Raw genomic sequence first — 144,179 nt, 5'->3', positions numbered from 1 at the left:
TACTAGCGAGGATGCTAGGCCCCACGAGAAGGGTGGATTTTGAGATCCCATGATGTGGGTAGGAGAGGGGAACGAAACATTCATTACAAGGGTATGAAAACCTCTCCCTAGAATATACGTTTTAAAACCGTGAGGCTAACGACGATACCTAATGAGTCAAAACGGATAATATCTACTAATGATGGGTTTTGGCTATTACAAATAGTATTAGAGCTAGACACTGTGCTGTGTACTAGCGAGGATGCTAGGCCCCATAAGAAGGTGAATTTTGAGATCGCACGTGTGTAGGAGAGGGGAACGAAACATTTCTTATAAGGGTGTGAAAACCTCTCCCTAGCATATACGTTTTAAAACTGTAAGGCTGACGACGATATATGTACTAGTGAACTCATTATATAATCTTTTAACTTTTGGAATCCGCTGAATATGATCAAACTAAACTTGTAGTTTAATTTACGTTTAACCGCTCTATGTTTGAATTTTATAAAATAAAATTAATTTTAATCTGTAATTTCAATGTCCGATATTTCTTAAGATTGTCGTATTATAATTATTTTGTATTCATTCTATAACGTTTTGGTGTGATATCATATAGATTTGCATTTCAAGCCATGTGAGTTAAACAATACACGTGATTTAATATATTGTCTTTTGCATTTTTTTTTCTGGTGACTCAATCATCGGAACTCTAAAGTTAAGTATATTTGGTTTTGAGCAAAAAGTTATACGTGTCTAGTTTGAAGCAATCTTATGTTGAGTGGCTTACTGTTACTTTTTCTAAAAAGCGTGTGATACGGGGCATTGCAATATGGTCGTGAAATGCATGCAAAATTATGAATATAAATGAACTCACCGACCTAATATTACACTCAAAAAGTGAAACTCATTTGGAAAGATAACTCATAAACAAACTAAAAAATAATTATTTTGAAAAATTAATTTTTAATAAAATGATAGTTAATAAAAATATCTCTAAATTTTATATTTTGTTTCAAAAATATTTTTAATTTATTAAAAAAGTGTCAATAATATTCTCAAAAATACATTTATTTTATTTCAAAAATACCTTAAGCTTGGATTACTATTTCAGAATATCCTTAGATTTTAAAAAGTTTCAATAATATCCTTTCACTCTTTAAACAACATTAATATAATTAATTTTTATAAAAAAATATAAAAAAAAGGTTATTATTGTCAATTGACACTTCACAGATTATCCCTTTATAATGTTAACTAGTATTTTTTAAATATTAAAAAAAGAATTAGAGTTGTTTGAAATTAAAAAAAAAAATTAAGGATATTAATAAAACTTTTGAGAATTCATTTTTTTTAAGTTAAAAAATATTTATGAAGTAAAATATTAATCGTCTTTCTCCAAAATTCATGATATTTTTTATATTACTTTTTAAATTTAAATTTTTTTAAAGATTTATATTTTTTAAATGATAAAATTTAAAGTTTAAGATATTTTTATTAATTTAGATGGGTTAAAAAAAGCACAAAATTTATTAGAAAGTAAAAGAAAAAAAAATAATAATTAACTTTAAAAGAAAAAGAGAAAGGGTAAAAAGGGAACGGGCACGCGCAAGGGCAGAATGGTAATTTAAACGGCGCCTAGATTAAGATTGGGGGGAGGTGGCAAAACACCAGTCAAAAGTTTGAAAATTATATTATTTTTTAATTATTGTTTTTCAAATTATATATTTTTATTTTTTAAAAAAACTAATTTTTTTTTTTATAAAAAAAACATGTTCCCTATATGGTCAACGACACCTATCTAGATAAACTTTGACTCGAGACATAGGCCGTCAGATCAGTAGCGGTGAAGAGATGGACGGGCACGATGCAATAGCATTGAATCATACGCGGGGCCCACAGATAATAATAACGTTTTTTTTTGTCAAGAAATAAAAAAAAATAAAAAAAAAATAAAAAAGGAAATCCATTTAACAGCTAACAAACATTGAGGGGCGGCAAAAATCCCGTGAAATTGTGGATGTTTCCACCGTCGCAGGTCGGCGGTTGGCGGTCGACGTTAGCGGTCGGCCCCACCGGCGGTGTTTAATTTGGACTCGCTTTTTCAACCTTTTTTCTTCCTTTTTTTTAATTATTAAAAAAGTTAGACTATCATTATCACCACGTGTTTTTTAACTTTCTTTTCTTCAAAATAATAATAATAATAATAATTAAATGAGATTTATATTAATAAATTAATAAACTTTCTACTTTTATCTTAATAATATTTTATTTTAAAAATACCTTTAAAGGTTCATTAATATCCATCAAACTTTTTTAAAAAATTAAAAGAAATACTCTGAAATTTTAAAAATAACAATAAATTTTACCTTTACCCAAAAAAAAGTATAAAAATTATTACTGTTATATATGAACGAAAATCATCTATCGACACTTCAAAAATTATCTCTAAACTTTTAACGTTCTTTCGAAGTTCTTGATTATTTTGTAATGTGGTACTTACAAAAATAGTTTTTTTTAATATAATTTTATTTAAAAATAGTAAGAGTATTAATAATTTTTTTGAAAACTTAAATGTATTTTTAAAATATTATTGAAAGTAAAAAATAAAAAAAATAAAAAGTATTTTTAAAATATTTTAAAAAATTAAATGGTATTTTTAAACAAAAATATTGATAAGGATATTTTTTAATTTAAAGGTATTTTTCTAAATATAAAATTTAAGGATATTTTTATTAATATTTAAAACAATTTGGCCATTAATTTGAATTAATTATGTACCAAATGTGAACATGGACTGGTTGATATTATCTTTTAATCACTTTCTTGAATGTATTGTGGGCTTTTGGATGAGGCATTTTTAATTATAATAAATACGTGTGATTACAACCTTAATTTATTTCACACCTTTCTAAATTTTGTATTTTAATTTATTTAAAAAATATAATTTTTTAAAATAGAGATTTATCATGAAATATCATATCATAATACATCGTGCTAAGTTGCGATGAAATATCATATCATATCATAATATAAATTTTTAAATACCCTTTATTGAGTCGGATAAGTTGCCAAGCCGAGTGACGGAGCCACCGAGCCGAGTTGCGAATCAAGTCGTCAAGCGAGCTGGGGTGGAAGCACACATCGTGCACATGCAATGGCTGGGATGTGTACACGGTTGCGGGGCTATCGAACCAGGTTGGGTCACGGGCGCGTAGGTCATATCTCGTGGGCTAGACGCTAGGCTCCTAAGTTGTGGATTCGACAAGGTAGAGTTGGGTTGCTTCAAATTCGAACCCGACTCAGACCCGTGGATCCCTTCTTCCTCGCCCAACTCTCCCGTTTTCTCGCCCAATTTTTTCTCTCACCAGATCCTAGCTTCTCTTTTCGACGTTCCTCTACTTGAGATTCAGCCACCGTGTTCCTCCGCCTACCTCGTGAGTTATTTCGTTATATATTTCGTTTGACCCGAGATATTTGGAGATGCCTTCTTGGTCTTGAATTAAAAAAAAAAATAGTATAAATTTAAATAACTTAAAATAAGGGCTTGATGTCGAAAAAAATACTAGTTTAGGATCATAATGAAAGAAGAAACATTTAAAATGTCGATATCTAAACGTCTCAATTGTATGAAAAATGTCAATGAAAATGATAAAGATATAGATATCGATAAGATATGTCCATTAATGTTTCTAAAATTTATATAAATAATAAATAATAAATAAATATTTAACCTGAGTTAAAATCTTACTCTCTCTCTCTCTCTATATATATATATATATATATATATGATATTTTGTTGAATTTTTTAATAATAAAAATTATCTAGGTTAAAAATAAAAAATAAAAAAACTGTACCGATCGATCCAATCCAATCGAGAGAACTCATTTGGATTGAGTTCATATAAATGAAAAACTTAGTTTAAATTGAACTGAACCAACTTAAATTTATTCTTAATTTTAAAAAATATTGTTTTTTTTTTTACGATACACGAGCTTGGCCCCGTGAGGATAACGAGTGGAGAGCAGTCTTTTGGATAAAATGGCATTAAGATAAAAGAAATGTTTTGGAGAAGTATCTTAGACTAAATCACTTGAATAAGTTGAAGTAGGTTTGTAATGGTCATAAAAAAACAATAACTCTTGGTCGTCGGAAAAGGCGCGAGAATTCGAGTGAGGGGTCAAAATTCTTGCTCCTCTCTTAGACACTCTCTCTACCAACCCCCATGGCACACCAAACGCACCAAAACGATTCTTAACCATTTTCGAGAGTCACCTGCAAGGAAAAGAGGAAGGAAATACCGAGAGAGAACGAGAGAGAGGTCGCGATCGAGTTTTCTCTAGCGAGACCAACTGAACATATCTGATGTCAAAACGACCAATCCACGCTATGAAAACGACGACTGACGACTGCAAGTACACATGAGGTAAGTTTTTCATGCTTTAGCAATGACGTTCTTCGTTGCGGATGTAATTTGGGTTTCGAGATTTTGGAACCTAATAGATCTACGTATTATAGGTGCTTACAAACTGTGAAACATCGTGGGAGTGAAGAAAAGGGACCAATAGAGAGTTATAGAAGGCAAAGAACGATGGAAAACGTGGTCGAAGACGATTTCGGGAAGAGAGAGAAAGTTGTTAGAAAATCGTGAGGAAAACGGGTGAGGTCAGTATAAGGTACAATTTCTCGAATTAAGTTAAATTGAGTTAAGGAATTTGATTTACTAACGAAACAAGATGGACGTTCTAATAGGAAATGACAACCGGCAATACTTAAAGTAATTTTAAGGGACGGAAAGCAAACATACTTGAATTTAGGGAAACGCCAACTAAACCAACGAAGTGGTCTTATTATCAGCTTGGTTATAATTGTATGTTGTTGTATGATGACACGTGCCCATGGCTTCGCACGTGTCATATGCTCGTATATTTGAACGTTTATGAAATGATATGTTTATGATATGATATGATATGTTTGACGACACGCTCATGATATAATGTGATTGGAGCGGGTCGCAAAAAAGTGAATGAAACTGAAAATATATTAAAATATTGCTCGTATTAATAAATGAGAAAAACAATAAACTTGCGAAAATATGGATTTTAATCTCTTGTTTGTATATATCAATTTAGTTGGACTTCACCTAGGAGTTCAAAGCCCATCAGGCCCATTGGGCCTCCCATATTTTATTTTATTTCACATTTAGTTAAAAATTGTGAATTATCGTTCACTAAATTAGACGAATTTCTTTCACCCAACACCTCCCCTCCAACAAAGTACACCTCTCCTTAATCGAGGCTTACAATGGTATGATATTGTCCACTTTGAGTATAAGCTCTCATGGCTTTGCTTTAGACTTTCATTCAACACCTTCCCTTATAAACTAATGATCATTCCCTAAATTAGTCGATACAAGACTTTCATTCAACAGTTGGTTGACTTTTGTTTGTTTGATTATAATTCTTGTTTACTCGTCATGAACTTTGAGCTATCCCTACGTGGAGTCGCAACTCTTCTCGTAAAAACTTTGTAGCAACTCTAAATTTTTATTTAACCTAAAGTCACTATTGTATACATATCATAGACATTTTATGTGAAAATACTTCATTAAAAACTTTATCTTAAAACATAGCCAAAGACTTACCTGTTTTCTAGTCATTAAAATAAATAACAAAAAGAAAAAGAAAAAAAATAGATGAGACTAAAAAATTACGAGAAGAAAGCATAATCAAATTTAATTAATAGAATTTACACAAAATTAAAATTTTATGGAAAAAAAAATTAAATCTTAAAATTTGTTTGAAGTTCAAGAATTAAATTTATATTTAACTATTTTTTTTATATTTTAAATTTAACCTATCAATTTTCATATATTTCAACTAATTAAAATAAAATATGTCAGATAGCGAATTAAAATAAAATATGTTAGATAACGTAGACGAAATAAATATAACAGTTCTAAGATAGTAATAATAATAAATAAATAATATAATTGAAAAAAAAAGTGCTAATAGATCCCTTGTCTCTTCGCTATCTCACCACTCTCTTTTAACCGATAAGATAGTAATCATTTCTTTTTCTAAAAACAGATTTAGATTCTTCCTCTCCTCAATATCTCACTCCTCATTTTCTAACTGACAAGATAGTAGATTTAGATCTCTCATCTCCTCAATATCTCACCACTCCTTCTCTAAGGGCCAAGATAGTAGTTTAGATCCCTCCAAGGGCCAAGATAGTAATTTACATCCCTCATCTCCTTGATATCTCACCCCTCCTTTTTAAACATATAATTCTTTCTATTGCAAAAACACCAATTTAGATTCCTCCTCTACTCAATATCTCACGGCCAAGATAGTAATTTAGATCCCTCATCTCCTCAATATCTCACCACTCTTTTCTAACGGACAAGATAATAATTCTTCCTTTTGTAAAAACAACAGATTTAGATCCCTTCTCTTCTCAATATCTCCCCACTCCTCTTGTGAAGATAGTAATTTAGATCCCTCCTCTCTTCAATATCTCACCATTCATTTTCAAGATAATAATTCTCCCGTCAAAACTTTAGATCCCTTCTCTCCTTAATATCTCACCACTCCTTTTCTAAGAGTTAGTAATTTAGATTCCTACTCTCCTCAATATTTCAGCACTCCTTTCCAAAAGAGTTTTCAGCACTCCTCTCCAAAAGAGTTTTCAGCATTCCTTTCCAAAAGAGTACTTTAGATTTTATTTTTATTTTTATTTTTATTTTATTTTTATTTTTTTTTAACAACAGATCCTTCATCTTCTCACTATCTCACCACTCTTTTTCTAACTGCCAAGATAATAATTCTCCATATTGTAAAAACTTTAGATCCCTCCTCTCCTTAATATCTTAACACTCATTTTCAAGAGAGTAATTCTTCCTTTTGTAAGGAAGGCAAATCTATTTATTATTTATTTATTATTTATTTTATTATCATTATTATCATTATTATTATTATTATTATTATTTTGTAAAAACAGCATATCCCTGATCTCCTCAATATCTCACCACTCCTTTTCTAACTGCCAATAACAGATTTAGATCTCTCCTCTCCTCAATATGGTTTAAATCCTTCTTGACAACCAAGATAGTAATTTAGATCCCTCCTCTCCTCTCCTCAATATCTCACCACTCCTTTTACAAGATAGTAATTCTTCCTATTGTAAAAACAACAAATTTAGATCACTCATCTCCTCAATATAAACAACAAATTTAGATCACTCCTCTCCTCAATATCTCACCACTCCTTGACAAGATAATAATTCTTCCTTTTGTAAAAATAGCAGATTTAGATCCCTTCTCTCCTCAATATCTCACAACTTCTCATCTAACTGACTAGATAATAATTATTTCTTTTTGTAAAAACAGCAGATTTAAATCACTATCTCTTCAATATCTCACCACTCATTTTCTAACTGACAAGATAATAATTCTTTCTGTTGTAAAAACAGCTTAGATCCCTCCTCTACTCAATATATCACCACTCCTTTCCTAACGACGGAGATAGTAATTTAGATCCCTCATCTCCTCAAGATCTCAGCACTCCTTTTCAAGAGAGTTATTCTTCCTGTTGTAAAGAGGGCAGATTTAGATCCCTCATCTTTTCAATATCTCACCACTCATTTTCTAAGGTCAAGATAGTAATTTAGATCTCTCATCTCCTCAATGTCTCACCACACTTTTTCTAACAAACAAATAATAATTCTTCCTTTTGTAAAAACACCAGATTGAGATCCCAACTCTCTTTAATATCACCACTCTTTTTCAAGATAGTAATTCTCCCTTTTGTAAAAACCAGCAGATTTAGATTCCTTCCCTCTTCAATATCTTACCACTCCTCTAATTGACAAGATAATAATTATTTCTTTTGTAAAAACAGCAGATTTAAATCACTCATCTCCTCAATGTCTCGCCACTCCTTCTCTTAACTGACAAGATAATAATTCTTCATTTTGTAAAAACAGCAGATTTAGATCCCTCCTCTCCTCAATATCTCACCACTCCTTTCCTAGCGGCCGAGATAGTAATTTAGATCCCTCATCTCCTCAATATCTCAGCCCTCCTTTTCAAGAGATTCCTTTTGTGAAAAGGACATATTTAGATCCCTCATCTTCTCAATATCTCACCACTCCTTTTCTAAAAGCCAAGATAGTAATTTAGATCTCTCCTCTCCTCAGTATCTCACCACTTCTTTTTCAAAAGATAGTAATTCTTCTATTGTAAAAACAACAAATTTAGATATCTCCTCTCCTCAATATCCCACCACTCCTTTTCTAATTGACAAGATAATAATTCTTACTTTAAAAAAGCAGATTTAGATCCCTCCTCTACTCAATATCTCATCACTCTATATCTAACTGCCAAAATAATAATTCTTCCAGCCTCTACTCAATATCTCACCCCTCTATATCTAACTGCCAAAATAATAATTCTTAATAATTCTTACTGTTGTAAAAACAGGAGATTTAGATCCCTCGTCCCCTCAATATCTCACCACTCCTTATCTAACTGACAAGATAATAATTCTTGCTTACGAGATTTAGATCCCTCTATTCAATATCTCTACCACTTCATAGTTATTTAGATCCCTCTACTCAATATCTCACCACTTCATATCTAACTACCAAAATAATAATTCTTCATGTAAAATCAGGAGATTTATCTCCTCTCCTCAATATCTCACCACTCCTTATCCAACTGACAAGATAATAATTCTTTCTTTCTTTTATCTAACTGACAATAATAATTCTTTCTTTCTTTTATCTAACTGACAAGATAATAATTCTTTCTTACTTTTATCTAACTGACAAGATAATAATTCTTTCTTTTATCTAAGGATAATAATTCTTTTTTTTTGTAAGAAGAGCAGATTTAGATTCTCCCTCTCCTCTCCTCAATATCTCACCACTCTTTTTCTGAGAGCCAATATAATAATTCTTCCTCTCCTCAATATCTCACCACTCTTTTTCTAATAGACAAGATAATAATTTTTTTTTTGTAAGAAGAGCAGATTTAGATCAGATTTAGATTCTCCCTCTCCTCTCCTCAATATCTCACCACTCTTTTTCTAAGAGCCAAGATAATAATTCTTCCTCAATATCTCACCACTCTTTTTCTAACTGCCAATATAATAATTCTTCTTAAAAAACAGCAGAGTTAGATTCTCCTCTCCTCTCCACTCCACCACTCTTTTTCTAACTGCCAATATAATAATTCTTCCTTTTCTAAAAAGAGCAGATTTAGATCAGATTTAGATTCCCCTCTCCTCTCCTCAATATCTCACCACTCTTTTTCTAAGAGCCAAGATAATAATTCTTCCTCTCCTCAATATCTCACCACTCTTTTTCTAATTGACAAGATAATAATTCTTCCTCAATATCTTACCACTCTTTTTCTAATTGACAAGATAATAATTCTTCCTCAATATCTTACCACTTTTTTTCTAACTGCCAATATAATAATTCTTCCTCAATATCTCACTACTCTTATCTTACCACTCTTTTTCTAAATGCCAATATAATAATTCTTCCTCAATATCTCACCACTCTTTTTCTAACCGCCAATATAATAATTCTTCCTTGTTAAAAACAGCAGAGTTAGATTCTCTTCTCCCTGCCAATATAATAATTCTTCCTCAATATCTCACCACTCTTTTTCTAACTGTCAATATAATAATTCTCTTAAAAACAGCAGAGTTAGATTCTCCTCTCCTCTCCTCTTGTAACTGTCAACTCAAGATAATAATTATTCTTCTCTCCTCAATATCTCACCACTCCTTATCTGCCAAGATAATAATAATTATTTCTTTGTACTCCTTATCTAAGATAATAATTAATTTTTTTTTGGTAAAAATATCAGATTTAGATTCCCCTCTCCTCTCCTCAATATCTCACCACTCCTTATCTAACTGCCAAGATAATAATTATTTCTTTGTACTCCTTATCTAACATAATAATTATTTCTTTGGTAAAAATATCAGATTTAGATTCCTCTCTCCTCTCCTCAATATCTCATCATCACTCCTTATCTAACTGACAAGATAATAATTTTCCTTTTTAAAAATAGCAGATTTAGATCCCTTCTTTTTTAAAAAACAAGAGATTTAGATCCGTTCTCTGCTCGATATATATCAGCAAATTTAGATGGCTCAATATATATCAGCAGATTTAGATCATTCTCTGCTCAATATCTCACCACTTCTTTTCTAACTGCATACGAATTCAATATCTCACCACTTTAACTGCCTCACCACTTATTTTCTAACTGCCCTCCTTTAGATTCCTCCTCTCCTCAATATTTCACCACTCCTCTACTCAATATTTCACCACTCCTCTACTCAATATTTCACCACTCATTTTCTAACAAGATAGGAATTCTTCTTTTTCTAAAAACAGCATATTTAGATCTCTCTACTCCTTATCTAAGTGCCAAGATAATAATTTATCCTCTCCTCAATATCTTTACTCCTTATTTAAGTGCCAAGATAATAATTTTCCTTTCGTAAAAAGAGCAGATTTACATTCATCCTCTCCTCAATATCTTTACTCCTTATCTTAAGTGCCAAGATAATAATTTTCCTTTCGTAAAAACAGCAGATTTAGATTCATCCTCTCCTCAATATCTTTACTCCTTATCTAAGTGCCAAGATAATAATTTTCCTGTCGTAAAAACAACAGATTTAGATTCATCCTCTCCTTAATATCTCACCACTCATTTTACAGATTTAGATTCATCCTCTCCTTAATATCTCACCACTCATTTTCTAATTGACAAGATAATAATTCTTTTTTTTTTCGTTTTTCATCATCTCCTCAATATCTCACCACTCATTTTTTTCCTTCTTTCGTAATTCATCTTCTCCTCAATATCTCACCACTCATTTTCTAATTGACAAGATAATAATATCTCACCACTCATTTTCTAATTGACAAGATAAAAATTCTTTCTTTCGTAAAAACATAATTCTTCCCGTAAGAAGCAGATTTAGACTCTTTTTCTAATTGGCAAGATAATAGATTTTCCTTGTAAAATAGTAGAGTTAGACTCCTCTTCTAATTGTCAAATAATAATTCTTCCTTTCCTAAAATCAGCAATCCCTTCTCTCCCCAATATCTCACAATTCTTTTCTAACTGACAAGATAGGAATTCAATATCTCACTACTTCTTTTCCAATTTAGTTTCTTTCATAAAAAGACAGCATATTTAGATCCCTTCTCTCCCTATCTCACAACTTCTTTTCCAACTGCCAAGATAGGATTTCAATATCTCACAACTTCTTTTCCAACTGCCAAGATAGGAATTCAATNCTCCCTATCTCACAACTTCTTTTCCAACTGCCAAGATAGGATTTCAATATCTCACAACTTCTTTTCCAACTGCCAAGATAGGAATTCAATATCTCACCACTCCTTTACTAACCACCAGTAATTCTTCCTTGAGCAGATTTAGATTCCTCATCTCCTCGATATCTCACCACTTCTTTTCCACCAGTAATTCTTCCTTGAGCAGATTTAGATTCCTCATCTCCTCGATATCTCACCACTTCTTTTCTAACTGCCAGTAATTCTTCCTTTAGATTCCTCATCTCCTCAATATCTCACCACTTCTTACTTCTTTTCTAAGTGCCAGTAATTCTTCCTTTAGATTCCTCATCTCCTCAATATCTCACCACTTCTTACTTCTTTTCTAACAGTAATTCTTCCTTTAGATTCCTCATCTCCTCAATATTTCACCACTTCTTTACTTCTTTTCTAACTGCCAGTAATTCTTCCTTTAGATTCCTCATCTCCTCAATATCTCACCACTTATTTACTTCTTTTCTAACTGCCAGTAATTCTTCCTTTAGATTCCTCATCTCCTCAATATCTCACCACTTCTTCTCTAACTGTAAGTAATTCTTCCTTCAGCAGATTTAGATTCCTCTTCTACTCAATGTCTCACCACTCCTTTTCTAATGGAGTGGATACGAATTTTTCCTTTTCTAAAAACATACGAAATTTTTCCTTTTCTAAAAACATACGAAATTTTTCCTTTTCTAAAAACATACGAAATTTTTCCTATTCTAAAAACAGCAGATTCTAAAAATATCTTCTCCTCACTATCTCACCACTCCTTTCCTAATGGACAACATACAAATTTTTCCTATTCTAAAAACATACGAATTTTTCCTATTCTAAAAACAGCAGATTCTAAAAACGGCAGAGATCTATCTTCTCCTCACTATCTCACCACTCCTTTTCTAATGGACAACATACGAATTTTTCCTTTTCTAAAAACATACTAATTTTTCCTATTCTAAAAACAGCAGATTCTAAAAACAGCAGAGATCTATCTTCTCCTCACTATCTCACCACTCTTTTTCTAACTGAAATTCTTCCTTGATCTATCTTCTCCTCACTATCTCACCACTCTTCTCCTCACTATCTCACCACTCTTTTTCTAACTGAAATTCTTCCTTTTCTAAAAACAGGAGATTTAGATCTCTCTTCTCCTCACTATCTCACCACTCCTTTTCTAACTGCCAACATAGTAATTCTTAAAAACAGCAGATTTAGATCCCTCCTCTTCTCAATATCTCACCACTCATTTTCTAACTGCCTATAGTAATTCTCCCATAAAAATAGATTTAGATCTCTTATCTCTTCAATATCTCACCATTCCTTTACTAAAGGCCAAGATAGTAATTCTTCCTTTTGTAAAAATAGGAGATTTAGATCCTCATATCCCTCATCTATAGTAATTCTCCCTTGTAGAAAGGGCAGATTTAGATCCCTTCTCTCTTCAATGTCTCACCATTCCTTTACTAAAGTCAGATAGTAATTCTTCCTTTTGTAAAAACAGCAGATTTAGATCCTTCTCTCTTCAATGTCTCACCATTCCTTTACGAAAGGCCAAGATAGTAATTCTTCCTTTTGTAAAAACAGCAGATTAAGATCCTCATATCCCTCATCTATAGTAATTCTCCCTTTAGATTTAGATCCTTTCTCTCTTCAATGTCTCACCATTCCTTTACTAAAGGCCAAAGACCATTCCTTTACTAAAGGCCAAGATAGTAATTCTTCCTTTGGTAAAAACAGCAGATTTAGATCCCTTCTCTCTTCAATGTCTCACCATTCCTTTACTAAAGGCCAAGATAGTAATTCTTCAAAAACAGCAGATTAAGATCCTCATATCCTAATTCTCCCTTTTGTAAAAACAGCAGATTTAGATCCCTTCTCTCTTCAATGTCTCACCATTCCTTTACTAAAGGCCAAGATAGTAATTCTTCCTTTTGTAAAAACAGCAGATTAAGATCCTCATATCCTAATTCTCCCTTTTGTAAAAACAGCAGATTTAGATCTCTTCTCTCTTCAATATCTCACCATTCTTTTACTAACGGTCAAGATAGTAATTCTTCATTTTCTAAAAATAGCAGATTTAGATCCTCATATCCCTCATCTCCTCAATCTCACACCACTCCTTCTCTCACTGCCAAGATTGTAAGTAATTCTTCATTTTCTAAAAATAGCAGATTTAGATCCTCATATCCCTCATCTCCTCAATATCTCACCACTCCTTCTCTCACTGCCAAGATTGTAAGTAATTCTTCATTTTCTAAAAATAGCAGATTTAGATCCTCATATCCCTCATCTCCTCAATATCTCACCACTCCTTCTCTCACTGCCAAGATTGTAAGTAATTCTTCATTTTCTAAAAATAGCAGATTTAGATCCTCATATCCCTCATCTCCTCAATATCTCACCACTCCTTCTCTCACTGCCAAGATTGTAAGTAATTCTTCATTTTCTAAAAATAGCAGATTTAGATCCTCATATCCCTCATCTCCTCAATATCTCACCACTCCTTCTCTCACTGCCAAGATTGTAAGTAATTCTTCATTTTCTAAAAATAGCAGATTTAGATCCTCATATCCCTCATCTCCTCAATATCTCACCACTCCTTCTCTCACTGCCAAGATTGTAATTCTTCTTTTTGTAAAAACAGCAGATTTAGATCCCCTCCTCAATATCTCACCACTCCTTGCAATAATTCTTCATTTGTAAAAACAGCAGATCCCTCCTCTCCTCAATATCTCAACACTCTTTTTCTAAATACTAATTCTTCCTCGTCTAAAAACAATAGATTTAGACTCCTTCCTCAATCTCACCACTCCTTTTCTAACTGCAGTAATTATTCCTTTTTGTAAAACCAGCAGATCCCTCCTCTTCTCAATATCTCACCCCTCTTTTACTAAATAGTAATTCTTCCCCTTAAAAACAGCAGATTTAGATCCCTCCTCTTCTCAATATCTCACCCCTCTTTTACTAAATAGTAATTCTTCCCCTTAAAAACAGCAGATTTAGATCCATTAAAAACAGCAGATTTAGATCCATTAAAAACAGCAGATTTAGATCCATTAAAAACAGCAGATTTAGATCCATTAAAAAAGCAGATTTACATCCCTCCTCTCCTCAGTATCTCAGTCTTTTACTAACTGCCAACATAGTAATTCTTCCTTGAGTAAAAACAGCAGATTTACATCCCTCCCCTCCTTAATATCTCACCACAACAACAGATTTAGATCCCTCCCCTCCTTAATATCTCACCACAACAACAGATTTAGATCCCTCCCCTCCTTAATATCTCACCACAACAACAGATTTAGATCCCTCCCCTCCTTAATATCTCACCACAACAACAGATTTAGATCCCTCCCCTCCTTAATATCTCACCACAACAACAGATTTAGATCCCTCCCCTCCTTAATATCTCACCACAACAACAGATTTAGATCCCTCCCCTCCTTAATATCTCACCACAACAACAGATTTAGATCCCTCCCCTCCTTAATATCTCACCACAACAACAGATTTAGATCCCTCTACTCCTTAATATCTCACCACTTCTACTCCTTAATATCTCACCACTTCTCCTTAATATCTCACAACTTCGTAGCCAAGATAATAATTTTCCTTTTGTAAATACAGCAGATTTAACTAAATTTTTTTATTCAAAAACAAAGAAAAAACAAAAAAAATTTAATTTGTTAATTTTACTGAGAGATATGACTTTCAAGAAATCAGTGATATTTTACATCTTTCTTTTATTTTATTAAAAGAAAAAACAAAAAAATTTGAGCAGGGAGATAAGTCTTTCAAAAAGTTGTATTTTACATCTTCCTTCTCTCCTATAAAAGAAAAAACAAAAAGTTTAAACAATTAGTTTCATGCCAAAATATGTCTTGGAAGAAATAAATGATATTTTAAGTCTTTCAATTATTTTTTTTAAATCATATTAATTTAGTTACAATTAATTAGTTTTGAATTATGGATTAAAGGATAAGAATTTTGTATGAGTTTTAGAAAAGTGTAGTGGTTAGAGAAAAAGTAAGAATTGATTTTAAGATGGATAAAACTAATCAGAGAATGAAATATAGGTAAAAAAAAATGGAAAGATTGTGAATTTAATTAAAATGAAGAAAATAAAAAAGAAAAGCACTCAGAGAAAAGAAAATATCTTAAAAATGTTAAAGGGTATTAAATAGAACATTTGTACATGATTGGTATGAAAATAATGTTATGACAACCCTATATCAATAATTCCAAACTTTAATCAAATTTAATTAATAGAATTTACATAAAATTAAAAATTTATGAAAAAAAAATTAAATCTTAAAATTTATTTGAAGTTCAAGAATTAAATTTATGATATATTGTGATGCGATAAGTTATATGTATATTATATGTATATGATGAAAATTGTCGTATCTAGAAGCATGAAATGATATGTATTTAGGTAAACTAAATAAAGAAAAAAAAAACAAAATTAATAAAATTGGTAAATATAATTAAATAGTATTGGAGATAATTAAAAAAAATTATATTTATATTCATATACTACTTGAAATATCCATTAATCTCTGGTAAACTGAGAAGCCCGAAACGCCTAATGGGCCTCCCATATTTTATTTAATTTCATATTTAGTTAAAAATGGTAGGGAACTCATGAGTATAGGACGAAGACCCATGGGCCTAATGGGCCTCCCATATTTTATTTAATTTCATATTTAGTTAAAAATGGTAGGGAACTCATGAATATAGGACGAAGACCTAATGTTAGGTCGCGCGCCCATGAAACCTCCTATCCTTAAAATAATTAATTGATATTTTATTTACTCAATTATAATTGGAATTCGAGTCTTATCCATTTTTAGATTGAACATAACTTAACATAATTAAAATATTTTCATTTTTGTAGGTCGTTTAGTTTGAGATTTTGTTTAAAATATTTAAAAATAAAAAATAGTTATATTGGGTATTGCATAAAAATACAGTAGTTCAATAATATTTTTAAATAATTAATTGTTGTTAATTAATTTATTTTTATGCTAATTTATTAAAATAGTTTTAGCCAACTAAATTTTAACTTAATTTTCATTTATATATTAAGAAATATCTATTCACTCAAATTTTAATAACCATTAATATAATAATTAAATCGAATAATTAATTATGTTATATTTTAAAAATTAAATATCATTATTCATAATCGTAATTCTGCATGTGTCATATATATGGATATGTGTGAATTATCTATGGATCGATATGCTTATGATATGATGTGTATATGTTATAATATGTGAACATTGAATGTAGAAATACTTCATTTAAACTTTTTCACTTTTATCTTAAAACACAGTCATGGACTTACGTGTTTTAAAAACAATTTTAAAAACGACACAACAAAAGACTAAATAAAATAAATAAACGTTTAAATTAAAAACATTGTATTCTAGCCTAAGTCTAAGAAAATAATACGACTACCTTATGCATGTGTCATGGTCTGGAGTCACAATGCGGTCGTCAGTCGTACAGGAATGTCTTACCTTAATCTGAAATAGAGGTAGCACGTAGCTTGAGTATTTTAAGAAATACTCACTAAGTGACTCCACTATTGGGGTTGAATGTAAGAATATGCGAATGTAATGACCAGACTTATCATATTAGTCTCTTTTCCTACGGTACTATCCTAATGCGCAGCTTGGATGTGTATTTTTTTTACATATATTAAGTAAGAATTTTTTTTTATAAAAGTAAAAGGGGTTAACACTCATTTTAAAAATTTATGACTATTTTTTAACATTAAAAAAAATCGAAAGATATTAATAATTTTTTTTTTTAATTTTATGAATATTTTTTAAATACGGTTAAAAGTTAAAAGGTATTTTTGAAACAAAACACTAAAATTTTTCATTAAAAACGAATGATAAGAATATATTTGAGATTTTTTTTTATTACAAGTTTTAAGAATATTTTGGATAAAAATTTATGAGTATTTTTATTAATTTAGTTTTTTTTTTTAATTCTAATTTTGAAGAATTAAACTTTCAGACCAATAAAACTTTAAACTTTTTATATTTATGTTTTTAAGGTTTATTTACCATTAGTTTTAGTGATTAATTGTCATTTTATCGCACATCCTCATTTACTTTTATGAAAATTGATTAATTACCGTAAACCATAATCTAGTTTAATTAATAGAATTTATACAAAATTGAAAATTTATGAAAAAAATTAAAATTTAAATCTTGCTAATTAAATTTATATTTAACTATTTTTTATATATTTTAAATTTAACCCATCACATAATCAAGAAAAAAAAAAATATAACCATTCTAAAATAATAATAATAATAAATAAATAATAAAATTGAAAGAAAAAAAATGGTAACCGATCCCTCCTCTCCTTAATCTCTCCCAATTCCTTTTCTAATTGTCGACCTATCACTAATTCTTCTTTTTGTAAAAACATCAAATTTATTAGAATTCCTTTAGGCAAAAACAAAGAAAAAACAAAAAAGTTTAAGAAGATAGTTTTACTCAAGAGACATGACTTTTAAGGAGTCAATGATATTTTACCAAATGATATTAATTTGATTAAAATTAATTAGTTTTAAATGACGGATTATATGAAGAAAAAAAATGTATGAGTTTTAGGAAATGTTGTAGCGGTTGTACGAGAAAAAAAAGAGTAAGATTTGATTTAAAAATGGACTAAAACTAACCTTGGAAAACGAAATAAACAGAGACAATAATTGTTATGATATGATATACTGTGATGTAATATGTTATTATACGATATGTATATAATGAAAATTGTTACGTCTAGAATCCTAGAATGTTATGATATGATATGATGTATCTACATAAACTAAATCAGAAAAAATAAACTTACAAAAATATGGATGATTTTTAATGAATATTTAAAAAAGTACGAAAATAAACTTGTTTGGATATATATCAATTTAGTTGGACTTGCCCTACCAGAAGCGGAAAGCCCATGAAGCCCACTGGGCCTCCCATATTTTATTTTATTTCATATTTAGTTAATAGAATTTATACAAAATTAAAATTTTATTTGAAAGTTAAAAGAATTAAATTTATATTTAAATATGTATTTTAAATTTAACCATTAATTTTAATATACTTCAATTAATTAAAATAATATGTCTGATAATCCAGACAAAATACATATAAATCCTAAAAGGATAATAATAATAATAATAAATAAATAATAAAATTGAAAGAAAAAAAAAAAAAAAATGGTAACCCATCCCTTCTCTCTTCAATCTCTCATCACTCCTTTTTCTAACGGATCAACCTATCAGTAATTCTTTCTTTTATAAAAACAGAAGAAAAAAAAAAGGTTTAACCAGTTAGTTTTACTAAGAAGATATGACTTTTTCAGAAGTGAGTGATATTTTACATTTTTCTTTTATTTTATTAAATGATATTAATTTAGTTATAATTAATTATTTTTAAATTAGAGATTAAATAAAAAGTATTTTGTTTGAGTTTTAGGAAATTTGGTAGCTGTTATTATAGAAAAAGTAAATAACTGAAATGAAGAAAATAAAAAAGAAAAACATCGAAAATATCATAAAAATGTTAGGTTATTAGATGGTTTGTATGAAAATAATATTATAACAAACATATATAAATAATTCAACACTTAACTTATGTAAAGACTTTAACGTTCGCATGAAGTATAACACATGAACGAACGTAAACTTGAGAAACAATTTTGTAAACGTCCAAACTTGAAACTGATGTCATGGGCTCACATTGGTTGACTTGGATTTCAATGGACATAATCTAACTTTCACTAAGGATAAATTTGTGACAACGACGTAAGCTAATCGAGTAAGTGGTCTTACTATGGGCATTGTTATATTTGATGTTGACACGTGCCTTGTGGTTCTGCACGTGTCATATATATTGATATGTGTGACTTGTTTATGGATCGATATGCATGCTTATGATATAATATGTATATGATATGATACAATGTGTTCAATGATATGTTTGAGATAAGATACGAGAATGATGCACTAGACGTAATGTAATGATAGAAGTAACATATGTTCATGAAACGTTAAAGTTATGTTACAGATATGAGAAATTGATAAAAAAGATATGGTCGCAATCGATTGATACAAGAATATGGTTAGGTTATGGATAGAAAGGGATAAAATTATAATATATTGATAGAACGGTAGCGTTAGGATACGTTCATGTAACAATATGACTATGATTGGTATAAGAATCTTAAGGTTATGATAAATTAAGGAACGATATGACCATGAAGTGTTTACGATATGATTATGATACGATATGTGTGTATGTATACATATCTCAAATTTACAAACTATCCATTGCATGCCGGAGAGACTAACATATCTCTCAAACCTCTCTCCATTAGTTCAAATATATCTCTCAAACTATTAGTTCAAATATAATATCCCTATATATTTAAGTTAGCATTTTTTTCCCCTCTTTGGTTTAAAATTTTAATTTAGCTTTTCTTTATATTTTTAATTTTTTAAATTTAATTTATTATTGAGATCGGTCAAAATTAAGTAAAGATAAATTTACAATAAGGTAATTTTTTTAGTGTAATTTATAAAAATTTATTAAATATTATGTTATATAAGATCATTATTGTCAAATTTTAAATAAAAAATAGAATAAATAAATTTAAAATTATATTTACAGAATGTAATATAATTTTTAAAAAATTATTTAGACTAAATTAATTAGTAAAATGAAATTAAAATATTTAAGTGTTATGACACTATTTTGTACTAAAACCCTGTTTATACTCTTGTGTTGAGAGTTATTTGGTAATAAAATCCTATTTATATTCGGAGGGTGAATATGGATTAATATAATATTATTTTATTTGAATATGGATTAATATAATATTATTTTATTTTATTTTTACCTTCTAATTAAGAAAAGTTGACATTATTATCTATGGATACTTTATAAATTTTATTGGTATAAAAATTACAAATTATTTTATTTTATTTTATTTTATTTTATTCTATTCTATTCTATTCTATTCTATTCTATTCTATAAATTTGGTGGGTTCTTTTTCAAAATTAAATTATTAATTAAGTCCACTTAACTTTAAAAAAAATGTCTAATATAATTTTTTCAATAGTATGTAAAGTTCTACTAAAAAAAGCTAATTTAATAAAAATATTTTTAAATTTTACGCTACTTTTAAAAAAAATACTAAATTTTCAAAAGTATCCATAATACTCTTAAAATTTAAAAAAAAAAAAAAAAACAAAATACTTTTACCACCAATATCATATTCAAAACTACTCACCTTTTAAAAGTAAGTTTGAGTTTAATCTATGGAGTGTCAATAGACGGTTCTCTTACATATATTGATGTAAGAATTTTTTTTAACATAAAAAGTAAAGGATGTACTAATTTTAAAAATAGTATTAACGATAAGGTATTTTTTATCATTAAAAAAATTGAACGATATTAATAAAACTTTTTAAAGTTTATGAATATTTTTTAAACACTAATAAAAGGTGAAGGTATTTTTGAAACAAAATACTAACCGTTCCATTCAAAACTAATGGTAAGAGTATATTTGAGATTTTTTTGAAAATTTAAAGGTAGTAGACTTTTGAACGAAAGATGTTTTCCAGACAAAATACAAAATTTATGAATATTTTTATTAATTTGGCATTTTTTAAATTACTAATTTTGTATCCGCATTAAACTTTAAAAAAGACAAATAAATGTTTAATTTTTTATATTTATGTTTAATATAGAAATACTCCTGGAATGATTCATTAGATAAATTCAATTGTTTTATAGGATGAGATCTTAAAATTTTGTGTCCAACAAATACGTGATTTTTTTAAATTTATTAAACACAAAATTGAAAACTGAAGTATTTAATAAACACATAAAAATGAATAGACCCAAAAAAAAAATATATATATACACACTTTCTAGATATTTTTTTTAAGGTTTATGTACGATTAGTTTTAATGATTAATTGTCATTTTCCCACACATCCTCATTTACTTTCATAGAGTTGATTAATTACCGTAAAACAAAGTATTTGAAAGATTTACTAGGGATGAACAATAAATGAGACTAGAGAATTAGGAGAAGAAAGCATAATCAAATTTAATTAATAGAATTTACACCAAATTAAAAATTTATGGAAAAAATAAAATTTAAATCTTAAAATTCATTTGGAGTTCAACAGTTAAATTTCTATTATATATATATATATTAAATGTAGCCCATCAATTTTAATATACTTCAACTAATTAAAATAAAATATACCAAATAAATATAACAATCATAAAAAAAAAAAAATAATAATAATAATATAATAGTAATAATAAATAAATAAATAAATTTGGTAACGGATCCCTACTCTCTCTCTCCAATCTCTCACCACTCCTTTCTAACCATCAATATATTAGGAATTCTCTGTAAAAATAGGACTGGCTCGAATTCCTTTATGCAAAAACAAAAAAGAAACAAAAAAGTTTAAGCATTTAGTTTTACTGAGGAGATGTGACTCTTAAAAAAGTGATATTTTACATATTTCTTCCATTATATTAAATAATATTAATTTTGTTACTATTAATTAGTTTTGAATTAGGGATTAAACGAAAAGAATTTTGTATGAGTTTTAGGAAATCTTATTGTTGTTAGAAAAAAAATAAGACCTTTATTGCAAAAATAAAGAAAAAACAAAAAGTTTAAGCAGTTAGTTTTACTGAGCAGATATGACTCTTAAAAAGTCAGTGATATTTTATATCTTTCTTTTATTTAATTAAATAATATTAATTTTGTTACAGTTAGTTAATTAGTTTTGAATTAGGGATTAAATAAAAAATTCTTCTGTTTGAGTTTTAGAAATCTTGTAGCTATTTTTAGAGAAAAAATAAGAATTGATTTAAAAATGGGCTAAAAGAGAATAAAACAAACCGAGATAAAAATGAGAAGGAGAAGATGGGGTATATAATTAAAATAAAAAAATAAAATAAAAAAGAAAAACCAGAAAAGAAAATATCTGAGAAGGAGAAATGGGGTATATAATTAAAATAAAAAAATAAAATAAAAAAGAAAAACAAGAAAAGAAAATATCTTTAAAAATGTTTAAATGTTAGAGAGTATTAAATGGTTTGTATGAAAATAATATTATAATAATTATATATAAATAATTCAAAACTTAATTCATATAAAGATTTGAACGTTCAAAAGTATAACACATGGATCAATGTAAATTAGAGAAATAATTTTATAGACATCCAAACTTGAAACTAATGTCATAGGCTCACATTAGTTGACTTGGATTTCAATGGACATAATCGAACTTTCACTAAGGATAAATTTGTGACAACAACGTAAGCTAATAAAGTAAGTGGTCTTACTATCGGCATGATTATATTTGATGTTGACACGTGCCTTGTGGTTCTGCACGTGTCATATATATTGATATGTGTGAATTGTTTATGAATCGATATACTTATGATATGATATGATATGTATATGTTATAATATGTGAATTATATGATAATATTTATAATACGATGTGTTCAATGATATGTTTGAGATAAGATACGAGAAGGATGCACTAGACGTAATGTAATGATAGGAGTGAGATATGTTCATGAAATGTTAAGGTTAGGTTACGTATCGAAGTGTTATAGATACGAGAGATTGATAAAAATGACATGGTCACCATCGATTGATAAAAGAATATGGTTAGGTTATGGATAGAAAATGATAAAATTATGATAGATTGATAGAACGGTAGCGTTAAGATACATTCTTGTAACGATATGACTAAGGTACGTTCATGTAACAATATGACTATGATTGGTTAAGGAACGATATGACCACGAAGTGTTTGCGATATGATATGATATAATTATGATACGACATGTGAATGACGGATATATATATATATATATATATATATTGGGATATGATAGGAAATATGGTATGGTATGAGATATATCAATTTAGTTGGACTTCACCTCCGAGCCCAAAGCCCATGAGGCCCATTGGGCCTCCCTCACATATTTTATTTTATTTCATATTTAATTATGATAAATTATTAATAAAAACAATTGAAAGGAATGGAAAGAAAAAACGAAAAAAAAAGAGAAAAATAAATATAATATAAAATCATACAATTTTTTTTTTTTTTAATTTTCATTAATTGGATTATTTCGAGTGGAACAAATAGGGCGCTCCGAGCCTAGTTTTTCAGGCAAGATTCTTTACTTTATAGAGTGATTCCTTTACGCTTTAGGAATTTGTAGTTGGTTGACTTTTGTTTATTTGGTTACAATTTCTGTCTACTCGTCATGAACTTCGGGCTAAACCTACGTAGAGTCGCAACTCTTCTCATAGAAACCTTGTAGCGACTCTAGATTTTTATTTAACTTAAAGTCATTATTGTATACATATCATAAACATTTTATGCGAAAATACTTCATTCAAAATTTTATCTTAAAACGTAGCAAAAAAAACTTGCATGTTTTCTAGTAAGAATGAGAGGGAATAGGTCATAGAAAATGAACCGTAAGAATAAGGTAATATAAAATAAATCAATCAAATTCTTTTCCGACATAACGGTGCTAATAATAAAAAATGAGTCCCACACAAAATCTATGATGTTGGCTTGAAGTCTAATACAGGAGCATCGTAGAATATAGAGAATTGAACTTGAAATTAATGTCAGAGGTTCATGTCGGTCGACTTGGGAATAAACGACAAAATCAAACTTTCTTTAGGGATAAATTGGTGACATCAATCTAAACTAATAAGGTAAGTGACCTTAATATCGGCATTGTTATATTTGATGTTGACACGTGCCCTGTGATTCTGCATGTGTCATATATATTGATATATGTGAATTGTCTATGGATCGATATGCTTATGATATGATATGTATATGTTATGATATGTGAACATTGAATGCGGAAATACTTCATTTAAACTTTCATAAAATGTCACCTTTATCTTAAAACACAGCCATGGATTTGCATATTTTGAAAACATTTTTGAAAACGATACAACAAAAGACTAAATAAAATAAATAAACGTTTAGATTAAAAACATCCTATTCTAGCCTAATTCTAAGAAAATAATACGACTACCCTATGCATGTGTTATGGTCTTGAGTTGCGATGTCGTCGTCAGCCGTACAAGAATGTCTTGCCTTAACCTAAAATAGAAGTAAGCACGTGGCTTGAGTATTTTAAGAAATACTCACTAAGGGACCCCACTATTAGGGGTTGAATGCAAGAACATGCAATGACCAGACCTATCATATCAGTCTCTTTTCCTGCAGCACTATGCTAATGGGCAGCTTGGATGTGTACCATATACTTTACACATAGCCCATATGTGCAAGTATGGGCTCACCAGACAGTTCGCACACCGCTGGATCTCTTTTCTTGTCGGGCGAGTCTGCTCTGGTACCTCCTTATGTTGGATACCCATTAGAATTAGTAACCGTTAAGGCAACATTATGTAAAACATAATGGTACTTCACCTGCCTACTGATGTATGTGTCTGTACCCTCGTGATGGAATAAGAGTATCCCCAATGCCTGAGCACACATAATCCATGAGGTCCCAATATTTTTCCATTTTCACTATCATTTAATACAACACTGCTGGCGTTTCGTACATATCATATTGTTTTTCGTATCATTTCACATATCGTTTATGATTCATATCATATCATTTCTCATTTTTCTATTCTCATATCATACATAATTCTAACGGGGTTATATTTCATGTCATTTATCGTGATTTCATGTCATTCATATCATGTTGTATACATACAATTTAAGAGATATAACATAGATATCCGTCATTCACATGTCGTATCATAATCATATCATATCATATCATAAACAATTTGTAGTCATATCGTTCCCTAATTTAACATAGCCTTAACGTTCTTATACATATCACATTCATATCGTTACATGAACATACCTTAGTCATATCGTTACAGTGACGTATCTTAATGCTATCGTTCTATCAATATATCATAATCCTATCCCTTTCTACCTATAACCTAATCGTATTATTTTATCAATCGATGGTGACCATATCGTTTTTACCACTCTCTCATATCCATAACACTTCGATACGAACCCTAACCTTAACGTTCCATGAACATATCTTACTTATATCATTATATTACGTTTAGTGCATCCTTCTCGTATCCTATCTCAAACATATCATTGAACACATCGCACTGTAAGTATTATCTTACAATTCACATATTATAACATGTACATAATATATCATAAACATATCGATTTACAAACAATTCACACATATCAATATATATGATATGTATAGAACTACAGGGCACGTGTCAACATAAGTATAACCATGCCGATAGTAAGACCACTTACCTGATTACCATAGGTTGATGTCACGAAGTTATCTATAATGAAATTTTGATTTTGTATAATGAAATTGGAAGTGAGATGAAAGGTATGATCCATGAATATAAGTCTCTCCGCCTATGACATCAGTTTCAAGTTTGAAGTTTTACAAAATTGTTTCTCTAATTTACATTGGTCCATGTATTAAACTTCATGAGAACCTTAAAGTTGCACGAGTTAATTCTGGAAATATTTATATATGTTTGTTATAATATTATTTTCATACCGACCATTTAATATCCTTAACATTTTCTAGATATTTTCTTTTCTTTTAATTATATTCCCTCTGCCTTTCCTTTTTTTTTTTTTTTTTCATTTTAATTATATTCCCAATATGTTTTAGCAGATTTTTTAATCAATTCTTACTTTTTCCCTAAATATGGCTGCAAGATTTTCAAACTCATACAAAATTCATTTCGAAAGGAACTTGTAACTAAATTAATATTCATTTAATAAAATAAAAGAAGACTACTGACCTCTCTTCAAATGCATTATTTCCTCCGAGCAAAACTAAATCTCAACCTTTTTGTTTTTTCTATTTGTTTTTACCGTTCTCATAAATCTCCTTAAACCTTTCTTTTTTATTTTCATTTGTTTTGTTTATAAGGAAATATATTTGTTTTGTTTATAAGGAAATCTGTTTGTTTTTAGGAATCTGTTTGTTTTGTTTTTAGAAAAAATAAGGAAATACTGATAAGTGTTGAAACGAGCGGAGAGATGGAAAGAGGGATGGGGTTACCATTTTTTTTAATTATTATTATTTTTTATACGGTTGTTACATCGGGAATATGAATGTCCCTAACTTTAAGCATTAAATCAAAGATTAAAAAATCATATATTGTAATAGTCCAAGTCTGGTAGCATATATTGTTCATTTTAGCCCGTTACGTATCGTCGTCAACCTCACGATTTTAAAACACGTCTACTAGAGAGAAAGATTCACACCGTTACAAGTAATGCTTCGTTCTCCTCTCCCATTGAAATCATAATTAAAAATAATTTCAAAACTAAATCAACTCAAAATTAGTGATTTCCATCTCATTTATGGATAAAAAATCAATTTTTGTAATATTAAAAAAATGAGAGGTAAATCAAATATTCAAAATAATTAGTAAAAACTATCTTTAAAAATAGAATTTTGTGCCGTGAAATAAATGCTAATAAAGATGCCAGAGAAAGAAAGAGTTGAATAAATAGATAAGACAAAAAAAAAGTAACAATAATTTTTATTTAAATTTAAAAAAAAAACTTGAAGTCAAAATTAGTTTATTTCCGAGCCGTGTTCAAATTGTTACATCATCTATATTTAAAAATTAATTTCATTCTTTTATATAAAAATTTTATTCACATTTTTTTAAATTAAATTTGAAATTAAGAAAAAATTAAAATATTTTCATAAAATTTGATCATTCATAATTCATAATACAAATAATAATCTGAGTGGTGCTCAATTAAAAATGGAGTGAATAAGGAAGGAGGGAACATACCTCTGTCTCTCGGATTTGTCTTAAGTTTTTTTTTTTTTACAAAAAAAAACAAAATATTAAGAATTTAAAGTTTTTTTCTTTTCTATTTTAATTATCTATTTTTAATTTGAAAGATTATATATTAAAAATAAATAAAAATGTAAAAATTATGTTTATTTCTTAACTATTTTAATTTAGAAGAATTGTGATTTTTTTTAATAATAAATATGAAATGAATGTAACAAATTAAATGAGCTGATTCCATGAAAAATAATTTATTATTTTATTTTAAAAAATAGTTTAGAATTAGCATCAATTTTTTTTTTTTTGTTACGATGGATTTGACCCGAAAATATATGTGGATAGTTCTAATATTCACTTACGTTTTAAAATAAGAGTATTTTAAATTTAACGGTAACGTGAGAGTAAAAGAGAGATATATGAATGAACGAAAACTACATCCGAGTGAGAGTGATCTTAGAGACTAAAAAAGACTTAAAATAAATGAAAATTACGACTTGTACGAACAAAGTCCATATTCTTTTTTGGTGACTTAATCATATTCTTTTTTTCTTAGATAACTTTTATCTTAGATGACTTTTTGAGAATTTCCCTCAAATGCATGTGAGTGAGAACAAAACATATAGAAGAACTCGTGTTGGTCTGTGGAGATACTCTTCACTCTTAAGAAGAGAGGAGTAGATAACGTGACAATGTTGTCCAACAATTATATCTGTAATTTAAGACTATCTCAATTTATCAAAAGTATATATTTTCAATTTAAAAAATTTAGAAATTCAATGACAAATTTTTTAAATAATGATTAAATAAATATTTTTAGAATTATTTCCTAAAATAAACCTAAGAATGTAAAAAAAAAATTGATAAATTATAATTGAACTGAACCGAATCAAACCAAATAGAATTTATACATATGAGCGGGTCGTGTGAAAAGATTAGGTCCAAAAAGCCTGTGCTCATTCATTTTTATATCTATGGCCCACCTATTATATTTATGACTTCAATCCAAAAATAATAATAATAATAATAAATATACCAGTTAGTTCAAATATAATATTTAAGTCATTTCCCCCCTTAATTTGTTTAAAGTTTTAATTTAGTTTTTCTTTTATATTTTTATTTTTTAAAATATAATTTATTATTGACACGGATCATTAGTAACAATAAATTTACACCATAATGAATAAATAAAAATGAAATATTGACACCATAATAAATAAATAAAAATGATATATTGATTTTTTTAAAATAATTTGTTCAGTGTAACTTATAAAAATTTATTAAAGATTATGTCGTCAAATTTTAAATAAAAAATGGGATAAATAAATTTAAAATTAGGTAGTAAAATAAAATTAAAATATTTAATTGTCACACACAATATTTTGTATTAAAACTCTATTTATATTCGGCTATGGATTAATATAATATAAATTTATTTTATTTTATTTTATTTTTACCGAAAGTTTGTTCATTTTTTTTTTGCTTCCTTTTATCCGGTTGCATCATGGTCTGTAATCATTTTATTTTATTTGTAAATAATATAAATTTAGTGTTTTTTTTTCAAAATTAAATTATTAATTAAGTCCACCAAAGTAAAAATGTATAATATATTTTTTTTCAATAGTATGTAAAGTTTTGCTAAAAAAAAATGCTAATTTAATAAAAATATTCTTAAATTTGGTACTTTCTTAAAAGAAAAAAAAAAAAAATACTAAATTTTCAAACGTTTCAATAATACTCTTAAAATTAAAAAAAAAAAAAAANGTTAGTACTAACTTTTAAAACGGTTTAAAAAATACGATAAATTTTCAAAAGTTTTATTAATACTCATAATTTTTTTAAAAAAATTAAGAAACATCATTAATTAACAAAAATAATTAAAAGTACATTTACCATAGTTAGTACATGTTTCAAAACTTCTTAATAACTTTCAAAACTAAATTTGGGTATAATCTAAGGTGTTTCTCTTAGATATAAAAAAAAATTTTAAACATATTTTATAAAAGTAGAGGGTGTTAATACTAATTTTAAAAATTTATGGCTATTTTTTAAAAATAGTACTAACCATAACTTATTTTTGAACGTTACAATAAAAATTGAAAGATATTAATAAAACTTTTTAAAATTTATGAATATTTTTTAAACACTATTAAAAGTTGATCCATATGACATTTGGGCGGTACCAAGTCAACCTCTTTCGTAGAGGCAGGCAGGTAGTAATCCAAACTTTAAGAGTCTTTTCAAGAGTCCTCTGGGGAGCTAACTGACTGTTCGCCTTTTGAATCAAACAAAGTCAATAGTAGGGGCGGAATAGCTAGGGTATTTTTTATTTTTGATTTTTTTTTTAACTTTTAAACGTCACATATTTTCTAGACAAAGTTCAAAATTTATGAGTATTTTTATTAATTTAGCGTTTTTTAAATTACAAATTTTGCATTAGTAACATTAAACTTAAAAAATGACAAATAAATTTTAAAAATTTTAAATTTATAGTTAATATTAATAATAAACTATTTTAAAATGAATGGTTCATTATAAGTAAATTCAATTGTTTTAAAGGACGAAAACTTAAAATTTTGTATCCAACACGTGATTTTTTTAAATATCGAATATATTAAAAATTTATTAGACACAAAATTGAAAATTTAAATATTTAATAAACATATAAAAATGAATGTATAGATACACACTTTCTAGATATTTTTAAAGTTTATTTATGGTTAATTTTAAAGTTCATTTTTCCGCACATTCTTATTTACTTTTATGAAAGTTTATTAATTACCATATAACAAAAAAAAAAAAAAATTTACTGAGAGATGAAAAATAGATGAGTCTAAAGAATTTGGAAAAGAAAGCATAATCAAATTTAATTAATAGAATTTACATAGAATTGAAAATTTATGAAAAATAAATAAATTTTAAATCTCTCTAGTTAAATTTATATTTAACTATTTTTTTATATTTTAAATTTAACCAATCAATTTTAATATACTCTGACCGATTAAAACAAAATATATAAGATAAAAAGACGAGATAAATATAACCATCCTATAATAATAATAATAAAATAGTAATAATAATAAATAAATAATAAAATTGAAAAAGAAAAATTGGTAACGGACCCTCCTCCCTCCTCAATCTCTCACCACTCCTTTTCTAACTGCCAACCTATTATTAGTAATTTTCTTTTCGAAAAATCATACCGGGATTCCTTGTGCAAAAACAAAGAAAAAACAAAAAAAATTAAGAAAGTTAGTTTTACCGAGGAGATAACCTTTCAAAAGTCGGTGGTATTTTATATATTTCTTTTATTTATTAAATAATATTAATTTCGTTAAAATTAATTAGTTTTAAATTAACAATTAAATAAAAAGAATTTTGTATGAATTTTAGAAAATCTTCATTTAAAAATGGGCTAAAACTAATTTGTAGAAGGAAACAAACAGAAATTAAAAAAAAAAGAAAATAAAAAAGAAAAACACTAAATAGATAAGACAAAAAAAAAAAAATAATAATAATAACAATAATTTTTATTTAAATTCTAAAAAACAAAACAATTTTAGAGTCAAAATTAGTTTATTTGCCTTCAAATTGTTACATCATTAATATTTAAAAATTAATTTCATTCTTTTATAAAAAATTTATAAAAATTTTATTCACATTTTTTAAAATTAAATAAAATTTTTCATAAAATTTCATCATTTATAACATAAATAACAATTGAGTTGTGCTCAATCAAAGATGGAGTGAACAAGGAAGGTGGGAGCATACCTCTATCACCTCTGTCTCTCGGTTTGTCTAAGTTTTTTTTTTTTATAAAAATACGATCTGTGCCATCAAAGTCCATGTTCTTTTTTGGTGACTTAAATAGTATTATTTTTTTTTTGGATAACTTCTACGTTAGGTGATTTCTTAAGAATTTCCCTAAAATGCATGCGAGTGAGAACAAAGTATATAAAAGAACTCGTGTTGGGAATACTCTTTCACTTTTAAAAAGTGAGGAGTAGATAATATGACCATGTTGTTAGGAATTATATCTGTAAAACTATCTCAATTTATCAAGTATATATTTTCAATTTAAAAAATTTAGAAATTCAATGAATTTTTTTTTCAATAATAATTAAATAAATATTTTTAGAATTAAATCAGGAAAGTAAAATAAACCTAAAAATTTAAAAACAAATTTGATAAATTATAATTGAACCGAACCGAATCAAACCAAATAGAATTTATCCATACGAGCGGGTCGTGTGAAAAGATCAGGTCCTCATTCCTTTTATATCTATGGGCCACCTATTATATTTATGACTTTAATCCAAAAATAATAATAATAATAATAAATATACATTAGTTGAAATATATGCATATATTTAAGTCTATTTTCCCCCTCAGTTTGTTTAAAGTTTTAATTTAGTTTTTCTCTTATATTTTTATTTTTTGAAATTTAATTTATTATTGACACACGTCAATAAGTAATAATAAATTTACACCATAAATAAATAAAAATGAAATATTGAATTTTTTAAATAATTTTTTTCAGGGTAACTTATAAAAATTTATTAAATATTATGTATATAAAATATCATCGTCAAATTTTAAATAAAAAATGGCATAAATAAATTTAAAATTATTTAGTAAAATAAAATAAAAATATTTAATTGTCACCCACAATATTTTGTACTACAACCCTATTTATATTCGGGTGGGTTGAGAGTGTATATAGATTAATATAATATTATTTTATTTTATTTTTACTTCTTTTGGCCATTTTTAGCTTTCTGTCTCTATAATCATTTTATTTTATTTATAAAGAATATAAATTTAGTGTTTTTTTTTTCAAAATTAAATTATTAATTAAGTCTAAGTAAAAATGTCTAATATATATTTTTTTGCTAAAAAAACGCTAATTTAATAAAAATATCCTTAAATTTGGCACTTTTTTTTTAAAAGAAAAATCTTAAAAATACTCTTAAACTTAAAAAAAAAAAAAAAAAAAAAAAAAAAAAAAAAAAAAAAAANAAAAAAAAAAAAAAAAAAAAAAAAAAAAAAAAAAAAAAAATCAACAATACATTTACGGTTGGAATGAAAATCGTTAACACATTATTTAAAAAAAAAATACTAACTTGGGTTTAAAAAATATGATGAATTTTCAAAAGTTTTATTAATAGTCTTTAATTTTTTAAAAAAATAAGAAACATCATTCATTTAAAAAAAAAAAAAAATCAAAAGTTCATTTACCAGGATTAGTATTATATTTACTTTTAAACGTCACATATTTACAAAATTTATGAGTACTAATTTTGCATAAGTAGCATTAAACTTAAAAAATGACCAATAAATTTTTAAATTTTTATATTTATAGTTAATATCAATGATACTCAAACTATTTTAAAATAGATGATTCAAATTCAATTGGACATAAACTTAAAATTTTGTGTCGAACGTGATTTTTTTAAATATGAAATATATTAAAAATTTATTAGACACAAAATTGAAAATTCAAGTATTTAATAAACACATAAAAATGAATGCATAGATACACACTTTATAGATATTTTTAAGGTTTATTTACCGTTAATTTTAATGATTAATTGTCATTTTCCGGCACATTCTCATTTACTTTTATGAAAATTAATTAATTACCGTAAAACAAAGCATTCGAAAGATTTACTAGGATGAAAAATAGATGAGACTAAAGAAATAGAAAAGGAAGCAATACCAAATTTAATTAATAGAATTTACACAAAATTGAAAATTATGAAAAAAATAAAATTTAAATCTCGCTCGTTAGACTAATTAAAACAAAATATATAAGATAATAAGAGGAGATAAATATAACCATCCTAAAGTAATAATAATAAAATAATAATAATAATAAATAAATAATAAAATTGAAAAAGAAAAATTGGTAACGGATCCCTCTTCCCTCCTCAATCTCTCACCATTCCTTTTTAACTGCCAACCTATTAGTAATTTTCTTTTCGTAAAATCAGCTGATTTACCGGGATTCCTTTGTGCAAAAACAAAGAAAAAACAAAAAAATTAAGAAGTTAGTTTTACCGAGGAGATAACTTTTCAAAAAGTCGGTGGTATTTTATATATTTCTTTTATTTTATTAAATGATATTAATTTAGTTAAAATTAACTAATTTAAATTAAAAATTAAAGGAAAAGAATTTTGTACCTATTTGGAAGATGGTTGATATAATTAAAATGAGAAAATAAAAAAGAAAAAACAAAGAGTATTAAATAGAATATCAGACTTAACTCATGTAAAGACTTTAACATGGACCAACGTAAACTAGAGAAACAATTTTGTAGACGTCCAAACTTGAAATTGATATCATGGGCTCACATTGGTTGACTTGGATTTCAATGAACATAATCAAATTTTCACTAAGGATAAATTTGTGACAACAACGTAAGTAAACAAGTAAGTGGTCTTACTATCGGTATAGTTATATTTGATGTTGACACGTGTCCTGTGGTTCTGCAAGTATCATATATATTGATGTGTGAATTGTGTATGGATCGATATGTTTATGATATGATATGTATATGTTATAATATGTGAATTGTATGATAACATTTATGAAACGATGTATTCAGTGATATGTTTGAGATAAGATACGAGAAGAATGCACTAGACGTAATGTAATGATAGGAGTAAGATATGTTCATGAAACGTTAAGGTTAGGTTATGTATCGAAGTGCTACAAATATGAGAGATTGATAAAAACGGCATGATCACAATCGATTGATAAAAGAATATGGTTAGGTTATGGATAGAAAGGGATAAGATTAAAATAGATTGATAGAATGGCAGCTTAGGATACTTTCCTGTAATGATATGACTAAGGTACGTTCACGTAATAATATGACTATGAATGTTAAGGCTATGATAAGTTAGGGAATGATATAACCACGAAGTGTTTACGATATGATTATGATACGACATGTGAATGACGGATATATATATGTTGTGATATGATCTGAAATATACTATGGGACGAGATATGTGATAAATTAACATGTTTATGATATGATATATTGTGATGTGATATGTTATGATATGCATATGATGAAAATTGTTATGTCTGGAAGCATGGAATGTTATGATGTGATGTATTTATGTAATTTGAATGATATGATATGATTGTAAACAAAACGACGAACTAACATGAAAGAAAACTTCGGCGTCTGATGAAAGATATGATAAACGATATGTGAAATGATATGTATGGAATGCTAGCGGGGTTGTATTAAATGATAATGAAAATAAAAAAACGTTGAGATCTCATGCATTATTGTGTACTAATGCATTGGGGGATACCCATTACCATTCACGATAGTACGGATGCGTACGTTACGAGGCAGGAAAACGATCATGATGGTAATCATGATGCTGCGACGATCAAGTAGGAAGACGATTATTATGTTTATCATAATGCTGCAATGGTCAAGCAGGAAACCGATCATTATGATTAACCTAATGCTGCCGTGACGGTTATTAGTTCTAACATGTGCCCGACAAGAAAAACTAATATTTATATTAATATAATACTACATATTATTGATATATAATCCCAAATAAATTGATATCATGGGAAAAGGGTAGGATGGGAATAAGTAATAATTTATTATTATTATTATTATTTTTTAATTGTTAACAATAATAGACATTGAAAAAGAAAAGAAAAAAGAACAAAAGATGGCATGTAAACGTTTATCATGAAATACCCCAATTTCCGACAAGAAAAAAAAAAAAAAAAAAAAAAAATCAAAATCAAAATCAAAAACCAAAATCTTAATTTATAAAATTATAAAATTTATTTATTTCTTTTTATATTTGGTATAAAAATAAAGTATGATTTAATGACTGGAACAACTCGAATTATCCAACCCAGACTATAGTGGTTGGATCGGGTTAGATTTTATTAAAAATATTTGACGTTTGTAATAGACGTTAGTAATGACTGTGACTTATGAATATGTAACTTGTATTCGGGTTGGGTTAGATCGTGACTAAAATTTTACTGCTAGATCAAACAAAATTCTTGAACACAAAAAAATTAGAAAAAGAGAAAAAAAGAAAAGAAAAGAATAAAAAAGAATTAATTGATTTTCCTTTTTTCATTCATGAATCATGTGAGTGTGTTAATTATCGTGTTATTTTTTTTGTTTTTTCCGAAAATTGACCCAAATTGTAAACTAACTCAAAATAATAATATAATAATTATTAAATTAACATACAATTTAATTTAATTTCTATAATTTTTAAATGTTCGTTTGGTTTATATCACTTTAATTAAGACGATAACTATATAAATTATCTGTTAATTCACACTAATTTTTTTTTCTCCAACCGTAAATATTCATACAGTTAAATAACCTAATAAGTCGTTTAGCAAACATTTACTCATTACTACGGTACAAAAACGTACTATATATTTAATATAATAATGAAAATGTCAATCCGTAAAATATGAAAAAAAAAAAAACGTTAAATTTTCGAACACGTGTAAAGTAAACTATGAAAGCTAAATTAAAAAAATTATAAAAAACGTAACTTACCATAAGTACGGCTCATGCAAACTTTAACGATGCATGAAAGATCGTAAAATCTATATTTCATAATGGAGCAAGTCTGTTTAGGTTAAATCAAATATTTTTTTTTATAAATTTATCAAAAAAAAAAAAAAAAAAATTTAGAAATGAGTAATTTAAATATATATATTTTTTTCCATATAAACTAAGCCAAGTCAATATTTTAGGTTATAGGTGTAAATTACTTTGGTAAAAATAAAATATAAAAAAATAAAATAAAAAGAATTTAGGAAATTGCGTTGATTTTGATTTTATTTTATTTGATTTTATTTTATATTCCATTTTCCATAATTTGTTTTTTGTTTTTAATTTTTATAATTTTTTATAATTTGATAATTGACGATTTTTACTGTTATAAACTTGTTAATCACTTTCGGATCCGCCCCCATCATCACCTGCTTCAGAGACTCTCCTCTTTTGCAAAATTATCGGTTTCATCCATCCTTCCGGCCGCCGTTCATCGGTTCCTTTTTCATTCCATCTCTCCTTCTCTCATATCGCTTGCTGTGGGATCATAAAATTTCACTCCAGATCACCACCATCACTCTAAAACTTGGATTATCCATCTTAATTCTCTCTAACAAACCACAATGATTACACCGTCGATTTGTGTAGCGGCGGTCTCTGGAATCATCGGCGGTTGTCGGCAGTGACCAATTCAGGCTTTGTACCGTCGCTGAAGCTTCAGTTCTTTCATGGGCGATCTTCGGTCTTGGTCGTTTGAACAAAACGGCGGCGTAGCAGAAGAGAAGCCGTCTTCCTCCTCATCGTTTTCTACGTTGCTACCGTCGAATCCGACGGCTATAGGTGCCGATTACTGGCGACGAGCCGAGGAAGCCACACAGGCTATTATCGCGCAGGTTCAGCCTACTGTCTTTTCGGAAAAGAGAAGGAAAGCGGTTATAGATCATGTGCAAAGACTCCTTAGAGGTCATCTTAGATTCGAGGTGAGCTTGGGATTATATGTAATATACTCATTGCAATCTTAATCTCTACACTTAAGTACTTATTATGTCTTCACTAGTAGGTTGAGGATTCTGGAGTTTTCATATCTTTGCTTATAATTACTGATGTTGTGAAGTATGACGGCTAAGGATTCGCTTTCTTCATGATGATTAATCTGGACAGTGTTCACAAGTTTCTCTTTTGTTGAAGTAGCATTATCATATAGGAAGCAGTCTTCTGATTCAACGTTCGAACTTAATCCCAGTTTGTGCTTTCGTTAAACGTTTTCAAGTGCTGTTAGGTTTTATTCATTCCGATAGCTTGAGTGGGTGGTGATTGTAATCCAATCTGTGCTGACTATATTGATGAATGCAAGGTTGAAATAATGCTTTAAACGACATGGAGGATGTATACGAAGCAGTAAACATGATTTTGTTTATGATTTTTGATCATGCAAGCTTTGTATGTTCTATCTCTTTCCAATGTGTAAGAGACAAGGCTTCTTCTTGGATGGATGATTTTCATTTTCTTGGTAGGAATGAGGTTGTTGTACATTTTCGTCTTGACATATTTTTATCAAATATATTTATAATCAATGTTTTCAGGCAAGGCCTTCTGTAAAATGCTTACTTTCTATTTGTCATCTGCATGTGTCTGTGTAAGTGTAATTTTGATGAAGGTGAATCCAGTTTCAACTTTAAACAATGTTGATCTACTACCTTCATCTTCGTCTTTTAATTATCGTAATTTATTTATTTATTTTTATTAGAAATAGATATTTCATTGATCTGATGGACTATACAGAGAAAAGGGGACAATGTTTATCCACTTTCAAGATACCGAGTTTAGTTTGTGCATGTGGGTAATCATTTCCCCCGTGTGATAATAATAATATTCAGTTCTAATAACTCTATCTATGCAATTACAACAAAGCCTAACATTTTCCCTTTACTGCTGACAACTTGATGGTGTGTACCTGCTCGGGTTGTATTCAATGACTGGCTTTCCTTTGGAAATTCAATAGCCGTGTCATGAAAGCATTATACAGGTTGAATCTTGTAGAGTAGTGTATGATGTAATTTTAATATCCTGGGGCCTATTAAAGCTGCTAGCATTGACCCTGACTGTAGTTTAACTGAGGCAAGAACCTTCGCTTTCTTTTGGACATTTCCACATGTTCAATATTGGCGTGGAAATTATACCCATTTCCACCTTTTTCTGTTCGAAATTTGTGCTCAGATTGTGAAAAGTTGATTGAATTTACAGATTTAATTGCAGATTTCTTACTAACATATGATAGTACAGGTTTTTCCATTTGGGTCGGTGCCATTAAAGACCTATTTGCCCGATGGAGATATTGATTTAACTGTCCTCGGTGGTTCAAATATAGAGGAAGCTTTGGCCAATGATGTATGTTCGGTTCTCAATAGTGAAGATCAGAATGGGGCGGCCGAGTTTGTTGTAAAGGATGTGCAATTAATTCGAGCAGAGGTCCTGAATTTAAATATTATTTTCGTCTTTTTTATAGCTACTCTATAAGCAAAATATGCAATTCTTTTTTTTTTTTCCCGTCTTTTTCCTGAAGCAGGAGGAATGGAAAAATGATGACGTTCCTTTTTTATTTTATAATTGTGCCAAGCTACTTCTTTCGTTACTGCCAATGAGCTCAAGATATCTCTCCTTACAGTAGGAGTTGAGAATTTTGGTTCTTTATGGTCATCTTCCCATCTTTTGATGGATCACGCCAATTGCTATGATATCCTAGAGTCACTATTTTGAACTTTCAGTTGGCAATTGGTCATGGTACTCTACTCTCAATCGTTGAAGAGAAAAATAAGATATAGGCATGAGTTTAGTATTTGAAATCAATTAACTGAAGCTAGTCATTTCTGAGATCTTTTATTGATTCTGCTATTCTTTTCCCCAATGAACTTCTTCCAGAAGTTTTGCATGTCTCTGGAACTTCTGTGACATATTGCAGTTTATTGCTGCCCCTTGTATAATGTATATTTTGGTAGAGTTCAAAACCTTAATTTTTGAAAGACTTGGCTAGATTTCCTGTTGCCAAGTCTTTTAATTTATTTTCTTTTGACATTGTCTTATTATATGGACTTGTCTCTATAACGCCCCTGGATCTTCCAGTGAACTATGTTCCGCTATATTGCTAGTGATTGGTTAGTTTATCCATGAACCAATGTCAACTTGGTTGATGAAACTGAAATTTACTTGCAGGTGGCTATTATATTTAGTAATTTTTAGATAATTTTATAGGATATTAGGGAGCAGTGTCATTTGTAGGTTCATTAAATAGATGGTTGAACTATTAATGCATGAGTTCGACAAGCAGTTTTTTAATAATCATATGTTGTTTATAGTGTTCACCTTTACTTTATATTTGTTTGTCATGTAAAAATGTGATACAGGATCTTCTACTTGCAGTTAGTATAGCCCTCTATTGTTTTTCATGTAATGTTTGATGTCTTAGAGTGTTCTGTTTGCAGGTTAAGCTTGTAAAATGTCTTGTACAGAACATAGTTGTTGATATTTCCTTCAATCAATTGGGAGGGCTTTGCACGTTGTGCTTCATTGAGAAGGTATTTTTTAGTGGAGTATATGTATAGATTTAGATTAAGTTGTGTATGTATCAACTGATGCTTAAAACTTGACCATATCTACGTTTGTGTAATTCTTTAGTTAACTGCCATAACCTACTTTTTTATGTTCCTGTTTACTTCATATGATTGAGAACTTGAGCATGGGTCTCAGTATCATTGAAAGCATACTTGTAGATTGCAGAGCTTACTGATCATTTATGATATCTGGATTGACGTCCAGAATAGAATGATCATTCTTCTAGCACCAATTTGTTTTTTTTTATGATCAAAAGCAAGCATGAAATGTTAGAAATATCATTCAGATGTATTATTGTTATTGAAATCTTCGCAAGGTTAATACTGATATAGGGGGCTTAGTCTGTTTCTATTGAAAATTGGCAATGCATCTACAATATATACGGGAAATATCAATAAACTGTGGAAACTACCGTGTGTTTAACAGTTGACCATGAGTTTATTGGCGATGTATTCGGGTGATTATTCAGTTTTCACGCCAATTTTTAATCCAATATTCTCTCTTCAATTTCTGCATTTTTTTTCCATGTTTCCAGTTAGTCTTCTCCACCCCTCACCTGTTCTTTCTTGGCCCATAAATCTCTCTTTTCTATCTTTCATATATATAATATCTTTCATAATCTCTCTCTCTCTCTCTTTTTTTTTTTTTTTTTTTTTTTTTTTTTTTTTTTTTTTTTTTTTTTTTTTTTTTTNATATGATTAATGATGCTCTAAATATGTTTATCAAAGGATCATTCAATTTCTTATTTATTTTCCAGTCTTCAATATTATTATTTTTATTGTACTAAATGCACATTTTTTATTTGAAGTTAGTGGTGGATGCATTAAAATGGGCAGTTTGTATCTTAAATAAGTTAGTGTTGAAGTTTTGTTTAAAAGTTCACAATATTTCTCCAAGTATTTTTGATATCCGTGACTTTTCCTGGAATTTTCATGGATATATTTGTAAATCTATGTGATCTATATCAACATCAACATTTCCATCATCGATCAAAAGTAAGTGGATCAGGAAATTTGGGCATTCTTATTTCTGTAGTTTCTCGAAGTAATTTAGTTTTTAAATCTATATGGGGATTCTTTGTTTCCCCTTCTTTCCTAGTAGTTTTTTCAAAATGCTATAACTTGACAGTTTTCTTTAGAAGAAGAAGCAATGCTGGCTTAATATTTTAGTTTCTTGACTTGATTGACGAGAAATTTTGTTCTATAAAAAGTAAACACGACTGTGAGTGAGAAAAATTGTGAGAGTCTTTGGCCTTAGAGGACTCCTGCCTTTACCCTGCTTGCACACATTTGCATATGTAACAGCATGTAGTGACTTGTCTTTGGCCTATGCATTCTTTACCAGATTGGTTGTAAACTGGTCATCCTTTGGATAAAATAACTCTTTTTTTTTCTTTTTTTTTTTTGGAACTAATTATTATTTCTTTTAAAGAGAAATCAAGCTTTCATTGGTAAACATAATTGAATATATAAGAGCTTACAAAGCTTCAAGGAATATTTGGAGTCTGATAAAATATTAAAGAACATAATTAATTGGCATCTGATGCTGCATTGACCCTTGCATGTGGTCTTGTGCATCTTGTATCAATATGTCATTGAACTGTTTCTTCGAGGTGCAAATGACATTCCACCATAGTCTCCATCTGCCCTCTTGGGATAAAGGGTGGTTTTTATGATGTGTGTGATATTTTGTGGGGGCTTTGGATGAAAGAAACAACAAAATCTTTAAGGCCGTGAGAGTTCTGTTACTGATGTTTGGTCTCTTATTAGATTTTTTGTTTCTCTCTAGGTCTCTGTTTGTAGGCTTTTTTGTAATTATTTGCTTGGATTTTTTTCTCTTAACTGGAACCCTTTGTAGTTCGGCTCATTTTTGTGGGTATTATTTGTCCATGTATTATTTCCTTTGTACTCCATGAAAGTCAAGTTCTCTCAACAAATTTTCCTTTTCATTTAACATGACTCCCTAATGTTTGCTCATTGGTTCTAATTGATATCCTTTTTGAAATGTTGGGATCAAAACTCCTGCCTCTCTTCTTCTAACATGTAAAAATGACATATCATAATGACATTTTAGTGCTACTTGTTCTAACAGATTGATTGTCGCATGGGCAAAGATCATCTTTTTAAGCGCAGCATTATACTTATTAAAGCTTGGTGCTATTATGAGAGCCGCATTCTAGGGGCTCATCATGGCTTGATATCGACATATGCTTTGGAGACTTTGGTTCTATATATTTTTCATCTCTTCCATTCTGCCTTAAATGGTCCTTTACAGGTTAGTAGTCTCAGGAGCTGCTCTTCTTAAACCCCTTTCATTCATTGACTTGCACATGCTTTATATATAACTAATCTATCCTATATCTAAACTATTAGGTGTTATATAAATTTCTGGACTATTTTAGCAAATTTGATTGGGATAATTACTGCATAAGCTTGAATGGTCCAGTTCGCATATCCTCACTGCCGGAGCTTGCTGGTGAGAAGTTTCTTTTGACATACCTAATTTTTTTGAAGGTCCTGCATGCCTTGTATTTGGGATTCTAAATGTTTTGGCCATCTTCTGGCAGCTGAGACACCTGAAAATGGTGGGGGTGATCTGTTGCTTAGCACCGATTTTCTTAAGAGCTGTTTAGACACGTTATACGTGCCTGGAAGGGGGTACGAGCCAAACTCAAGGGCATTTCCCATAAAGCATCTCAACATTGTCGATCCACTAAAAGAGAACAACAACCTTGGTCGCAGTGTAAGCAAAGGTACCTACAATTCTCTTACATCGGGTTTGATTGTCTGCTATTTTCCCCCCATCTATAATGGTATGATCGGGAAATCCTGAAACTATGGTGAAGTGTTATTTTTTTCTTTTTAAAATGCTATTATGTTTTTGAACATTTAGAAATTACTCATAGCTTTCTAGTTCCTCGAGCAGCACAAGAGTAGGGGAGAGGTCTTTTATTATCACATGGAGATGTTTAATATGGAAATAAGTTTTAAGAACATGACTAAATCCTAATTTTTATGCATACTCTGTCTTGATCTTTACATCCAAATGATTCCAGAAATTTGTAACTTTGTTTTTAAAAAATCATTTTAGTGCTTATTATTATTATTATTATTATTCAGTTGGGTTCCTTTTGATTGAGGCTTTTTTTTATGGGCCCCTTCTATTCTTTCGTTCTTAATGAAAGTTGGGTTATTCATAAATAAAACAAATTAAGTTTCTAAGTTTTGAAATGAATCTAGGTTTAAATAGAAAATTGACTGTAAGCTAAAATAAACTTTTATGTGAAATCTAGGAACTATATTTAAAAATTAAGGGATCAAAATAGAAGATTTGAGAGTTGGGTAGAATGGAATTAGTATAAAAGTTCAAGACTCGGATAGGATTTAAAACTTAATACGATCCATTCTAGTTATTAACTAGCTTTTTGCGACCTTGGTGAACCCCTTCAAAATATTTGAAAGCCACTCTGTAACGTGCAGGAAACTTCTATAGGATTAGAAGTGCTTTCAGTTATGGTGCTCGGAAGCTAGGATCTATCCTTTCCCAACCTGAAGAAATTGTAGTGGATGAAGTTCGCAAGTTTTTTTCTAATACATTGGATAGGCACGGAGGTGGGCAGCGGCCTGATGTCCAAGATCCCGTTTCAGTGCCTGGAGGCTATGAATCTTGTGCAGGTCTACTAGTGTCGGGTTCAGAGACACAAGAAGAAACAAATAATCGTGATTCAGGCTCTCTCTACGCTAATGACACCACTGGAGAACGTAGCTCGAGTCGTGAGGTATCAATTCATGGGGGAAATGCCAATGCTAAGGTATCAGGTGAATATGACATTGTTGGCGGAATCATGAATGAATCATCTCAAGGAAGACCATTATCAGTTCCTTCAGGTGTTGATGGTCTTGCAAATGCCATTGGTGTTTCAGACGTTCGTCTCTCTGGAGATGCAAATGATCTTGCTAGCTTGAGAATTGAAGGTCTTACTATTTCAAACGATGCACATAAGTCTACTCCTTCAAGTCGTAAGGAGGGTATATCACCATTAGGTAATCCTCACCTTTGTAACGGGGAAGTAACAGACAAAAATACAAAGAAACACACTCCAGAGAACTCTGGCTCAACAGAGAAGAAGTCATCTAACCAGCATCTGCAATCACCTACTGATGCAACAGGGTCTTCTGCACAAAGTAATAAGCAGGATGAGAATTACGTGAATAATGATGATGAATTGGCGAACCAATCTGAAAAGAAACAATGTTCTCGTGGGTTTCTGAATAGCAATGATGAACCTCCAGAAGCTTTCAGTGCTTTGTCAGATCTTAGTGGTGACTATGAAACTCATTTTAACAATCTGCAAATTGGCCGGTGGTACTACGAATATGCCTTAACTGCAGCCCTCTCACCCACTCCTCCACCATTGCCTTCACAATATCCAAACAAGAATGCATGGGATATAATACGACGCTCAGTGCAGGTCAAGCAGAATGCGTTTGCCCAGATGAACAATAATGGACTCCTTGCAAGACCAGCATTCTATCCCATGCGATCACCAATATTACCTGGGGGTGCAACATTGGGTATGGAAGAGATGCCGAAGCCACGAGGAACTGGGACATACTTTCCCAACATGGTATTCTCGTCATATTAAACTTCAAACACTTTTCGTCTTACAGTTTGTGTGGTTGAAGATGTACACTTCTTTCTTGTCTTTGAGTATTTCTTTCTTTCCAGAACCATTACAGGGACAGACCACCATCAGCAAGGGGAAGGAACCAAGTGCTAGTGAGGTCGCCTCGAAACAATGGCCGATCATTGGAAACAACTGTACTCGAGAAAAGTAGTCAAGACTCGTACCAAGTACCAACTGTTAATCTTGCTGGTGGCATGTTGAATTCCACTGGTTCTTCTGTAAGGAAAGCTCAGCACAATGGGAATTCAATGCCACGACCTGATAGAGCGGTAGAATTTGGGTCTTTTGGGCATCTTCAATTAGAGTCGCCCGTAGATTGTAGCAGGGAATCGAGTCCTGTATCGGCAGTATATTCATACTCAGAAGCTTTAAACGTTTCAAGTCCCAAGATGCAGAAAGCCAAACAAGCGTCAATCAAAGACCACGATAGGTACGAACGCTTCATAACCCTTCCAGGTACTTATGCAATTACATGTCCTTGTTAAACTGTTTAAATTTTCTCTTTTTGTTCTGAATATGTAGGCTCTCTGTTCATATGCAATCGTATGAGTTGAAAGATGAAGAAGATTTCCCACCCTTATCCAACTGACACAAGTGGGGAATGGAGTTTATTTATACGGTTAGTCAGTATGAAACTGAGTAGGAAGAAACTGTAGTTGCTAACAAACAACAGTTTGCGATCCTCCTTCCATCTCTGCAATTTAGATGTTCTGTTCTATTTGTAGCTCAAAAAGCATTTTGTACATCCTACCAATTTATTTTGCTTTTCTCCTCAAATAACTCGATAGTCGTTTGTCGTGTTTTACACAGAAAGAGCCCTTTTTCATTTGAAACTAGGATGTTTGTAACAATGGTTGCTTCTTTTGACCCTCATTCCTCCATGTTTTTGCCCTTTTCTCTGCTCCTTGTAGGTAAACATCCCAGCACAGAATATATTGTTGCCTATGTTTGTTGTAAGTTAAATGAAAATGCTTCTTTTTTGAGCCATCTTTACATTGCCCTATCCATCACCATAGCAACAGTGTTAATACCTTACTTACCTTCCTTATTTTGTGTTTTGTTTGTTTTGGCCCTTCCCTTCCACTGTTAGCACAAATTTTCTGGGAAGAAGGTCTACAGCTGTTTCCTATGGCTGAGCTGCATTTTCTTCTCATCTTATAGGAAAGAGCCTTTTGTTCTTTGTAGATGAAAAGAATTCCTTGGCTTAAGAGATTTGGAGTTGAGTCATGAAATCATGGTTCAGTTTTGGTTTAAACAAGTATCTAGTCTAACAACTTAAAATCTTGCTGTTCTTTGAGTTGTATAAATACCTCAGATTTCTGTTGGCTTCGTTGTGTAGTAGTTTGTTACGTCAATTCCTTAAGGATAAGTTGTGTTGGAATTGAGAAATTTTTGTGGAGTTCATAATTGTATAAAAGGAGGAGAGGTAGGGGGGCATGTCAAGGCACTTCTTGGTCCTTGTACGCCCGAGCTGGCCCGCTTTGAAGAATTCATGGGCTAGCAAGCCTCCCGGACAAGGGGGCAGGCACTACTAACCAAGCCAAACCTAGTTGTCGCCAATAGGCCCTGGTAGCTTGCTTCCAAGCCTTGCCATTAATCGAATTGGCTTCACTCATTTTCTCATAATTTATGCACAAGTCGTTTTCTGATAACAAATGTCGATATAAGGGCTCTACCGACACTTTTTTTTAGTGTACAAGGCCTTCATTATTGTATTAAATGTAAATACAATGATCAAAAGGCCTGCATTATTCTTTAATCAAGATTCCTGAGGTGTTATTTGATGATTGAGGCTAGTTTTTGTTTAATCGATTTTAGTATATAGATTCATCAATGTTCATCTAACTTATACGTTATCGAATCTAAGAAAAGAACTTATTGATGGTTTTGTTTGATCGATTAGGCCCGAAAAAGATGAAATGAGAAGGGGACTTGTAGGGAAGCAATTGGTGAGGTATAAGCATCAGATTCTCACTTTTATAACATTGCGTAATAGGGTTTCATAAAAAAAGGGTATAATTATTGAGGAAACCCTAGAAATGAATTAAATAATTTAGTGATAAAAACATAGTTTATATTAAAAATCTCAAGTATTTAATTAATAAGGGAGAAGTTGATAATTGACACGTCAAGTCAACTATATGTTTATAAAATTTGAGATGAAAATGACAAGAAACCAATGGGTACCAAACTCATCAAAATCTAACCCATGCTTATATAAAGTCAGCTCAAATATTTAAGTATATTGGATTTATTAAAAATTTAGCATAATTGTGATAGAATCTTTTTTTTTTTTTAAATATAATAAAAAAAGATAAGTCCTTGATGGTATAAAAATAGTTGAATTATACCCTTTATTTTATCAATATTTACTTAATCATCCATCATCTTTTTACAATTATTACTATTATTTTTTTCAGTTTGAATTTGTCATACTTCCTAATTAATTGAAATATGCCCATTTTTTCTTAAAAAATTTAGAGAATATTGATAAATTCGACACGCTTTAGAGTTAGAGGCTGCCACGGTAGGAAGTAGCGGAAAAAAAACTTGCTAATGAGCCAAAGCAGACATGCACTATTACAAATGGTATCAGAGGGAAACACTGGGCGATGTGCCAACAATGACATTGGCCCCCAAAATAAGTGAATTGTGAGATCTCACATTGATTTGAGAGCGGAACGAAACATTTTTTATAAGGGTGTGAAAACTTCTCTTTAGTAGACGTATTTTAAAAAAATTGTAAGGCTAACGATGATACGTAATGGGTCAAAACAGACAATATCGGCTAACGGTGGACTTGCGTTGTCACAAATGGTAGAGTATAATCTACTACTTGAGCTGGTCGGTGAATATCCCTTACTCTGCTCCAATTATCTCATCTATAAAAATTTTGAAATTATGTATAGTATAAAATATTGGTAGAGTACGTGGGTGGGAAGCTTTCAATTTATATGCTTTTGTTTTTATTTTCCACGTGTAATTTTTGAAATTAAAAAATAAAAGGTGGTCAAATTTAATTAAAAGGTAAAAACTTTTACCAAAATACATTTTAAAATAAAAGAGAAATTAAAAGGGCAATTGGCCCTTTTTCATTATTGGCCCTTACAAAGTCAACTTAAATATTAAAATATTACTCTGATGGCTACTTTCTTATTTATTTATTTACTTATTTATTTATAAATATAATCATCGGCTCACTATTTAATTCAGCCAAGCCGGCTCCCTTCAACTCCTCAACTTTCTTTTTATTTATAAATATAATTATTATTTTTATTTTATTTTGGCTTCTAATAAAGTTTTTTTTTTTTACACTTTATATTCAGTTCTAAAAATTAAATTTATAAATTCATATTTTAAAAATACAAAGTTTTAAGAAGTTGTTTTGTTTATAGAATTAATCATTAATTCTTTATTTGTTATTGTTAGACCATCTAATTAATGTAATGTACGCTATCTCAAAGAATTAAACGCCAGTATCAATATCCGTGAGATGCATTTCTTTTTTAGTAAGTTAATCATAAAAACTTCAAAATTAAAAACGTTTTACTTAAAACAATTCTACGTTCAGTGAGTTCCTGCTACTGTGTTATAGAGAAATGTCACGACACACAAGTACCTTAAATATTAAATTACAATTTAGTATTTATATTTTTAAAATTATTTCTAATAGATCCCTAAACTTTAGAAAATATCTAAATTTTCAGACTAATAAATCTTTAAATATTTATTTTTAATATACTCTAATTTATTAGACATTTAGAAAACAAAAAACTATGCATAAAATTAAAAAATCATGAATATATTGAACATAAATTCAGTATTTTATAGATTCATAAAATTAAAAAAGGTTGAATATTTTAGTATATAATTTATCTCGACCCGTTACGTATGCATTAAATAGATTCTCGAACTTAATTTGCTATTAAATCCTTGAGTTTAAAATTTTATACTTAATAATTTACTGAACTTTCAACGTCGTGTTTAGTAGCTAAACCGTTGAATTGTTCTAATGAACTTATTGTACAAAAAAATTTATACCGAACAATTATTACATAAAATTAAAAGGACTCATTTGACATTTTTAAAATTAAAAGGACATAATAAAAATTTGGAAGTATTTTAAATTTATTTGAATTATGACTAACCAATTACCACAACACAACCCTTCTCACAGTCTGCCGGCTGGCTCGCAGCCGAAGCCGAACCAGCCACTAAATTCTCCGTTAAAAATCAACCCCGTCACCGTCAACAGACGTCATCCGTTAAAAAACAGACGCCTCTTGTTCTTTCTTCATTTCATTTAATTTTGCATTCAAATCCCCAAAGAAACAAAGAAAGAGAAAATTTTTGTGTTCTAAGAAAATCAAATCAAATCAAATCAAATTTTCCCGAGAAAATTTCACAAATGGTTGTAGCAAAGCGAGGGCACAGATTCTTCAAATTCAGATTATTATTCCATTTCATCTCTTGTTCTTCCTCCATTTCCAGTTCATAATCTCAAAAAAGCTTCCATCTTTTCATTTTCCCACCATCCAAACACCTTTTTTTCTTCTGGGTTTTGGATTTTGACACAAATGGTTTCAAAATATTACCACAAATTTTCACGTGGGGTTGTTGAAATGAATTGGATTAAGCTTATTTGTGTTCATTACTCAAATCTTTTCTGGTTTTTGTTTGGATTTTTCTCCAATGAAAACTATCAAGGGAAGCCTCGGATCATCTAGCAATTCCTTCTTCCTTTTTTTTCTTCAATAATTTTGTTTGAATTTTACAAAAACAATACTTTTTCAATATATATAATTGTTTCTATTTTGATTTTGATTTTGATTTTGAGCTAAGAACAATGGCACAGCCTTCTGGGTATGCTGAAACAGACCCATCTGGTCGCTATGGACGGGTAAGTTTCTATAAACCCTACATACTCCTCCTTTAATTCCCTTTCTTTTCCTGTATATTTTACCTTAAATTATATAAATTACTCGGAAAAATTTGCTATGGGTTACGAATAAGATGATAATCGAGTATTATTGTGCAAAAATTGAAAAGATAATTAATATCTATGTTAAAATCAGCTGAACTATGCTCAAATTGACTTAAAACATGTTTGTAGTTCCTAATCTGGTTATTTTTAGGTTGAATTATATAAATTACTTCAAAATTTGGGGTAATTTTTTAATAAGATGATAATCGAGGACTATCGTGTTTTAAAAAAGTCCAAAAAAAATAATATCAGCGGTTACTATGCAGTTTAGAGAGATTCTCGGGAAAGGAGCGATGAAGACGGTATATAAAGCCTTTGATGAGGTGCTTGGGATTGAAGTGGCATGGAACCAAGTCCAGCTCAAAGATGTGTTCCATTCCCCTGAGGAACTACAACGTCTCTACTCAGAAGTTCATCTCCTCAAGAACCTCAACCACGACTCGATCATCCGATTCTACGCTTCATGGATCGATACTCATCGTCGAACCTTCAACTTCATCACCGAAATGTTCACCTCCGGCAGCCTTAGAGAGTACTACTCATAATTCACAACATTATTTTATCTTGTTCTTGTTCTTGATATTTGTTCATTTCGCTTCGTTGATGCTATTAGGTACCGACAAAAACATCGAAACATCAATATCGAAGCGATCAAGAACTGGGCTCGACAAATCCTACACGGCCTAGCTTATCTTCATGGCCATGATCCTCCTGTAATCCATAGAGATCTTAAATGTGATAACATATTCATCAATGGCCATCTTGGGCAAGTTAAAATTGGTGACTTGGGACTTGCAACCATCCTTCATGATTCTCAACACGCTCATAGTGTCATAGGTAAGCTTCTCGATTTGAGCTTCATATTTCTATAATGATATGATATTGTCTTAAAAAAAATGCTTTGACGATCGGAGTTTGCAGGTACACCCGAGTTCATGGCACCGGAGCTGTATGATGAGGATTATAATGAGCTTGTAGATGTTTATTCCTTTGGAATGTGTTTGATTGAGATGCTCACTTTGGAGTATCCTTATAGCGAGTGCTCCAACCCTGCTCAGATATACAAGAAAGTCACTTCGGTAAGTCGATAAAAATATGATCAATCTCTCTAAACTATTACGATTTGTATCGATTTAGTAACGAGTTTCGAATAAATCCATGAAGATGGTGTCTATTAAAATATGGATATTTTCGAAACAAATGATAAACATCTGTTAGTAATCATGTAAGCATTTAGCTCGTTGTCGGAGTCAATAGCATATACACAGTAGGCACAAAATTGAAAGTTGACATGTCAAACATTTTTTTGAAATTTAACGACGCGAAGATCGAACGATCAACGTAGGATTTCACATCGTTTGGAGAGGGGAATGAAGCATTCCTTATAAGGGTGTGGAAACCTAACCCTAGTAGATACATTTTAGAATGTGAGGCTGACGACGATATGTAACGAGCCAAAGCGGATAATATCTGCTAGTGGTGGGCTTGGGCTGTTACAAATGGTATCAAAGCCAGACACCGGACGGTATGCCAACGAGGACGTTGGGCCCCCAAGGGGGGTGGATTGTGAGATCTCACGTCTGTTGGAGAGGGGAACGAAGTATTCCTTATAAGGGGGTTGAAACCTCTCACTAGTAGACACGTTTTAAAACCGTGAGGCTGACGGCGATATGTAACAAGCCAAAGTGGATAATATCTGTTAGCAGTGGGCTTAAGCTGATACAAATGATATCAGAGCCATACACCAGGCAGTATGCCAATGAGGACGTTGGGCCCTCAAAGGGTGGATTGTGAGATCCCACATCGGTCGGAGAGAGAAACGGAGCATTTCTTATAAGGGTGTGAAAACCTCTCCCTAGTAGAGATGTTTTAAAACTGTGAGGTTGACGGCAACACGTAAGACTAAAGAAAATTGCATGGCACGAGCAGGGAAAGTTGCCAAATGCATTCTATGGGATCAAAGACTTGGAGGCCCAAAATTTTGTAAAGAAATGCTTGGAGAATGTTTCAAAGAGGGTGCCTGCCAAAGAGCTCTTGCTTGACCCATTTCTAGCTTCCAGTAACAACAATGGCTCTCATCAAGAACACTTCTTGTGTTCATCACAAACTCCAAACAATTCAATGTCAAGAAGGACAGACATGGTCATTTCTGGATCAATGAATCCCAACGACGATACCGTTTTTCTAAAAGTGCATATCAAAGTGAAGAACGGTAAATATCGCTAACTCTTACCCTACAAATCTGTCTCTAAATTTTGGTTTCATTCAGTATCGATTTCTTCTTTCTAATTTAAAAACTCGTCATATGCATGTGGATAGGTAAAGCTAAGAACGTACACTTTGCATTCGACACGATAAACGATACAGCTATCGACGTTGCGACCGAGATGGTTAAAGAGTTGGAAATCAGTGATTGGGATCCGAGTGAGATAGCTATGATGATAAAAAATGAGATATCCACATTGATACCCAATTGGGAGGAATACCATCAAGATAGCTTCAACTATGATGAACAAGAAGAAGACGATGGTGACGACGACGATGACGAAAGCTTCGTGACCCGACATCCTTTCTACTCGTGCTCCTCCCATGCCTCCTCCTCAAATTCTCTTGAGGGTTTCTACTCTTTTTATGAGAATTCCCATCATCATATATTGGATGGTGTGAATATTGATGATGATGATACAAGTTCTTCCTTCAATTACTCTGAAATAAGCTTTTGGTCAAACAATGAAGATGAGTATGGAAGAGATCCTCAATGCATATCAACCACCAAGAACCCTACAAGATTTTGCCCTACCATGAAGATAGACGCGCACCATTTGAGGTATAAGGACATTAAAGTAATGGTGGATCGAGAAGCGTTTGAGAGACGAACCCGATCTGATAAGTCGGCTAGGCTTACGAGGGTGAAGTCAATGGTGAACCTCCGTAGCGAGGCGTTGCACCGATCGTTAGTAGAGATGTTGTTGAAGAAGCGATTGTTTAATACGGTGGATGCCATGGAGAATATTGGATACCAAAAGCCATAGGGTAACCAAATGTTCATCAAGAACCAACAAAGTAATGTTCTTGATGTTCATGAATGGTTTCATTAGGGGTTCGAGGATTTGTGTATAAATAAATGAAACAAACTTAAATGTGTGCTTGTATTTGTTTTGCATTTGTAAAATGTGTGAAACATAATGCTTCGATAATTGAACGTAGTTTAGGTTATATGCTTAAAATTCTTCGATATTGATTTGATCGATCTTACTTGTAGAGCGATTCAAATCTCAAATAAGTTTAGATCGATAATATAATATGAATCTTACTTTTCTTGTAGTTTTGATGTTTTTAGATATTTTAGATCGAAGTTCCGAATGAAATCAGGTTGATCAGGGTTTGCATATTAGTTCTTCGATCCAATTGGCTAGAGTATTCAAATATGATTTTTTTTTTTTTTAAAGTAACGACCAACTCCCTAACCTAATGTGGCACCGGGTTCAGGCCACAGGGAAGTGTAGTATGGGGGGACGTCTAATCCTTTTGTCGCCACAAGGCTGACTAATCGTACGCAGCAAGCTCGAAGACCCCTAATTCTGGAAGGCATAAGAGTCTGAACCCTATGTTGAATGTGTCACCGACACTACGCTACGTAGGTACTTGTACAAGTGAGACGTCAGTCGGTCCTAGAAACAGTGACAATGGTGCGAGGAGTTAATGTAGCATGGGGGAATTGTAGCATGGGGGGACATCTAATCCTTTTGTCGCTACAAGGCTGACTAATCTGACGCAGCAAGCTCGAAGACCCCTAATTCTGGAAGGCATAAGAGTCTGAACCCTATGTTGAATGTGTCACCGACACTACGCTACGTAGGTACTTGTACAAGTGAGACGTCAGTCGGTCCTAGAAACAGTGACAATGGTGCGAGGAGTTAATGTAGCATGGGGGAATTGTAGCTTGGGGGGACATCTAATCCTTTTGTCGCTGTAAGGCTGGTTAATCGTACGCAGCAGGCTCGAAGACCCCTAATTCTGGAAGGCACAAGAGTCTAAACGCTATGTTGAATGTGCCATCGACACTATGCTACGTAGGTACCTGTACAGGTGAGGCGTCAGTCGATCCTAGAAACAGCGACAATGGTGTGAGGAGTTAATGTAGCATGAGGAAACTATAACATGGGGGGACATTTAATCCTTTTGTCGCTGTAAGGCTGGCTAATCGTACGCAAGAGGCTCGAAGACCCCTAATTCTGGAAGGCACAAGAGTCTGAACACTATGTTGAATGTGCCATCGACACTACGCTACGTACGTACCTATGCAGGTGACGCATCAGTCGTTCCTAGAAACAATAACACCGGTGCAATGAGTTAATGACCAGACATGTTACAATCTAGGGATCACCCGACAACTCTTTCCATCTACAGGAACCAAAGGGGCATAACACACAATCCTACCATAACGTACTCCTATCTATAGCACCGACAACTGTCGGAAGTGAACTAAAAGCTAATATATTATTAAATTATTAACTCTATTAACGGATTTTAAATTTGAGAGGGTAGATTTATTATTATTATTATTTATAGGAGAAATAATAATGAAAGAATAAATAAATAAATAACGAAAAAATGAATTAATGATAAGCATTAAGTAACAAACACAAAACGTGCGTACTACGCCATAAATGACCCAATTGGGCCCTTCAAAACAAATTTTCTATTTTTTTTAATATATATATTTATTAAAAAAAACCCCAAATAATCAGAACTAATAAACTCCCAATTCCGCCGCCGTCCACCGTCGTTATTAAAAGATATGGCTCTCTCACGCACAAAATCCCGCTTGACAATCCCAGCTCCGCCGCCGTCTCCGATCCCCACTGGCACCGGATCGCGCTCGGCGGCCAACGAGACCTTCAAACAATTTCTCGAGAAGTCGATTCACCTACCGCAGCTCTCTTTGCCAGAATCCCGCTTTATCTCCACCACTAATCCTTCTCTCGCCGTCATTGATTTCCGATCACTCGCTTCTCCAAGTGGCGGCGACGCGACCGCGCGAATGCTCCGGTCGGCCAATGAATTCGGGGCGTTTCGTATTGTTAATCACGGGATTTCCGGCGAGGAGATTTTGTCGGTGGTGAATGAAGCTAAATCCGTTTGGGAAGATGATGATCAGAGCTGGGCTGGAGACGTCGGAAATCGGGAGGTGGTTTTCCAGGTACGGCGCCGGAATGACAGCGAGGCGTCGGAAAATACAGTTGTACAGGCCGCAACGAACCGGCAAATCAGGTAAAATTCCGATTCCATCCATTAACTTTGAATGTTTCCGATATGTTTCTAAATGGGCTGTAATGGGCTGGGCTTCGCTGTAAGTGGCCCAAGTCAGGCCCACTTTTTACGGAAATGTTTTCTTTAATAGAATTTATTTATTAATAGGAATTATATACATATATACATATATACATATATATATATATATATATATATATACACATATATCTATACACATATATACACATATATACATATCTATACACATATATATATATATATACACACATGTACACATATATTTATATAATTTAAAAAACCTAATCAAATAGGTTTAATTTGATTTTTTAGTTATTTCATGTGAAATTAATTAATAAAAAAGTTATAGACGAAAATAATACTTTATTTTAAAAATACCAAAATTTAAGAATTCTAAAAAATTCTTACCCGTTAATATATGGATAAAAACGGTATATTGACACTTCATATATTAATCTTACTGGTTTTTTTTTTTTTTTTTTTTGGTCTCGGATTCCAATAATTTGTATTCCATTCTTTAGTAAATTCGGAAATTTTTTGATTTCTAACCCAATCAACTGAGTTCAGCTATTATCTGTACTAACCCGTTTTTGAATCGAATTCGATCCGGTTCGATTCGGGTCGACTTGCAGCGAAAAGATGGAGAAACTAAGAAGCAAACTAGAAGGGATTGAAGAGAAAATAAGCGAAAGGTTATGGAAATGCATGGGTGAGAACATGAAGAAAGGAGACAAAAAAGAGAGCATTTTCAGCGTTTATAGATACAATAATAATCACCAAAACCCAAACCCATGTGAGAGGGAAAATAAAACTAAGAACATGATGAGCCTCCACATCCCCGGAGAGCATTGCCAATTCTCTATCAATTCTTATCAACAACCCTCCTCCTTTACCTTTGATGCTGCTGCCGACACGATTGTTGTCACCCTCGGCGAGCAACTCGTGGTAATCTTATTCGTACTCTTGTGTTTCGTGACTAGTTTACGGATGTTGTTTAGGTTTCATTTGATAACTATTAAACCCGTTTGGTTTTGATAGGAACGAAGCTTGGGAAAATTGAAGAGTGCAAGAAGTGAGATGACGTTTGTGCCAGACTTGCTTGGAAGTCGAACGTCGTTCTCGATTGAGCTTGAAGTTTCAAACCGTAATTTGGTGAAAAAGCATTCCCATTCTAAGATCATCACCATTTATGATCAAATTCTGGTTGCGTTTTATGTTATTTCAGTTTATGTTCTTTACAATTGCATGTGTTCATTGTTTAAAGGCAAATAAGCATTGGGTTTGTGATTGAATGTTCATATGATTGGTTTGTTGATTGAAGGGTTTATTGGGATTTGTATTTGAAAATTATTTGTATTTGAAGAAAATTGTGGAATTGAATATTGTAATTTCATTTATATACTTACAACAACGTTTTGTTCTCCTCAATCGATCGATGTGTGATCTGACAATCTATCCATTTTGGGCCAATATTCTTACTAGCACGAGGCCCAGCATCTTTACTGGCACTTGTTTCCTTCTCCCATCGACGTGGGACCCCTAATCCAACTCCCCTTTGGGGCCAGTGTCCTTGCTAGCACACTGCCTCATGTCCACTCCCCTTTGGAGCTCAATCTCACAATCCACCTCCCTTTGGGGTCTAGTGTTCTCACTAGCACTCGTTCACTTCTTCAAACGATGTGGGACCCCCCAATCCACCCCTTTAGGCCAACGTCCTTGTTGGCACACTACCTCGTGTCCATCCCCTTCAGGGCTCAACCTCCTCACTGACACATCGCCCGATGTTTGCCTCTAATACCGTTTGTAACAGCCCAAGCCCACTGCTAACTAATATTGTTCTCTTTGGGGCTTTCTCTTTCAGTCTTCCTCTCAAGGTTTTTAAAACACGTCTGCTAGGGAGTGCTAGGGAGAGGTTTTCACACTCTTAGGAAGGATGTTTCGTTCTTCTCCTTATCTCTTGATTGACATACAGCGAAATTATTGAGGATATAGACATTTTTCTAATTATTATATAAAATATCTAAAATATTTATGTCAGTCTAAACAATGATACAATAATTAAAATCTTAAGTTTAAACATGAAATTTTTGTGTTCATATAATCTTAGATTTTGTACTCAATTTAAAATGATAAGTTGATTCTTGCAATTGAAATGATATTATCTATTTATTATGATTTGTATTAAATTTAAATTAACACATTCAAATAATTCTAAGATTATTAATTAAGTTGTCCTCCCGTTGTTGTTATAATACTTGCATCTCGAAGCTAATGCACTAGATCCCATCAAAACATTTGTAATCGAACAGCCTATTGTGTGTCTTAGTCTACTATCGATCTTAGACTTTGTAGCATTATCTATAATAGTATCTGATGAAGTGAGTGTCACGTATAGTTTCCTTAAAAAGGGTGTGTGAGATCCGACATCATTGGAGAAGGGAACGAAGCATTCGTTATAATGGTATAGAAACCTCTCCCTAGTAAATATGTTTTAAAACTATGAAGCGGAGATATGTAACGAGCCAAAACAGACAATGTCTGTTAGAAGTGGACTTAGATTGTTACAGGGTGTACTGCCACCACCTAATAGACTCCAAAGTAGGGGTGCATATGAGTTGGGTACGGAAATCTTTCAGTCCAACTCGAAATTTCGAGTTGTTTAGGTTGGTGACATAAGAAATATAAATAGAATTCACAACGCAACCCAGTCCAATCTTCTACTTTCGGGTCGAATTTATCAAATATCAAACATTCTCAAGTCATAACATATCACTAATATCAGTTACAAACGTCAAATATCTTTAATCTTAGAGATACGGTTGGGTTGGGTTGTAATCTCATCTTTGGGTTAGTCGACCCGAAAAAAATATATCAACACACGAACCGACTTGAATTTTCAATTTTTAAAATTTTAACCTTAGATAGCCTAAATTGGTCAAATTCTCGGTGTTCGTAACGCTAAATTGGTCAAAGATCATTTCAATTTTCAAGGAACTATAATGATTTTTCATGGTCAAATTCTTTTTAGGTTACTAAATAAAAAATGACAGACAAATTTGAAATTTTTAATTAATATAAGGAAAGGACAAAAAAATAAATAAATTATATAATAATAAAAGAATATATTATAACCTAATAAAACGGCGTCGTGTACTAAATAAAATGGACGCGTGGGACAATTTGAAATAATAGAGAAATAGAGGGGGCGAAATATAATTAAAAAAAATAAGTTTGGTAAAGGACAATAAAAACAGTTTATTACCGAAAAGGACACCTGTATAAAGCGACGGCTGTAATTTAAGATTTTCTGGAAGATTTTTGTATCCCCATCACCCACAGTGGTTAAGTCACCGATCAATTCTTGTCGCTTTGTCATTGGTCTGTCACCGAATTTCTTCCCTACCTCTTAAATTATGTGATTAATATTTATAAATATATAATTTTCCTTTTCTTTAATAGTGTGGCTTATTCTTTGTCTTTATATATTATTAATTTTGGATGTATTAGAAGGGGTTAGTAGGGCTTTCTCGACCTACCCAAAAACAAATTATTCTCGAGATTAATTCGATTCGATATAGCCTCATGATTTTAAAACGTGGGAGAGGTTTCACGCCCTTATAACACGTCGCCCGGTGTATGGCTCTAATACAATTTGTAAAATCTCAAAATTCATCCTCCTTGAGAGCCCAACGTCCTCACGACGTCCGGTGTCTGGCTCTGATATCACTGGCTAGCTTTTAAGACAATGAAATCACTCATTGGTATCAAGCTACTATGACGAAGGGGGCAATGTAAGTGTAGACAATGATTCAAATCTCTGACCGAAACTTGTTTACGACTCAATTTCAATAGCGATTTTGAATTAAAGATGACTTTCATCAGTGACCCATGTCTTGAACGGCATTAGTTCAAATACCCATAGCTTAAAAAATGCAAATTAACAAATAACCGAGCCTTTTTAGTAAGAATTAGTAGGTAACGTGTTTTTTTTTTTTTTTTTTTTTTTTTTTTTTTTTTTTTTTTTTNGTGTCTTATAACTTTTAATTATTAAGTAAATACTCCAATTATATTTTTTTTAATACTAATTTTTTATTGGTTAAAAGGTAATGGAAGAAAAAGAGAAAAATTAGTGGTACTTTAGAGAACATTTATTTGTGTGTTTGCAATATTATATTTGGCTTCTATTATTCTTATTTAATTCCACAAAAAGAAAATCAAATAGAAAAATAATAATTAAATAATCAACTTAATAATCATGCTTTAATTGAAATTAAAAAAAAAAAAAAAGTTATTATTAAAGATTTGATTTTTTATATTTAATTTTGTAAACTTCCGACCGAGGGAAGGTCGGCCGACATTGTTAAACAACCGGACGAAATTCAGTTTGCCGTCAGTCTTGGACCCTAAAAAATGGAGAAAATTTGTCACATTTTCCAATGAAAGGCGTTTCTAATACTAACTTAAGCTTAAGAGTATATTTACTCGAGAAACATCTTGGTATGAGGTTGTTATTTTACACGTTATCTTGATAGTTGACTTGGGTTTACTTCAGATTCCACATTGAATGCACACCTTGTTTAGAATCATGCATCAACACCATTTTATAGTGTGGAATTACATAAATGAGTAAAATTATGTATTCAAGATGTTTCGGTATTATGAACAACACGTGGGTCCGTTCTTAATAGCATGATCGAGTGAGCTACGATGGTTGACGACACCTCGTATGAGCTTGTTAATTGGGAACCAAGATGATGTTGGACGCGGCGTTGCATTGAGAGACCTTGGTCTCAATAAACTTGGATTCCATACAAGTGATGTTTGGTTGGCTAATACAAATCTTACCGATCAATTTTTAGGGATCAACTACTACAAACATTTTATGATTGAATTGGGTTTAATTAATTATTTAATAAGAATCTTTTTTTAAAATTAATTCCCGGTCGGATGGAAACCCGGAATCGACGGGTCGGGTTATTTTGTCCTTTCTACCGTCGCCGACAGTTTCCCATTCTCCCACTTACATTAGGACACGTGGGGGTAGTACGGACAAGACATGAAATGACGTGGCAGTATAAGGTTTGACAAAAGAAAGTCAAAGCTTATGTACCATCCAGAATCAGATGGATGATAGACATGCACATGCATGAACCCCACTCCCCAATTTTCTTTTTTTTTTTTCTTTTTATTAAAGAATTTTTAAATGCTTTTTTCAACTCAACTTTTTTTTTTTCTTTTTTTCCTTTTTCTTTTTGAATAAAGCTTAAAAAGAGGGGCTAAAAGGATATATTTGCACAAATATTTAACGTCGTATTAGGCATGATTGTCACGTTAAAAAATTTGTAGGGTTGTATACGGGTTGGGAGGATTGAAGAAATCTTTTGGATCGACTCGAAATTTTGTGTTGGTTGAGTTGGTGACCTGAGCAACTTGAATAGAGTTCACAACTCAACCCAACCTAGTTCTCTATTCTCGAGTTGGTCGGGTTGATTCAATAAAAAAATATATCAACCCACGAACATACCAAAATTTTTGGAACCCAATCGAGCTTTTGTGGTTCGAGTTAGGTAGTTCAGATTGGTTGAATTTTCGAGTCATTTAAACACCGCTAAAAGTAAAATCTAATTCAATTATTCTACTTCTAAAGTATAATAATAATAAAAAAAATTGAGATTTTACCATTCCAACACTGAGTCAATAGTAGGTGAAGAAGAAATAAAGATTATGAACTCGAGGTCAAGATGTTGTTATAGTAAATGAGGTAATAATAATCAAACCAAGGGTATAAACTCGAGGTAAAGGTCAAACAAAAACTACTACAAATGAATAACGTTTTTTGAGACATTACGTTTATGAATTTAAAACGTATGAAATTGTGGAGTTTAAGAGATAGATAAGTTTAAATTTGCACCATACGTTCGTAATTTATGAGTCTTCCATAGTAACAAATCCTTCCCATTGTAACCCGTGTAGACCTTTGTCTTTATTTAAAAACATTTCTTAAAAAAGGTTGAATATTGAAAATAGATATGCAAAAATGAACAAAAATAATTCAACTCCCATAAACATTAACGAGTGGTTGCGACAAGTAAAATCACGATATAGTGGTACAATTATCATGGACATAGATAGGTGTTTGTCACAAGACCCTATCTCGAAGAGGTGGTATAATTTTCATACACAGAGATAGTTAATTAACTCAATACCATAATATATAATCGAATGTAATTATCATTGTGAGATTCCACATCACTTGGAAAGGGGAACGAAGTAATACTCGATGATTCGAACCCTTAAAACCACGTGCTACCTTATTTATTCAGATAAAGGTAAAGCGCCCCTGTACAGATGACGGTGGATCCTGGAATGACCATGGAAGCTAAGATAGGACAGTAATGAGTAGTTTTTTAGACGGGTTTTAAAAATACAAAATTTTACTTTTGTGAATACGTACGTTGTTATAATCAATTATTTTTATTTGGAGATGCGTAGAAGTAAATATTTTAATGTTTTTCGTAGAAAAGTCAATTCAATTATTGAACATAAATTTCAATTTTTTTTTTCTTGAAATCTCCAAAATTTCAAATTTTAAACTATATATGTTTGAAGGTACAATTATCATCCAAGTTCCCATGTCATTATTCAAATTATTTATTTGTTTAAAAATTAAAAAAATAATAATAATACTAATAAAATAAGAAAATTGTTTTAAAATAATTGCTTAAATATATCTTAATTAACCATTTTTTTTATGAAAAAATAATTTATACATAAAAAAAATGAATTTCAAATATTCAGCAATATTTAATTATTAATAGTTAAAAGATAAGCTTATCATTTTTACTAAAAAGTAAAAAAATAAAATAAAATAAAATAAAAGTGGAGAAAATCAACTCAACTTTTACTTTATTTTTTGAATTCCTTTTTTCTTTCACCTCCTTTTCCCACTTCTTTTCAGCTTCTTTTTCCACTTGTTTGTCGTTAAATTACGAGTTCTGTTTGTATACGTCGATTGTTATTCTTGTTTATTTATTACGAATTTAAAAAATTTTAATCGTGAGGCTGACGGCGATACGTAACGAGCTAAAACGGATAATATCTGCTAATAGTGGGCTTAGACTTTTAAGACGAGGTGTTACAAATGGTATTAAAGTCATGGGTTGTTTCAAAAGAGTATTAGAGCCAGACACCCAACAATATGGGGACGCTGGCATCCAAGGGGGTGGATTGTGATATCTCACATCGGTTATAGAGAAAAAACGAAACAATTTCTTAAAAGGGTAAGTAAATCTCTCCCTAATAAACGCATTTTAAAACCGTGAGACTGACGGCGATGCGTAATAAACGGACAATATCTAGTAGCGGTAGACTTGGAGTATTGCAAATGATATCAAAGCTAGATACTGAGCTGTATGCTAGGGAGGATGTTGCGAGATTGGAAGGGAATTTAAAGAGTCATTTTCTTGGATCATAAAGCTGAAAGTATTGCCTGGAGAAGGAGCTTCAAGACATGATGATCTTGTCTTTTAAGGATGTGTTCTTCCTACAATAAATGAATAAAAATTGGACCTTTTTTGTCCCAATGTTTAGAAGTTGAAATTAAGCTAAAAAATTTATTTAAATTTTGTTTAGAATTAGAGGGAAGAACTGTACAAGAAATTTGAAATGGGTATTTGAAAATCAAACGGCAAGTTCCGTAAGATCAAACCAGATCTGCTTGAAAACTTTGATTATAAGATCGTGATATTCATCGGCGTTCAAACAGAGATAGCATGCAAGAAGATCTTCCAAATCCTTCGAACCTCTAATGTTGTTCTCAACGATCATCTCCACCATTGATTCTCTGAAGTCCTTTTGTGGATCGTACGATGATTTCATGATCGCCAAGCTGTCGGAAAGGCTCCGCCGGGATGACACGCTTTTCCGGCCTCCGATTTTCCGGTGCCCGATTTTGGGGGAGTGGATTCGGAGCCGTACGCCGGGGGAATTCGCCGGAGGTTTCTTTGTCGTATTTGTTGTCGTCGTCGTCGTCCTCTGTTTTGTGTCTTTTTTCTTCTGCTTTGTTATGATCGGCGGGAGGTCCACTTCCGACAAGGAGTCAAAGGCACCGACGACGATATTGTTGGAATAATTTGACGACACGTCGATTACGATATCGCGGTCGAAGGATTCGTATTGGGGTTCAACGGCGAGGATTTTGTCGGATTCAGGGGAGGTTTCGGAGGGTGACGTGGACAATTCCGGTGGAGAATTTGATTTGGTACAGATGGACTCCGCCGTCGTGCGGCAGCTGCAACCGACGGAGGAGGAGTTGTGGAGTTTCACCGCCGTCGCCGTCGACGACCGGTTACTCGTTTGTATTTTTCCTGGTTTCCCCTGTTTCGACGACTTTCTCGGCGGTACCGGCATAGGCAGCGGCGGCGGGGACGGCGGAGGGGAATTAACACAAAACCCATTGTTGGATTCGAGTTCTCTGGTGAAATAGTAAGATTTTCTAGAGTGAGAATATGGCGACGACACTTGCAACTGTCTCTGTTTTGGCGGCGGCGGCGGCGGCGGTGGCTGCCGGAACTTTTTCTTCGAATCAAAAGGTGTTTGGTTGGTCGAGGATCTTCCTCTGCCGCCGCCAATTTCTCTGAGCTTGTAAAACCAAGCGTTTGGAATCATATCCGATAATCGGAATTTGTGATTTCTCATCGGAAAAGTTTCTCTCTCTAAAAATTCTCAATCTCTCTCTCTCTCTCTCTCTGTCTCAGCTCTGTTTTAGCGTCGCCGGTGGGAGATATAAAAAAGAGGGGCGGTTTTAGGATTTGGGGAGAGAGAAGGGGCCCACCGACGTAGAAAAAGTGGGAATAAAGGCAAAACGGTGGGGTCCACGTGGCATTTTTATTTTAAATATTTCTTTTTTGTTTTATACTAAAAAAATATGTTTTTTTTTTTAATAATAAAATGAGAAAGGGAGAAAAAAGATGCATTAGAAGTTTAAATAGAACCCAATTATAAAAAAAACACTAATAAATCACTAAAAAATTTCTTTATTTTATTATCTATTTTTCTAAAATTACTTTTAAATTTTAAAATCTATAGAAAAAATATATTTTTTTTAATTTTAAATAGAAAACTAAATATTTTCGATATCTAGTGAAAAAAAAACAATAATTTATTTAAATAATTTTAATATTTTTTATTTATAAGAATATATGTTAATATCGTTATTTTATCGATATGTATCACTATTGAATTAAAATCTCGACGTCGATATTTTAATTGTTTTTTTTAAAGTAAAGTATTGATTTTTATAATATAAAATAAATTTTTATAATTTTGTTAGTGAAATATAAAAGAAAAAGACAAAAGAAATGTGTTGGTGTTGAGAGTTTGTCACCATTCCAAGTCTAGCCCATGCTTGGATAATGCCTCAATACCCAAACAAGCCAATCACAAGGCTTGAAAAATTATTATTATCTTCGTACCTTCGTCTACGTTCGTCTAGGGAAAGTCATTTTCTCCTTTGAAACTCGTAATGAATGGCTTTATATCGAATTTGGTGTTCAAACTTCAGAGAACTTGAAATATAAAGTGACTGAATTCTCGACTAAATGATATAGTGCATCATTGTTTATTCACGACGATTAGTCTTGTTACATACTTAATTTGTGGAGTCGGGATCCTGTAGGGACCCACTACGAACAGAGGTGTGAGATCCCACATCAGTTAGAGAGGAGAACAAATGATTTCTTATAAGGGTGTGGAAACCTCTTCTTAAATACGTAACAGGCCAAAATGGACAATATCTAGTAACGGTGGGCTTTGGTTGTTACAAATGGTATTAGAGTCAAACATCGAGCAGTGTGCCAACAAGAACATTGGGCCCCCAAGGGGAGTTTTCATATCGGTTGGAGAGGGGAACAAAACATTTTTTATGAGGGTGGATATGTAACGGGCCGAAACAGACAATGTCTGCTAACAGTGGGCTTGAGCTGTTACAAGGGAAGAGAACATAGAGCAATTGGTTCGAGGACGAAACTAGTACTAAAAATACATCACGGTTAGCATATCATCAATACATGAGATAACACGTGTAGGGTTTCGGGATTGAATTGAAGACAGAAAATGAGGTACATAGACAGTGAAAAAGGTGATATGAAATGAAATGAAGTGAAGGAAAACATGTGTGAATGTGGGGATAAATAAAGGAAAAGGAAACCAAGTTGTATAGTTTTGTGGCAGAGATGATGTTTAAATGGGTTGGAGGAGACATTCTTTCTTACCCTTAAAACCAAGCATTTGCCCCACAAATTATAGGACATACGTCCTACAACCAATGGTCCCATCCAACTTTACGGTAACGAGTGCCTTAACGTGTTCAACTTCTTACCTCCTATTTCGTTCTCTCTCAATGGTATGGCTAAGTTGTCTTAAATGGTTCAAACCCATGTCGCAAAAATCGTCTTATTTACAGCTTAAATAAGAAATATTATGAAACACGTGTCTCTGTTCTCTACGGATATCGTGTACATGCATGAACTTAAAAAGTCGTCTTGTTCGTGTCTCTACTAGTAACCTAGTTGTGTTGGGAGTTGCTTAGATGGTCCAAAGGCTCTAAAGTTATAGGCCCATCAACCAAAGAGAAGAAGACTTTTAATGTGTTTTGTGTATTATGGGCTTTCAAAGTCTTTGCCATTTAAAGCCCTCTTATCCCTTTCAAATAATTTTCTAAATTCAACCTATTTTAATTACGATAACGACCCAAGTTTTCGAACGTCCTAAGAATCTAGATCACTACAAAAAAGATAAAAGAACGACACAGTGTTCTTCAAATTTACTACAAAAAAACGAGTTGGGATACAATTACAAAATGAAATACGAAAGACAAACTAAAACTCTGAAACGACACCTTTTGTGACATATTGCTCTCGAATGCTTCCCTACGTCGATCTGGATTTTGCAGCGTCGGAATTCAAGTCCTAACGTTATTATATAAACGGAGTCTCTTGTACCACGTTTTCCTTGAACCCATTTATCTACACCTTATAACTCAATCTATTTCTCGTTTTCTAGAGCTCGGTTCTACTGCAGTCACCTTACCATAGAGACGATATCTCATTGTCATTAAGTCTATTGGCGGTGGTTGTCCTTTTTATTCATTTACTCTCCATAGTGTTATTAGTTTGTCTAAGTTTCGACCCATTTAAATTGTTTCGGATAAGGTGACTTTGGGACGATTGACAAGACAAGTCTATCTCATAGTCCCTACTTACTTGATGCTCAAGTGGACGTGTTGTCAATAATGTCTCTATTAATACTAATCAACCAAGTTGTTTGTGCTTATAATTTCTCAATCTAACGTTGTTCATCCACGTCACAAGCTTAGGATAATCTTATTTTTCGTAGTTTTCTTCTAATGTTTTTTTTTTATAATGTTATTCATGTTGATATTTTAGAGCGTTTTTTTTTTCTTTTTTTTCTTGTTTCTTGACTTCAGCAGATGACTTTACACGTTATTCTTAAATTTTATGCTCAAACACAAGGTTTTAAATGTCGAATTGATGGAAATATTGGAATCTCGCTAAAGAAATATTTCGATAAAATATTCATGTGAATAGACATTTCTCGAAAAAAAAAAATCATTTAATATATTCAAATTAATGGATAAACTTTTTTTTTTTTTTTTTTTTTTTTGGGTAAAAGAAGTTTATTATTAATGTTAGGTGAGGGAGAGATATTTTCTTTATATTTTTTTGCTATATTTTTGTTGGTTTTTCATTATTGATTATTTTTAGATAATTATTAAACATAAATATATTATATTAACTATTTAATATAAAATATTAGTATTAATTTTTTTTTTGTTAAATTAAAGCACTTAATTATCAATATTTTTTTTAAGTAAATTTAAACGTAAAAATATTTATTATTTATTATTTTAATTGATTGATTTATTAATTAATATACAAATATAATAAATAATAATAAATTCAGTTTATTATTGAATCAATTTGGTCTCTTAGATTTAAGTAACTAATTATAATTTTTATCAACAAAAGTCTAAAAAAAAATGCACCCATTAAATATAGTCGTCCACGTCACAGTATAAGATAAGTATGTTAGGGAGAGCGATGTGAGATTTCACAGTCCACCCCTTGGGGCCAGCGTCCTCTAACACACCGCTAACAAATATTGTCTACTTTGGCCCATTAGGTATAGCCGTCAACCTCACGATTTTAAAACACGTCTATTATGAAGAGATTTCTACACTCTTAGAAATGCTTTGTTCTCCTCCACAATCGAGTGAGATCTCACAACAACTTTGTTTCCCTTTGTTTTGTTAAAATGACCCTAATACCGTGCAGGAGTTAGTCGTGAGGCTATAGTGGCCATTAGAACCGAGTCGGGTTTGGAATGAATATGGTATGGTTTACAAATGAATTCATGTTTTCTCAGTTCAACTACGTACAAATCATTATAGAGTGAACAAATCAAATCAAACTAATCAAAGACAATTTTGAGCCTTTTTTTTTTTACTCAAACTAAGAACAAATAAAGAACACATTAATTTACAAACAAATCTATGGGAAAGAATTTGGATGAAATCTTCTCTTCTACACATGCACAATTGCTCCTCTTGATGAACTAACAATGGGGTTTGAGTCGCCACCCATTCTCGACGAAGTAATTGTCACGGACTCTCCTCCAGCGCCGCCGTTTCCGTCCAAACCTGCTGACCATCGCCGGAGTATTCTCAACAGCGACGCCGCCTTTCGCCGCCCTCTCGCCGTTCCACTCCCCATCAATTCCCACATCACTCTCTCAATCCCAGCAATAGACGCCAGCTCCGCCACCATTTCCGACCCACCTTGCCTGCACATTGTCACCAGTGCCGCGGCGGCGCTCTCTCTGGCCCTATCGGAGCCCTCTCTCAAAACAGAGCCTAATTTCTTAATCACATAAAAACCAGAAGCAATCGCCACAAATCCCCCTTTCCTAACCACCACTTCCAGAATCGTCACCGCCTCCTCCGGCAGGCTGTTCATCAGATGGCTCACCGTCTCCATAACCCCACCTTCGATTAACCGACCGACGATCTCCCTGTCGTTGGCTAGTGTCAAAATGGTCACCAGAGCATCCCTCTTCGAATTAATCGGCCCGTTTTTGGCCAAATCGAGCAGTCCCCTGATAACACGACTCTTCCTCCCCATTCTCCGCCGGTAAGAATGGATACTGGAGAGGCTGAATATGGTGGCGGCGGCGTTCCCTTTCGCTTCCCAAGTGGCGCCGGAGCGGAGTACCTCGATGACTCCGATCAGCGCGCCGTCGGTTTCCATTATCAACGATTTATTGGCTTCGAAAATGGACAGGTTTAGCACCGTCGTGACGGCGTTAACTTGCAGAGTCGGGTTATCAGAGTTGAGGTAACGGATGAGTAACGGTACAGCTCCGGCTTGGGCGATGAACCCACGGCTTCCGGGATCTGTTTTAGCCAAAACACGAAGCTCGTAAACGACGTCGTTCACTGAAGAGTCTGCTGACGTGGCGAGCTTCTTAACGAGAAATGACGCCGTCATTCTCATAGCCTCTAACGCCGCCTTGTTTAACGTGACGCCGTTGACTCTCTCTTTGTTGCTTTCCGCTACATCGAACGGAATTCTCTCCTGACGGCACCACATAGCAATCAGGTTTTTCAATCCCCGGTTCGGAATTAGGTTCGTATGGGCCAAGGTCTGACCTGTTTTTGGACACGTGTTGTGCCCTGATTCAATCCACAGCGTTATGGCCGCACGATCGTACGTATGACCTGTTGCCACGACGACAGGGTCCTGCATTAAATCCAGATTAATCGGACACTTGAAATCCGCCGGTACAGGCAAATCCGAGATCGAATCACTCCGGCGGAATCCAGATTCCGCCGTGGACGCTCCATACAAAACGCATTTCGCGTAACGAACTAATCCGATCAAAGCAATCATATCGGATCTCGATTTCTCATCCGTTTGATTCTGAACTTCGTCCTCGAGATTCTCGATTTCCTCACGACAACTCGACGAATCGCGAATATCGATCATGGAGAAAATCTCTGACAGTTCAGCACAATCCGGAACGATTTCATCTTTGATTCGATCGATCGTGTTCATCACACTCAATCGGAGATCTTCATCTCTTGGATCAAGAAACGCAGCAGATTCGGAGCACTGATTTCTCAAGAGGAAGAACAATTCCTCAACGTCTTCGGTTAATCCAGCGTCCTTAATAGGGAAGATATCAAGAAGAGTCGCTAAATCCAAGGTGAGTTCATGAAAGTTGTTAGCGATGGATTGGTTCTGAGTTAGTAACCACATCTTGCTTCCATTAGAACAATCTTCAATCAAGGTTTTGATTCTTTGCAAAACGATATACATTTCTTCAAGGCAGAGCAAGGCGGAGGCGGAAAGCAAAACCGTCGGATTACGGCGGAGGTCTTGGAGAAAAATGTGGAGTAATCTGGATTTCCGAATCATGGAAATGGAGTAGCGTTTGAGGATGAATTGAAGCGGTTTGATGGCGGAGATTTCATGACAGAGAGAGAGGAGAGATTCGAGGAGAATAGGGGCGGAGAGTTTGGGGGAGACGAATGCCGCCGCCGAGGGACGCCGCTTTCTGGGCGGAAAAGAGTGGGGAGAAACCGCCATGGGAGGTTGGAGGAATAAGTTTTGCTTTGGTTATCCAAACAGCTTTGAAAAATGGGCTAAGAACGAAGAATTGGAGAAAAAATTGGGGATTTTAAGATTTTTATTTATTTAATTTAATTTAATTTTTTTTTTTTTTTGGGGAAATTAAGAAGAAAAGGTCTTGGCCAGATGGGATGACGCGCACGCCAATATTATAAATAATTAAATAATTGTTTATTTAATTTAAAAAAAAGAGGTTATTAAATTCATAAGGAATAAATAATTAAATTAGATTAAGTTGAGATTAGATCAGAATGGGAAATCCAAGACGCCAATTTGGAATGAGTTCATGTGTTTATTAAGTCGTAGCCTTCTTTCTTACCGTTAACAAATTATTATTATTATTTTATTTCATTCTTAATATTACTCGGTCGGGTTTGGTTAGAATTTTTTAAAAACTAAAAGTTTTGGTCAATTCTCGATTAACTAACTTGACAACTCCGTACCCGATAGTTACATGCAGTAAGTTGTTGTTGTTGTCATCTTTTGCTTACATTTCCATATAACACAAATTTCATTTTCGCTCTCAAAATTCTCTTTAGAAATCTCTCTGACCCCGTTTTCTAAAACTTTCTTCTTGAACTCGAGCCATAGGTTCGAGTATACGTCGCGCCGCTTGGCCGTAAGCGGCGCAAGAACGAATAAGCTTAACTCACTTGTTACTGGGAAGTGAGTGTTGCACAATTGTAAGTCGGTCCGCTGCCATCAAAGTGCGATTGTGACAGGTGGTCAAATTGGATTATAACACAACCTAATTGTGTGAAGGATAGTTACCGTTTAAGGCAAATATTTACCTCACGGCTTACATAATTGTCTTTTTATTATATTGTATTCATTTATTATTCTTTCCTTTTATTATTATTTTCATATTACTGTAATTTATTTTATTATAAATAGAGAACTTTCACACGGTGGATTAAGCAAATATTCTCACTAATCTTACTCTACTTTTAAAATTAGTAGGAAGATTAAAAATATATGACGTTTATAATTAATGCTAGTGATTTGTTATGACTCACGAATATTTAATATTTAAATTTTACGAGATTTTAATGGTTAATATAAAATTAATAATTTTTTTAAACTAATTAATAAAAAAGAACAACCTAAATCATGAACGGTTGAGTTAGGTTGTCAATTTTTTTTAAATTAGTTAAAAAAAAACTTATTATTCATACTATATTGGATTGTTTTTTTATTATTTATTTCTTTATAATTGTGAAATTGATTTTTGTTTTTAGGAACAAAATTGAAAATTTTTATTGGATTTTTAAAATTTTTTAATTTTATTTTGAAGGAGTAATAGAACCTCGTGTAAAATGCAAGGACAATCCATGTGGTTGACTTGAGATTGCTTGGTCAATGAGGTGGCCGGTGGGATAATAATTGATTAATCATTTTATTTTTATTTTTATAAATATATAAACCGGTTGACTTTTTTTTTTTTTTTTTTGNCTAAATTTGATTTCCAAAATAAATTTAAAATTCGTATTTGCCATTTAAATTGTATTTTACGTTTTTAAATTAAGGATTAAAATTGGAAATTAAATGACTAAACCCATTTAACTAAATATTTTCTTATAAAACATAGATATAATATTTTACTTTATATTAACTTTGAATAAATAAATAAATAAAAAGCAGTTAAAAACGCAGAATGTTATTTATTTTTAATTAAGTTAAATAAATAATTCAAATACATTGGGCTGTTCGGGAGAATTCACGTTAAATTTGGGTTGGATTGTCGGCCGTCGCCCACATGTTTTTAAACAATTTAATAAAATTAAAAATAAATTTCCATTAGCCGCTTTTTTTTTTTTTTTTTTTTTTTTTTTTTTTTTTTTNGGACATTTTCCTCCCAAGTGGATTTTTTATTTTAATTAATATTGGAGCATTCTGTTTGGAAGGCTGCAAAATCCACCTAAGAAGCTTCTCGTTTTTTCAAAATGTCTCGTATTAGTAGAGATAGTGTTCTTCATTTATATCCGCATGATCTTTTCTTCAGTTAGTTTATACGAGACTCTAATAATACTCAACAAATGTCACACTAGGTCTGTACAAGGGGAAGATACGACACTGCAAAATGGTATGTGAGGACTGTTAGATGATGAAAGTCCCACATCGGCTAATTTAGGGAATGATCATGAGTTTATAAGTGAGGAATACTAACTCCATTGCTATGAGGTATTTTGAGGGAAGCCCAAAGCAAAGACATGAGAGCTTATGCTCAAAGTAGACAATATCATACCATCATGAAGAGTCATGTTCGTCTAACATGGACAAAATTACCATTTTGTCCTTGTTGACTTCAATATTCTAATTGTATTTAAAAAAAAAAAATTATAGGTCTCTTTAGACACCCCGAACTCTTTTCTCTAATGAATTGGTTTGAAATTCACTCTGTAAGATCCCTAATAAAATCTCGATGCTCGGAATTTAAAAGAGCGATTAAAAAAAAATGTTACAACAATCCTCCCATCTAAGTTAAAAAAGAAATCGATCAGATAAAATATGGGTTTGACATAAAATGGATACAAGAAAGTCTTGGGTCAAACGAATTTAGATAGCATAAGGATCTAGATTTTGAAAACATACATAAAATGGATACAAGAAAGTCTCGAGTCAAACAAATTTAGATAGCATAAGGATCTAGATTTTGAAAACATACCTGAAGAAAAGTAAAAAACATTCGAACTCATCCAAATTACTCTCTAAACCTATGGAACCCATATTGAGGTATAGTTAAATGTGGAATTGGATTCATTGGTGACTTATTTGTTCGAACCTTTTCGTGGAAGTCGGACAATTAAATTAGGAAGAACATAACGTCTTTACATAGAGGTGATCTTCCTTAACACCTTATAATTCGGAAGTGGCTAACATGGTCGTTTAACGAATAGCTATAGTAAAATATATCATCTGTCGTCTAAGTACGAGTGGAATAGCTCATTGTGAAGGGTGCAGTTTACCATATGTTTACTAATATCTTGTTTTCCATGGACGAACGTAATGGTGAGGTTATTTAGTTTTATATTACTGTTTATCATATGTATCGTATTTGACTTGAACATACGAATTCTTTCATCTTTATAATCATTTTACATTTAATTATCTGTCGTGAGTTTATTACTTACTAATTTTAAATTATTTTGAAAAAATCAATTCAAAAACTTAACGTATAAATAATATAAATAATTAAAATTAGACGAAGTTAAAAATTTAATATAAAACAATATAAATCTAGTTAAGTGACATACCTAACTTACCTTAATTTATTAATATTTTTATTAGGTTAGTTAGGTAACTTATCTTAAAAAAACTTTTTTGTCTTCAATATAAAACCGAAAATAAAAATAAAAATAAAAATATTTTTCTATTTTCATTATTTCTAGCATAAAAATGTCTATACCCATATTTTAAAAAGAGTTTTTTTAAAAAATAATTATTTTGGTTCATAAAATTTTTAAAATATCTATTTTAATTTAAAAACAAAATTAAAAATTGGCTGTTATTTTCTCACTACCTACCTATTAATTACTTTATTTATGACTTTAATATAATATATGAATTTAAAATCATATTAACCATAGGTAGAAATTTAAATTATTATTTTTATTCTTAATTTAAATTTCATATTTATTATTCCGACTAAAAATTTAATAAAATTCATATTTGACTTTCATTTTCACATGGAACGCTAATTATTATAAAATAAAAACTTGTTTTTGAAGGAATAAAATATGAGCTTTATTCACTTAATATAAAATTTAAAATAATGAAGCATGCAATACATTTTTATTATTTTTTTTATGAAAAATAAAAATAAAAATAATAAATAATAAATAAGGTAGTTAGGAAAATATAAAAATTCATAAAAAAAAAAAGGTGAAATTAAATGCATAGAATAGTTTTATTCATTTATTAGTTACATTAAATTATATTTCTCGAAAAAAAAAATTAATTATGATAATAAAATAGAGATGAAAATAATAAAAAAGAACGTAACTCATATATATCTCTTTATTATATCGTATATTCAATCAGTAATAAAAAAAAAAATCGTCTAATTAATTAATTTATTTTTTCTTTATGCTACCCATTAAAATTTTTTAAAAAATAAAAAATAATTTAAATAGGAATAGGTTTGAATTAATTAATGTCCAACACCCTTCCATGAACTTAAATTATTTATGCATTTTTCCACACTTATCATGTCTGCTTCCTAACCACTTCAATTATTCCTTTATTTATATATTTATATATATATATATATATATATAATTTTAATAATCGACGTATCATATCAGCATTTTGTTAACATCGTTAGAGACTAAAATGTATGGTTACGATGTTAATATCCGAGATTATTATAAAATTAGTGATGATTTTGGAATTTTTTTTTAAAAAAAAAATTAATAATGGTGATGTGATATCGTTATTATATATATTTTTTTAATTAAAAACAATACTCACTATAATTTCCTTTTACTTTTAAAATTTTGTTATTAATTTATTCATATTTATATTATATTATGATAAAAAGAAAACTGAAAAAAAATGTTTTTTTTAAAGCCCAATGAGTGAGAGAGAGGCCCAAATAAATGGGCTGCTAACACATCACTGACGGCCTTTGGGCTTATATTTGGGCTTGGCCTGTTGTATACATAATGAGTTTGGTGTTGGGCCGATAATGGATCAAAGAAAAATGAAAAATTGATATTGGAATGGCTCAATATTATTTAATTATTTTTAAAATTTTTATTTTAATGAAACTCTAAATATATTCCGAACATTCTTAAATTTTAAGAAATATTGAATAGGTCAATAGATACAAACTTGAAAGTTTAGAATTCCCGGGCTGACATACCTTTGTAACTGATAAGCTCCTAAGCACCTCGTCATTGTAACTAGTACTTTCATGGATCTGAAAAAGGAAAAATAGCACGGATGAGTATATAAAAATATATGCAGTGAGCAACCAACTTGTAGGCTCTCGTTGCATTCTTAACCTAACAGATGACCATGTTGTTGATCTTAGGATCTAGGTTTTCTGTCATTATTGTGTATAGACTTGGATAGCGAAAGGCTTCGTAGCAGTGTCCGCCTGGAGTTGAGGTGCTACCTCAAGTACACTCTCACAAATTAAGTGAGGGAGAACATGGTGAGTGCTAGCCTACTCGTCGTCCAGGGGAGATAGCTAGCGAACCCATTCCATAGACCATGGAGTTGCCCAAAGTTGGGGTGCTACCCCCCTGTACATACCAACTCTCCTGACTACTTGCATGATCAATGCCTCCCATAGGTTGGATCCTCTACTCAGGATATGTAACAGCCTAGATCTACCGCTAGCAGATATTGTCCTCTTTGGGCTTTCCCTTTCGGGCTTCCCCTCAAAGTTTTAAAACGCGTACTGGGGGAAGATTTCCACACCCTTATAAATGGTGGTTTGTTCTCCTCCCCAATCAATGTGGGACATCACAGGATAGTCCACCGAAACTCTCAACTCAGCTCACACAACTCTAACCGGCCGCACACCTAACTCAGTGGTACCAAACCGTATCGAAAAGGGGTGTAAAAGCTCCTTGACGCCGCACCGTTAGTTACTGGCTTGCATTATTAAGGCTAGTTTGTTAATCATTTAATTTCTTAAAATTATACGAGCATTTCTTATTTCAAAATTTAACTAAAAAAATTGAAATGTTATCTTAGAATTCACGTCAATCGAATTTAGTATAGTATTTTTTTTCAAACGTACATAATATAACCTAATTAGGCTTTCTCTACTTCATTTTCTTTCGACGAATGACACATCAAAATTACGTATTTACCCCTCCGAAGCTTAAAAGAAAACGCTAAGTTGTTTATAATTTGGCATTGTGTTTGCTTACACAAACAAATTAAGCAACCTTTGTTAAAGAGTACACAAGGTAAGGCCATGGAAGTTAAAGCAATTAGAGACTTGCAAGCAAAATCCCATTTATTTTTTCCTTTTAAGGCTTAGATGGATTGGATAAAGTAATTTATTTACCAATTTGTCACACTTCCCAATATTCTAAAATGCCTTAAAATGTGTGTTTGGAATTTAAATTTTAAAATTAAAATGATTTTTGAGATTGGATAATAAAATAATATTTTATCATCATTTGAATCAGTATAATTTATATTTGAATAATACACGACCAAATAAATATTTGGTTCATGAATAAAAATGGCAAATCTTTAACCATCTTTGTAAATATGGTTCACATGATAAAATCACGTAAGACTATGTAACCGTCCAAGCTCATTGCTAGCAGATATTGTTTATTTTGGTTCATTACGCATCAACGTTAGTTTCACGGTTTTAAAATGCGTTTACTAATGAGAGGTTTTCACACCCTTATAAGTAATGTTTCGTTCTCCCCTCCAATCGATGTGAGATCTTACCGACTATTAAGCTATTGATCAACGTGTCTTATGTAGTCCAATTTAAAAACAAATTCTATACGTGGGTTTAGATTAGATGTAAGTCCAGTAAAATTTAAATGAATTTGGTTACAAATTATATGGAGTGTTCGTGAGTTGGGTTGAGTCAAGTTGAATTTTTTTTAGACCCAACCCCTACCCGTCCCAATTGTTTGAGTTGTAAAATCTCAAACCCAAACAATTTTTATTAAATAAAGAACCCAACCCAACCTAAAGTTGAGTTTGCTTGAGTTGTTCGGACCATTTGTTTAAAATTTTATTTCTAATAAAAATAAAACGTTAGTTCTTAATATATCTATTTATTTATTTCAAACTTTGCAACAAAATTTTAATATATATTTTAAAAAATTAGTTAAAATTATAAAATTAAATTAATATATATATTAAAATTAATGATAAATTTGCGTTGATTTAATTCAACATAAACCATACGGATTGGATTGAATTAAATTTATCGAATTTTTTAAATTATCAAAATTTTTTTAACACCTCCACAAATTACATTCTTATTATGATCCAATAATTTATTTATAGGAACGAGAAATATTAATAACCATATTGAAATACAAATTAAACCTAATTCAAATAACATAATTTAAACTCAATATATATATATCATAATTAATAAAGCTAATTATATATTAATATATGTTCATAAATATGATTATCTAATAATATTGTACTTAATTCAAAATTTTAGTACTTCAAATAAATAATAATAATAATATAATTTGATTAAGGTTTCAATTTTTTTATTACAAAAATCATTTTCAAAACAATCAAATCCATTTATCAATGAGTTAACATAAAGAAAATAAAAAAATTATAAATAAATAAATGTATGGGTGTGGCTAGAGTTTGGGGTTTTTAATGGTTCATGAATAAAATAAAATAAAATAAAATAAAATAAAATAAAATAAAATAATTTTATTAAACATTTTCCTAATTTCAAACTCCAAATTATTTGTGGCTAATAATATGCCATTTTTCATTTAAATTGACCCCACAACTTTTGCTTTATTATTTACATTATTCCAAACCATATCCGGGAGCAACATTCTAAAAATGCTCATGAACTTCCAAAAGTAACATTAAAAAATTTAGAGATAATCTACCCGCTTTCTATAGACAGATTTTAGAGATAATCTACCCGCTTTCTATAGACAAATTTTATCCATATATCGATGGTAAGAAAATTTTAAACTTTTTTTTTTTTTTTTTTTTTTAAATATAAAGAACGTTAATGCTTTTAAAATTTCAGTAATATATATATATTTTTTAATAAATCTTTTCTTTTAAAATGACTCGAAAAGGAATCTTATCATAAGTATCGATATTAAGAACACAACTGTCTAGAATTGTGACCGCAAAGCTAACAAAAGGTAACACGTCAATCATTCAATACTACAAATTTAAATACTTTTTAGGATAAAGTGCTAACATTATCCATGGAATTTGAACTTTTTTGGTTTACTTCTACACCATAATCATTAATCAAATCATTTTTTTTATATAAAAAAAATATATTAATTTTAATTCATCAATAAACAATAATAAATCTTTTCATTTAATATGGATATATCAAAAAGTGTAATTACTTGAATTTTCTAAACTTACACTGGTTGAGATCATTATCAGATCGGCCAAACTATAGTGCAGAAGTGAGTCGTATGACGAAAAATTAAAAAAAAAAATTGTGTAGAAGTACAAATATGACGACAAAGACTCCCATGTCACATCAAACAAACGACGGTCGGTCTTGTGTGTCCTTGCCTTTATCTATAAAAAAATTGTTTTGAAAAGGTTCTCGGTCAGTAACTCCTATAATGAGGCTAGAAATGCATAAACAATCAATAATATGCAACGGCATTTGAGGGACCTAAATTTGATCTGTCAAAATATTTGTGACTCGGTGGTCAATTAACTTACTAACTAGTTATGTCAATTCTTTGTCAGTACATGTGTATGAGTCTTAATGGACTTTACCCCAACCGATGATAATGGGCTCTTTGCTAGGAGAATCGTGTCGCTCCTATGTATGGCGTCATAAATTTGATGGGCCATTGCCACTTTTATAAATTACAAGTGTCATTTAATACTCGTATGAGGGGCGATCCCATTACATGTATGCACAAACATATATTGAAAGCTACTCATCTCTGGAATAAAGTTTCCCATGAATATATTTCTCTTTTTAGCTCGTAACCAACTTAATATAACTTTCCAATCACACTGCATGAATCCAACATATATTTGTCTTACTAAAAACATAAAAAATAACCTTAAACTGAGTATAATTGGAAAAAAAAAAAAAAAACAAATAGAACGGAATATGAATCATTGGAAAATCAACTTAGGTTGAAAAAACCGCCAAATTGAACTTGAAATGAGAGAAAACTCCATTGAATCAAACTCAAACTTGTGAAAACAGTCAAACCGACTCAAACTAGCGAAGGACTAATCAAATCGACGAAGAACCAAGTCGATCTGAACTTGAAAATTGAAATGAAACAGCAGCCTTACGCTTCACGAGGATTTGTGCAGTAACGACAAACTAGTGACACTAGCGATGATTGCTCAAGTGATACCAATCTCAAGAAAACGATGACCACCTTAAGTACCTACGGTTAAGGTTGAAACCTAAAATGAAGGAGAAAATGAAATTAATTGAAACAAGAGATAAATTGAGAGGAAATTTACATTCAATTGGTCTAATGATATTACAACCATAGGTCAAGGAGGTATGATCGAAGAAGTGAGACAAATATAGAACCCATCAACAAAATGAGGCTACAATGAATCAAAGAGTGCGAACAATTACAAGATAAAACCAAGAAAGACGAAGCTCATTCACAACTTCATGTAGCCATATGTGTCAAGACGAAGTCAGTCCACAACCTAATGCTGAGCCAAAGTCATAGCACGAGCTAGGGATCGAGGAACGAAAAACTTGACAACGACCATCGTAACCTTAAACAATACAGTTAAAAAGAATGTTTATAAGAACATAATCCAAACAAAAATAATTCTATAAATATGATTACTCTAAGTTCTTTTAATAGAAACCATCTAAACACCACTCCTTACCTTTGAAAGTTGCTTAAAAATGGAAAAAAGAACAATAAAACAATAATAAAAGAATGACATGCTCCCCTAACNGCATAATAATAATTATTAATAGCTTAAATCAAATTTGTCACCAAAAAAAAAAAAATAATAAAAAAATAAATCCAATTGGACAAGGTTATGTTTGGATATGGGTTTACTGTAGACCAACATGCGATTATTCCCCGCTTGTGTGGACAGCAAAGCTACTTCTGTCAGTTCCAATTGAGAAAAGAAAAAAAAAAGTGCAATCCATTGAAGGAGATGACATAATCATTTTCCTTTTCTGAAAAAATAAATAATAAATAAATAAATAAATAAATATATATATATATATATATATATATTTCTNAAAAAAAAAAAACCCTCAATTATTGAGTTTTTGTATGACTAAATTATTTATCACGATAATTAATTATGAAATAAATTTACGAATTTTGATTTGACATCATTTCAGCCTAATCTATATCGTAATAGTAATTTGTGACTTTTAAGTCGAGGAAAAGTATGTGAATAAATTGAAACTATGTAATAGTCTAAGTTCATTATTATATACTGTATGTTTTGGTTTGTTACGTATCATTGTCAACTTTATAGTTTTAAAATGTGTCTACTAAAGAGAGGCGACGTGAGATCTCACAATTCACTCCTCTTGGAGACCTAGCGTCTTCTGGCACACCCCTGGTGTCTGGCTCTTATACCATTCTGTCACATCTTGAGTTTGGGAGTAGTGTGACTCACTCACTATGTATGGTAAAAATGAAAGCTAAGACAGATAGAAAAAAATCACCAATTTTAAAGGCAACACTGATAGAGTTAGGTGTTACAGACTATATAGAGCTAATTTAAGGATAAAATAACTAAAAAAATCTTACTTTTTGGTGGCTCAATTATAAAAACTTCAAAACAATTTTGAATGGACGTGTTGGTCTGTGGGATAATTCTCACTCTTATAAACTAATAATAAATAAAGTGACCATTCACACAGAATACAAGAAAATGCTGGAGTCATCGATATTATATCTGGATTTGAAATTCGGAGTAATAAAAATTAATTTTTTTTAATAAAGCAGAATAATAAAATGGATAAAGCTCATAAAGAAAAAGATACGTGTTGAAATATATAAAAATTCAAATTTTCACTTTCAAAATCATGTTTCAAACAAGTTTGAAAGCAAGCCAAAAGAAAAAGGGAGGCAGGATAACTTTTATAATTATATATAAATCATTAGCGTAACAACTCAGTCCACCGTTAGTAAATATTGTCTATTTTAATTCGTAATATATTGTTATTAGTATCATAATTTTAAAATATTTCCACACCCTTTATGTAATTATAATTAAAAAAAATATAATTTTAAAATTATAGTTTTATTATTATTATTATTATTTTAAATGTTTTGAAATTATGATTTGAATTTGTTTAATGGCAACATAAGTCATTGGTAAATTTGCTAAATTACATTTTTTTTAAAAATAAAATATAATTATTTGAATAAATAAAGAGCGGAATTAGGGAAATTAACTTTTCATTAAAAAGGTGACTCAACGTACCATTCCATACACAACAAACAAGTCTACCACGTGGTTGGCCACAATTTTTTATGCTTATCTCACCCGTGGACCCCACTAATGTTTTTATATTAAAATATTAAAATATTAATTAATAATTAATATATTAAAAAATTCGATGATTCAAAAAACTCGATCGATAAGTTATCAACTTATTACCGACGTATCTGCATTGAGTTGTTGTATTCATTCGAACTTAATCAACTCGAATATATGGTTATATTTATTTTAATTAACATGTTTTACTTGAAGCAATTTTACGTTTGGTGTAACGACCCTATTTCTCTATTGTCGTATGTTATTTTATTATGCCGAGTAAAGGCAAGATATTTCTGTACGGATGATGGCAGCTGTCGGATTGAAAACCATGAAACCCGTGTTAGGGTAGTTGCATTTTATTTATTTATTTTAGATTTTAGGTTAGACCCGAGCATCGTTTTAATATTTTCTTTGTTTTATTTTAAGTTATTTAAAATGAATGTTTTCACATAAAAATGTCACGTTATGTATGTGGTAGCGGCTCCACGTCAGTAGAAAAATAGGGTCGTTACATTAAGTGACATTATAGAAATGTTTATGAAATGCATGTGAGTGAGGATAAAATGTATCGGAAAGACTTGTGTTGATCTATGAGGACAATTTTTTGTCTTAAGAATCGAGGGGTAGGTAACGGGATTATGTGTCGCAAGAGATGTAAAAGAATGTCGGGGTTACCGGATTCTAAATCTTAAGCACGGGTCGTTACAGCTCTTCTCGATCTCTACACAACACAACACCTATGGTAGAGTGTCCCAATTATTTTGGAGGGTCGAATACGTCATTGGGGGACCCTACCATACGCGACTACCCTTCAAATACCTTCGCCCCCAACCTGGACTGTCTGTACCAATTTCCTCTCTCACTCTAAATTCCTCTCTCTCTCCTCGACCTTCCCACCCATTTCCATGGCGGAAAATGCCAAATCCCTGTAATTAAACCTCCTCTCACCATCTTCAAACCTCTAAAACTCAAAATCCGTTCTGTTTTTCTAACCATGCCGCCGTTCGACGACAATCCTCCGCCGCGACTGGTCCGCGGCGACTCTCTGCCGGAAGGAATCCTGTTCGGAAAATACGAACTCGGTAAGCTATTAGGATGTGGAGCTTTTGCGAAGGTCTACCATGGGAGAAACGTTCTTACTGGACAGAGCGTCGCGATTAAGATCGTTAACAAACTCAAAGTCCTCAAAGGCGGTTTCAAGGCGCACGTTAAGAGAGAAATCGCTATCATGCGCCGTCTCCGTCATCCGAACGTCGTTCGTCTGTTTGAAGTTCTGGCGACGAAGACGAAGATTTATTTCGTGATGGAGTTTGCGAAAGGAGGAGAGCTGTTTGGTAAAGTTTCCAAGGGACGGTTTAGTGAGAATCTTAGCCGTCGGTATTTTCAGCAGTTAATCACCGCCGTTGGATATTGTCATTCCCAAGGGATTTTTCATCGCGATTTGAAACCGGAAAATCTCCTTCTCGATGATAATTTCGATCTCAGAGTTTCCGATTTTGGACTTAGCGCTCTCACCGATCAGATTCGTCCCGACGGATTGCTACACACTCTCTGTGGTACTCCGGCTTACGTCGCGCCGGAGATTCTCGCCAAGAAAGGCTACGACGGAGCCAAAATCGACGTCTGGTCCTGCGGGATTATCCTCTATGTTCTTACCACTGGATACCTTCCGTTTAACGATTCGAATTTAATGGCGATGTATCGGAAGATTTACAGAGGCGATTTCCGGTGCCCTAAATGGACCTCGCCAGATCTGCGGCGGTTTCTCTCGAGGCTTCTGGATACGAATCCGGAGACGAGGATTACCGTCGATGAGATTCATCAAGATCCGTGGTTCGTGAAGGGATTTCAGGAGGAGAAGCTTCAAATCGAAGATTCCGGTTCAGAGATTTACGGTGATGTGAACAATGCTAAATGTTTGAATGCTTTTGATCTAATTTCCTTCTCACCTGGCTTCGATTTGACTGGATTAATCAACGAAACGGAATTTTCCTCTGGCGTTGAGCGGTTTCTCTCCGCCGAATCGCCGGAGAAGATCATAGTGACGGTTGAGGAGGCTTCGAAGTCGGAAAATGCTGCCGTGGAGAAAAACGGCTGGGGAGCTAAAGTGGAGGGTCTCGACGGCGGGTTCATCGCCGTTATTGATATTTTCCGGCTGACGGAGGAATTAGTGGTGGTTGAGATTAAAAACAGAGTAAGGGAAGTAGATCCAGACGGTCAGATTTGGAAAGATATATTGAGACCTCAACTAGAATGTTTGATCTACCGGTCGGAGTGATGGATTCCGATCAATAATCCGTCAAGGATTTGATCGGAAAACTGATCGGCGAGGACGAACAGGATTATTACCGGGATCTTGTATAGGTTCTTTTTTCCCGGATTAATTTTTTGAAATTTCTTTAAATACCCTTCTTTATGGAGATTTTGTAATTATATTAACTTTCTTGCTTTATATATTTTAATTTTACTTTTAATAATAAAATGTCAATTAATTATCATTTTACGGGTAGGTTCAATTAATCTCTCCCTCAAAATTTATAAAATTAAAGTTTAATTTGAGATAATTTATGAATTTATTTTCGTTCTTCATTGATAATATTATTTATAAATTTATTTGCTCGGTTTATAAGAAAATTTCGAAAATAAAAAGTAAAATTAAAATTAAATTTATTATGATATGTTTTATAGATACGAGAGTAAAAATTAATGCATTTTAGTAATCCCCATAATGCTATTTTCTCAACGACTTAAATGAAAATATAATTTTATCCTTAAAATTTAAAAAAAAAAAAAACATTGCATACAGGATATTTTGTAGTGTCGTGTCTTCATTAACTCTTATACCAACCAGATCTTCGAACCATTTAATCTCCACTTGTTGAACAAAAAAAATCTATTTCAATCCGAGAATTGATGTTTGGATTTTGTTATCGATAAAATTAATTTATATTTTTTATATAAATTTTTTGAAAGTTTTAAAATCTAAATATTAAATGTTGGCGATATACTCTTCACATTGTGCATTTGCTTTGTTTACAAGAAAATATCGAAAATTAGAATAAAAATTAGATATATTATGATTTGTTTCGTAGATACGAGAACAAAATTAATGCATTTTAGTAAACGCCATAATTTGATTCTCATTATACTTTATTTTCTGAGCGATTAAGGTTGAATAGTTATTTAAATGAACGTATATTATTATGCCTAATTTTTTTTTTTTTTTAAAAAAACATATACATACAAGATATTTTGTAGTGTCATGTCTTCATTGAATAGTATACCGACCCGATCCTTTAAACATTTAATTTCCACTTGTTGAACAAAAAAAATCTATTCGAACGTGAGAATTGATGTTTGGATTTTGTTACCAATAAAATTAATTTATGTTTTTACGTAAGCTTTTCGAAAATTTTAAAACGAGTACCTCAAATATTTTTCCAAAAATAAGTTATTAATACAGCCAAAAAAGCTATATATATATATATATATATATATATATATATATATATATATATNTTGTTTAGATACGTGTTTGAAAATATATTTATATTATCTAACGTGAAAAAAAAAATGTTACCCACTTCCTCTCTTATTCTTTGTTTAAACAAGCGTCTCTATTCGAGAGAGTTTTAAAAAACCCTAATTTGATGGCTTTAATTTGATTTGTTTATTATTTATGTATTATATTATTACACGAAAAAGTCGAAAGTAGTCATGAGATATTTGACCGGTTACGCACAGTTTTAAACGCGTATATTAGGGACAGATTTCTACACCCTTATAAAGAATGCTTTGTTCCACTCTCCAACCGACGTGGGATCTCAATAAAGTCAATACATCCTAGTCGTTAAGGAGACAGACTCGAAATTTGTTGGGTTTTGCCTTATTCGAATACAAACTTACATTTAAGCCGACATGTCGGATTTGTAAATCATCTTTATATTTTATAAATCGTTTGGATGATTTCCTAAAAGACAAATTCCACGTTTCGTTAAAGATAATTTAAGCTAAACAGAAAAATAAATATTTAATTAGTTAATTAAATGATATTTAAGATGTTTTAAAAAAATATATTGTAGCATATAATAAAAATAAAACATGATGATGGAGAATATTCCAAGTACATATAAGGAAGACAATATCTTAATTGGTTGGTATAAAATGACTTTTAGGTAAATTCCAAAACAACAACCAAACAAATTCAGCCACGAAAATAAACAATATATATAATAATTCATTTTTTAAAAAAAAAAAAAAAATTATTTTGATCGAATATCTCAAGACAAAAACATTTGTCTCATATTCGAATCATTTCACAAGCAAGGTCGATCATGTATAGTTTAAATGATTATAAACATGTAATCTAATATCTTAAAACAATAACACATGTTTGAGATTTGAATCACACCACAAACAAAATTGATCATATCAAGCTTGAATGATTCTACGTGCAACCTCACAAATACTCATTTTACTACATTTTTCGAGTCTCTCTAATGAAACCCGAGTTTGTAATCTTCACGAAGCTCCACCTAAAGTATTTGTTGCATAAATGAAGCTTGATTCTTCTTAATACGACATCAATATTACATAATTGAGATGTCTTGGTTCATATTACTAATCCATAAAGTTTTCAGTTATTCGAACTCAACCCAACCCAACCCAACCTAACCAAAATCGTATAAGTTGGGTTGGATTGCTCGAGTTTTCCCGATCATCGCTTCACTTCCTTTTTCCACTCTGACATCTTCTAACGTCGGCGCTAGCACCTCTCTCCGAAAAAGTAAGGATCAATACGTCGGTGTTGCTATAATAGAAGAAATTTGAATTATGGTGGAGATTATTTTGAAGATCAGGTGCTTGCCTATCACCTTTTGCTTTCATTCTTTGTTCTTGGAATTTGTGGTCAACCACACACAAATGGTCTCTAAATAATGCACCAATTCATAACCTCTCCTATTCAATTGGAACTCCTTCATTCAATTCTCTTTCTTTTTTGTTTTTGTCATGTGTCACTATTTCACGTTCAAATCCCGAGATTTTGGATATATATTTAACAACGATCGTAGATGTTTTAAATAGAATAGATACACGTCAGTTACCGTCGAACACATAAAATATTAGAGGGAGATAACAAGAAAATTGAATTAACATATTACTTAAGGAATCACTACAACGGGAATAAGATTCGGATTAGCTTGTTGATCGAATATCTCAAGGCAAGAACATTGTTTGCGATTCGAATCACTCCACAAGCAAGATCGATCATGTCTAGCTTGAATGATTCTTGTTGATCAAATATCGAAACGCAAGAACACTTGTTTGAGATTCGAATCACTCCACAAACAAGATTGATCATTTCGAGCTTGAATGATTCTACATGCAACCTAAACTACATAGAATTGCAAACAAACTTAGCCGATGCACAAATGCTTCTTTTACTCTATTTTTCAAGTCTGTTTATAAATATAACATACATGGCTTTATATACTCTAAATTACAATAAATTGTAATCCACCCAAAATTTATAACATGAAACTTCATTCTTCTTCCATGTGGCATGAATTGAAATATCTTTTTAATAATTTCAACAGTATTTTCTTCACATCTTCATTGAAGCATATTGTATGATTGATGTCTCTTGGTTCATATCATCTAGTATATTTTGTTCTCATTTACAATGCATTCTATCCTCAGGATCGGTCTCATTCGTATGGGGTCTTGGTTCATTCATGTACCTCTCTTTTACTTGGGTGTCACATGTCCACTAGCTTCCACCTTGGTTCGTCCCTAAACTATATCTTATTGGGTGAAGTATTCCTCTGATAAATTTTGTAACGTAGCCATATTGCTGGGAATGCAAAGGAATGTTGGGGCACACATGTGCCAAATCCAAATATCTTGGACATGGGTTGTTATAAAAACATCACTAAAATATCCTAATAATGGAACTATAACTGATGTGTGAAGAACACGTATCATGATCCCCTCTGAATTTTTTTAATAATAATATGATGTGTTTCAGAAAATATTTTTTTATAATGGTACGGACGCGTACGTTACAAGGCAATAAAACGATTATTATATTTATTATAATGCTGCGACTGTCATTATTCTTACCGAGTGTCTGACAAAAGCTTTAGAGAATACTAGCCCGATCAAGAAAAGAGTCCAGGAGGTGTGCGAACCAACTGGCAGGTATATACTCTCACGTGTGAGCCGTGTGTAGAGCAATAAATATACATCAAATTACATGCTTAGGATAGTCGCCCAAAGAATACAGACTAAAATGATAAATCTCCCTCATGATTGCATGTGCTCGCATCAAACCTCAATAGTGGTGTCACATACTAAGTCATGTGCTGCTCTTATTGGTGAAGACAAGACTCCCCTGTACGATTGACAGTGATATCGCAACTCAGGAGAACATGACACATGCATAGTGTAGTTTGCATTTAATTTCGTAGTTTATAGGTTAGTATGCATTTAAAATCGTAGAGTATAGGTTATTATACGACATTTCTGTCTTTTTTTCGTGTTGAAGTATTTTAAGGACCTTCTATCAAACATATAAGTCCATGACAATATTTTATGGTAAAGTTTTAAATGATTATTTTCGCATAAAATGATAATGATATGTCTACTGTAACGACTTTAGGTTAAGTAAAAATCTAGGGTTGTTACATAGACAAATTGGTTGAGTCATATATCATTAATCTAGAGGTTAGAGTTCAGACACATGTTCAACTTATTAAAAATTAAAAAATTAAAAAAATGTATATTTTAACCAATTGAATTATATATTATAGTCTAGATTAAAATGATTTAGACGGTGACCGTAAGTTTGATATGATGTGTCCATTAAATTTAAAAAAAATGTTATCCACAAATTAATTATTGAAAATTAAGAATTTTGAAGTATAAAAAATGGCAAAGATTAATTAATAATGTTATGAACTAAAAAAAAAAATAATTGGTAGTTGAATAAAACACGTGTCAACTAATAAACTATTTTTTATTTTCATTTTCATTTAATAATATGTGAATTTTTTTATAACCATAAGATTTTAAAGAATAAAATTTATTAATGATCTTTGGCATTTTCCTTCTATCCTTCTCAAACCACTTATATCTTCACACTAATTTTTATTTATAATTTAATTTCTAGTGAATTATGAAAAAAAAAAATCGGGGAATAAACTCTCTCGATTCTTTACTAGACAAAGACGTGCATACCAATCATTTTCCACCCTCCGATCTCGACCTCTAAAAAATTTCTCGGAGTTCTTAATATTTAAAAAAAAAAAATTAGACTATTTTTCTAATTTTTAAAAATTCATATATTTATAACAAAATATATATATATATATATATNAAAAAAAAAACAATAAATATTAAAATAAACTTATTGTTTTGGATTTTGTGGGGGCAAAATGAGTAATAAATAAAAGATGAGGGATCTTTTTTAATTTATAAAAATCCAAGGAATCGTGTCTGTGGAACTTAGAACCTCATAATTTGGAGGGCCCATAATTTTAATTTCCAACTCATTAAATAATTCCAATAAATACTTTTAAATAATTTATTCAATTTTTAAACTTCTCGCCGCAAACATCTAATACCATGCAACTTCTAAAGCTCTCCAAGGGGTAATTTGGAATTAACAAAAATAAAAAAAAAATAAAAAAAAAAATNGATTATAAATCGATGATCATTCCCTAAATTATCCAATGTGGGACTTTCGTCCAACGTCTCCCTTTAATCGAGGCTCGACTCATTTTTCTTCTGAAGTCCTGTGTTCGACATTTGAGGATTCTATTGACATGACTAAGTTTAGGGCATGACTCTCTGATACCATGTTAAATGAACACGACTCTCCACAATTGTATGATATTGTCTATTTTGAGCACAAGCTCTCGTGGCTTTGTTTTGGGCTTCCCCAAAAGGTCTTGTAACAATGGAGATAGTATTCCATGATCATTCCATAAATTAGTCGACGTAGATGTGGAACTTTCATCCAACAAATATATTTTTATTTTAGGATTTATATTTTTAAATATTTAATATAGATCATGTATTTTAAAGATATTTTGAAAGTAACATTTATTGTTAGCTTGAAGTTATTTATTTTATTTTATTTTTAAATAAGAATCACAAGAAGAAAAAAAAAACAATAAATATTAAAATAAACTTATTGTTTTGGATTTTGTGGGGGCAAAATGAGTAATAAATAAAAGATGAGGGATCTTTTTTAATTTATAAAAATCCAAGGAATCGTGTCTGTGGAACTTAGAACCTCATAATTTGGAGGGCCCATAATTTTAATTTCCAACTCATTAAATAATTCCAATAAATACTTTTAAATAATTTATTCAATTTTTAAACTTCTCGCCGCAAACATCTAATACCATGCAACTTCTAAAGCTCTCCAAGGGGTAATTTGGAATTAACAAAAATAAAAAAAAAATAAAAAAAAAAATACTTTCAAAAATATATTTAATTTCATTTTAATTACTTTAAACCTTATAATTACTTAGATTTGTAATTGAAATAAAAATATTTAAGGTTTTTTATTAATAAATTAATTAATTAATTCTAAGATTTTTTAGAGATCAATTTGATTATTACATTATAGAATATTAATTTTATTTAATATATGATAAGACTTTTGTCATCAATTATAATTGAAAACTAATGGGCTTTCCATACAATAATGGGCCGGGCTTCCGTAATAGGCCCAAAAATTCTACGGTGAATCGGGAACAATAGCAGGCCCATATTGTTTCCGTATATAGGCCCAAATAAAAACATTTTTGTTTTCATTAAGGTTATTTTTATATTATAATTAGGGGTGAAAAAAAGTTGGGCGGGTTCGATGTTCCCATGGAGAAGTAAACGATGAAATATATTATTTTATTAGATACAGTGAAAATGAAATGAGAAACCTCTTATTGATTATTAGTGTAAGATTTCATATCGATTTGAGAGAATAACGAAACATTGGTTATAGGGGTGTGGCATCTCCCTAACAAACATATTTTAAAACCAAAACGTTCAATATATGTCAGCGGTGGGCTTGAGCTGTAATTTGAATCATTCTCTGTAAGCCCGCAACGAAAATTTGAATATCTTTAACATACAGAGAAACTTAGGTCTTGTCTTCAAATTCAACCAGATGAAATCTTCTCGAACACCAACACTCGAAGAAACTTTTTTTTATAAAGTAATTATATATATATATATATGCCAATTACCTTTCATATCAAAGGTCCCAATTTGGTTCAAAGTATTATTTTTAGTATTTTTATTTTATATTTTATTTTATTTTATTTTATTTGGTGGTCTATCTATTTTCAAATGTTTGAATGTACTCTTTTAAAAATAATTATGGTTAAATTTTATTTTTATTTTTTTTTTGGAAAAAAAGTATTTATTAATCTTTCCTTTTTACAGGGCATTTGAAAGGTAGCAAAATAATAATAATAATAATAATAATAAAATTATTAAAGTAAGGGTAAAATAGGAATTTCAAAATTTGTCACATAGTTTGCTAATTCGAGAAGGAGATCAGAACTAAGATAGAAAAAGCTACATTCATATAAAAAGTACATTACAATCCTAAAAGAGGTAAATTGTTCGATTAACATAATCTTTACAGAAAAAGACGATAAGATTACAAATAGAGCAACCGTTCCAATAGGTAGATAATACCCATTACTATTAGGTTGATTGCTAGATTCCACCTACAAAGTCGACTTACATCAACCCCGAGCAGTAACACTGAAATATAACTTATCTTGTGATAAGGGATTGTTTGTCGAGTGTAACATGACTGTATTCGATGCTAGTAATCGAAGGGAAGATGGTAATTTGCCACGAAAATGATGACTTTACTCTGATCCGATACACATGAACTCAAAACTACTCGTTTCTAATGTGATGATAGGTGTATGGACGATAAGGCTAGAACGAGCATAAACGCTTTAACTAAATAAAATATTATTTATAAAAAGAGATCAAACTTCAGGTGTTTTTGGTTGTTGGGTAGGCGAAGCACTAGAATTAAATGATCGGAGCTTGTTGAAGACGGCGGCGCACCAGTCCCAAAGATGCAGCACCACGAACGTCCCAATCCCTCCGATCAATCCATAAGCAATCGAATATGTCAACGGCATCAAAGCCATCGTCATAAATGCCGGAATTGCTTCTCTCATATCCCCCCATTCGATTTCCACCATTGATTTCGCCATTAAAACCCCCACTAGAATCAACGGCGGCCCCACCGCCCACGGCGGAATCGACGCTAAAAGCGGCGTAAACCAAAACGCCAGCAGAAAGTATCCCGCCACCGTCACCGCCGTTAGCCCTGTTCTCCCGCCTTCTCTGATTCCCGCTGACGACTCGACGTATGCCGACAACGGCGACGTTCCAAGCAGAGATCCAATGACGATTGAGAAAGCGTCCGACATAAACGCGAAATACTGACCCTCGAAGTCGCCGGAAGCGTTGGTGAATCCGGCGAAACGGGCTATGGAATACAGAGTTCCGGTGGTGTCGAGAATGTCGACGTAAAGAAACGTGAACAGAGATTCCCAGAAATGGAGTTTACTCAAATCCCGGAAACTCAAAGCTCCGGCGGTGGTTTTAATCAAATGCATATCGACGACTTTCTTGAAATACCCATATGCAGAGTCGCCGGCCGCCGTGTCGGGAAACACCGTAACCGCCGTGTTACGAAACCAAGAAATCGCTGTCACGAAAACGATGCCGTATATCATAGCGCCTTTCACGTTTTTCACCAAACAATACGCAATGATTACGAATCCCACCACGCCGAGCCAGAACGTGGGGCTTTCCATTCGGTTGTTAAGGCAGAGAATCTCATCGGAAACGGCGCCGTTTGGGAGCAGAGTAACCGTTCCATTCGGGGCAGTTACGACGGCAGCTAAAGCTGCCCGGGAAGCTTTCGGGCAAGCTCCGATCGTGACGAGCGTCGAGGCGCTAAACCCGATTAGCCCAATTCCTTGATTGCTCTGTAATCCGATGAAGGCGAGGAATAATCCGATTCCGGCGGAGGATGAGATTCTGATCGGTTTTGGGATTAATTTGGCGAGTTTGGCTCGTAATCCGACGGCGGAGATTAGGAGGAAGATTAAGCCCTCAATAAAAATGGCGGCTAATGCGCTTTTATACGGTAAATAACCCGACCCGTGAAACCCGACGACGGTGTAAGCGAAATAAGCGTTGGTGCCCATTCCGGGAGCTAAGGCCAAGGGGAGATTCGCGAAAACGCCCATTATGAAGCTTCCGATGAGGGAGGAGGCGACGGTGGCGGTGATCAGATCTTTTCGGGTGGTTTGTAGGCAGGCGGAGTAACCCGGGTTAACGGGTCGGAATTTGCAGGAATTGTCCGGTTGGATGACGTGGTGGGCCGGAGCTAAGCAGGCAGCAAGTGGTACGGTCGGGTCAGAACAGAGGGGCGTGCAGTCAGCGGCGGTGCACGTGCCGCCTGAGTCGGTGAGGATGCTAGCGTTCACGGCGAGAACGTAGGCCATCGTGAGGAAAGTGGCGGTGCCGGCGCGGAGCTCCGTCGTGAAGGTCGTGTTTCGTTCGACGAGTTTGAATCGCTTTCCTACGCGAGTGGTGGCGACGAATGAGTTTAGCCTCGTCAGTAGAGATGGCTTGTGTGCAAGAGCCGCCGCCGTCGCCGTCGCCGTCGCAGTCGCCGCCATGGGAGGTTGTGGTAGAAGTGTGGGTGCGTTGAATTTGAACAAAGGTGTGTTATCTCAGCCATTAGTTTCTAAATAAGATTGAAAACGGCGTCGTAACGTTTAATTATCTTTTTAAGCTTTAAAGAACATCCTCTCATGCAAGGCATGTAGTTGTTCATTGATGCATTCGTTTCTTCATTTTTGTCATTTTTTTTAGACCTTCCTTTTAAAGTCCCACCAACCCGGGACTAATCTCGGGACCCATAGTTTTTTTAGTTCAACAATGGCAGACCGACAGATTCGAAACTCTATTGAAAGTATAAATCCCAAATTTGGACTATTTTTAAATAAAACCAAATTCAATGTCAAATGACTAAAATGATATTTTTTAATTTTTCTTATATGGTAGTAAGTTTTTTCTCTCTGTTCAACAATTGGTGTGAAGTGTGTTGAAGATGTAATATGGAAATCACTACAAGGGGAGTAAGATTCGGGTTACCTTATTAATCAGATATCTCAAGGTAAGAACACTTTACCTAGCAGCACGACGCTTGTATTGCTCTCCCCCAACCCCGTTTTCACGGTTTAGGCTGCTTCCATTTCGCTCGCCGCTACTACGAGAATCACTTTTGCATTCTTTTCCTCTGGCTACTAAGATGTTTCAGTTTGCCAGGTTGTCTCTTGCCTGCCCATGGATTCAGCAGCAGTTTGAAAGGTTGACCTATTCGGGAATCTCCGGATCTACGCTTATTTTCAACTCCCCGAAGCATTTCGTCGCTTACTACGCCCTTCCTCGTCTCTGGGTGCCTAGGTATCCACTGTAAGCCTTTCTTCNTGCTCATTTTACTGTATTTTCCAAGTCTACTTACAAATACAACATACATGACTTTACGTAGCCTCAAAATCAAACTATTAAATGCATTCCAAGAGTTGTAACATTCCTATGACCATAATTGACGATTATGTAAATGTAATCTAAAGTAAATAAAAAGTCTTAAAATATATTAATGAAATACAATAATAACTCTAAATTACTTTAAAGGGTAAGTCACCCAAAATTTATAATAATGAAAATTCATCTTTATGTGGCATGAATTAAAATATCTTTTGCTAATTTCAACAACATTTTCCTCCCATCTTCGTTGAAGTATATTGTATGATTGATATCTTTTGGTTCATATCAGGATGATTGGAGGAGTATGCATCGACTAATGAAGAGAAATCAAAAGCAGCTTAGATAATATTATATAATTGTGGAAGTCTATTATTTTTAACGATGGAGATCGAACAAGTATAAACTCTAAAAATAAAATTATATCAAATTAAAAGAAAATTAAATTATGNTGATTCAAATCATTCCATAAACAAGATTGATCATGTCGAGCTTAAATGATCTACATGCAATTTAAACTATATAGAATTGTGCTCATTTTACTGTATTTTCCAAGTCTACTTACAAATACAACATACATGACTTTACGTAGCCTCAAAATCAAACTATTAAATGCATTCCAAGAGTTGTAACATTCCTATGACCATAATTGACGATTATGTAAATGTAATCTAAAGTAAATAAAAAGTCTTAAAATATATTAATGAAATACAATAATAACTCTAAATTACTTTAAAGGGTAAGTCACCCAAAATTTATAATAATGAAAATTCATCTTTATGTGGCATGAATTAAAATATCTTTTGCTAATTTCAACAACATTTTCCTCCCATCTTCGTTGAAGTATATTGTATGATTGATATCTTTTGGTTCATATCAGGATGATTGGAGGAGTATGCATCGACTAATGAAGAGAAATCAAAAGCAGCTTAGATAATATTATATAATTGTGGAAGTCTATTATTTTTAACGATGGAGATCGAACAAGTATAAACTCTAAAAATAAAATTATATCAAATTAAAAGAAAATTAAATTATGAGGACGATACAAATTAAACTCTAAATATTCTTTTTTGCATGTATGAATTTTTAAATTATTTCATTTATAATTTATTGGTTGAAATAACTTTTTGCATGTGAAATGGTATTTTACATTTTTTTTTTAAAAAATGAATGAATTTATGCCCCTTGTTGAGTGAATTAAAATTTTAAACTAATCTGTATTTTAATTAAAATTTCTTATGATGACTAAAATAACTTTAAAAGGAAAGTTACTATCTATACCATCAAGATATACCTTCTTTTTCGGTGGCTCAATCATAGAAACTTCATGGTTAAACGTAATTTGCTTGAATTAATTCTAACAGGGAACGTCTAGGAAACAAGAGATGAGATTTAAAACGCCTAGATGCCCCTAAGAACCTAGCAGACCTCCACGGATCCTGTTTTTGACAATTTTTTCTAAAATTTTATGAAGAAAATGGTTTTCTTGTCGATTCAAAAATGATGAAATATTGTAGTTAAAACTATATTGTACAATTTTGTATACTAAATTTGTAAAATTTATACAACTGGTAAACGATCATCATGCTTGGCACAGTGCACCATCGTTGTTGTACTCTAGGTGTCCGACTATAGTACAGAGCTAGTTTGACCAGCAAATCATGTAATCTTTCCAAAGCTAGCATGCTAGTTGATTCCTCCTCATAAACAGTTAGTCAGTAGTTGCTGAATACAAGACTTCCTTGCCTTCGGCCTAACTTGCTTTCCTTCCTTCAGCCTTTAGACTTCTTTTCTTAAACATGAATGAGAATTCTTGTTTTGTATTTTCCTTTTCTGTTAATCAAAAAAATCAAACATAAAGTCAACATGTCCGAGTGGTTAAGGAGACAGACTCGAAATCTGTTGAGCTTTTCCTACGTAGGTTCGAATCCTACTGTGCTTTTCCTACGTAGGTTCGAATCCTACTGTTGACGATTGAAGAAATATTGCAATTGAAACTATGTACAATTTTGTTTACTAAGTTTGTAAAATTTATACAACTAGTAAATGATCTTAATGATTGGCATGGTGCACGACAATTGACTGCGTAGGTTCAAATCTTGCTATTGACGATGGTGTATTAAATTATTAGATTTTATCACTTTAGTTCTTTAGTAAATTTGATGTTATTGACGAAATTAATGTATATTTTAAACAATTGAATTATATATTATAGTAGAGGCTAAACCATTGATTCGAACTTGTATACAAGACTACAAGCAAAATACAAGGATGTCTTAGCATCAACAAACCCAGAAAATACCTTCTTTTTTTGTATAAAGAAAACTGTACAGAAATGATACCTTGTATTATGGCTAGCTGGTTGAGTTTTCATAGCCATGTCTAACTCCCACAGGCCAAGCACTCTTCACGATTCGTTAAAGAACATACCATCTCTGCCATTTTTGTACTATCATCTTCATTGTTAGTTTTTTCCTGTAAAAATCATCGATGGAGTTTGATTATATGATGAACTTACAGCTAAGCCAGTAGTTTTTATTATACACTTACCTTTAGCATTGAAGTATCGACTGTAAATTTGATGGCATCGGCCGCAGCTCGGGATCGAAGATAGTACATTCCTGTTTTTAAGCCCTTCATATAGCAAAAACAAAAAACGGAGTCAAAATTGCATTCCCAGTTGAAGGAGAGAATTGTTAGGAATCACGATCTCTACAATTGTTTGATATTGTCCACTTTGAACGTAAGCTCTCGTGATTTTCCTTTGGGCTTTCCCAAAATATCTCATACCAATGAAGATGTATTCCTTACTTATAAACCCATGAAAATAATGTACCTTTGACCACGCATAAAAGTGCAAGGAAGTAAGTTTTCCAAAATTTGGTTGGTCCATGTGAATATTAAGGCTCTGACTCTGGTCGATGTAGCATCCTCGATCGATGGCCATATCTACTAATGTCTTCTGCTTGATCTCCCAGACAGTTCTGAGTTCAATATATTAAGAACAAATCAGGACATATCAACATCAAGGGCAAGAAAAGGGGAAATGTAAGGAAAACTCATATTACTTGTAAATAGCTCTTAGATCATCAGGGATTTCTGGAATGTTCTGAACAGAACCATTCTCATAGATGATCTTATTCTTCAGTACAGGAGACCATAAATCCATCTCTGTTAAGTCATGCAGGAGATGCTTGTTCACAACAACAAATTCACCACTGGAGGATGGAAAGAAAGATTTCAGAATACATATATATACTATTACAACAGGCTCTAGAAGTTCAAACTGAAATGCAGACCTTAGAACTCTGCGGCTGTAGATGTTAGAAGTGTATGGTTCAAAGCACTCGTTGTTTCCAAGAATCTGGCTGGTAGAAGCAGTTGGCATTGGAGCCACAAGAAGTGAATTTCTAACCCCATTATTCGCTATCTGTTCTCTCAGAGCATCCCAATCCCATCGCTTTGAAGGAGTTACTCCCCACATGTCAGGCTGGAGAATTCCCTGAGAACAAATAAGTGAATCAGAAGACCAGGTGTTGGTGAATGATTGAAAGGTAATATAGATCAGAACAATTTCAGATTACATACCTTACTAATAGGACTGCCAGCATACGTTTCATAGGGGCCCTCCACTGCAGCAATCTCACATGACGCTTTAAGAGCATGGTAGTATATGGACTCAAATATATCTTTGTTAAATTGTTGGGCCTGCCATTTGTTACAATATGGACAACTTTAGCTTGAATGTACGAGCTAAGAACAGAAGGTAAAGCTAAAAAAGCCTGAATTACCTCGGGTGAATCAAACGGCATTCCCAGTAAAATGAAAGTATCTGCAAGACCTTGAACCCCAATACCAATGGGTCTGTGTCTTAGATTTGACCTTCTGGCAGTTTCAACAGGATAGTAATTGACATCTATTATCTTGTTCAGATTTGTTGTCACTTGAGCAGTTATCTAATTAGAGAAAGAATAAATAAATGAGATCCATATTGGTTGGGGAAGAGAACGAAGTATTCTTTACAAGGGTATGGAAACCTCTCCCCTAGCAGACGCGGTTTAAAAACCTCGAGGGGAAGTTCGAAAGGGAAAGCCCAAAGAAGACAATATCTACTAGCAATGGGCGTGAGCCGTTACGTAAAACTATAATCATGAGTAAGAAATAATACCTCGGCTAATTTGTCAAAATCAAAGTATCGATTCTTGGAATCTCTACTACCAATAAGTTTAGATGGGTGAGACTCGATTGGAACACCCTGCAGTTAAAAATCGTATAATGCAAATTAAGCTAATGAATCCCAATAACAGAAGGCAAAGTTATGCTGCAGAAAAGAACAGGTGTTTGGTATAGCCCACCTTCTCTCTGACAAAACGAGGTAGAGCAATTGAGGAAAGATTACACACAGCTGTCTCTGTTGGGCTTGAATATTCAATAATCTCTGTACATAAATTAGAGGATTTAATGGTCCCAAGATTCTGTTGGTTGCTTTTCCTGTTACAAGTATCCTAGAGATTGCGAGAAAAAGCAAGTACAATAAGTTACACAACAAACAAGTTTGAAAGCTACAACAAAGCACGGCGGTTTAATACCTTGAATAGCATGTAAGGGGTTCCAGTTTCAATCTGAGATTTTAAGATTTCAAACCAAAGATTCTGTGCCTTGACAACCTTCCTGGCTTTTCCCTACAAATAACACAAAATCATAATCAAGACAAGAGAGTATCCAATGTTTCGAGCAGAAAAAAGTTGGTTTCAAAATCAACTCCATGAAAATTAAAATGTATTTACCTGCTGCTCATATCCAATGTATAGCTTCTCAAATTCCTCACCCCAACAATCAGCCAAACCTGGGGCCTCATTCGGACAAAATAATGACCATTCTCCATTAGTTTGGACTCTTTTCATGAACAGATCAGGAACCCAAAGTGCAAAAAAAAGATCTCGAGCACGATGCTCCTCCTATGTGAAAAAACAGTTGCAAACATTTAGCACTTACATTTAGAATGAATGGAATACAATGTAGCACAATTTCCAGTAAATAAATCAGCAAATAGTAATTACTTTTCCATGATTTTTCCTAAGATCCAAAAACTCAAATATATCAGCATGCCATGGCTCTAAGTATACAGCAAAAGCACCTGCAAGTGGCAGTTATAATGTGAGAAACGCAAATATTGATCATAGAAAACTTAGAGGGATCCAATAAGCACATTACCTTTCCTCTTGCCTCCTCCTTGATCAACATATCGAGCAGTATCATTGAAAACCCGCAACATAGGCACAATCCCATTAGATGTCCCATTTGTTCCACGAATATAACTGCCCATGGCACGAATATTGTGGATGGAAACACCAATGCCACCAGCTGATTTGCTAATGACAGCGCACTCTTTTAAGGTATCATATATACCTTCAATACTATCATCCTTCATGCATATGAGGAAACAGCTGCTAAGCTGTCATGCAACGAGCAAACCCATGAAAATCAAGCCAAGTTTTCAAATTATTAAAAGAAAAAGATAAAAACAACAACAACTACTACTATAATCAACATTATTTAGAAATAGATATCAACTAACTCATAACTTACTTGAGGCCTTGGTGTTCCAGAGTTAAAAAGAGTGGGAGAAGCATGAGTGAACCAACGTTGAGACATAGTGTGGTAAGTTTTAATAGCAGATTCAATATCATCCTTGTGAATACCAACAGCAACCCTCATTAACATGTGTTGAGGCCTCTCCACAACCTTGTCCTGAACCTTCAAGAGGTATGACCTTTCCAAAGTTTTGAAACCAAAGAAATCATAATCGAAGTCACGCTCATATACAATCTCACTATCCAAACGAGCAGCATTCTGGAAAAGAGCAACAAAAGAAAGAGAGTTCCATTAAACAAGCAGTATGGGGCAGATTAAGCACTCACCTGACAGAAATACAAAAGCTCAAGTGCACACATTTGCAACTTAAAATTTGATCAACAAAAAATCACCAGCAACGTACAAAATCAAGATAATACAAACTAGAACAGCTGTCCTTCCCACCATTAAAGAAGCCCCTCGTAACATTTTCTTATTTTGTACAAAAGTCAAACCTCTTACAAGGATCAAATGAATCAAATAAGACAAAAGAGAAAAAAAAAAGTTCTTGACCAATCAATACATCCACACAAGAATTTCATTATAAAACTATTAATCATCAAAGGAAAATAATATTCAAGAAAGAATAAAAGATCACCTTCATGATTACTACATAAACATCATCAGCTATGAGAGAAGCCCTTTGTCCTGATCTTTCACTGACATGGTTGTACATGTCTCTGATACTGAACACCATTACAATTCAAAAATTAGTTCAAGTCAATTATAGAGTAATAAACAATTTTAATTCCATACTGAAATGCATCATCAAGACTGGCATGAGCATATGCCAAACTTACGTCTCTGAGAATAACTTTTTCGTGTTCTTGTGCAGATTTGAAACAGCAATTCTTGCAGCCAACTGGGTTGAACAAACAAGGAAAACATTAGCAAATCAAGACGCATTCCCTTGCCTCCATTTATCAGTTACTTATAATCATGAAGAAATTATTATCCCATAAAAGAAGGCCAGTTATGTAATAAGTATGTAGAACCACAGATGTACAAGACCCAAAAGATATCATAAACAAATTGAGAAACAGAAAGTAAAATTAATTCAAAACGTGGAAAAATTCACAGATGGGGATAAAAACGAACGGAAGAAACCAAAGGGTTAGTTGGAAAAACTAAGATCATACAAAACAAGAAGACCCCAGATAGCAAAATAGATGAAGATACAAATGAGAACTCACGGAAGCATAGTCAGGATGATTGGTGGTCATAGCAGCGGCGGTTTCGGCGGCCAATTCATCAAGCTGGCTAGTGGTGACGCCCTTGTAAACACCGGCACAGACTTTTTGGGAAACCAGAACCGGGTCACAGTGGTCGACGCTAAGGCCATAACTAAGTTTCTTCAAACGGGCAACAATCTTGTCAAAATGCACCGCTTCCTGACACCCATCTCTCTTCACAACATACATCTTTACAAGAAGAACCTAACTAAGGAATTTTGTCGAAGAGGTCTTATGCAGAGACAGGGCTGAGAGAAAAATCAAGTTATATAGGAAGATTAAACAACAATGCAGAAAATGCACTGATTTATTACAAACGATTTCTAAGATAAATTATCAAATACTAAAAAAACATCTTTGGAAGTCCAACGCCAGAATGCCAAAGCAAATCTATCACTTAGACTTACAAAAAACAAATTCAAATAGATTTTAAAAAAATACATTTTTCGAATAGACTAGAACAATACTTCAAATAAAACAAGACTTCCAAGTGGACTGAACAAAGCTTTCAATACATTCAATAAAACAAAATTTTGAATCCACAAAACAATTCATCGAATCAAAACATTCGAACTTCTAAATAATTTTAATACATGACAAAACTAAAACATAGTTACTTTCCTATTTTAGGATAATTGTTATTTAAATATCTCAACTGAATGACAAATGAAATCATCTAGTCTTTCAGCAAATCTCTCTCATTTTACTTATTTTTTAAATTTTCCTTGATTTTTTCGTGGACGTTTTCCTCCCAATTGCCAGAAGTCAACATCCATATTGAGAGCATATTTAAACCAAATTTTATGATTTGGAAATGATGTAGAAACTACTCGATCAAAAACCTAGAATCCTCAATCCAAAATCCACTTCCATGAATAAATAAGAACTTCGTAGAACAATATTTAGAGGTTAGAACTCAACTCACCGTTCACGTTTGTGGCTGTTGTGAGGAGGAAGACGACGCTTGCAGGTCGTGGTTGAGTGCGACAAAATCGCAGTTAGATAGCCATTCAAAGAAGACGCCAGTGCATAGATTCGAAAGAGAGTGAGAGAGAGAAGGCGCTGAAGTTCGCCGGAGAAAGAAATGAAGAGTGAAGGGCGGAAGGGGATCGAGGGGTGTAAGGAAGAAGATGAAAGGTTAGGGCTTTGTTTTTATTTATAGTTAAGAATGAAGATTTGGAGGTTGGCGGGAGTATTTGAAGTTTGGGGAGGGGCGGTGGTGGCCCACCACTTCTCCATTTATTTTTAATCCTTTTAAATTTTCACCTCTCAATTCTTATTATTTTATTTTCAAGTGTGTTGTCACAAAACAAATGATATTTTAATTTTAATCAACATTTTTTTTTTTTTGTAACTTACTAGAGTAAGTTGATATTTAAAAACTTAATAAAGTATTTATGTCATTAAATTTGGCTTCACAGTCTTCCCGCAATCATATGACCCTCCCAAACTTTAAAGATTGAGTTGGATTGAATTTTTTAAAAAATCAAAATTTTGGGTCAGTTTGTGGGTTGACTTTTTTTTTTGTCAACTCGATGAACTTAAAAAAAAGGGTCCTAATCCAACCCTATCATTAGATTCACTCGACAAACCGACAAAGCATGCATTTCTTTCCTTTCTTGCTTGGCCAAAATGTGTTAAACAGAACCTTCTGTCATTTGGTCTGCTGTGAGATGTGTTAAACAGAACCTTCTGTCATTTGGTCTGCTGTGAGATGTGTTAAACAGAACCTTTTGTCCTTCGGTCGAGATTCAACCTACAAACAGACAAAGCATTTCTTTCCTTTTCTGCTTGGCCAAGATGTGTTAAACAGAACCTTCGGTCCTTCAGTCCTTCAGTCTGCGCTTTGACTTTTTCTTTTTTCAAAACTCAAGCTTCTTGCAAATCCTTTTTCTTTTTTCAAAACTCAAGCTTCTTGCAAATCCCAATAAGCGGGTAACTAAGGTCTACCCGTTTTGGAAAGCCTCACTTGTTCAAAAAAGATCAGAACCGATTCAATCAATTGAAATCAATGCGAGTGTTAAGAAAATTAAGAATAACTTTTACCTTTAGAGATTATTACAAAAATTCATAATATTTAACGTTAGTGATGCATTTGTGACTTGTAACTATTAGATATTTAAGCTTTATAAGATTTGTATCTATTTGATATTTAAGTTTTATAATATTTTAATTATTAAATGTAACCTACAAAGGATAAGTAAATTTTTTTTAAATAATAAAAACAAAAACCTGACAAGTCCACCTAACCCAACTGAAAAAATAGAGAGTTTTTTTTTTAAATAATGAAAACAAAAACATGACAAGTCCACCCAACCAAAAAAAAAAAAAAAAAAAAAAAAANATGAATTATATTCGTACTATTTGAGTCACTAGCCCAACTCGTATACACCTCTAAATAGTTCAAATGTTGGTCTAAGAAAGTGAAAACCATGATGAAACATAAGGTAAAAAACATAACTATTATCAATATCGTTGATATATAGAATATAGTTTTGAATGGAATTGAATTATATTAAAGTTGGTGTTTGAATCTCGTGGATTTTTTACGATAATCAAATCGCGTGACATACGATGGTCCCATGGGTTAAGAACTTCCAATATTTAGATTGCGAATATATATTATGTCAGTCAAGCTATACCAACATATTTGAGAAATTGTGTGGTTTGCCCAAAATAGTGGCATGTGGGTATGCACATGATGAAGTAATTATTTATGCAGTCAGTAATCAATATATGCTAAAAAAGCCTTTTACGGCTGTAGTCAATATATGCTAAAAAAGCCTTTTACGGCTGTGAATAGAATTGATAGCCAAACACAAACGTTTCCCCCTCCCACATCGGCTAATTTAGGAAATGATTATGGATTTATAAGTGAGGAATACTAACTCTATTGGTGTGAGGCCTTTTGGAGAAGTCCAAAGCAAAGCCACGAGAGCTTATGCTCAAAGTGGACAATATCATACCATTGTGGAGAGTTCTGTTCGTCTAACAATGATATGGACCCTATGGTTTTACTCTTGTGAATAGTGATCAAATAGTGATCATTCTCCCAGTCATAGTCAATTCAAAAATGTGGAGAAAGTAACTTATCATACAATTGTGAAGAGTCGTATTCGTCTAACAATGATATGGACCCTATGGTTTTACTTTTGTGAACAGTGATCATTCTACCGGTCGTAGTCAATTGAATGTGGAGAAAGTAACTTATCAATAAGCCTTGAGACATAATATCAACAAACAAATAAGCATTCATTACAAAATGTTATGCTACAAGCTTCCGATATGTAATAACATATAAAAGATAGGGCGGAGTATAGTACCTCATACTCTAAGGAGAAGCCTCCAACAGTCCCGCGTTATATAATTGATCGGTACCAGACTGTTGTTGCGCTTCTTCTCGACATTGTTGTTCTGCTTGTGGTAGCTGTCTATGTTGCTGCTCGCCTTGCCAGGTCCAGACAATGTCCTTCAGGGCGGGTCTTATATCGTCTTTCATTAACTTATGATATTCCAGAGTATCTCCGTTTGACTTCTTCATTTCGACAATATGGAATGATGGGGTGACCTCGAAAATCTCTGCATCAATACATACAGCTCCTTTTCGACCTTCCTTGCACCCTTCGATCTTCAGTACGCCTTTGTCTTTCTTCTTGATTTTCAATTTCAGGCACTTTGCAATGTCTTGCAGTTTAGAGATGATGGTGGAAGCCGACTTGTTCGATGTGAATCTTACTTCTTTCTTTTGATTAGTCTCCTCGAACAATCCTGACAAATCGAAACCTGATGACAAGGAGATTATGTCGAACGCGTTCATATTCAATGGCTTTCCCACTTCTTGCTTCAGCTCTCTGACAGAATCCCTGCCCTCGGTCATAGACACGAAAATTGTATCGACATCCAAAGGAGCAACTTCTTTCACGTCTTCGGTATTAATTTTTGGTTTCACACTCTCCCTCCTTAACCAAGAACTTCCCATTATTTTGGCAATAGTAATCCTGGTATTTGGGTTAGGATCCAAAATCTTTGACAACAGCTTGCGCACCTCTGGAGCAAACCAGTTGGGGAATTTAAATTCTCCTTTCCCAATCTTCTTATACATCTCCATTAGATTAGAATCATGGAATGGGAGATAACCAGCCAATAGAACGAATAAAATCACTCCACATGACCAAATATCAGCTTTGCATCCATCATAACCTCTCCTGTTAATGACTTCTGGAGCAACATAAGCAGGGGTTCCACAGGTAGTATGGAGCAATCCATCTTGGCGTTTAGATTCGGCAAGAGCACTCAACCCAAAATCAGAAACCTTCAAGTTACCATGTTCATCCAACAGTAAGTTTTCCGGTTTCAAATCTCGATGGCATATTCCTCTACTGTGGCAATAATCGACAGCACTGATCAGCTGCCAAAAATATTTCCGTGCAACAGCTTCTTTAAGCTTTCCTTTGGATACCTTGTTGAATAGCTCACCCCCTTTGACATATTCCATGACAAAGTAAATTTTAGTTTTGGTTGCCATAACCTCATATAGCTCAACTACGTTGGGATGCTTAACTAATCTCATGACAGAGATCTCCCTCTTGATCTGATCGATCATCCCAACCTTCAAGATCTTCTCCTTGTCGATAACTTTAATAGCCACACTCACACCAGTTTTAATGTCCCTAGCATGGTAAACCTTGGCAAAGGTTCCCTGCCCCAGAAGCCTTCCTAATTCATAACGTTGCATCAAGATAGCCCCTTTGTTCTCCATGACAAACGTACTTAACTAAAAAAAAATAGTAACAGCTACTGCCACTGGACAGAATAATCAGTCAAGTAATATTTAAACATAAACTCAACCATCTTTATCATCCCTGTGCTTGATTACAGGTTCTCTTGCATTGAAAGCTGCCGTGGCCATTTGGCATCCCAAGCTGTAAGGTTGACGAATTAAATAACCAATTTCATGAAGCACGTAACAAGGCATCCACGATGGTTGAATAACCTCATCAACCTCAGAGAAGAAAGCCTCGACTTGCATACACATGTTTCAGCATTCCCAGGTGACTTTAATCAAACTGCTGAAAATGAAGCAAGTCAGATAGAATTCCTCTTTAAGGCTGAAATTAAAATTGAGAATCACAGACGTTTATCTAACATTCTTATGAATTATATTTAAATACCTATTTGACATTGATATAACTGAATAAAAGCCCAAGGTAATCATATAGAAAACATGGAATATGAATATATGAATCATCCAATTCCATAAAATACAGTCAATACATCTGAAGAATAGATAACAGCTTCCCAGGTTTGAATAAATGTCAGATAAAAGGTTTCTATTCTAACTCATAAGAGTCATTTATAAATCTCGCGGTCTGAAATACAAATCAAACAGCGAAGCCAACTAGCAATCGCAACACGATCCAGCACAAAATTTAGTCATTGGATGCAAGCAGAGGAAAATATTAACCTAGAGAATTCTCGTCTTGCAAGAACAAGGTTACACAGTCACATATTTCTTCCTCCAATTAATGATGGAAAATATTGGACAGATAAATAAATTTAAACCCAAATTAGCACGTACCATCAGTGATGCGCACAAATCGAGAGAACAAACAAGCGGTGGAATGAAATTCGACAACAGAAAAGAGGAAAGACATACAAGACATACAAGAACAAGAAAAAACGAGTCGATTCATATCTTCACCATCACATACCACAAATCCGAGTGAAACGGAAGAATTTCTCTATCGAATATAATATCAAAGCCGTAATGGTCAATACACAGTGACTTGAACAAATCACGAAATTCATATCCTCTCATTCTCCGAAACCAAACAGAATCGAACATAAAAAAGAAACAGAAGCTTTGATTCACAACCTCATCATCACAAATCGAAAATCAGAGCTCAGTGCCTAATAACTAAATGAACAAAGAGAAAATCGACACCAAAATAAATCTAATTACAGCGTAAAAAAATGAACAAGAATTCCATTCGCTTACCAAGAAATCGAAGAGGAATCGAGAAGAATCTGATGAAATTAGCTGCAAAACAGCTAGAAGATTGAGAATGTACGCAATGGAGCTTCAGCGAAATCTCGAAAACCCGAACCCTGAACGCAACCACAAATTGGATTTGGCCGCTCGCTCTCTCTCCATTTTAAGAACGGTGGTCCTCCGGAAGATACCAAAACCGTCGAATATCTTATCAAATTTACTGAAAGGCCCTCTAATGTTCACCAAATTACAGATTCTGCCATTTCCTTCATTATTTGAATTCTGTGGCGGTGATGACGTTTAAATCTTTACATGGAAATAATTAATACATATTTCTGTACTTCCAACGGAAAAATTAAGAAAAATTATTATTTTGTCTGAAATAATTATAGAAACAAATACTAATTAATCAAATTTTATTTTTACATTTAAAAATAATAATTTAAAGTATGTCTAGAGAATTCAAATTCTTTCTAAAAAATCTTAATAAAGAATTGAAAATTCTCAAAATTTGTGATAATAAATAAAAGTTATATATTTATAATTCATAAAATCATTTTTGTACAGCCATACAAATTTATTTTTTTAAATAATTTTGAAAAATATAAGATATAAGTACTTTTTATTTAACAGCTAACATAATTATCAAATTGTGAAAATAATTTAATATATAAGATTAATTAAATATTATTAAAATAGAAACAAAAATTATCAATTTAAACATAATTCAATTAATGAAGCTAGTAAGTTTTTTTTTTTTTTTAAGATTAAATTTATAATTTATTGAGTAATATTTTAATTTATTGTTATAATAATTGAAAAATTATATGGGTTTAACAACATTAAATATTAATTAATAACAAAAATTAGAGCTTAAAATGAGAGACAAAATACTTGGCAAAGAAGATACGAGACTGTGGGGTACGTACTTGATTGGCTGTGACCTAACTCCCTGACCCGCACCAATCACGGAACGACAAGTAGGACAGTGATGCATCCAAGCTCCAAGTCGGACTGCCCACCGCATCGCCGTCGCATTCGGTAACAGCCGCCGCCCCAGTTCCAGCCACACGCGTCACTTTTTTAGTTGTTTACTGGTGGCGTCTTTAGAATGGTCACTTTACTTCAATACCCTCCACGGCAAGTTTTCTAAGAATTGCGTGGCTTATAGAGGTTGATTAAATTATTTATTTATGTAAATATAAATTGAGCCATAAATTTAATCTATTCAACTTTAAAATTAAATTCATCAACTAAAAATAAAATTTTTACATCATTTTAACCTAACACGTACTTTTTATCAATCCATCCGGCTCAGTCGCACCACCCGAGGTGCGAGTCACCCGAGAAGCAAGCTATTACACCGAGCGGCTAAAGATATAGAGAGTTGAGGAGCTAAGCTGTATATAGGATCAAAGAAAGGGTCAGGCTCCCAGTGGAGCAGAGGAGACGGTTAGGATAACGAACTTGAAATGCGGAGCCCGAGCGACCAACAACACGTCTTTAATTATTGCCTTTTTCTCATCATCTCACGTTATTATTTATTCCCATAATCCAAAGTTCAAACGGCTAAATGACAGCAAACCACAAGGGTTAAAAAGCAAGAGAACATCAACTTCCAATTCAAGCAAAGCATCAAAATTCCAGGGCTTAGACAAGACTTTGGAAGTTTCAATACACTTACTCATTCAATCAACAATTCGAACTGAACAGCCACAAACAAAGTAGAATGATTCTTTACTCAATATTGCAACAGCCAACAGCCAATCATACATATCCACATATCAATGTACATGATAACACAGACCATCCATGGGAAAAGATTGTATCATATTAGATTCACAAGAAGACAGAGAGGGGCAAAGAAAAAGTAACTTCCTTACCCGTTTTCGTTCTGACATGACATGTAGATCCCCCCGTTGTGTTTGGTGTGCGAGTTCAAGCGTCGGCAAGCGAAGACACAGTTCCAACAGATGATATGGCCTTGTCACCACCAGCTATGCCCGGACAAGCATGAATTGCTTTGCAAATATCTGTTTGTTCTAGAATTTTCTCCGAGTTGGCTAGGATCAGAGGCCCATATTCAAATACCAGTTTCTTGCACTGCTCAACGATGGAAAATGTCGCAATGTTAGAGTAACATATTGATCATTGATTGACATGCAGTCGGAGTCGATTGTCTCATGTCAATTATTGATGGGTTAAATGATATGGTTCTTTGGGTGATAGTTTGTGTGAGAAATTGTAAGCATGATTGGAAGAGAGAATCACAGTGATAAAGCTAGTTTCTACTAACAATAACCAAATATATACATACATACATACATACATATATATATATATATATAATAATGGAAAGCTGAAGGTAAAGATTTGGGGATATTTAGAAATAATATCAGGAGTCCTATGTTCAAGCCTTCCTCGTGGAAGGCTTAATATGGTCTAATGGTTCTCTAGACTTTGAAAGTAACTAATAGATTAGGAACTTTCAATTTTACATGAAATTTAAAGCTGTTAAAAATGTTATTGAACAATGTATGATCTTTTAATTAATGAATCTATTACACAAATTTGATTTTTGTGTATAATAAAATATTAAACTATTAATTTTGTGTCTAATAGATCGTACCTGAGCAATTAAAAAGCATGTTTGGGCAAAGCCCACCTACCGAGCCTCACTTCAAAGAAGCAAGACGCCTTCACTAAGGCACATGCTTTAGCGCCCTTTTCCAATAATCCTCTTTTCTCTAACTAATATTGTGAGATCCCACATCAGTTGAAAAGGGAAAAGAAGCATTTCTTATTAGGGTGTGGAAACCTCTTCCTAGTAGACGCATTTTAAAACCATGAGGCTGACAACAATACATAGGATACATAAATGTAAAAGAAAGACAGAATGACTTCGGAACTTGAAATTGATAAAGATGGGGAATAGACATAGAGACATGAACCATATTTGCTTTTTACTATTCTCAAACAGAACAACCATAAAATACTGTAAGCATTGACTTCAAAATTTCTCCATACCTCTTTTGCACGTTTCCCCAAAGAGTCGCATATATTCAAAAGCGCCTGGAGTATCTCTACCTGTTACACAGAAAGCAAAGCAGTATGTTTCGAAGATTCAGTACACAAGACATATCCCCCTAGTTCATAGCCAAGAGAATGCAACACGTTCACAAACAAAAAAAAAATTCTAAGAAACTACCATCCTCCAGAGATATATATATATATATATATATATATATATATATGTATGTATGTATGTATATATACATGTGTTTATTAACAACTATAGAACTTTTGGTAAGTTTTGACACTACCATGAATACATATATGTAATTCAATTACCCTTGTGCATATTACCAATCACTATTTTCAAGTTGCAGATTGTCTCCATCTATGTTTTTTCAAACACCATAATAGACTTCCATTGTAAGCATTGTTGGATGAAAGTCCCACGTCGGCTAATTTAGGGAATTATCATAGGTTTATAATCAAGGAATACTATCTCCATTGGGGTGAGGCCTTTCGGGGAAGCCCAAAGCAAAGCCATGAGAGCTTATGCTCAAAGTGGACAATATCATACCATTGTGGAGAGTTGCGTTCATCTAATATGGTATCAGAGTCATGTCCTAAACTTAGACCTGCCAATAGAATCCTCAAATATCAAACAAAAGTATTGTGAGCCTCGAATGCATAGTAAAAAATGACTAAGACTTCAAAAGAAAAAGGAGTCGATTAAGGGGAAATGTACTTTGTTCGAGGGAAGGTGTTGGATGAAAGTCCCACATCGGCTAATTTAGGGAATGATCATGGGTTTATAATCAAGGAATACTATCTCCATTGGGGTGAGGCCTTTTTGGGGAAGCCCAAAGCAAAGCCACGAGAGCTTATGCTCAAAGTGGACAATATCATACCATTGTACAGAGTCGTGTTCATCTAACAAGCATATCTAGCAGAATGTGTAATATCAAACCTGTGTGTCAGGATCTTTCAACTTATCCAATATTTTTGAAATGGTCTGATGACAGAATTCACAGCTATGTTCCTGAATCTGCGAGGAGATTACTGTAACTTGCTCACAGAATCGGACTGGCAGATGCTAGCAGGTTCAATTGAGGAAGCCTCTGAGAAGAAGAGAGGAACATAGCTGTCTACCAGACTGACGCACTGAAAGTTGATTCAAGGATAACATAATATTAATAACAGCAAATTATATTCGTTCTGTCCCTAATAGATACTAATAGAATTGGCTAGAAATCGATAAAGGTTTTCTTCATTTTCAAAAACACACTTATGCAGATTCATGTAATGAAAAGCTGTATGAGTAACGTGCAGTCATACCCCCTCCTTGAACAAACCCACCACAGCACAGGTTTGTCGGAGAATACGAATAATCTCACTCTGGGTCTGGTTTTCTGCAAGATACTCAACTGCCTGACTGACCAAGCTCTCACAAAGTTCACATACCTTCGGCTTGCTGGAAGCTTCAGATAAAGCCTCAACGTCCTTCCCTTGCTTCAGGTAGCTTAACTCAGAATCTGAAAAGGCAGAAATGGTAACTACTCTGGCGATAAAATATCATTCGAAACAGCATATTGAATGCGTTTTCAAAATGAAAATCATCTTCACACGATGCTTATATTTGTTGGAATTCTAAAAGACGAGTACTCGTAAAAGGACTGGAAATCAGGATACATAACCAGAACCATTGAATTATACATCATTTAGTCTCTAGAGTTTAGACTATCTTATAATTCTGTTCCAAAGCTTTTAGAAGTTTCAACTTCATCCTTTATATATTAGTTTTTTCAATCACAGATTTGCCATCACATTAAAATTTATGGAGAAAATGATATAGCATAAAATAGATTTTGTTCATTGAGTTGGAAATTCTCCATTTCTTAAATTTAAATTGATGAAATAGACAGATCCACCAAATTAAACAAAAGCTTACTCACTTCTTGTGATTTGACCCATAGTAAGTAACTCTCCCCACCCAGAAATGACTTCTTGTTGTTACATAAATTTTCAATCCATTAAACTTCATGGCAAAATATCCTTAATTTTCCATATAACACAACAATTTTCATCAGGGACGATGAGGACTTGACACGATGAAATCGAGGTTGCAATAAGATCAGAGCCGAAATTGAAACATGTCCTTTGCCAATTCTAAGCAACAACCAGAAACATTGATCAAATTGCCATCTGGTAGTGAAAAAGTAAGCAAAAAGGAATTACCAAATGATTCGAGGTTTCTAGCATCACAATCCCAAGCAGCACCCACCACAAGAAGGAAAACAATTCCAAACCTCAAATCCATAGCGCCTAATTCCTGTAAAGAAAACGAAAAAAATGAACCGATGGTGATTTTACGGTCAACGTTTCTTAATTCATTTAAGGATTTCAATCCAACAAAACATTGAATCTACTGTCGAACAGTGACAATGAAATTAAAAGACATTGCATACAGACGCCAATGAAATAAGGACAAATTACAAATAGAACAAGCGACAGAGGGTTATAAAAGCCATGCGCCGATCATATGCAGGGGCTAAAATTAAGAGAAGCAGTGAAAGGGCGGGGAGAAGAAAAAAACCCCCAAGAAAACGAAGAAAAAGATATCGATTCTCTGAAATTTGAACCACCGATGATCGTAAAATCTTCTTCTGCACACGATTTCTCAGCGCGCAGGATAAAGAATTGTCGATTACCAATAGAATATAAATCAGATTGCAGAGAAATACATACCTCGCTTAGACAGCCAGGCTCTGCTTCCCTGTTCAGAGGCGCCCGAAAGAGACGATAGAATTGATTCCTCTAATGTTGGGTTGAAGCTCGGAGCATTCTATTCAATATGGCTCTTTGCAATTCCTAATTTATAGTTTCAGATTGTATCCAGTTTTTAGAATCTAAAAGTCATCCATCTTTTTTTTTTTTTTGAAGAAGAATATTATATTACAAATAATTTTAACTATGAAAATTATTTAACGTTGTTGTTGTGTTGTTTTTTTGGCTTTTTCTCAGGAGCTTTCCTTCAAGATTTTAAGAGAGGTTTCCACTTCAAGATTTTAAGAGAGGTTTCCACACCCTTATAATGAACGTTTCGTATCCCTCTCCAATTGATGTCGGCTCTTCCGAGCTTCCCCTCAAGGTTTTAAAATGCATTTCCCTCTCTAAAAGAGGTTTCCACACCCTTACAATGAACGTTTCGTATCCCTCTCCAATTGATGTCGGCTCTTTCGAGCTTCCCCTCAAAGTTTTAAAATGCATTTGATAGGGAGAGGTTTCCACACTATTATAACCAATGTTTCGTTTCCTTCTTCAACCGTTGTAGGATCTCATAATTCACCCTCCTTTAACCGATGTAGGATCTCACAATTCACCCTCCTTCAGGGCCTAGCGTACTATCTGGTACTCGTTCTTCTCTCCAATCGATATGGGATGTCACAATACACTCCCCCCCTTCGGAACTCAGCGTCCTGGCACACAGCCCAATGTCTGGCTCTGATACCATTTGTAACAGCCCAAGCCCACTACTAACAGATATTGTCATTTTTCGGCTTTCTCTTCTGAACTTCCGCTCAAAATTTTAAAATGCATATGTTAAGAAAAGACTTCCACACCTTGATAATAAATGTTTCATTCTTCTCTTCAACCAATATAGGATCTCACATGAATTGGACAAATATGTATCCCTTCAACAAAGCTGAAATGGCAAGAACTCTAAAGCTGAAATGGCAAGAACTCTAAAAACTGCATTTCAGCTGTGATCTTTGCACTGAGGTAATAACAATCCTTAAGGATCAAGTACAAGATATAACAACACATACAAAATATATAAGGCACAGCCATCTACAAACTATCCAAAATATAAACAACATCCTAAAGTAAGACCTAACAAGGGGAGAGAAGATACAAGAGAAAGTACTCAGAGACCAGCTATGGATGATGATCTTTTGATCAAACTTAGACTAAACTAGCTGGTTACTTCTTAACAACTGCAGCTTTCTTCTTCCTTTTACTCCGTTTCGCCAACAGCAGAGTAAACCGAGCGAATCCCGACTTCTTTCGTTTTCCAAATGTCTGCTTCTGGCTATTTTCAGCCTTCTTTAAGGAGGAAACATCACCACTTTGTTTGCTGAGCATCTGACCAAGTGACATCTTTCTCTTAACTGAGCTTTTCTCAGGGAGAGTTGGCGTTTCGAATTCGTCGGGAGGTAGTAGCTTCCTGCTTAGTATCTGTCCTATCGAAAGAGTTGGCTTCAAGACAGGCGTTGGTTCATCACTGACCATGCTCACTTCATTCACATCAAGTATCCTAGAATCTCTTTTAAAGTGAGAAGGACAAGCATTCTTAAACTTGGTAGAGCTTTGAACCGTACGCCGTTTCTGACCGTGCTCTGACCTCCATTTGCGAAGCGCTTCTTCGACTGCTAGCTTTCCCTGATTTGCATCATCCACCCTGCTCATAGCGGCTTCCAATACCCTTTTACTCGTTTCGAGTTCTTCAGAAGCTTTCTCTGCCTGATTCAAGACGTCCATTTTTGATGTGTTAGCAGCTTCAACTAGTTGCATCATGTCTGTAACTCTCTTTCTGCATTGTTCCTTAGCTTCACAAGCTTTAAGAGTAAGAGTAGAATATTCCTCCGACGAAAGAGTTACGCTTTCGTCTCCACGAGTTAGTGAAAAATCACTCGATGGATTTCCGTGCTTTGTCAAGATTATGATATCAGAGAGAGCAACAGCTTCTGCTGCTCTAGCAGCTTCCTTCATTTTCCTGGCTGCAACCAACTTGACTTGAGCTGTTTTTAGCATGGCCTTGTTCTGTTCAATCTCAAATTCTGTTCTTGAAACTTCTAGTGTGGCTACTTCCCTCATTTTCTTAAACTTTTCGGCCTCGGAACATAATTCTTGCAGCTCCTTTGAATTCTCTAGAGGGTTATCTGGAAACCCTTTTGCCTCAGCATCTTTTAGCACTTGTAACTTCAGTTTTGTTTGGTTTAGCTCTTCCTCAAGGGCAGATATATTAGACGAATTCTGAGCTAACCTCTCTCGAGTTTTCTCGAGTCCAGTTCTTTCTTTCTCTAATTTCTTGTTAAAATATTCAACAGAAGCTCGAATATCAGCAATTTCACCAGTCGTCCTAGTAAGATTTAGCTTGGCCTGTTCTAGTTCCATAAGAATTAAACCAGGTGCTGGAGGGGATATTTGCACATTCTGACCTTGACCGTCGGGCCCGACGTTTTCGTTAACTGCTTCTTTAGCAGCAGTTACATTCATATCACCTCTCGTCGCTTCCCGAGTCGCACTAACTTCAAATGCTTCTTTCTGCAGCTTCTGTTTCAAATCTTCCACAATCTTCTTGGTCGCTTCGAGTTCTTTTAAGACTTCCAGGGTCTCCCTTTCCTTGACAATCAATTCACTCTCCATGTTCTTTGCCTGCTTCTCCAGTATTGTAATGTCAATGTCGACCTCGTCCTTATCATGCTAATGATGAAGAAGAAAAAAGACATACCAGATTGATTAGCAAACAAGTCATGGTACAGTTAATTCTAAATTAGTAAGAATCAACCCTAGTGTCACAATCGTACTTTTCTTAGCTGCGAACTTTTACGATTGTGCGTCACTCACTCCCAATACTGAGTTAGTCAAGCCAATTTGGGATCGTGTCGCCTACAGAAGGGCAACATATGCTCAAGCCTCTAACCCCTTTTTGAGAAGAAGGTTTTAGAAAACGGGGCAGAGAAATTTGCAAAAGGGGAGAGGCCCCTTTTGGAGGAGAAGGTTTTAGAAAACGGGGTAGAGAAATTTTCGAAAGGGGAGTTTGAAAACAAGGTTGAAAGAAAGATTGAAAGCAACATTATATAACTACAAGCAAAAGGGCAACACAATGGCTTGAATAGCATATAACTTTCAGGGTAAGGAGAATTTGAAAACTAGACGCATCCCCCTATAGTACATTTTGAGGCAATTCAGGTCTGGCAGGCCTAGGTGTGATATCGTCAAATCGTCATACAAAATCTAGGTAGGAGGAGTTGACGACTGGTCACATCCCCCTATATTACATTCTGGGGTATTTCATATCTACCTGTCGTAGACATGATTTTGCCGAAACATCAAAAATTTAGAAAATACATCATGAAAGCAGTGAAGGAAAGAAATAAAGTGATACAAGGCAAGGGTTTTGGCATGCAATGGGCATGCGATCATGGGCAACACGCCTTAGACAAGTATCACCATGACATCCGGCAACATAAACTTAAGAGAAACAATAGAGGGATTAAGAAGCCTAGGTTTTCAAACCTAGTTTAGGGAATCCTAAGGAAAATCATGTAAGGGAGTAGATTTAGGAAGTGCAGAAACTTATAGGTTTGTTCAACTAACTCAAGGCTCGACAAATGCCCGAGACAAACATGGGTTGGGTTTCTTAAGCCAATATGAAACTCAACCAAGCCCAAACTCTCAGCTCAAACACCCATAAGAGTGTCTGTTTGGCATCTTAGGCTTGAAAATGTTAACACTTGGAGGGTTCTGAAAACTTAGTGTGATGAAACCTATGCTTTGAGTCTAAGTTGAGGCAGCATAGGCTTAAGAAAACCATGTCAGAGGTGAATTTGGGGGTGAGAAAGTATTGAAACTCATCGATTTATCCAATAGACTCCAAGCTTGACAAACCCGAGGAACAAACATGAGTTCATCTTTTAAAGCTAAACCCAATCAACCAATTCTGAACCCTCTAGTTTCATAGCTGAAATTGAAATTGGAAACAAAAACTTGAAATGAGGCCTCTAGTTTCATCCTATCTACAAACAGGCCAAAAAACATATAAATAGCTCGAATCAATACCTACAGGACACAACAAAAATAAACCAACAACAAAAAAACAAGAAAAGTCACTATACATAACAATGCCAAAATTTGCAGAGATATTTCTAACACGAGCTCTTGATCGAAATTGTCTATTTAACAAGAGTTCATAGAATCCCAAAATAAACGACATCATTTTCCCTAAACAAAATCTAAATTCAGAGGTGGAAGGAAGAAACCTCATGTTCGGATGGCTGGCTGTGACTGTGGCTGTGACTGTGACCTTGACTGTGAGAGGGTTTCCAAAAGCCGCTTCCACCAAACCTACTGACCGCCTCTTTCACCGATTCGAACGGCGCCGAAGTATCAATCTCCGCCCTAACCCCGCCGTCATTCTCCATATCGCCGCCGCTACCGGTTTTCCCCATTCCGCTTCCCGAACACAAGAATCTCACTGCTCTCAAATCTGCACCCCGGGATGAAACTCTGAATAGAGTTTTTCTGCTGCTACTGCTACAAAACTACCTACATTCTAGAAACGGAGAATACCTTGGGAAGGCAAGATGATGCAGCATTGAAAGCAGAGCTCCAAACTCTTGGTTTATGGTGAAATGAAGAGGAATAAATGGAGGGAAGGAAGAAGGAATGGCGTCTGGTTTGATTCTTGAAGAAGAGGGAAGGCAGAGAGAAAAGCATACGAAGCAGGTACAGAGAAGAAAGTACGGTGCAGTGTGTACAGTCCTTTTGCAGAGCGAGACGAGAGAGACGGAAAACGAAATGGTCGACCTCTCTCTCTCTCTCTCACCCTTCTTTTCTTTACAATTTTGCTGTTTTTCTTTTCCTTTTTCCAATTAGTTCCATTCTCACGTGATTGAAAATCTACCGACTACCACCGTTCGATGGTTGGATCTGATATTATTTGTAACAGTCTAGCGTCTCGTGACTAAACCTGATACTGGAGAAGGTCCCGCCTTATTCCCATTGGTGCCTCGCACGGTCTAGTAAATGGACCAAATATCATTTTGTTGAAGTGTCTGGACCTGATACGTTGAAGGTCTCTCCCTACTTTGATCAATGTCTTACCCTGTCCGGTGACTGGACGTGATATCATTTGTAACAACTCAACATCATGTAACTGGACCTAATACAGAAAAATGCCCCCCGGCTTGTGAATGTACTTCATATCACTTGTAACAACTATGGCATATGGTGACTGTACCTAATATTGGAGCAAGTACTGCTCTATTCCAACTAGTGACTCGCACTGTCTGGTAACTGGACCTGGTATCGTATGTAACAGCTCAACATCTAGTAATTTGATCTAGCAGAGAAGGTCCCGCTTCTACTCTGATTAGTGTCTCGCACTGTCTGGTGACTGGACTTAATACCATTTGTTAGAGAGCCCAACATCTAGTGACCGGACTTTATACCATTTCTAACATCTCAAGTCTCACGATTTTTTAAACACGTTTATTAAGAAGAGATTTACACACCTTTATGTTTTGTTAATAAGTATAATTTTCAACTAAAAAACAAATAAATTACTCAACAATCACCATAAGTTTATTTATATATATATATTTGATATGAACCAAGAGACATCAATCATACAATATACTTCAATGAAATATACTTCAATGAAGATGTGAAGAAAAGGTTGTCAAAATTATCAAAAGATGTTTCAAATCATGCCACATTGAGGAATAATGAAGTTTGATTGTTATAAATTTTGGGTGGGTTACAATTTATAGTAATTTAGAGTTATTGTATTTTAAGACTTTTTATTTACTTTAGATTACATTTACATAATGGTTGATTAATGCCATAAAGTATGAATATTACAACTCTTGGAATGCCTTTAATAGTTTCATTTTTTAGGCTACGTAAAGCCATGTATGTTGTATTTGTAAGTAGACTAGAAGCATTTGTGCTTTTCTTTGGGCAATGGCTAAGTTTCTTTGCAATTCTATGTAATTTAGGTTGAATGTAGAATCATTCAAGCTCGACATAATCAATCTTGCTTGTGGATTGTGGAGTGATTCGAATCTCAAGCAAGTGTTCTTGCGTTGAGATATTTGATCAACAAGAATCATTCAAGCTAGACATGATCGATCTTGCTTGTGGAGTGATTCGAATCTCAAACAATGTTCTTGCCTTGAGATATTCGATCAACAAGGTAATTCGAATCTTATTCCCCTTGTATCGATTCATTTATTTATTTTTGTTAATTACATATTTACTCTCTAAATTTTCATTTTTTTTAATTCACATACATAAATTTAAAATTTATATCCGATAAATCAAATAATTGTTTATGAGGAGCCTATTTACCATAGAATTAAAAATTAAAAAATTTATTAAATATACATTAATGGCCATAATGACGCAATCAGAGCCCAAAAGAGTTGCAATCTACATAGAATTTGGGCTGGCCCAATACAAAGCAAGCATTGAAATGGAAGTTAGTGGGCCTTTAGTTAATAAAACGTGTCGGCCCAATTTAAAAAGATAAGGTTGATTCCCAAAGATCTTGTCGGGTTTTTTCTTCAAAATTTCAAACATTCCCATAATTCATAATGCGACCGTTACGAATATCATCAACAAATTATTTGGTCACAATAAATTATCAGTTAAATATTATTTTTAAAAGTTAAATATAACTAATAAACCAAATAGTAATAATAATAATTTTTCTTTATTATTATTAATTATTTTTTATTATTTGTTTTATGTCAAAACTCTTATAAATAATTTTTAACTATTTGTAAGGTAAATAGATGTTTTAATAATGAAGTAACAACTTGAACGTGCTAATAGGTAATATAATCGTGTTAATATTTTAATAATGAAGCGCTATACGGAGTTCGTCTAGATTATTCTAACTACGAGAACTATTGAACGTAGATATATTGTTTTCGGTCAGATTTTGCACGGTTATGAATTAGTTATGAATTATTTAAATAAAAATCAAATTTAAGCGTTGAAATAGATATGATATTGTTTAATATCGATAATAATTTTAAAGTTGGTAGAGTTTTTTAATCCTTCAACTAATTCATATAAAAATTATATATATTCTTTACCTACTTTTCAACTACAAAACTAAAAATGTCACCATATTTCAAATATTATTATTGATCTTGGTCAATCAATTAAAAAATTATTAAGTCACTCATGAAATATAAATTATTATTTTAAATTCTGATAATTCCATATAATTATTGAATTATATTATTTATTTATTTAGCTGTGTAATCGTGATCTAAATTCAATTATAAGATTAATTATATGAATATAATTATAAATTATGGTTTTGGATTAATTTAGATAATTCTTACTAAATAAGTCGATAATAATAAATAGAGACGATAAAAAAAATTACTCAAATTTATGAAAATGTGATAAATTAATTTTTGTATCGGAATAAATATTTTCTATTTTTTACTATAATAACAAAATAATAATAAAACGCCTTCAAACTAAAAAAAACTTTCGAATAACGCTATATTTTATAAGCACTTTGAAAACATTAATAATTTATTTATTTATTTATTATTATTATTATTATTTAAAATTTGAAATTTATATTTTTAATTTAATTTATTTTCCAAATGTTAATTAATGAATTTGATCATTTTAGATATATAAAATGAAATAATAATAATAATAATAAAAAAGTGTTTTAATTTTTTGTAATTTGAATTATTTATATAAATAAAAAAGAAGAAAGAAAAAGGGGCTTTTTGTAGGTGGGGACCACAGGGGGTGTAGAGAGGCACATATATACAGAGTTGAGGGGACCCTAAACAATGGCCTCCCTCAACAGAACACGCAGAGATCAGATCGCAAATTCAGAGATTCCGTTTCAGAAAACTTACAATTATGCTCTGTGAAACCTCCGATTATCCTCCAAAATCGCTTCAATTCAAGAACAACGACAAATTCTTCTCCAAGCTTCTCACCAGAGAAAGTTCCAGAGCCAATCACTCTTCTAGAATCTACTATGGCGGATTGGCCGGTGCTGTTCCTTTCGTTTGGGAGTCTCAGCCAGGTACGCCTCTTCACCGATTTTCCGATGATCTAACTCCTCCTCTCACTCCTCCTCCTTCTTACTTTTCTCATTCTCTTCAAAAACCGCCAAAAAACCGCTCCAAATCGCTCTCTCTTTTCCATATCTTCTTCAATCACAAGAGGAAACTCGATCTGTTGACGCCGCCGGTTTCCAAATCGGCGTCATTGCCGTCTTCCGGATCGACGTTCGATTCGGCCGTCGGTGCGAAGTTCGCCGGACGCCGTTCGGCGCGGCGGTTTGCGCTTGGAGTCTCGCGTTCGAAGGAGGGAGAGGATGCGGCGGCCTCCGGCTCAGTGCTTTGTTTCGGAATCGGTAGATGAGCGGCGGCGAGATTGACCATCTTCATTAATTCTGAATCTGAATCGGAATCGGAATCGGAATCTTAATCGGAGTAAATCTTTAGAATAATTGTTATGTTCATTTGGTGTATGGTATCGATAAGACCAAAGGGATTGGTTGAAAATTTGTAAAATAATAATAATAATAATAATAAAGTTTTATCTGATCATCTTTTTTAAGACTAATTATTTTTTATTAGAAATTTTTTTTCCCTCGTAAATCTTTTTTACTTTTACTTTTACCATTTTTCTAGAAATTTAATTTTACCATGGATAAAACTTACCTGTGAGTGGGAGATTCTTTCCGAGTGAAAAAAAAACTAAATTATATAAAATATCATTAAACAGTTTAAAAAATATCATTAAACAGTTTAAAAAATATCAATTTTAAAAAATTGACTTAATTTTTTAAAAATACTATTAATATGGAAATAATTAGAAGTTTTTTTTAAAAAATATTCTTTAAACTTTAAATTTTCATTAATATTTAAAAAAATAAAAATAAAAATATATATTTTTCTACATTAATATTTTTAACCTCGAATAAAAAGTTGTAAAAAATAATTATCATTAATATAATCTAAATTCTAAATTCTTTTCACTCTACATTTTTTTATTTAATATATCAATTGTTCTTGCGTCGCCTACGGCCAATCGACGTATGCTCGAGCCTCTGGCCCTGATTCAAGAATAAAGTTTTAGAAAACGGAGGCAAAGAGATTTCGAAAGAGAGTTTTGAAAGCAAGATTTGAGAAATTGGAAACGGTGTTATATTGAGATGTAAGCAAAATGGTAACAATAACAACTTACTGCATATAACTCTCGGGTAGGAAGAAGTTGACAACTAATCATATTCTCCTATAGTACATTTTAGGGCATTTTAGCCCTTGCAAGTGTAGACACGATTTTGGTGAACGGTAATACACCCTCATACTGACACAATATGGAATGGTAAAGACCTATCTAGGATGAAAGCATGTAAAAAGGGTTTGGAACGGGCATGGAACCATGGACAACACGTCGTGGACAAGTAAGACCATGATATCTATCATGCGGCTATTGACAACACGCCTTGGACATGCATGACTATGACATCCTCCCCCACTCAATTGGTTGACGTCCATGTCAACCGACCCAAACAACCAAGACTAGAACATCTGTCATGCGCCCATAAACAACATGATTTGGACAAGCATGATCGTTGAATTATATTCATTTTAACGATAAAAATTACAATTTAATAACAAAAAAAGTTATATATATTCTTAAAATAATATGATAGAAAAATTATAAAATAAGGAAAGGCGAAAGCTTAGAATTTGAGTGAAGCAAAACAAAAGCAAACTAAAAATAAGTAAAATAAATAAATAAGAAAATAAAAACCCAAGAACAAAAAAGTGGCACCAAAGCTACTCAAACCACTAACTATTTATTTTATTCAATATTTTCTCGACAATAAATTAAAATAATATTCATATTGACGTACGACTTCTTTCACTCAAATCATAGTTGTTGTGTAATAGCGAAGTATATTATCTCATTTGATCCGTTATATATTGTCGTCAGCCTCATATTTTGAAAACACATATACTGGAGAGAAATTTTCATATTCTTATCAAATATGTTCGTTTCCCTCTTCAACCAACACAGGACCCACATGTCGAATATTTAAGATTTAAATTTTCGATTTTTAGATTCATACAAAGATTCTTCCTACAATTTTGATGTAAATCCAAGAAAATAGGTATATGTTGCCATCAACATATTTAATTACAAATTGATCCTTTCTAAATTTTCAATATTCAATATTTCAATTAAATACTATTTATGTGAATATGGTAAAAAATTTTAATTTTCGTACTCCAACATATTTGGAAAAAAATTAATAACTTAAAGCTTACAAACTGATTTTAGACTCCATGTGATTTCAAATTTAAAATTTTAATTGGTGTACTTTCAATATATTTTAAAATAATTTCTACAAATATTTATTTTTTTAAATAATAGCATAGTATGAATCTGGCTGATATTGGAAAGTGATTAGAAGACTTGCCATTTGTAGTTGAACTACAATTTATGAATGACTTATTTTCTTCAATTTATATTTAATAGCATTTATTAATAGTGTGTATGAATGCCTCATTTTCTTCATTTTGTGTTTAATAGTATTTATTAGTGATTTGTAGTTGGTGGCCTGAACTTTATTATGTTAGTGTTATGTTTTGGGCCTATTTAAAGGCATGTAATATTTATGTTTGGATGAATTGTTGAATAAAGACAAAACCTTTGTGTTTTCTTGATACCCTTTTGGTGTTATTCTTTCTCAAACCTTGCTTTAGGTTTGATGTTTAAACCGATTCATTGAATTAGTTTTGATCAAGCTAATTCTGGAGTGAATTGTCTTGGTATCTAAGAGTGACCATCATAGATTCCAAGTTCGATCTAAGAGTCATTCATCTTCTAACTAGCTCTTGGTTGGAATCAATCTGTTAAGTTAGCTTTCTCTATGAACGTTTTGCAAGGATTCTAGAAGAACTTCTAGCTTTGCAAATGACAGCATTACAGGCGCTTATTAGGTTCACAATTGTTCTTTTTTATTTGAAAATTATTATTATTTACTCATTTTAATCAAATTAATTATTATTATTTACTAAATTTGTACTAGAATATAATCAAATTAATATTTTAACCTTAAATTCTAATAAATAAGAAACGGTAAAAAAAAAAATAAAAAAAAAAGTATATTTAATAAGTTCTAATTAATTTTTTTTTTTTAAAAAAAACATCCAAGGTGGATTATCCAAAAATGACTTTAAGATGGTAAACGGAAAACCACATTTTAAATTTAAAAGGTATATTTATGCTTTAAAATATAGTACTTCTTGTTGATTTACATATAATATAATATATTATATTATAAATGGTATAATAATAATTATACACGATTTTTTACTAAACACGTTCTGATATGAACCACGACCAAAGAATTTCCATACCTCAAGGTCCAATTACGAGGACGAGAATCAAGAAGCTACAACAAATCTTGTACAGTGATATTCAAGCCATGGTAAGCTCATCAAAGAAAATTTTAGAAAACGATAGAGACCTCTCTTATATGTTGTGCAAAGTTGAGCTTCAACAAAGAGATGCATTAAATGCACTTTATGTCGCATTCAATGAACTCAGATAAATTTATGAAATTAGTCCAATGACTAATAAGCATATTTCATTAATTGCACTATTTAATTATAGAAGTTATGTGTTAGATAGGTTAAGATTATAAATATAAACCCATCTTTTCTTTAATTAGAGACATCATATCGGGTAATAAAGAGAATAGAATTTCTATTTTTTAGATAAGATTTTCTTTGCAAATTCTTTGTTTAAAACTTCATACTAAATCATTCCAATAGTATTGATCAAGCCTTTTGTGAAGTGATTCGAATCATGATTTTGTGAAGTGATTCGAATCATGAGTTCAAAAACGAGTTGTTACTTGCATACTAAAATCATTCCAATCATTATTGATCAAGCCTCTTGTGAAGTGATTCGAATCATGAGTTTAGAAAAAATCATTCCAATAGTATTGATCAAGCCTCTTGTGAAGTGATTCGAATCATGAGTTTAGAAACGAGTTGTTTTTACTGTTGATCTTGATTATCAAGTAATTTGTTCCATACTTTTCTTTGGGTTGATTTCCACGGGACATTCATAATTGAATTAATAATAATTAATTATACTAAACCTAATATTTAGTGGGTAATATATTATAAGAATGAATTTTTGAATTTGGTAAATTAAATTAGTTGGTATGGTTGATAAATTTGAGGAGGCAGGACCCACCGCACGTCTTATCAGACATTCATTTATACCCATAATATCATATATTCCTTCCATCTCTTAACTTTATTTTGGTCCCACACACTTTAACTACATCAACCTCTTCATTAATTTTATTACATTCCAATTTTACGTTTTTTTTTATTAAAAATTATCATGTAAATTTAATTCTAGGTTAAATTATATGAATATCTTTTATATGTTTTGTTTTTATTTTTTTAAATTGATTTTTTATAAATAAATATGATTGAAGACGTGTGATTGTTTGATTGGCTGAGCTATACAATCGAGAATAGGAAGATTTGAATAGTAAGACGCTAAACCTAATCAATTGAACTATTCTTACGTTGAAGCCACTAGAAACTAACATTGGAGACATTTAAAGACTCTGGATCGTAATTACTCACTTGATGCATTGCACTCGCTATATAGCTTACGTTTCTCGTCGTCACACCTGCCATGCTGCCCCAAAAACCACAATCATAAGTGAATAATTGTTTTTCTTTTGTTAAAATATTTGATCCATGTATTTGAAACTTTTCTATCTTAATTCTCTATACTTTCAAAGGTCTAATTTAGTCCCTATTAACTTTTAAAAAAAATATAAGATACCGATTAAAATTGAATAAAATTCAAAGTATAAGGACGAAAATGATGTTTTTTTTTAGTTTAGTAATGTTGTTAGAGGTACCTCATACGTCCATCCCGAGTCATGTATATATGAAAATCCGTCGCCAGCTGATCAATCTGCTCGCAGTTCAATCCAGAATAGCAAAACATTCCAACCTACATCATGTTACAATAATGTCAATACATAAATATTAAACATCTTGAACAGAATCATGTTTCAATAGTTTTGACCAATATGCTCATATGATCTCTCAATATCTTATAAAGTTTCATCAATATAATTTACAAGATGTCATTCTTGTAAACCAATGAAACAAAAATCCAGAATATGACACCAAGATTAGCGTAACTCAGTTAGCACGAACTCTTTTTTGTAAAAGCCTAAGCCTACCGCTAGCAGATATTGTCCTCTTTGGGGCTTTCCCTTTCGAGCTTCCCTTCAAGGCTTTAAAAAGCGTCTGCTAGTGAAAGGTTTCCACATCCTTATAAAGGGTGTTTCGTTCTTCTCTCCAACTAACGTGGGATTCTCACAATCCACCTCCCTTCGGGGCCAGCGTCATCGTTGGCACTCGTTTATTTCTCCAATTGATGTGGGACTCCCACCAAATTCACCCTCCTTCGGGGCCAACATCCTTATTGGCACACCGTCTCATGTCTAGCCCCCTTCGGGAAACAGCCTCCGTATCTGACTCAAATGTCATTTGTAACGGCGCAAGCCCAAGCTCACCACTAGCAAATATTGTCCTCTTTGGGCTTTCCCTTTCGGGCTTCCCCTCAAGGCTTTAACACACGTTTGCTAGGGAAAGGTTTCCACCCTTATAAAGAGTGTTTGTTCACCTCCCCAACCAATGTGGGATTCTCACACTTTTCGTTGAGGTCGAGGGTTCAAATCTCCCAATACTACCTGTTGGATGATTAAAGTCCCACATCGGCTAATTTAGGGAATGATCATGGGTTTATAAACAAAAAATACTCTCTCCATTGGTGTGAGGCCTTTTGGGAAGCCCAACTCAAAATCATGAGAGCTTATGCTCAAAGTGGACAATATCATACCATTGAGGAGAGTCATGTTCTTCTAACACTACCATCATTGTAATGAAAAAACCCAGAATGTGACAGATGAATTTTTATGATATTATCTTATTTTAATGTAATGGCATATGGGTCAACGAGATCATACTTTAGAATGCAATGATAATAAGAGTTCTAAAAACATGGATATTGAGGAATAGAAATGCAACTTAGCCAAGATTGTAATATCAAACTCATAACTGACCTGCTTGACTACGTGGTCCCAATTGAGAGGAGAATTCAATTTCTCAAGGTTATCAAATAAACTAGCTCTCATAGATCGAATGCGATCAGCCATGACCTTAAAAATGCAGGAGGATCAAAAGCACATCAGAATCAGTATCCTCCAAGGAATCAATCAAGAAGGTACAAAATTATTCATCCATTACCTTCAGTTCTTCAATCCATTCAGCTTTCAGAAGTGGATCGCTCAAGATTGTTGAGACTAATAACACACCATGAATGGGAGGGCTGCTATACATTGCTCTGGCCAGTCGCTGAAGCTGAGATCTTACTATCATCGCTTGCTGTTGATCTTTGCCAAGAACACTTGAAATTGGGGGAAATTTGAGTTAAAAGATGTAATGTAAGAATTCTAACAGGCAAGAGGCAGAGGTCAAGATCTAAATTTGATGCAACCCATTCACAAAATAAGATAAAAGGCCCCAAGAGTTAAGACCATGCTAACTCCTATCCTATCTAATAGCTTATAAACCCAATTTTACCAGAATTATGGCCATGCCAAAGGGATAATTCCTTCAAATGGAACGAGCTTCAATACACTTTACCTCAGTATTTGATTTTTGTAACCCAATTTAGTTTTTTTCATATTTTAAAATATAAAATTAAGCCTTTGAGTTAAGTTTTTAATTAATATTTTGATTGGAAAATTAAGCCCAATTGCAAGAAAAAACAAAATAAGAAATCAATTATTTGTCTATTTATATGCCTCACTGCCAACAAAAATCAAGGACTCAATTATCATGTATTTACACGATGGCTAAACCACTATTAAAAGTTAATTAACTTGGACATACTCAACATATGAGGCCAAAAGTTCAACATATGTTATCGACCAACAGGCCAAAAGTTCAAATTTACAATCTTCATGTGTTTAAACTTAACAGAGAAAAAAAAGACCATAAATAAACGATCTATAATATGGACCAAAATGCAATCATTAAGAAATGTTCAAACACACCATGTTGCTTGGACCAAGTGATCAATCATTTCTCTCTCTTCTTAAATGTAATTGAGAATATCTATGTTATAAAATTCTTGTCATTTTATGAGTACTTCCATTAATAGCACAAGACAATTACTTTACACTACCCAATATCCTCTTCTTATTGATAACAATCTAAAGTTCAGGCAATATATAAACTAACCTTAGACAACCAACCCGGTGTCCATATAAACCCATATTCTTGGCAAAGGATTGAGCACATCCAACTAAATGTCCATCTCCAAGAAATAGCCGTATAGCTTTGGCATCCTCTTCAAGATCTCCACTGGCAAAACCTTGATACGCCATGTCAAAGAAGGGAAAGTGATGTTTCACCTGGCAGACAAAGTTAGAATTAAGTCATATCATTCTCTACAATAATCATGCAATGGTTGAATTGGACCATCAAATTCTTAGCAACTACCATCAACTGATTTGAAATTTCGCGCCATTGTTCATCCGTTGGGTCGACACCAGTTGGGTTGTGAGCACAAGGATGGAGCAGGAAGAAGGAACCTTCTGGGGCATTCTACATCAAATAAGAACGTAACAGACATATAACAAATATTAAACTCTGAGTATAAATCCACACAAATACTTGAAGCAGGTCAGATTTGAATTTAAGATGAATTCAAAATTATGTTAAATAATCATTGACAAACTAACAACGAACACTCAAATGAATACTGGGGATTTAAATAGAAATCTTAGAAAATTTTCGATCATACCTTGATATCATCCATGAATGCTCCAAAATTTAAACCCTTAGAATCCGGATGATAGTAGCGGTAGGATCTCACTGGCACTTGAGCATCTCGCCAAATGTTGTGGTGGCTGCAGGTCAGTAGTAAATTTGAGAGAGAGTGAAAGAGAAATATTGAGAAAATTGGACCATAAACAGGGACTTACTTAGACCAAGTTGGTTCAGGCAAGAAAATTGGAACATCGGGATGGAAATGCCTCTGAAATTCAGCAAACAGTCGGCATGCTCCAGTTCCAGAAAGTGCCTGAAGTCCAGCAAATCTCTGTTTCTTGATAACATCTGAATCCTTTCCATAAATCAACTTAACACTCTCCTCCACAAATGTTGAACTCACCGCAGCAGAAATTGACTCTCTAAAATTGTAAAGAGAATAAATGCAAGACTCAGCAAACCAGAAAACTAAACCTCGCTAGTTTTTCCATCTAAACAAAGCATTTGAACTTACAAAAACTCGCTCCCGGAAATTTTCGATTCAGCATCCCTAACACATTGAAGCACAACCGGTTTCCCCTCATCGTCCCGATAAGCTCCCTTCAAGAATGAAAACACGAAAATCTTCCATGAACTCCAAATAAACACCGCGATCAAAGAAATTGAGAAACAGAGTTAGTTCATTACCACTCCAAGGTTGATCTTGTTAGGGCTCGAATCAGCCAAGAAAGCCTCCGTAACACCGATGATTGGATCCTTCGGAGCCGGTTTCACATGATCGAACCATCCGAGACTGGGAGCCTTCGAAGCAGAAGTTGAAATGCATCTTCTCGTCAGTACGAAACTCCTCCACATTACAATCGTTCGTTATCTCTCTCGAATTCTTCTCCCTGATGGTCAAACAACAGCCTCTCAACCAAATCGTTTGAAACAGAACACAGAAGTTTTGTGTAGCATCCATGATTAATGAAGCTTCTCCTTTATAAAAAAAAAAAAAACTGAGACGGATCCTCTCCCTTGATTCTTTGTTGACGAAGAAGAAAAAAACCACCGCTGTTTCTTGTTTGCCGGCAGCCAACGGAAATGCTTGGATTTCCTCCGCCTGTATCAGAAAACCGGGGGAGCACTCAACAAGTCAATTGGTGAGACGGCCCAAAGTGTAAACAAAGCCCAATTAACTATTTATAATGTTGGACCAGGCCCATTTGGATTGGGTACAGATATCAATATATGGGCCTATCTCAAATAGATAGATTACTGGACCGGTTCTATTGGCCCATTTGTATTTTTTCCCCATTGCATTCCTATTTTGCCCCCATCCTTTGTTTTTTCTTTTCATATTTTTCCTTATTAAATTAAAAATTAAAAATTAAAAATGGAGATTTATTAGACCTAACAAAATTAAATTAAATTTAAATTTATATCTAATAGATTGATTAAAAGTATATGGTATATTACCAGACGGGTGTGGTAATGACCTAGAGCAATCTGACCGTGCTCGAGACCCAATTTTTGTTTTGAGTCACTGTGACTCCGTTCTAGAGCACAAATAAAAAAACACGCACATGAAATCTTGTAGTTTTAAGAAGATTAATATTTTACGCGATGGTCATATGTGACTCGATTTTAATCTCAAGTGAGTAATAATACTCCCTATAAACACTTGTTATTTGATTTATCTTAAGGAAAAATAACTTTTGTAGTTGAATCAACAAGTTTACCATTTTGGGTATTTAACGAAACAGATAGTTTCAAAATAATTTCAAAATTTACTATTTTTCGATTGAATCATAAACAAATTGTTCATTAGATAATTAGTAGTACTTAAAATCTAAGACGGATAAAATGGGTTTTTAACCCAACTGTAATTATGAACCGTTCGTTAAGGATAAACTTACCTATAATGGTTATATTCATAGACACAATTTATTCTACAATATATGAGTATTAGTCTAGATTTACAGTAGAGTGACCTATATATTATTAAAAGGTATTCACTTGAGTTTCTTATTTTTCAATATTAAATTATATAGTTTTTTAATTTTTTTTTAAATGGAAATAAGAAAATCTCTTATATATTCAATAATTATTGATAAAATTAGAGAGAGAAATAATATTAAAACTATTTTTTTTATTAATGAAATTAGCGAGTTTACGAAGATTTTTATATTGTTTTATATTAAAATTGTAACACTTAATTAAATTAAGAGTCCGAATTTGATAAAATTTGATTCGTTATATCAAAATTAAATTTTTATTTATGTAAAAATTGATTCGAGTCGAGTAATTTAAATGATTTTTTTATTGAATTTTTTTTATATAATGTTGGAAAAAAAAAGAGAGAAAAATAAAATAAAATAAAAATAGGGAAAATAAAAAATGGTAATATATATATATATATATAATTTATGCTTGCCCATTACTTTCACTCCATTCCATGATTGCTTGCTTCACTGCATTTTTCACCACTTGAGCCTTTATGATTTTGGTGCCTTCATTCTGCCAAAAACCATCCAAAATATTATGCATATCGATCTTTCGTACGTCAAAAAACGACAATTTTGATTTCAAAAATTTATATTTTAACCCGTGATATTAGAGAGACTAAACCGACCTCTTCTCCAATAGCTTGAAGTTGGAAATAATCGGAACAAGACACGTCTGCATCGAGAACTTCAAGTCCTAGTTTTTCAAAGGCTTCTAGAATCTGAACCAATAATCCCGGTGAATTCCTTTCTGAAAACACGTTTATTAGAAATCCTCTCTCTAAATTCTCCACATTCACCACCTGCACATGATCAAATCCCGTCTCAAAAAATTAAAAAAAAAAATTTGATTTTAGATATGTGTAAAGGAAAGAGGTGAAGTTGCTCGACTTTAGATATAAATCAATCGAATCGAAACTGATGTGAAAATTTGATAGATCGAGAGGAATTTCGAAGCAAACACGGTGTTCGTTCGTGATTTTAAATGGACTAAACCGACTCGATTCAATCGAGAAACAAAATTTAGTAAATTTTCAAATGAAAAGCATGAAATTTGTAAGGTTATAAAGGAAGTACAGCACTAGAGCTTGTGGAGGCACGAAATTCTTTAGACTTGTGATGATTCAGAGACGAAGCTGCTGCTTTCTTTCTCTCTCGAGAACCCATTTCCCAGCCACCACCGCCGCCGTCCACTCTTCACTGGCCGCCGCGTCTCCTCCACTCGCTGCCCACGCGCCACCAGAGGCGTTTGGTTTCTCTTCCTGGGATCTTAAAAGAAAGTAGACCACCAGTTCCTCTTCATTTATATTAAACAATTTTTATTTTTAATTTTTAATTTTTTTTTTCATTTAAATTTTGTCCTTATTTGAAAATATTTACGTGTTCTTTTAAAGCAGAATCACACTTATTTATACGTAATCTCGGTTTATTCACGTATCAGTAATTTACTCGAGTGTCACATAAATCATACGACAAAATTCGTTATTTAGCCCGCCAACAAATACATTTAATTTAATAGGTCTTTATACATTTGTTACTGAATAGCTTCTTTCAAAAGGGCTTCCGGTTCAGGGGTGAATGTCTTGGTGGAAGATATTATTTCTTGAAACTGAGGTTTATTCGTTTTTACGTAACTACGTAACTCAATGAGAAATTTTCTTACTTGTTCAATTTCTAATGGATCAAGATAACAATTCGTTCCGGTATAAATAGTCATTATCTGTTCTTCTACCGTGAGAGGGGCTGATTGAGATTGTTTGAGCAACTCAAGTAATCGTTGTCCTCTTGCCAATTGATCCTGAGTAGGTTTATCGAGATCAGAAGCGAATTGTGCTTCTAATTCGACAAGATTTGACTCTATTTGTTTCATGGCTTTAATTTGACCTGCAGATCCTACTCTGGAGACGAAATACCCACGGCACGTCTGATTCCAGTATTGAATAGATCGACAGATAAGAATATTTGTCCATGGATAATGGAAGAGTCCCGGGTATGATCGAATATTATATAATAGAAAAAATTCATAATTTAACCTAAAAATTTTAAAACTACGAGGGCAATTTGGGAAAAATATATGAAGAGAGAGAAAATAGGAGTTTTTTTTTTTTTTGGGTCAGTTTGGGCAGGAGGAGGACGGTGCCCCGTGAGAGAGAATTGGANATAACATTGTGTTGAGAAGGGCCCAATAGGGATTTTGAATTTTACAATAAGAACAAGATGGCAATTATAGAGATTAATTGATTTGATTAATTTGTGTATAATTTTTATTTAATTTTATTATTATTTTAGGAAAAAGATTGATTATTCATCTCACGTCCAACTCATTCTCTTAAACTCCACTAAGCTAATTAAATTTAAAAAAAAATTTGTTAATTTTCTTCTTTAATCATTACTTAAACCGAAANCTCGTCACGTGCAGATTCCTCCACTGAACACCTTTGGCTTCACTTCCACCTCTTTTCATGCACGTGCCGCCTGACCTTTTCACCCTGCCCCAGTCTTCTTGGACCTTCCCTTCCCATACAAAGAGGTTGACCACCATTTTCCCTGCCCCTCATTCTTAAAAAAATAAATATTATTTTCACCCATAAAATTCTTTTTTAAATATTTTATTTTAGTTTTTAATTCTAAAATAAATAATTAAAATATTTAATATTTTTATTTAATTTCATATAATATTTTATTATTAATTAAATATTATCTTGAGTGCCGCATGCGTACCCACCTACTCACGTGCGTACCAATTAATCATCACAACCAAACAATTTCCATCACAACCCCAAAAATTGACTTCCTTCCAACCTATTTCCTTTTTTCCCCTTACAAAATCCATACATAAAAATAAAAAAAAACATCGAGCTAATCAAATCATATCCAAACAATTCATATTCACGAACTATTTAATACAGTTTGATTAGATTTGTCGTCTTGACTTACTGCTCGTTTCTCCTTCGTTTTATTTTTTATCTTTTACCCATTTCAAAGTATATCAAACACGAGACATGGAGACATCACATCGGTTGGGTAGGGGAACGAAACAGTTTTATATGGATGTGGAAACCTCTCCGTAGTAGACGCGTTTTAAAAATCTTGAGGGGAAACCCGAAAGAAGAACGAAGGTCAGTGAGGACACTAAACCCTGTAGGGTTGAATTGTGAGATCCCACATCGGCTTGAAGATGCGGAAACCTCTCCCTAGCATACGCGTTTTTTAAACCTTAAGAGAAAGCCCATCGAGGATAATATCTGCTAACGATAGATTTGAATTGTTACCCGAGAAATGGGAGAGAAAAAAATAGTGTAAACGTTATGGAATTAAATAAAAATGAATTAATTTGGGTGGATATAACATTGTGTTGAGAAGGGCCCAATAGGGATTTTGAATTTTACAATAAGAACAAGATGGCAATTATAGAGATTAATTGATTTGATTAATTTGTGTATAATTTTTATTTAATTTTATTATTATTTTAGGAAAAAGATTGATTATTCATCTCACGTCCAACTCATTCTCTTAAACTCCACTAAGCTAATTAAATTTAAAAAAAAATTTGTTAATTTTCTTCTTTAATCATTACTTAAACCGAAAATATGTGATTTAATTGATGAATTTTGAGAGACGAATGGAGTCGGTGAAACCTTAGGAACTATGTCATCAATATTAATCTTGGCTCGAGTGTAATTCTCGTGTTCGTGATGCTACTTTATGTTTTTCAGTGATTTCTAGGTCCTTAGGTACGATATGTTCCACTTTTGTTTTACTTGGCTCGTGACTTCTTTTTCAAGTGTGAAAATCTCTCTCCTAGTAGACGTGTTTTCAAACGGTGAAGCTGACAATGATACGTAACGGGCCAAAACTGATAATATCTGTTAGTGGTGGGTTTGAGCTGTTACAAATGGTATGAGAATTAGACATCGGGCGGTGTGCCAGCTGTCACAGTCATGCTTGTCCAAGACATGTTGTCTATGGCCGCATGTCCGATGTCCGATGTCCCAATCATGTTTGTCCATGACGTGTTGTCCATGATTGCATGCTCGTTCCAAACCCCTTTTTACATGCTTTCATCGTAGATATGTTTTTACTATTTCATGTTATATCAATATAAGTGTATGACCGCTCACCAAAATCATGTTTACACCCCGTGGCTAAAATGCCCCGTTTAGCCCTAAAATATACTATGAAGGATATGACTAGTTGTCACTTCTTTCTATCATGAGTTGTGATGTTCCTTTATCTGCTTATAGTCATATAACGTTGCTTTTTTCTTCAATTATTTCAAATCGTTTTCAAATGTATTTTATCGCTCACGTTTTCTAAAACATTTATCCCAAACGTGACTCGAGCCCCGAACATACGCCAACGTTGTCCACGACGTCCGAATTTCTCACGACTGACTTGTTTGTTAGGTTAGAACAAATGTCGTACAATCGCTATTCCGCTGCCACAATAGTGCAATTGAGAACGTTGACTCCCAAAAAGGATGGGTTGTTGTGAGAGGGGGACGATACATAACTAGCCAAACCAGACAACAATTTAACTTCTTTTTTTTTTTCGGTTTGTTCTCTTTCATCATTTAGTAAATTACTATTTTGCCCTTTTTTTTATTGAACGTCTATTGAGCTCGATAGATGCAATTGATATCCCGATACAACTATTTTATTTTTATACTATATATTAAAATTTTAACTTTCCACAGGCAACCGACAACCATTATAAACGCATTAAAAAAACGATTTTTTTAATATTATAAATATTTAAATAATTAATATTTGTTTATTATGAGAAAGCTTAATTAATTATATATTATATAATTCCTTTGGAGTTAAACGACATAATTAGAGAATGTTTTGTTATAAACTAGCAATTAAAGGTGGCTGATTTTAAAAAATATAAATAAATATATTTAAAGTGGTTGATTCGTTGTCAAATCAAGTAGAAAAAAGAAAATAAAAAACAAATATGAAATTAATGCAAATAGTATTTTTATTTGGAAATGTCCCTCGTGATATCCTCTACATTCATATGAGTATTAATATTCATTAATAATAGCTACAAATTTGTGTCTCAACCTCTTGGTTAGAGATTGAACGGTCCAGCTAATAAGGATGTTGGGTCGGGATGGATTGTGAGATCTTACATTAGTTGGAGAAGGTAACGAAATATTCTTTATAAGGGTGTGGAAACCTCTCCCTTGTAGACACGTTTTTAAACTGTGAGACTGACGACAATACGTAATGGGTCAAAGTGACAATACCTACTAACGGTGGGCTTCGGATGTTACAAATAGTATTAGAGTCAGACGCCAAGTGGTGCGCAAGTGAGAACGCTGACCCTTAAAAAATGTGGATTCTGAGATCCCACATTTGTTGGAGAGGGAAAACGAAACCCCAAGAAAGACAATATCTGCTAGCAGTGAGCTCTCATAGGCTTATATACATATCTTTGTAGGGCAACATGACTGAACTTGTATATTAGTCGAACTCTTAAAAATCAATAAACTCAGCTTGGACTATCGACTTAGTGTGTGGTAGGTGTGATTTTTTTTTTTTTTTTTTTTTAACATATAGAACTTTTCTTTCTTTTTCGTGTAATGAATAAAAGATGTTTGATTTTAGGCACGACTGATATTGGAAAACTCAAAAAAGAGTTCCAGCTTGGAGATCAACGGCTATTCTTTAGTCTTATCCACTTTTGCTCGATCAAAAGAGGTTTACACATTGAGTTGACCACTGATTCTCTCTTGCATTATGCTTTTGCATCTTGATCCGTGGGCTTCAGTTCTTCGTTAGTTTTGAAAATCTCTAGAAAGATTCTTTCTCTGAGGGCGTCGTGTGCCAACCTGAATTGATCTGATGAGGGTAATAAGATTGACTCCATCTGTCTTTGAAATCCGATAATAATGTCTGCCATATATATTTGGAAATGTAATCGATTTATGGAAATATTCCCTACAACCCTTTTAACCAGGTTTCTCCATTAATAATTTCATCTTCCGGTGTGTATGGGTGAGATTTGGATCATGCATATGAAACATCACGATCTAACAGTAGAACTACATTAAAAAAAGACAATCATATCTTTTGCCCTATTACAACTATTCGAGTCGAAGTGACTAGACCATAGACATGAAACACTACGATCTAACCGAGAGGTCAAAGTCTATTTCATAAAACTTTTTCCTGTGTAGTAAAATAAAATGATAAAATCACGTGCATCACACGTGTTATGGATTGGATTAGTTGATTGTGATCCAAAGTCATTTATATATATAATATTAATATTTTTAAATTAAAACAAANATTTATAAAATCAATCAAAATCATTGATTTTTTTGAACTAGTGGGGCCCTTGCAGTTGAGGGGACTTCGAGTCGTTGAGTCCTCTCGGTTGTCTGATGTGACAGCTGGCTAATAATATGAAAGGGTTCACGGGCTATTTTTTATTATTTATTCAAAAATAGATAAATAAATAAATAAATAAAACCCTTTTTTTCTTTTTTTCATGGGAAATTTTCTATTATTTTACCCAATTATTATTTTCTTCCTAAAATTAAAGCGGGCAAAGGATTCAATCGGACCACAGGTTTCTACCTTGTTACAACTTCACCCCAAAAATTTAAATGAATCAAAGTGCCATGTGTTGGATGATGAAAGTCCCACATCGGCTAATTTAGGGAATGATCATGGGTTTATAAGTAATGAATACTAACTCCATTGGTACGAGGCATTTTGGGGAATTCTAAAGCAAAGTCATGAGAACTTATGCTCAAAGTAGACAATATCATACCATTGTGAATAGTCGTGTTAATCTAACACCGTGTAAGGCTAATTTCATCTCAACCTGATTGGTAAGCCTTTTTTTTAATTCACGTGATAAATTTTTGGTTATATTATAAGTTTAGTTCCTGATTGGTAAGCCTTTTTTTTTAATTCACGTGATAAATTTTTGGTTATATTATAAGTTTAGTGTCTGAACTTTGAGATTTGTGTCTATTTTGTTCCTAAACTTTCAAAAGTGTCTAATAGATCCATATATATTCAATTTAGGGGAATGAAATATTCTTTATAAGGATGTGAAAACCTCTCCCCAGTCGAGACTTTTTAAAACTCTTAAGAGAATACTCGAAAGAGAAAGCCCAAAAAAATAAATATCTGCTAACGGTGAGCCCATATTAATCCTTTTATCATTTTAATTTCTTATATTATTATTATTTGAATGAGCCCAATAGAGTTTAAAGCCCAATAATTATATGGACCAATTTATAATAAAACCATTTAGATTTTTTGAGAAATAAAATACCTAATTATTTTAAAAAGAATTTAGGTATTTTAAGAATAAATTATTTAGTTTTCTTTATAATAAAACTATTTGTAGTAAATATTCCCTCAAGATTTTAAAACGCGTCTACTAGTGAGAGGTTTTTACACCTTTTATGTTTCATTCCCCTTTCGAAGGGGGTGGATTGTGAGATCTCACGTCGTTGGAGAGGGAAACAAAACATTTTTTTTATAAGGACGTGGAAACCTCTCTAACAAGCGCGTTTTAAAACCATGAGGCTAAAAATAATATGTAACGAGCGAAAGCGGATTTGCTAGCGATAGATTTGAGTTATAGTTTTCATCTCAAGATACATGCTCAAATAAAGAAAAGTGTAGTAGTATTCTACAGACTGTCTTGTAATAAACAGTGTGAATGTTTTCGAGAATTGCACGATAAATTTGTAGAAGATTGGTAGATTTTGCTTTCAAAGAGTAATGGGCAGCTGTGATAACCGAAAGTTAAATTATAAGTTTAGTCTTCAAAATCATATGTTTACGGAGAATCGTGATTTTTTTTTTAAATATTTCAATTAATGAGAATGAAAAACTAAACTTGATATTGTGATGAATAGATGATGATGTGGCAAACTAAGCTAAACTTGATCTAGCCACTACTAGATGATGATGTGGCAAATTAAGCTAAACTTGATATTGTGATGAATAGATGATGATGTGGCAAACTAAACTAAAATAAACTTGATTTTTTTTTTAATTATGTTTATTTTTTATTTTATTTTTTGGTTCCTGGAGCATTGAATTTTCACCGATATTTGCATTATTCAAGCCGACGTTCTCGCTTCCGCTTCGTCTACCATTGCTCGCGCGGGTGCTTCCCTCTAAAGCGAAACGTTCTCCTATCAATGCATTTTTACATCCCACAGCTTCGACACATCGCTTAGCCCCGTTCATCTTCAGTCTAAGAACGCTCGATCATTGAGCTATTACGCACTCTTTCAAGGGTGGCTACTTCTAGGCAAACCTCCTATTTACCTCCTTTATCACTGAACGGTTATTTAGGGGTCTTAGCTGGTAATCCGAAATGTTTTTCTCTCGATGATGAAGCTTATCCCCCATCGTCTCACTGCCCGACCTTCACCCTTGTTATTTTGAGATCATATTTAGTATTTCGAGTTTACCCCTCTTAAGATTAAAAAAAAAAACACTTGAATTCATAATCAATTTAAAAAATAAAGACTTTTTCAAAATTTTACTTAGATTTTAAAAACAAAATAGGTAAGAATTAATGGAGTAGCTCAACTGAAAAACAAATAACTAAGAATTAATGGTGGCGTTGTTAATCATTTTTTCTCGGTAGTCTTGACTTAAATATAAATTTTAAATCATATTTCTCGGGTTTAGTTGCACTTAGTCCACTAATTTTCAAACTCAATATTTTAAATTTTTATTTCTTGTCTCGTAGTGGAAGATAGTTGACTTATAATTATTAAACTACGTTCCAGCTAACTTCTCGACTAAGATTATACCGAACAAAATTGTTTATTAAACACTTATTCGAAATTTCGCTTATCGAATTTTATTGTAGAACACGCCAAATTTTTCTACGAACCTGGTAAAGAGTTACAGATATAACCGTCGAAATTTATTTTCAGTAGCTCGATATCGACTAACCCGTCCCATTTACGCATATTTTTTCTCATTCTTAAAATGGAAAATATTTCCAATATTACTTACCATGGTAATAAATTTGTTATGCTATATGAGAATGATGTGGATATTTTATCAAATTAATGTTTATATAATAGATAATAGCTGGATTTTCTATTTTTTTATGACACGTATATATATCACTAGAATCGTAGTTAGCCACACATGAAATCCACTAATATCTACAAGATTTAATTATTTAAAGTGGCATATTTAGGTGGCCAAATATTTGAATCATTATGGTTTTCTCAAAATCCTGGTACACTGTCAAGTTTCGTCTACGTTGTCGTTTTACAAGATTGAACTTTTTTTCTTCAAGCACGAGAGAATGGACTTTCATTCTCGAGACCCCGCTTCGTCTATGTACTTAGTCCCTCTCTTGAAGATGCGCGTGCGATATGAGAAAAAAGAGCAGGCCTGTTTCGGATTCACTTAGAGCTCTCGCAACCACCGTAGCAATGGTAATGAAGAGCTTTCCCTTCCTAGGGTCGGGACAAGAAAATGAAAACCACATTTTTTCAAAAGTTTCTTCTTGTGAGTACGAGACTGAATTAGAAAGTGTTAGTGAGATGCATAGTTCAATGCATGTGGATGGTGTCCTTGAAAAGTTTTTAATGGGATGTCCCACATTGGTTGGGAGGAGAATAAACCACCATTTATAAGGGTGTGATCACCATTTACAAGGGTGAAAATCTTCCGGTTTTAAAGTCTTGAGGGGAATCCCAAAGAGGACAATATCTGCTAGCGGTGGATCTAGGACCTTACAAATGGTATCAGAGCCAGACATGAGGCGGTGTGCCAGTAAGGACGTTGGGCCCCAAAGGGGTGGATTTGGGGGCGCGGTCCCACATCGATTGGAGGAAGGAAAGAGTGCTAGTGAGGACGCTGGGCAGACACCGGACTATGTGCTAGCCTTCTCGCTGTTCCCCGAAGTGGGGTAGACACGAGGCGGTGTGCCAGTAAGGACGTTGGCCCCAAAGGGGTGGATTTGGGAGGCGGTCCCACATCGATTAGAGGAAGGAAAGAGTGTCAGCGAGGACACTATGCCCTGAAGGGGGTGGATTGTGATGTCCCACATTAGTTGGGGAAGAGAATGGTGTGGAAACCCCTAAAGGGGTAGATTTGGGGGCAGTCCCACATCAATTGGAGGAAGGAAAGAGTGTCAGTGAGGACGCTGGGCAGACACGGACTATGTGCTAGCCTTCTCGCTGTTCCCCGAAGGGGGGTAGACACGAGGCGGTGTGCCAGTAAGGACGCTGACGCCAAAGGGGTGGATTTGGGGGCGGTCCCACGTCGATTGGAGGAAGGAAAGAGTGCCTGGGAGGACAGTGGGCCCTAAAGAGAGTGGGCTGTGATGACGCGTTTTAAAGCTTTGAGGAGAAGCCCGAAAAGGAAAGCAATATCTGTTGTGGCCGTTATATTTAACCTCTAATTTTTTTATTGAAGGTATATATCTCAACTCATTAGTAAATTAAAATAATATTACAATTTTTTGGTAATTTTTTAAAAGGTAAAAGTTTTTTATATAATTTATTTTAATTTGTAAAATGGGATAATATTAGCATATTTCTATAAATTCATAACAAACATCCCACGTGTCAAAAAGGATACGATGATTTGGGGCATATTCCCATCCAACCACTCTCTGATCGACATCTCAAAGCTGTCGATCTCATCAAAGGCCTGATGTGGCCGTTTACCTTTTTTTAATTTTTATTTTTATTTCTTAATTCCACAAGGTGCCTGAAGGTGACATGTCTGATTGTGACCCTCCAATCAAAGCATTGTATTTTCTGGACTTTCACGGAAATACGTGACAGCCAAGTGATGTCGATTAAGTAATAAATTAATAAATTTACACCTATTATTCATCCCCTTGGTTTTTGTTTTATACCCATTTCTTTTTATATATATATATATATATATATATAAAGGTTTTAATCTATTTTTCAATTACTTTTATTTAATACGAATTTTTTTTAGAGTAACCCAAATTTATCATATTCTCGATTAAGTAATTTTGAGTTAGTTATAAATGAAATTGAGTGAAAATGACTCTAAATTACTTACAAATTATTTAAAATTGAATTAATTTTATTTTTTAAATAAAATTATAAGAAAAAATATAGATAGAAATTATTAGTATTTTATTTTAAAATATTCCTAAAAGCAAATTTTTTTAATTTAAAAAATAAATAATTATATTTAATAAGATTTGACCTTACAACATTTTTCCAAATAATAAATATCTTTAAAATATATAATCTATATATATAAAAAAAAAAAATTTACCACTTGTATACATAAATAAAAAATAATAACAGTTCAAACTCACCGCTAATAAATATTGTCCACTTTAAGCTATTACGTACTGTTGTCAATCTTACCATTTTAAAACACGTCTACTAAGAAGTTTTGTTCTTCTTTCCAACCACAGATGTGAGATCGCACACACAAATTTTAGATTTTTTTTTTTTTTTTTTTGAATAAATACGAATCATAAAAGAGCTCTTTATGACAATTTATGAAATAAAAATAAATATTAAGTTTACTTTGATACAATTAATTAGTTATCTTTAATACTAAAAAATATCCTTTAAAAGATAGTTAACCAAATTAAGTATCCAAGACATAAGGTATAAATTGGGTTTGAATTTTCTTTTCCGATTATTAATTATTTAATATATTCTACGCTATGAGTTTGAATTTTCTTTTCACGATTATTAATTATTTAATATATTCTCCGTCTATAATGGTTTTATTCATTTAACTCGTTAATATACTTTAAATTTTATGTCTAAAAGATATTTATCGTAGATCATGATAATTTAGTATTTAAAGACGTGAATCTATTTAATAAAAAAAAAACTAAATAAATATAATTAAAAAAATTTAATCAAATTTATAATTTAACTTATATTATATTTTAGGCCTATAGTTCAAATTATTTTTTATAAGTGTTACTATTTTACTTTATATGTTTAAAAATTAATTACAGTTTAGTTTGTGTAATTTCAAAGGTCAAATATAGTGTTTAAAATTTTAATGGTAATTTTTTAGTTAAATTATAAAATAATAATAATAATAATTTTTATATTTGGAAAAGTAAAATATTAATACGTTTCTAAAATTTATAGGAAAAATTAAATTGGTAGATTTAAAATTACGAAAACTAAAATAAAGAAGAGTTGGTTGTTTAATATATTTAATTAAATTTAAATGATAAAATAAGTAATTTCTGACTCAGCACGCTGCCTTCCCTCCACCGCCTTCCCTATATAAACGTTCCGTGGTTTGGCCATCGCAGTTCACTGCTCGTTTTCTCTGTCTCTCTGTCTCTCTCTCTCTCTCTCTCTGGCTGTAATTCAGGCACATTTCTTGAATTTTTGAGAAGACAGAAGAACCCGACAATCGCTTCAATGCAGAGCTTCGTTCTCAAGAGATTTTCAGGATTCAAATCCCTTTCCCGCCTCCGTTGCTTCTCTCAGTCCGCTCATAAGGAGGCTACTCTTCACAATGACGTCGCTGTTCCTTCAATTCCGCCCTTCGATTACTCCCCTCCGCCCTACAACGGCCCTTCCGCCGATGAGATCCTCGCCAAGCGGAAGGAGTTCCTTAGCCCGTCAGTGTGTAACTACTACCAGAAGCCGGTGAGAATCCTCGATTATATTATGTTTTATTGTTTTTTTTTTAACATGTTTATATGTATGTTTGTGTGTGTGTGTGTGTGTGTGTCGATGATAGGATAGGATCGTCCATTTTGTGTTTCTGTCTAATTCTGTTTTTCGAATTACGATTTCGAACTTTTTATTGAGTTTTTCGGATTTTGAATGGTTAGTTTATCTCCTACTGATCGTTTGGAGGATCTATGCTTCCGTTTTGCCTCCATTTAGGTTTTGTAATTACGTACACTCGTATTTGTTCTGATTTCCTTCTCCATTTTTGCTTGTTTTCCGTAAGAAATTTGATTGAGAGAGAAATCGATCTGATTTGATTTCTGTTTCTTTCTATCACGTTGCTTCATCTATCTGCGTGTTTATTTGGGAGGACTAATTCTTTTGGACTGTCTATTTCTATAGTTGCTTGTGGTAGATGGAAAGATGCAATACTTATTCGACGACAAAGGGCGCAGATATCTGGACGCTTTCGGCGGGATCGCGACGGTTAACTGTGGACACTGTCATCCGGATATTGTGAACGCGATCGTCAATCAAACCAAGCGCTTGCAGCACTCCACTGTTCTCTATCTCAACCAAGCCGTCTCTGATTTTGCTGAAGCTCTGGCTTCGAAGTTACCGGGAAATCTTAAGGTTCGCAAGTGCTTTCTTATTCCTCGCCCAGAAAAATTAGTAATACATGGAAAGAAGAATGATATTAACGCTGTCACTGTTGCTTGTTTTTAACTATTAGTCATCAATAGAAATCACATAATTTATAGTGGAAGCCATCGGCCAACATTAATTTTAGGCCATATAAGATACAGACAAGCTCTTTGGTTGTCGTATTTACAGTTGTAGTTCAATGAATTATAGTGTTAAAAGCAGAGTCGTATGACATTCATATACGTATTATAAATTAAGCTATAAGATATATATAATGTATGATGGAATCTCGATGTATTCTGGCACTTTACATCACCAGCGATATGAATCAGCAGTATTTAAAGGAAAGATGAACATGTTTCTTTTTTACTTAGCTAGCTTGTCTTGTCTTATATGTTCTTTTTTAATGTTGCAATTATTGGCTTGATGAGACAAGAGCCATGTGGTTTGGTTCTGTAAATAATCATGCATTTAGGTAAATGAACCACTTGGATTTTAGCTAGAAGAATCAAATGAATATAACTAGAATTGCACTTACTGGGTAATTGTTACCCTTTTTTTTCCTCGCTATCAATGATATCAAACACAAGTCCTCGATCTATAACTCGTGTTTATAATAATGATGATGATCCACTATAGCTAAGAAGTTGAGTATTTAGTAACATTTGGAGCTTCCGATTTGGTTAGGTGGTCTTCTTCACCAATTCTGGGACGGAAGCCAACGAGCTTGCAATGATGATGGCTAGACTTTACACTGGATGCCACGACATAATATCGCTAAGGAATGCTTATCATGGAAATGCAGCCGGGACCATGGGGGCCACCGCACAGAGCATCTGGAAGTTCAATGTCATACAGGTTTAAGTCACCTCTGTCTTTTCATTTGTCATATTTTGATGAATACAAATTGGGTATTTATTTAGGCCAAAGTGCTTCTGATTGTGCTTTACTGCTTTTCTTGCCGCTTGTTTTTAAGTTGCTTATGCTTTACCTTTGGGAAAATTATTGTCGTTCCCCAATACTAAATAAGTGTATTGAGATGGCGACTTCTAGTTCTATATCTTAATATGATGTGGCGATGATTACGACCGCTATTTTTATCCCTTAAAGAAACGAAGACGTGGTTCTCTACAAAAAGTTGTAAGAACTCTATAAAATATTTTTGTTTACATTATCAATTTCGTCGTTATCATCGTCCCAGTTTTGTTGTACTAAAAAAATTGAGAAATCCGTGCAATTTTCGTCTGTGCCCACCTTATCTGTAAGTTTAAGATAACTTGATAAGGTATGGGTCACTGTTCATCATCCTTGTTCTTTTAATCCAAGGGGATGAACTTCCATGAATTTATCTAGCAATAAAACACATCATATACCTAATTATCATAAGGATGATTGTTTGACAACATTACTAATCATGGAAACAGAGT

At 32.8% G+C, this 144,179-nt stretch overlaps 14 protein-coding genes across 16 annotated transcripts in view; 6 read left to right on the top strand and 8 right to left on the bottom strand.

Moving 5' to 3' along the window:
• Positions 1 to 36,238: 36,238 nt before the first annotated feature.
• On the top strand, positions 36,239 to 45,132 carry LOC111803588. The gene is made up of 9 exons (XM_023688067.1): positions 36,239 to 36,827; positions 38,131 to 38,316; positions 39,327 to 39,419; positions 41,548 to 41,730; positions 41,829 to 41,931; positions 42,023 to 42,208; positions 42,936 to 44,083; positions 44,185 to 44,573; positions 44,666 to 45,132. The coding sequence occupies exons 1-9, from the start codon at positions 36,576 to 36,578 to the stop codon at positions 44,730 to 44,732; spliced, it is 2,607 nt and encodes an 868-aa protein (XP_023543835.1). The 5' UTR covers positions 36,239 to 36,575; the 3' UTR covers positions 44,733 to 45,132.
• Positions 45,133 to 48,466: 3,334 nt separating this feature from the next.
• LOC111803589 (probable serine/threonine-protein kinase WNK5) lies at positions 48,467 to 52,318 on the top strand. Its single transcript, XM_023688069.1, has 6 exons — positions 48,467 to 49,043; positions 49,394 to 49,659; positions 49,741 to 49,964; positions 50,049 to 50,206; positions 51,057 to 51,339; positions 51,447 to 52,318. The coding sequence occupies exons 1-6, from the start codon at positions 48,990 to 48,992 to the stop codon at positions 52,157 to 52,159; spliced, it is 1,698 nt and encodes a 565-aa protein (XP_023543837.1). The 5' UTR covers positions 48,467 to 48,989; the 3' UTR covers positions 52,160 to 52,318.
• A 1,556-nt stretch (positions 52,319 to 53,874) lies between these two features.
• On the top strand, positions 53,875 to 55,830 carry LOC111804157. The gene is made up of 3 exons (XM_023688865.1): positions 53,875 to 54,401; positions 55,055 to 55,367; positions 55,461 to 55,830. The coding sequence occupies exons 1-3, from the start codon at positions 53,929 to 53,931 to the stop codon at positions 55,692 to 55,694; spliced, it is 1,020 nt and encodes a 339-aa protein (XP_023544633.1). The 5' UTR covers positions 53,875 to 53,928; the 3' UTR covers positions 55,695 to 55,830.
• Positions 55,831 to 62,026: 6,196 nt separating this feature from the next.
• Positions 62,027 to 63,183, bottom strand: LOC111804221 (transcription repressor OFP1-like). Its single transcript, XM_023688950.1, has one exon. The coding sequence runs from the start codon at positions 63,117 to 63,119 to the stop codon at positions 62,103 to 62,105; it is 1,017 nt and encodes a 338-aa protein (XP_023544718.1). The 5' UTR covers positions 63,120 to 63,183; the 3' UTR covers positions 62,027 to 62,102.
• A 3,656-nt stretch (positions 63,184 to 66,839) lies between these two features.
• On the bottom strand, positions 66,840 to 69,163 carry LOC111803276 (U-box domain-containing protein 16-like). Its single transcript, XM_023687605.1, has one exon. The coding sequence runs from the start codon at positions 69,086 to 69,088 to the stop codon at positions 67,025 to 67,027; it is 2,064 nt and encodes a 687-aa protein (XP_023543373.1). The 5' UTR covers positions 69,089 to 69,163; the 3' UTR covers positions 66,840 to 67,024.
• Positions 69,164 to 81,075: 11,912 nt separating this feature from the next.
• Positions 81,076 to 82,811, top strand: LOC111804574 (CBL-interacting serine/threonine-protein kinase 14-like). Its single transcript, XM_023689430.1, has one exon. The coding sequence runs from the start codon at positions 81,303 to 81,305 to the stop codon at positions 82,584 to 82,586; it is 1,284 nt and encodes a 427-aa protein (XP_023545198.1). The 5' UTR covers positions 81,076 to 81,302; the 3' UTR covers positions 82,587 to 82,811.
• Positions 82,812 to 89,908: 7,097 nt separating this feature from the next.
• Positions 89,909 to 92,402, bottom strand: LOC111803032 (adenine/guanine permease AZG1-like). Its single transcript, XM_023687281.1, has one exon. The coding sequence runs from the start codon at positions 92,041 to 92,043 to the stop codon at positions 90,328 to 90,330; it is 1,716 nt and encodes a 571-aa protein (XP_023543049.1). The 5' UTR covers positions 92,044 to 92,402; the 3' UTR covers positions 89,909 to 90,327.
• A 2,702-nt stretch (positions 92,403 to 95,104) lies between these two features.
• Positions 95,105 to 100,930, bottom strand: LOC111803311 (ribonucleoside-diphosphate reductase large subunit-like). The gene is made up of 18 exons (XM_023687651.1): positions 100,709 to 100,930; positions 99,745 to 100,031; positions 99,352 to 99,413; positions 99,150 to 99,237; positions 98,507 to 98,770; positions 98,132 to 98,372; positions 97,978 to 98,054; positions 97,705 to 97,875; positions 97,507 to 97,599; positions 97,273 to 97,422; positions 97,086 to 97,172; positions 96,709 to 96,873; positions 96,506 to 96,625; positions 96,217 to 96,419; positions 95,986 to 96,135; positions 95,754 to 95,901; positions 95,468 to 95,551; positions 95,105 to 95,392 (listed from the first exon to the last, which is right to left on the bottom strand). The coding sequence occupies exons 2-18, from the start codon at positions 99,970 to 99,972 to the stop codon at positions 95,300 to 95,302; spliced, it is 2,424 nt and encodes an 807-aa protein (XP_023543419.1). The 5' UTR covers positions 99,973 to 100,031; positions 100,709 to 100,930; the 3' UTR covers positions 95,105 to 95,299.
• Positions 100,931 to 102,977: 2,047 nt separating this feature from the next.
• On the bottom strand, positions 102,978 to 105,980 carry LOC111803312 (CBL-interacting protein kinase 18). 2 transcript variants are annotated; one of them, XM_023687653.1, is made up of 2 exons: positions 105,782 to 105,980; positions 102,978 to 104,852 (listed from the first exon to the last, which is right to left on the bottom strand). In XM_023687653.1, the coding sequence occupies exon 2, from the start codon at positions 104,540 to 104,542 to the stop codon at positions 103,115 to 103,117; it is 1,428 nt and encodes a 475-aa protein (XP_023543421.1). In that variant the 5' UTR covers positions 104,543 to 104,852; positions 105,782 to 105,980; the 3' UTR covers positions 102,978 to 103,114. The 2 variants fall into 2 exon arrangements, with proteins under 2 accessions (XP_023543421.1, XP_023543420.1); XM_023687652.1 differs by having other exon boundaries at positions 102,978 to 104,849.
• Positions 105,981 to 107,481: 1,501 nt separating this feature from the next.
• LOC111803313 lies at positions 107,482 to 111,666 on the bottom strand. Its single transcript, XM_023687655.1, has 5 exons — positions 111,533 to 111,666; positions 111,023 to 111,116; positions 110,123 to 110,319; positions 108,803 to 108,862; positions 107,482 to 107,878 (listed from the first exon to the last, which is right to left on the bottom strand). The coding sequence occupies exons 2-5, from the start codon at positions 111,102 to 111,104 to the stop codon at positions 107,714 to 107,716; spliced, it is 504 nt and encodes a 167-aa protein (XP_023543423.1). The 5' UTR covers positions 111,105 to 111,116; positions 111,533 to 111,666; the 3' UTR covers positions 107,482 to 107,713.
• An 830-nt stretch (positions 111,667 to 112,496) lies between these two features.
• On the bottom strand, positions 112,497 to 116,389 carry LOC111803840 (WEB family protein At2g38370-like). The gene is made up of 3 exons (XM_023688430.1): positions 116,141 to 116,389; positions 115,831 to 116,057; positions 112,497 to 114,271 (listed from the first exon to the last, which is right to left on the bottom strand). Exons 2-3 carry the CDS (start codon positions 116,017 to 116,019, stop codon positions 112,769 to 112,771), a joined length of 1,692 nt encoding a protein of 563 aa, XP_023544198.1. The 5' UTR covers positions 116,020 to 116,057; positions 116,141 to 116,389; the 3' UTR covers positions 112,497 to 112,768.
• Positions 116,390 to 119,506: 3,117 nt separating this feature from the next.
• On the top strand, positions 119,507 to 120,181 carry LOC111803843. Its single transcript, XM_023688433.1, has 2 exons — positions 119,507 to 119,642; positions 119,783 to 120,181. The coding sequence occupies exons 1-2, from the start codon at positions 119,595 to 119,597 to the stop codon at positions 119,981 to 119,983; spliced, it is 249 nt and encodes an 82-aa protein (XP_023544201.1). The 5' UTR covers positions 119,507 to 119,594; the 3' UTR covers positions 119,984 to 120,181.
• Positions 120,182 to 124,072: 3,891 nt separating this feature from the next.
• LOC111803841 (aspartate aminotransferase, mitochondrial-like) lies at positions 124,073 to 130,729 on the bottom strand. Of its 2 annotated transcripts, none has more exons than XM_023688431.1 (13): positions 130,524 to 130,729; positions 130,076 to 130,249; positions 129,885 to 129,960; positions 128,149 to 128,563; positions 127,976 to 128,061; positions 127,677 to 127,883; positions 127,496 to 127,601; positions 127,192 to 127,296; positions 126,931 to 127,103; positions 125,932 to 126,091; positions 125,748 to 125,843; positions 124,533 to 124,627; positions 124,073 to 124,303 (listed from the first exon to the last, which is right to left on the bottom strand). In XM_023688431.1, the coding sequence occupies exons 4-13, from the start codon at positions 128,314 to 128,316 to the stop codon at positions 124,198 to 124,200; spliced, it is 1,302 nt and encodes a 433-aa protein (XP_023544199.1). In that variant the 5' UTR covers positions 128,317 to 128,563; positions 129,885 to 129,960; positions 130,076 to 130,249; positions 130,524 to 130,729; the 3' UTR covers positions 124,073 to 124,197. The 2 variants fall into 2 exon arrangements, with proteins under 2 accessions (XP_023544199.1, XP_023544200.1); XM_023688432.1 differs by having other exon boundaries at positions 130,529 to 130,729.
• Positions 130,730 to 141,723: 10,994 nt separating this feature from the next.
• LOC111803681 (alanine--glyoxylate aminotransferase 2 homolog 3, mitochondrial-like) overlaps positions 141,724 to 144,179 on the top strand; it is a 4,503-nt gene continuing 2,047 nt past the window's right edge. Inside the window, exons 1-4 of the mRNA XM_023688197.1 lie at positions 141,724 to 142,080; positions 142,510 to 142,740; positions 143,440 to 143,610; positions 144,177 to 144,179. The exon at positions 144,177 to 144,179 is cut by the window's right edge and continues 141 nt beyond it. Coding sequence (XP_023543965.1) covers positions 141,850 to 142,080; positions 142,510 to 142,740; positions 143,440 to 143,610; positions 144,177 to 144,179 — 636 coding nt within the window. The 5' untranslated portion in view covers positions 141,724 to 141,849. The remainder of the gene's footprint in view (positions 142,081 to 142,509; positions 142,741 to 143,439; positions 143,611 to 144,176) is intronic.

The sequence above is a fragment of the Cucurbita pepo genome, chromosome LG10 (genome assembly GCF_002806865.2).
Source record: "Cucurbita pepo subsp. pepo cultivar mu-cu-16 chromosome LG10, ASM280686v2, whole genome shotgun sequence".
Classification (NCBI taxonomy): domain Eukaryota; kingdom Viridiplantae; phylum Streptophyta; class Magnoliopsida; order Cucurbitales; family Cucurbitaceae; genus Cucurbita; species Cucurbita pepo.
Note: the sequence above shows the minus strand (reverse complement) of the source record. Positions and strands in the feature narration are given on the sequence as shown.

Coding starts and splice junctions, on each gene's coding strand:
- LOC111803588 (XM_023688067.1), top strand. CDS start 36,576: ATGGGCGATCTTCGGTCTTGGTCGTTTGAACAAAACGGCGGCGTAGCA. Junction 36,828..38,130: donor GAGGTCATCTTAGATTCGAG/GTGAGCTTGGGA, acceptor ATGATAGTACAG/GTTTTTCCATTTGGGTCGGT. Junction 44,574..44,665: donor TCAATCAAAGACCACGATAG/GTACGAACGCTT, acceptor CTGAATATGTAG/GCTCTCTGTTCATATGCAAT.
- LOC111803589 (XM_023688069.1), top strand. CDS start 48,990: ATGGCACAGCCTTCTGGGTATGCTGAAACAGACCCATCTGGTCGCTAT. Junction 49,660..49,740: donor ACCTCCGGCAGCCTTAGAGA/GTACTACTCATA, acceptor TGATGCTATTAG/GTACCGACAAAAACATCGAA. Junction 49,965..50,048: donor ACACGCTCATAGTGTCATAG/GTAAGCTTCTCG, acceptor CGGAGTTTGCAG/GTACACCCGAGTTCATGGCA.
- LOC111804157 (XM_023688865.1), top strand. CDS start 53,929: ATGGCTCTCTCACGCACAAAATCCCGCTTGACAATCCCAGCTCCGCCG. Junction 54,402..55,054: donor GCAACGAACCGGCAAATCAG/GTAAAATTCCGA, acceptor GTCGACTTGCAG/CGAAAAGATGGAGAAACTAA. Junction 55,368..55,460: donor CCCTCGGCGAGCAACTCGTG/GTAATCTTATTC, acceptor TGGTTTTGATAG/GAACGAAGCTTGGGAAAATT.
- LOC111804221 (XM_023688950.1), bottom strand. CDS start 63,119: ATGAGAAATCACAAATTCCGATTATCGGATATGATTCCAAACGCTTGG.
- LOC111803276 (XM_023687605.1), bottom strand. CDS start 69,088: ATGGCGGTTTCTCCCCACTCTTTTCCGCCCAGAAAGCGGCGTCCCTCG.
- LOC111804574 (XM_023689430.1), top strand. CDS start 81,303: ATGCCGCCGTTCGACGACAATCCTCCGCCGCGACTGGTCCGCGGCGAC.
- LOC111803032 (XM_023687281.1), bottom strand. CDS start 92,043: ATGGCGGCGACTGCGACGGCGACGGCGACGGCGGCGGCTCTTGCACAC.
- LOC111803311 (XM_023687651.1), bottom strand. CDS start 99,972: ATGTATGTTGTGAAGAGAGATGGGTGTCAGGAAGCGGTGCATTTTGAC. Junction 96,420..96,505: donor CTGGCAGTCCTATTAGTAAG/GTATGTAATCTG, acceptor ATTTGTTCTCAG/GGAATTCTCCAGCCTGACAT. Junction 95,902..95,985: donor GATCTAAGAGCTATTTACAA/GTAATATGAGTT, acceptor TATTGAACTCAG/AACTGTCTGGGAGATCAAGC.
- LOC111803312 (XM_023687653.1), bottom strand. CDS start 104,542: ATGGAGAACAAAGGGGCTATCTTGATGCAACGTTATGAATTAGGAAGG.
- LOC111803313 (XM_023687655.1), bottom strand. CDS start 111,104: ATGGATTTGAGGTTTGGAATTGTTTTCCTTCTTGTGGTGGGTGCTGCT. Junction 110,320..111,022: donor TAGAAACCTCGAATCATTTG/GTAATTCCTTTT, acceptor CTGCCTTTTCAG/ATTCTGAGTTAAGCTACCTG. Junction 108,863..110,122: donor TGGGTTTGTTCAAGGAGGGG/GTATGACTGCAC, acceptor TCTGTGTAACAG/GTAGAGATACTCCAGGCGCT.
- LOC111803840 (XM_023688430.1), bottom strand. CDS start 116,019: ATGGGGAAAACCGGTAGCGGCGGCGATATGGAGAATGACGGCGGGGTT. Junction 114,272..115,830: donor GCCAGCCATCCGAACATGAG/GTTTCTTCCTTC, acceptor CTTCATCATTAG/CATGATAAGGACGAGGTCGA.
- LOC111803843 (XM_023688433.1), top strand. CDS start 119,595: ATGGCGGATTGGCCGGTGCTGTTCCTTTCGTTTGGGAGTCTCAGCCAG. Junction 119,643..119,782: donor CGTTTGGGAGTCTCAGCCAG/GTACGCCTCTTC, acceptor TTCAATCACAAG/AGGAAACTCGATCTGTTGAC.
- LOC111803841 (XM_023688431.1), bottom strand. CDS start 128,316: ATGTGGAGGAGTTTCGTACTGACGAGAAGATGCATTTCAACTTCTGCT. Junction 127,884..127,975: donor ATTTCCGGGAGCGAGTTTTT/GTAAGTTCAAAT, acceptor TTACAATTTTAG/AGAGTCAATTTCTGCTGCGG. Junction 125,844..125,931: donor AATGGATTGAAGAACTGAAG/GTAATGGATGAA, acceptor TGCATTTTTAAG/GTCATGGCTGATCGCATTCG.